Genomic DNA, 140223 nt, shown 5'->3' with positions numbered 1-140223 from the left:
CTTTGGCACCCGTGCTGGGCTGCTCAGCATCCCAGGGAGTAGAGCACGAACGGTTGGCCTCTGCTCCCACAGCCGAAGAGCTAGGGCAAAAAGCTTGAGCTGTGCCTCTTCTGCAGAAAGTCACCTTTGCAACGGTGCCATCCGCATTGCTGTCGCTCCTCCATTTCCCAACTCAAAGTCCATTACAATGGAAACTCTCTGGCACATGTGCTCGGCTGTCCAGCATCCCAGCGAGTAGAGCACGAACGGTTGGCCTCTGCTCCCACAGCCGAAGAGCCAGGGCAAAAAGCTTGAGCTGTGCCTCTTCTGCAGAAAGTCGGCTTTGCAACGGTGCCATCCGCATTGCTGTCGCTCCTCGATTTCCCAACTCAAAGTCCATTACAATGGAACCTCTTTGTCACCCGTGCTGGGCTGCCCAGCATCCCAGGGAGTAGAGCACGAACGGTTGGCCTCTGCTCCCACAGCCGAAGAGACAGGGCATAAAACTTGAGCTGTGCCTCTTCTGCAGAATGTCAGCTTTGCAACGGTGCCATCCGCATTGCTGTCGCTCCTCCATTTCCCAACTCAAAGTCCATTACAATGGAACCTCTTTGGCACCCGTGCTGGGCTGCCCAGCATCCCAGGGAGTAGAGCACGAACGGTTGGCCTCTGCTCCCACAGCCAAAGAGCCAGGGCAAAAAACTGGAGCTGTGCCTCTTCTGCAGAAAGTCAGCTTTGCAACGGTGCCATCCACATTGCTGTCGCTCCTCGATTTCCCAACTCAAAGTCCATTACAATGGAAACTCTTTGGCACCCATGCTGGGCTGCCCAGCATCCCAGGGAGTAGAGCACGAACGGTTGGCCTCTGCTCCCACAGCCAAAGAGCCAGGGCAAAAAACTTGAGCTGTGCCTCTTCTGCAGAAAGTCAGCTTTGCAACGGTGCCATCCTCATTGCTGAGGTTCCTCGATTTCCCAACTCAAAGTCCATTACAATGGAAACTCTTTGGCACACGTGCTGGGCTGCCCAGCATCCCAGGGAGTAGAGCACGAACGGTTGGCCTCTGCTCCCACAGCCGAAAAGCCAGGGCAAAAAGCTTGAGCTGTGCCTCTTCTGCAGAAAGTCAGCTTTGCAACGGTGCCATCCACATTGCTGTCGCTCCTCGATTTCCCAACTCAAAGTCCATTACAATGGAACCTCTTTAGCACCCGTGCTCGGCTGCCCAGCATCGCAGGCAGTAGAGCAAGAACCGTTGGCCTCTGCTCCCACAGCCGAAGAGCCAGGGCAAAAAGCTTGAGCTGTGCCTCTTCTGCAGAAAGTCAGCTTTGCAACGGTGCCATCCGCATTGCTGTCGCTCCTCCATTTCCCAACTCAAAGTCCATTACAATGGAACCTCTTTGGCACCCGTGCTGGGCTGCTCAGCATCCCAGGGAGTAGAGCACGAACGGTTGGCCTCTGCTCCCACAGCCGAAGAGCCAGGGCAAAAAACTGGAGCTGTGCCTCTTCTGCAGAAAGTCAGCTTTGCAACGGTGCCATCCGCATTGCTGTCGCTCCTCCATTTCCCAACTCAAAGTCCATTACAATGGAACCTCTTTGGCACCCGTGCTCGGCTGCCCAGCATCCCAGCGAGTAGAGCACGAACGGTTGGCCTCTGCTCCCACAGCCAAAGAGCCAGGGCAAAAAACTGGAGCTGTGCCTCTTCTGCAGAAAGTAAGCTTTGCAACGGTGCCATCCTCATTGCTGAGGTTCCTCGATTTCCCAACTCAAAGTCCATTACAATGGAACCTCTTTGGCACCCATGCTCGGCTGCCCAGCATCCCAGGCAGTAGAGCAAGAACGGTTGGCCTCTGCTCCCACAGCCGAAGAGCCAGGGCAAAAAACTTGATCTGTGCCTCTTCTGCAGAAAGACAGCTTTGCAACGGTGCCATCCTCATTGCTGAGGTTCCTCGATTTCCCAACTCAAAGTCCATTACAATGGAACCTCTTTGGCACCCGTGCTGGGCTGCCCAGCATCCCAGGGAGTAGAGCACGAACGGTTGGCCTCTGCTCCCACAGCCAAAGAGCCAGGGCAAAAAACTTGAGCTGTGCCTCTTCTGCAGAAAGTCAGCTTTGCAACGGTGCCATCCGCATTGCTGTCGCTCCTCCATTTCCCAACTCAAAGTCCATTACAATGGAACCTCTTTGGCACCCGTGCTCGGCTGCCCAGCATCCCAGGCAGTAGAGCAAGAACGCTTGACCTCTGCTCCCACAGCCAAAGAGCCAGGGCAAAAAACTTGAGCTGTGCCTCTTCTGCAGAAAGTCTGCTTTGCAACGGTGCCATCCGCATTGCTGTCGCTCCTCCATTTCCCAACTCAAAGTCCATTACAATGGAACCTCTTTGGCACACGTGCTGGGCTGCCCAGCATCCCAGCGAGTAGAGCACGAACGGTTGGCCTCTGCTCCCACAGCCAAAGAGCCAGGGCAAAAAACTTGAGCTGTGCCTCTTCTGCAGAAAGTCAGCTTTGCAACGGTGCCATCCGCATTGCTGTCGCTCCTCCATTTCCCAACTCAAAGTCCATTACAATGGAACCTCTTTGGCACCCGTGCTGGGCTGCTCAGCATCCCAGGGAGTAGAGCACGAACGGTTGGCCTCTGCTCCCACAGCCGAAGAGCTAGGGCAAAAAGCTTGAGCTGTGCCTCTTCTGCAGAAAGTCACCTTTGCAACGGTGCCATCCGCATTGCTGTCGCTCCTCCATTTCCCAACTCAAAGTCCATTACAATGGAAACTCTCTGGCACATGTGCTCGGCTGTCCAGCATCCCAGCGAGTAGAGCACGAACGGTTGGCCTCTGCTCCCACAGCCGAAGAGCCAGGGCAAAAAGCTTGAGCTGTGCCTCTTCTGCAGAAAGTCGGCTTTGCAACGGTGCCATCCGCATTGCTGTCGCTCCTCGATTTCCCAACTCAAAGTCCATTACAATGGAACCTCTTTGTCACCCGTGCTGGGCTGCCCAGCATCCCAGGGAGTAGAGCACGAACGGTTGGCCTCTGCTCCCACAGCCGAAGAGACAGGGCATAAAACTTGAGCTGTGCCTCTTCTGCAGAATGTCAGCTTTGCAACGGTGCCATCCGCATTGCTGTCGCTCCTCCATTTCCCAACTCAAAGTCCATTACAATGGAACCTCTTTGGCACCCGTGCTGGGCTGCCCAGCATCCCAGGGAGTAGAGCACGAACGGTTGGCCTCTGCTCCCACAGCCAAAGAGCCAGGGCAAAAAACTGGAGCTGTGCCTCTTCTGCAGAAAGTCAGCTTTGCAACGGTGCCATCCACATTGCTGTCGCTCCTCGATTTCCCAACTCAAAGTCCATTACAATGGAAACTCTTTGGCACCCATGCTGGGCTGCCCAGCATCCCAGGGAGTAGAGCACGAACGGTTGGCCTCTGCTCCCACTGCCAAAGAGCCAGGGCAAAAAACTTGAGCTGTGCCTCTTCTGCAGAAAGTCAGCTTTGCAACGGTGCCATCCTCATTGCTGAGGTTCCTCGATTTCCCAACTCAAAGTCCATTACAATGGAAACTCTTTGGCACACGTGCTGGGCTGCCCAGCATCCCAGGGAGTAGAGCACGAACGGTTGGCCTCTGCTCCCACAGCCGAAAAGCCAGGGCAAAAAGCTTGAGCTGTGCCTCTTCTGCAGAAAGTCAGCTTTGCAACGGTGCCATCCACATTGCTGTCGCTCCTCGATTTCCCAACTCAAAGTCCATTACAATGGAACCTCTTTAGCACCCGTGCTCGGCTGCCCAGCATCGCAGGCAGTAGAGCAAGAACCGTTGGCCTCTGCTCCCACAGCCGAAGAGCCAGGGCAAAAAACTTGAGCTGTGCCTCTTCTGCAGAAAGTCAGCTTTGCAACGGTGCCATCCGCATTGCTGTCGCTCCTCCATTTCCCAACTCAAAGTCCATTACAATGGAACCTCTTTGGCACCCGTGCTGGGCTGCTCAGCATCCCAGGGAGTAGAGCACGAACGGTTGGCCTCTGCTCCCACAGCCGAAGAGCCAGGGCAAAAAACTGGAGCTGTGCCTCTTCTGCAGAAAGTCAGCTTTGCAACGGTGCCATCCGCATTGCTGTCGCTCCTCCATTTCCCAACTCAAAGTCCATTACAATGGAACCTCTTTGGCACCCGTGCTCGGCTGCCCAGCATCCCAGCGAGTAGAGCACGAACGGTTGGCCTCTGCTCCCACAGCCAAAGAGCCAGGGCAAAAAACTGGAGCTGTGCCTCTTCTGCAGAAAGTAAGCTTTGCAACGGTGCCATCCTCATTGCTGAGGTTCCTCGATTTCCCAACTCAAAGTCCATTACAATGGAACCTCTTTGGCACCCGTGCTCGGCTGCCCAGCATCCCAGGCAGTAGAGCAAGAACGGTTGGCCTCTGCTCCCACAGCCGAAGAGCCAGGGCAAAAAACTTGATCTGTGCCTCTTCTGCAGAAAGACAGCTTTGCAACGGTGCCATCCTCATTGCTGAGGTTCCTCGATTTCCCAACTCAAAGTCCATTACAATGGAACCTCTTTGGCACCCGTTCTGGGCTGCCCAGCATCCCAGGGAGTAGAGCACGAACGGTTGGCCTCTGCTCCCACAGCCAAAGAGCCAGGGCAAAAAACTTGAGCTGTGCCTCTTCTGCAGAAAGTCAGCTTTGCAACGGTGCCATCCGCATTGCTGTCGCTCCTCCATTTCCCAACTCAAAGTCCATTACAATGGAACCTCTTTGGCACCCGTGCTGGGCTGCCCAGCATCCCAGGGAGTAGAGCACGAACGGTTGGCCTCTGCTCCCACAGCCAAAGAGCCAGGGCAAAAAACTTGAGCTGTGCCTCTTCTGCAGAAAGTCTGCTTTGCAACGGTGCCATCCGCATTGCTGTCGCTCCTCCATTTCCCAACTCAAAGTCCATTACAATGGAACCTCTTTGGCACACGTGCTGGGCTGCCCAGCATCCCAGCGAGTAGAGCACGAACGGTTGGCCTCTGCTCCCACAGCCGAAGAGCCAGGGCAAAAAGCTTGAGCTCTGCCTCTTCTGCAGAAAGTCACCTTTGCAACGGTGCCATCCGCATTGCTGTCGCTCCTCCATTTCCCAACTCAAAGTCCATTACAATGGAACCTCTTTGGCACCCGTGCTGGGCTGCCCAGCATCCCAGGGAGTAGAGCACGAACGGTTGGCCTCTGCTCCCACAGCCGAAAAGCCAGGGCAAAAAGCTTGAGCTGTGCCTCTTCTGCAGAAAGTCAGCTTTGCAACGGTGCCATCCACATTGCTGTCGCTCCTCGATTTCCCAACTCAAAGTCCATTACAATGGAACCTCTTTAGCACCCGTACTCGGCTGCCCAGCATCGCAGGCAGTAGAGCAAGAACCGTTGGCCTCTGCTCCCACAGCCGAAGAGCCAGGGCAAAAAGCTTGAGCTGTGCCTCTTCTGCAGAAAGTCAGCTTTGCAACGGTGCCATCCGCATTGCTGTCGCTCCTCCATTTCCCAACTCAAAGTCCATTACAATGGAACCTCTTTGGCACCCGTGCTGGGCTGCTCAGCATCCCAGGGAGTAGAGCACGAACGGTTGGCCTCTGCTCCCACAGCCGAAGAGCCAGGGCAAAAAACTGGAGCTGTGCCTCTTCTGCAGAAAGTCAGCTTTGCAACGGTGCCATCCGCATTGCTGTCGCTCCTCCATTTCCCAACTCAAAGTCCATTACAATGGAACCTCTTTGGCACCCGTGCTCGGCTGCCCAGCATCCCAGCGAGTAGAGCACGAACGGTTGGCCTCTGCTCCCACAGCCAAAGAGCCAGGGCAAAAAACTGGAGCTGTGCCTCTTCTGCAGAAAGTAAGCTTTGCAACGGTGCCATCCTCATTGCTGAGGTTCCTCGATTTCCCAACTCAAAGTCCATTACAATGGAACCTCTTTGGCACCCGTGCTCGGCTGCCCAGCATCCCAGGCAGTAGAGCAAGAACGGTTGGCCTCTGCTCCCACAGCCGAAGAGCCAGGGCAAAAAACTTGATCTGTGCCTCTTCTGCAGAAAGACAGCTTTGCAACGGTGCCATCCTCATTGCTGAGGTTCCTCGATTTCCCAACTCAAAGTCCATTACAATGGAACCTCTTTGGCACCCGTTCTGGGCTGCCCAGCATCCCAGGGAGTAGAGCACGAACGGTTGGCCTCTGCTCCCACAGCCAAAGAGCCAGGGCAAAAAACTTGAGCTGTGCCTCTTCTGCAGAAAGTCAGCTTTGCAACGGTGCCATCCGCATTGCTGTCGCTCCTCCATTTCCCAACTCAAAGTCCATTACAATGGAACCTCTTTGGCACCCGTGCTCGGCTGCCCAGCATCCCAGGCAGTAGAGCAAGAACGCTTGACCTCTGCTCCCACAGCCAAAGAGCCAGGGCAAAAAACTTGAGCTGTGCCTCTTCTGCAGAAAGTCTGCTTTGCAACGGTGCCATCCGCATTGCTGTCGCTCCTCCATTTCCCAACTCAAAGTCCATTACAATGGAACCTCTTTGGCACACGTGCTGGGCTGCCCAGCATCCCAGCGAGTAGAGCACGAACGGTTGGCCTCTGCTCCCACAGCCAAAGAGCCAGGGCAAAAAACTTGAGCTGTGCCTCTTCTGCAGAAAGTCAGCTTTGCAACGGTGCCATCCGCATTGCTGTCGCTCCTCCATTTCCCAACTCAAAGTCCATTACAATGGAACCTCTTTAGCACCCGTGCTCGGCTGCTCAGCATCCCAGGGAGTAGAGCACGAACGGTTGGCCTCTGCTCCCACAGCCGAAGAGCTACGGCAAAAAGCTTGAGCTGTGCCTCTTCTGCAGAAAGTCTGCTTTGCAACGGTGCCATCCGCATTGCTGTCGCTCCTCCATTTCCCAACTCAAAGTCCATTACAATGGAACCTCTTTGGCACCCGTGCTGGGCTGCTCAGCATCCCAGGGAGTAGAGCACGAACGGTTGGCCTCTGCTCCCACAGCCGAAGAGCTACGGCAAAAAGCTTGAGCTGTGCCTCTTCTGCAGAAAGTCTGCTTTGCAACGGTGCCATCCGCATTGCTGTCGCTCCTCCATTTCCCAACTCAAAGTCCATTACAATGGAAACTCTCTGGCACATGTGCTCGGCTGTCCAGCATCCCAGCGAGTAGAGCACGAACGGTTGGCCTCTGCTCCCACAGCCGAAGAGCCAGGGCAAAAAGCTTGAGCTGTGCCTCTTCTGCAGAAAGTCGGCTTTGCAACGGTGCCATCCGCATTGCTGTCGCTCCTCCATTTCCCAACTCAAAGTCCATTACAATGGAACCTCTTTGGCACCCGTGCTGGGCTGCCCAGCATCCCAGGGAGTAGAGCACGAACGGTTGGCCTCTGCTCCCACAGCCGAAGAGCCAGGGCATAAAACTTGAGCTGTGCCTCTTCTGCAGAATGTCAGCTTTGCAACGGTGCCATCCGCATTGCTGTCGCTCCTCCATTTCCCAACTCAAAGTCCATTACAATGGAACCTCTTTGGCACCCGTGCTGGGCTGCCCAGCATCCCAGGGAGTAGAGCACGAACGGTTGGCCTCTGCTCCCACAGCCAAAGAGCCAGGGCAAAAAACTGGAGCTGTGCCTCTTCTGCAGAAAGTCAGCTTTGCAACGGTGCCATCCACATTGCTGTCGCTCCTCGATTTCCCAACTCAAAGTCCATTACAATGGAAACTCTTTGGCACCCATGCTGGGCTGCCCAGCATCCCAGGGAGCAGAGCACGAACGGTTGGCCTCTGCTCCCACAGCCAAAGAGCCAGGGCAAAAAACTTGAGCTGTGCCTCTTCTGCAGAAAGTCAGCTTTGCAACTGTGCCATCCTCATTGCTGAGGTTCCTCGATTTCCCAACTCAAAGTCCATTACTATGGAAACTCTTTGGCACACGTGCTGGGCTGCCCAGCATCCCAGGGAGTAGAGCACGAACGGTTGGCCTCTGCTCCCACAGCCGAAAAGCCAGGGCAAAAAGCTTGAGCTGTGCCTCTTCTGCAGAAAGTCAGCTTTGCAACGGTGCCATCCACATTGAAGTCGCTCCTCGATTTCCCAACTCAAAGTCCATTACAATGGAACCTCTTTGGCACCCGTGCTGGGCTGCCCAGCATCGCAGGCAGTAGAGCAAGAACCGTTGGCCTCTGCTGCCACAGCCGAAGAGCCAGGGCAAAAAACTGGAGCTGTGCCTCTTCTGCAGAAAGTCAGCTTTGCAACGGTGCCATCCGCATTGCTTTCGCTCCTCCATTTCCCAACTCATAGTCCATTACAATGGAAACTCTCTTTCACCCGTGCTCGGCTGCCCAGCATCCCAGCGAGTAGAGCACGAACGGCTGGCCTCTGCTCCCACAGCCGAAGAGCCAGGGCAAAAAACTGGAGCTGTGCCTCTTCTGCAGAAAGACAGCTTTGCAACGGTGCCATCCTCATTGCTGAGGTTCCTCCATTTCCCAACTCAAAGTCCATTACAATGGAACCTCTTTGGCACCCGTGCTGGGCTGCCCAGCATCCCAGGGAGTAGAGCACGAACGGTTGGCCTCTGCTCCCACAGCCAAAGAGCCAGGGCAAAAAACTTGAGCTGTGCCTCTTCTGCAGAAAGTCAGCTTTGCAACGGTGCCATCCGCATTGCTGTCGCTCCTCCATTTCCCAACTCAAAGTCCATTACAATGGAAACTCTTTGGCACCCGTGCTGGGCTGCCCAGCATCCCAGGGAGTAGAGCACGAACGGTTGGCCTCTGCTCCCACAGCCGAAGAGCCAGGGCAAAAAGCTTGAGCTGTGCCTCTTCTGCAGAAAGTCAGCTTTGCAACGGTGCCATCCGCATTGCTGTCGCTCCTCCATTTCCCAACTCAAAGTCCATTACAATGGAACCTCTTTGGCACCCGTGCTCGGCTGCCCAGCATCGCAGGCACTAGAGCAAGAACCGTTGGCCTCTGCTGCCACAGCCGAAGAGCCAGGGCAAAAAACTGGAGCTGTGCCTCTTCTGCAGAAAGTCAGCTTTGCAACGGTGCCATCCGCATTGCTGTCGCTCCTCGATTTCCCAACTCAAAGTCCATTACAATGGAACCTCTTTGGCACCCGTGCTGGGCTGCCCAGCATCCCAGGGAGTAGAGCACGAACGGTTGGCCTCTGCTCCCACAGCCAAAGAGCCAGGGCAAAAAACTTGAACTGTGCCTCTTCTGCAGTAAGTCAGCTTTGCAACGGTGCCATCCGCATTGCTGTCGCTCCTCGATTTCCCAACTCAAAGTCCATTACAATGGAAACTCTTTGGCACCCGTGCTGGGCTGCCCAGCATCCCATCGAGTAGAGCACGAACGGTTGGCCTCTGCTCCCACAGCCGAAGAGCCAGGGCAAAAAGCTTGAGCTGTGCCTCTTCTGCAGAAAGTCAGCTTTGCAACGGTGCCATCCGCATTGCTGTCGCTCCTCCATTTCCCAACTCAAAGTCCATTACAATGGAACCTCTTTGGCACCCGTGCTGGGCTGCTCAGCATCCCAGGGAGTAGAGCACGAACGGTTGGCCTCTGCTCCCACAGCCGAAGAGCCAGGGCAAAAAGCTTGAGCTGTGCCTCTTCTGCAGAAAGTCTGCTTTGCAACGGTGCCATCCGCATTGCTGTCGCTCCTCCATTTCCCAACTCAAAGTCCATTACAATGGAAACTCTCTGGCACATGTGCTCGGCTGTCCAGCATCCCAGCGAGTAGAGCACGAACGGTTGGCCTCTGCTCCCACAGCCAAAGAGCCAGGGCAAAAAGCTTGAGCTGTGCCTCTTCTGCAGAAAGTCGGCTTTGCAACGGTGCCATCCGCATTGCTGTCGCTCCTCCATTTCCCAACTCAAAGTCCATTACAATGGAACCTCTTTGGCACCCGTGCTCGGCTGCCCAGCATCCCAGCGAGTAGAGCACGAACGGTTGGCCTCTGCTCCCACAGCCGAAGAGACAGGGCATAAAACTTGAGCTGTGCCTCTTCTGCAGAATGTCAGCTTTGCAACGGTGCCATCCGCATTGCTGTCGCTCCTCCATTTCCCAACTCAAAGTCCATTACAATGGAACCTCTTTGGCACCCGTGCTCGGCTGCCCAGCATCCCAGCGAGTAGAGCACGAACGGTTGGCCTCTGCTCCCACAGCCAAAGAGCCAGGGCAAAAAACTGGAGCTGTGCCTCTTCTGCAGAAAGTCTGCTTTGCAACGGTGCCATCCACATTGCTGTCGCTCCTCGATTTCCCAACTCAAAGTCCATTACAATGGAAACTCTTTGGCACCCGTGCTGGGCTGCCCAGCATCCCAGGGAGCAGAGCACGAACGGTTGGCCTCTGCTCCCACAGCCAAAGAGCCAGGGCAAAAAACTGGAGCTGTGCCTCTTCTGGAGAAAGTCAGCTTTGCAACGGTGCCATCCGCATTGCTGTCGCTCCTCCATTTCCCAACTCAAAGTCCATTACAATGGAACCTCTTTGGCACCCGTGCTCGCCTGCCCAGCATCCCAGGCAGTAGAGCAAGAACGGTTGGCCTCTGCTCCCACAGCCGAAGAGCCAGGGCAAAAAACTTGAGCTGTGCCTCTTCTGCAGAAAGTCTGCTTTGCAACGGTGCCATCCGCATTGCTGTCGCTCCTCCATTTCCCAACTCAAAGTCCATTACAATGGAACCTCTTTGGCACCCGTGCTCGGCTGCCCAGCATCGCAGGCAGTAGAGCACGAACGGTTGGCCTCTGCTCCCACAGCCGAAGAGCCAGGGCAAAAAACTTGATCTGTGCCTCTTCTGCAGAAAGTCAGCTTTGCAACGGTGCCATCCTCATTGCTGAGGTTCCTCGATTTCCCAACTCAAAGTCCATTACAATGGAACCTCTTTGGCACCCGTGCTCGGCTGTCCAGCATCCCAGGGAGTAGAGCACGAACGGTTGGCCTCTGCTCCCACAGCCGAAGAGCCAGGGCAAAAAGCTTGAGCTGTGCCTCTTCTGCAGAAAGTCAGCTTTGCAACGGTGCCATCCGCATTGCTGTCGCTCCTCCATTTCCCAACTCAAAGTCCATTACAATGGAACCTCTTTGGCACCCGTGCTCAGCTGCCCAGCATCCCAGGGAGTAGAGCACGAACGGTTGGCCTCTGCTCCCACAGCCGAAGAGCCAGTGCAAAAAGCTTGAGCTGTGCCTCTTCTGCAGAAAGTCTGCTTTGCAACGGTGCCATCCACATTGCTGTCGCTCCTCCATTTCCCAACTCAAAGTCCATTACAATGGAACCTCTTTGGCACATGTGCTCGGCTGTCCAGCATCCCAGGGAGTAGAGCACGAACGGTTGGCCTCTGCTCCCACAGCCGAAGAGCCAGGGCAAAAAGCTTGAGCTGTGCCTCTTCTGCAGAATGTCGGCTTTGCAACGGTGCCATCCGCATTGCTGTCGCTCCTCCATTTCCCAACTCAAAGTCCATTACAATGGAACCTCTTTGGCACCCGTGCTCGGCTGCCCAGCATCCCAGGGAGTAGAGCACGAACGGTTGGCCTCTGCTCCCACAGCCGAAGAGCCAGGGCATAAAACTTGAGCTGTGCCTCTTCTGCAGAATGTCAGCTTTGCAACGGTGCCATCCGCATTGCTGTCGCTCCTCCATTTCCCAACTCAAAGTCCATTACAATGGAACCTCTTTGGCACCCGTGCTCGGCTGCCCAGCATCCCAGGGAGTAGAGCACGAACGGTTGGCCTCTGCTCCCACAGCCAAAGAGCCAGGGCAAAAAACTGGAGCTGTGCCTCTTCTGCAGAAAGTCAGCTTTGCAACGGTGCCATCCGCATTGCTGTCGCTCCTCGATTTCCCAACTCAAAGTCCATTACAATGGAACCTCTTTGGCACCCTTGCTGGGCTGCCCAGCATCCCAGGGAGCAGAGCACGAACGGTTGGCCTCTGCTCCCACAGCCAAAGAGCCAGGGCAAAAAACTGGAGCTGTGCCTCTTCTGCAGAAAGTCAGCTTTGCAACGGTGCCATCCGCATTGCTGTCGCTCCTCGATTTCCCAACTCAAAGTCCATTCCAATGGAACCTCTTTGGCACCCGTGCTCGCCTGCCCAGCATCCCAGGCAGTAGAGCAAGAACGGTTGGCCTCTGCTCCCACAGCCGAAGAGCCAGGGCAAAAAACTTGAGCTGTGCCTCTTCTGCAGAAAGTCAGCTTTGCAACGGTGCCATCCGCATTGCTGTCGCTCCTCCATTTCCCAACTCAAAGTCCATTACAATGGAACCTCTTTGGCACCCGTGCTCGGCTGCCCAGCATCCCAGGCAGTAGAGCACGAACGGTTGGCCTCTGCTCCCACAGCCAAAGAGCCAGGGCAAAAAACTGGAGCTGTGCCTCTTCTGCAGAAAGTCAGCTTTGCAACGGTGCCATCCGCATTGCTGTCGCTCCTCCATTTCCCAACTCAAAGTCCATTACAATTGAACCTCTTTGGCACCCGTGCTCGCCTGCCCAGCATCCCAGGGAGTAGAGCACGAACGGTTGGCCTCTGCTCCCACAGCCAAAGAGCCAGGGCAAAAAACTTGAGCTGTGCCTCTTCTGCAGAAAGTCAGCTTTGCAACAGTGCCATCCGCATTGCTGTCGCTCCTCGATTTCCCAACTCAAAGTCCATTACAATGGAACCTCTTTGGCACCCGTGCTCGGCTGCCCAGCATCCCAGCGAGTAGAGCACGAACGGCTGGCCTCTGCTCCCACAGCCGAAGAGCCAGGGCAAAAACTTGATCTGTGCCTCTTCTGCAGAAAGACAGCTTTGCAACTGTGCCATCCTCATTGCTGAGGTTCCTCGATTTCCCAACACAAAGTCCATTACAATGGAACCTCTTTGGCACCCGTGCTGGGCTGCCCAGCATCCCAGGGAGTAGAGCACGAACGGTTGGCCTCTGCTCCCACAGCCGAAGAGCCAGGGCAAAAAACTTGAGCTGTGCCTCTTCTGCAGAAAGTCTGCTTTGCAACGGTGCCATCCGCTTTGCTTTCGCTCCTCGATTTCCCAACTCAAAGTCCATTACAATGGAAACTCTTTGGCACCCGTGCTCGCCTGCCCAGCATCCCAGCGAGTAGAGCACGAACGGTTGGCCTCTGCTCCCACAGCCGAAGAGCCAGGGCAAAAAACTTGAGCTGTGCCTCTTCTGCAGAAAGACAGCTTTGCAACGGTGCCATCCTCATTGCTGAGGTTCCTCGATTTCCCAACTCAAAGTCCATTACAATGGAACCTCTTTGGCACCCGTGCTGGGCTGCCCAGCATCCCAGGCAGTAGAGCACGAACGGTTGGCCTCTGCTCCCACAGCCGAAGAGCCAGGGCAAAAAACTTGAGCTGTGCCTCTTCTGCAGAAAGTCAGCTTTGCAACGGTGCCATCCGCATTGCTGTCGCTCCTCGATTTCCCAACTCAAAGTCCATTACAATGGAAACTCTTGGGCACCCGTGCTCGGCTGCCCAGCATCCCAGCGAGTAGAGCAAGAACGGTTGGCCTCTGCTCCCACAGCCGAAGAGCCAGGGCAAAAAGCTTGAGCTGTGCCTCTTCTGCAGAAAGTCAGCTTTGCAACGGTGCCATCCGCATTGCTGTCGCTCCTCGATTTCCCAACTCAAAGTCCATTACAATGGAAACTCTCTGGCACATGTGCTCGGCTGCCCAGCATCCCAGGGAGTAGAGCACGAACGGTTGGCCTCTGCTCCCACAGCCAAAGAGCCAGGGGAAAAAGCTTGAGCTGTGCCTCTTCTGCAGAAAGTCTGCTTTGCAACGGTACCATCCGCATTGCTGTTGCTCCTCCATTTCCCAACTCAAAGTCCATTACAATGGAACCTCTTTGGCACCCGTGCTCGGCTGCCCAGCATCCCAGGGAGTAGAGCACGAACGGTTGGCCTCTGTTCCCACAGCCGAAGAGCTAGGGCAAAAAACTTGAGCTGTGCCTCTTCTGCAGAATGTCAACTTTGCAACGGTGCCATCCGCATTGCTGTCGCTCCTCCATTTCCCAACTCAAAGTCCATTACAATGGAACCTCTTTGGCACCCGTGCTGGGCTGCCCAGCATCCCAGGGCGTAGAGCACGAACGGTTGGCCTCTGCTCCCACAGCCAAAGAGCCAGGGCAAAAAACTGGAGCTGTACCTCTTCTGCAGAAAGTCAGCTTTGCAACGGTGCCATCCGCATTGCTGTCGCTCCTCCATTTCCCAACTCAAAGTCCATTACAATGGAACCTCTTTGGCACCCGTGCTCGGCTGCCCAGCATCCCAGCGAGTAGAGCACGAACGGTTGGCCTCTGCTCCCACAGCCAAAGAGCCAGGGCAAAAAACTGGAGCTGTGCCTCTTCTGCAGAAAGTCAGCTTTGCAACGGTGCCATCCGCATTGCTGAGGTTCCTCGATTTCCCAACTCAAAGTCCATTACAATGGAACATCTTTGGCACCCGTGCTCGGCTGCCCAGCATCACAGGCAGTAGAGCAAGAACCGTTGGCCTCTGCTCCCACAGCCGAAGAGCCAGGGCAAAAAACTGGAGCTGTGCCTCTTCTGCAGAAAGTCAGCTTTGCAACGGTGCCATCCGCATTGCTGTCGCTCCTCGATTTCCCAACTCAAAGTCCATTACAATGGAACCTCTTTGGCACCCGTGCTGGGCTGCCCAGCATCCCAGGCAGTAGAGCACGAACGGTTGGCCTCTGCTCCCACAGCCAAAGAGCCAGGGCAAAAAACTGGAGCTGTGCCTCTTCTGCAGAAAGTCTGCTTTGCAACAGTGCCATCCGCATTGCTGTCGCTCCTCGATTTCCCAACTCAAAGTCCATTACAATGGAACCACTTTGGCACCCGTGCTGGGCTGCCCAGCATCCCAGGCAGTAGAGCACGAACGGTTGGCCTCTGCTCCCACAGCCGAAGAGCCAGGGCAAAAAACTGGAGCTGTGCCTCTTCTGCAGAATGTCAGCTTTGCAACGGTGCCATCCGCATTGCTGTCGCTCCTCCATTTCCCAACTCAAAGTCCATTACAATGGAACCTCTTTGGCACTCGTGCTGGGCTGCCCAGCATCCCAGGCAGTAGAGCATGAACGGTTGCCCTCTGCTCCCACAGCCGAAGAGCCAGGGCAAAAAACTGGAGCTGTGCCTCTTCTGCAGAAAGTCAGCTTTGCAACAGTGCCATCCGCATTGCTATCGCTCCTCGATTTCCCAACTCAAAGTCCATTACAATGGAACCTCTTTGGCACCCGTGCTCGGCCGCCCAGCATCCCAGCGAGTAGAGCACGAACGGTTGGCCTCTGCTCCCACAGCCGAAGAGCCAGGGCAAAAAGCTTGAGCTGTGCCTCTTCTGCAGAAAGTCAGCTTTGCAACGGTGCCATCCGCATTGCTGTCGCTCCTCGATTTCCCAACTCAAAGTCCATTACAATGGAACCTCTTTGGCACCCGTGCTCGGCTGCCCAGCATCCCAGGCAGTAGAGCACGAACGGTTGGCCTCTGCTCCCACAGCCGAAGAGCCAGGGCAAAAAACTTGAGCTGTGCCTCTTCTGCAGAAAGTCAGCTTTGCAACAGTGCCATCCGCATTGCTGTCGCTCCTCCATTTCCCAACTCAAAGTCCATTACAATGGAACCTCTTTGGCACCCGTGCTCGGCTGCCCAGCATCCCAGGGAGTAGAGCACGAACGGCTGGCCTCTGCTCCCACAGCCGAAGAGCCAGGGCAAAAAACTTGATCTGTGCCTCTTCTGCAGAAAGTCAGCTTTGCAACGGTGCCATCCTCATTGCTGAGGTTCCTCGATTTCCCAACTCAAAGTCCATTACAATGGAACCTCTTTGGCACCCGTGCTGGGCTGCCCAGCATCCCAGCGAGTAGAGCACGAACGGTTGGCCTCTGCTCCCACAGCCAAAGAGCCAGGGCAAAAAACTTGAGCTGTGCCTCTTCTGCAGAAAGTCAGCTTTGCAACGGTGCCATCCGCATTGCTGTCGCTCCTCGATTTCCCAACTCAAAGTCCATTACAATGGAAACTCTTGGGCACCCGTGCTCGGCTGCCCAGCATCCCGGCGAGTAGAGCACGAACGGTTGGCCTCTGCTCCCACAGCCGAAGAGCCAGGGCAAAAAGCTTGAGCTGTGCCTCCTCTGCAGAAAGTCAGCTTTGCAACGGTGCCATCCGCATTGCTGTCGCTCCTCGATTTCCCAACTCAAAGTCCATTACAATGGAACCTCTTTGGCACCCGTGCTGGGCTGCCCAGCATCCCAGGGAGTAGAGCAAGAACGGTTGGCCTCTGCTCCCACAGCCGAAGAGCCAGGGCAAAAAACTTGATCTGTGCCTCTTCTGCAGAAAGTCAGCTTTGCAACGGTGCCATCCGCATTGCTGTCGCTCCTCCATTTCCCAACTCAAAGTCCATTACAATGGAAACTCTCTGGCACCCGTCCTCGGCTGCCCAGCATCCCAGGGAGTAGAGCACGAACGGTTGGCCTCTGCTCCCACAGCCGAAGAGCCAGGGCAAAAAGCTTGAGCTGTGCCTCTTCTGCAGAATGTCAGCTTTGCAACGGTGCCATCCGCATTGCTGTCGCTCCTCCATTTCCCAACTCAAAGTCCATTACAATGGAACCTCTTTGGCACACGTGCTGGGCTGCCCAGCATCCCAGCGAGTAGAGCACGAACGGTTGGCCTCTGCTCCCACAGCCGAAGAGCTAGGGCAAAAAACTTGAGCTGTGCCTCTTCTGCAGAATGTCAGCTTTGCAACGGTGCCATCCGCATTGCTGTCGCTCCTCGATTTCCCAACTCAAAGTCCATTACAATGGAACCTCTTTGGCACCCGTGCTCGGCTGCCCAGCATCCCAGGGAGTAGAGCACGAACGGCTGCCCTCTGCTCCCACAGCCGAAGAGCCAGGGCAAAAAACTTGATCTGTGCCTCTTCTGCAGAAAGTCAGCTTTGCAACGGTGCCATCCTCACTGCTGAGGTTCCTCGATTTCCCAACTCAAAGTCCATTACAATGGAACCTCTTTGGCACCCGTGCTGGGCTGCCCAGCATCCCAGGGAGTAGAGCACGAACGGTTGGCCTCTGCTCCCACAGCCGAAGAGCCAGGGCAAAAAACTTGAGCTGTGCCTCTTCTGCAGAAAGTCAGCTTTGCAACGGTGCCATCCGCATTGCTGTCGCTCCTCGATTTCCCAACTCAAAGTCCATTAAAATGGAACCTCTTTGGCACCCGTGCTCGGCTGCCCAGCATCCAAGGGAGTAGAGCAAGAACGGTTGGCCTCTGCTCCCACAGCCGAAGAGCCAGGGCAAAAAGCTTGAGCTGTGCCTCTTCTGCAGAAAGTCTGCTTTGCAACGGTGCCATCCGCATTGCTGTCGCTCCTCCATTTCCCAACTCAAAGTCCATTACAATGGAACCTCTTTGGCACCCGTGCTGGGCTGCCCAGCATCCCAGTGAGTAGAGCACGAACGGTTGGCCTCTGCTCCCACAGCCGAAGAGCCAGGGCAAAAAACTTGAGCTGTGCCTCTTCTGCAGAATGTCAGCTTTGCAACAGTGCCATCCGCATTGCTGTCGCTCCTCCATTTCCCAACTCAAAGTCCATTACAATGGAACCTCTTTGGCACTCGTGCTGGGCTGCCCAGCATCCCAGGGAGTAGAGCATGAACGGTTGGCCTCTGCTCCCACAGCCAAAGAGCCAGGGCAAAAAACTGGAGCTGTGCCTCTTCTGCAGAAAGTCAGCTTTGCAACGGTGCCATCCGCATTGCTATCGCTCCTCGATTTCCCAACTCAAAGTCCATTAAAATGGAACCTCTTTGGCACCCGTGCTCGGCTGCCCAGCATCCCAGGGAGTAGAGCACGAACGGTTGGCCTCTGCTCCCACAGCCGAAGAGCCAGGGCAAAAAACTTGAGCTGTGCCTCTTCTGCAGAAAGTCAGCTTTGCAACAGTGCCATCCGCATTGCTGTCGCTCCTCGATTTCCCAACTCAAAGTCCATTACAATGGAACCTCTTTGGCACCCGTGCTGGGCTGCCCAGCATCCCAGGCAGTAGAGCAAGAACGGTTGGCCTCTGCTCCCACAGCCGAAGAGCCAGGGCAAAAAGCTTGAGCTGTGCCTCTTCTGCAGAAAGTCACCTTTGCAACGGTGCCATCCGCATTGCTGTCGCTCCTCCATTTCCCAACTCAAAGTCCATTACAATGGAACCTCTCTGGCACCCGTGCTCGGCTGCCCAGCATCCCAGGGAGTAGAGCAAGAACGGTTGGCCTCTGCTCCCACAGCCGAAGAGCCAGGGCAAAAAGCTTGAGCTGTGCCTCTTCTGCAGAAAGTCTGCTTTGCAACGGTGCCATCCGCATTGCTGTTGCTCCTCGATTTCCCAACTCAAAGTCCATTACAATGAAACCTCTTTGGCACTCGTGCTCGGCTGCCCAGCATCCCAGGCAGTAGAGCATGAACGGTTGGCTTCTGCTCCCACAGCCAAAGAGCCAGGGCAAAAAACTGGAGCTGTGCCTCTTCTGCAGAAAGTCAGCTTTGCAACGGTGCCATCCGCATTGCTGTCGCTCCTCCATTTCCCAACTCAAAGTCCATTACAATGGAACATCTTTGGCACCCGTGCTCGGCTGCCCAGCATCCCAGGCAGTAGAGCACGAACGGTTGGCCTCTGCTCCCACAGCCGAAGAGCCAGGGTAAAAAGCTTGAGCTGTGCCTCTTCTGCAGAAAGTCAGCTTTGCAACGGTGCCATCCGCATTGCTGTCGCTCCTCGATTTCCCAACTCAAAGTCCATTACAATGGAAACTCTTCGGCACCCGTGCTCGGCTGCCCAGCATCCCAGGGAGCAGATCACGAACGGTTGGCCTCTGCTCCCACAGCCAAAGAGCCAGGGCAAAAAACTGGAGCTGTGCCTCTTCTGCAGAAAGTCTGCTTAGCAACAGTGCCATCCGCATTGCTGTCGCTCCTCCATTTCCCAACTCAAAGTCCATTACAATGGAACCTCTCTGGCACCCGTGCTCGGCTGCCCAGCATCCCAGGCAGTAGAGCACGAACGGCTGGCCTCTGCTCCCACAGCCGAAGAGCCAGGGCAAAAAACTTGAGCTGTGCCTCTTCTGCAGAAAGTCAGCTTTGCAACGGTGCCATCCTCATTGCTGAGGTTCCTCGATTTCCCAACTCAAAGTCCATTACAATGGAACCTCTTTGGCACCCGTGCTGGGCTGCCCAGCATCCCAGGGAGTAGAGCACGAACGGCTGGCCTCTGCTCCCACAGCCAAAGAGCCAGGGCAAAAAACTTGAGCTGTGCCTCTTCTGCAGAAAGTCAGCTTTGCAACGGTGCCATCCGCATTGCTGTCGCTCCTCCATTTCCAAACTCAAAGTCCATTACAATGGAACCTCTTTGGCACCCGTGCTGGGCTGCCCAGCATCCCAGCGAGTAGAGCACGAACGGTTGGCCTCTGCTCCCACAGCCGAAGAGCCAGGGCAAAAAGCTTGAGCTGTGCCTCCTCTGCAGAAAGTCAGCTTTGCAACGGTGCCATCCGCATTGCTGTCGCTCCTCCATTTCCCAACTCAAAGTCCATTACAATGGAACCTCTTTGGCACCCGTGCTCGGCTGCCCAGCATCCCAGGGAGTAGAGCACGAACGGCTGGCCTCTGCTCCCACAGCCGAAGAGCCAGGGCAAAAAACTTGATCTGTGCCTCTTCTGCAGAAAGTCAGCTTTGCAACGGTGCCATCCTCATTGCTGAGGTTCCTCGATTTCCCAACTCAAAGTCCATTACAATGGAACCTCTTTGGCACCCGTGCTGGGCTGCCCAGCATCCCAGGCAGTAGAGCACGAACGCTTGGCCTCTGCTCCCACAGCCGATGAGCCAGGGCAAAAAACTTGAGCTGTGCCTCTTCTGCAGAAAGTCAGCTTTGCAACGGTGCCATCCGCATTGCTGTCGCTCCTCGATTTCCCAACTCAAAGTCCATTACAATGGAAACTCTTTGGCACCCGTGCTCGGCTGCCCAGCATCCCAGCGAGTAGAGCACGAACGGTTGGCCTCTGCTCCCACAGCCGAAGAGCCAGGGCAAAAAACTTGATCTGTGCCTCTTCTGCAGAAAGTCAGCTTTGCAACGGTGCCATCCGCATTGCTGTCGCTCCTCCATTTCCCAACTCAAAGTCCATTACAATGGAACCTCTTTGGCACCCGTGCTGGGCTGCCCAGCATCCCAGGGAGTAGAGCAAGAACGGTTGGCCTCTGCTCCCACAGCCGAAGAGCCAGGGCAAAAAACTTGAGCTGTGCTTCTTCTGCAAAAAGTCAGCTTTGCAACGGTGCCATACGCATTGCTGTCGCTCCTCCATTTCCCAACTCAAAGTCCATTACAATGGAAACTCTCTGGCACATGTGCTCGGCTGCCCAGCATCCCAGGGAGTAGAGCACGAACGGTTGGCCTCTGCTCCCACAGCCGAAGAGCCAGGGCAAAAAGCTTGAGCTGTGCCTCTTCTGCAGAAAGTCTGCTTTGCAACGGTGCCATCCGCATTGCTGTCGCTCCTCCATTTCCCAACTCAAAGTCCATTACAATGGAACCTCTTTGGCACACGTGCTGGGCTGCCCAGCATCCCAGGGAGTAGAGCACGAACGGTTGGCCTCTGCTCCCACAGCCGAAGAGCCTGGGCAAAAAACTTGAGCTGTGCCTCTTCTGCAGAATGTCAGCTTTGCAACGGTGCCATCCGCATTGCTGTCGCTCCTCGATTTCCCAACTCAAAGTCCATTACAATGGAACCTCTTTGGCACCCGTGCTGGGCTGCCCAGCATCCCAGGGAGTAGAGCACGAACGGTTGGCCTCTGCTCCCACAGCCGAAGAGCCAGGGCAAAAAACTTGAGCTGTGCCTCTTCTGCAGAATGTCAGCTTTGCAACGGTGCCATCCGCATTGCTGTCGCTCCTCGATTTCCCAACTCAAAGTCCATTACAATGGAACCTCTTTGGCACCCGTGCTCGGCTGCCCAGCATCCCAGCGAGTAGAGCAAGAACGGTTGGCCTCTGCTCCCACAGCCGAAGAGCCAGGGCAAAAAGCTTGAGCTGTGCCTCTTCTGCAGAAAGTCTGCTTTGCAACGGTGCCATCCGCATTGCTGTCGCTCCTCCATTTCCCAACTCAAAGTCCATTACAATGGAACCTCTTTGGCACCCGTGCTGGGCTGCCCAGCATCCCAGTGAGTAGAGCACGAACGGTTGGCCTCTGCTCCCACAGCCGAAGAGCCAGGGCAAAAAACTTGAGCTGTGCCTCTTCTGCAGAATGTCAGCTTTGCAACAGTGCCATCCGCATTGCTGTCGCTCCTCCATTTCCCAACTCAAAGTCCATTACAATGGAACCTCTTTGGCACTCGTGCTGGGCTGCCCAGCATCCCAGGGAGTAGAGCATGAACGGTTGGCCTCTGCTCCCACAGCCAAAGAGCCAGGGCAAAAAACTGGAGCTGTGCCTCTTCTGCAGAAAGTCAGCTTTGCAACGGTGCCATCCGCATTGCTATCGCTCCTCGATTTCCCAACTCAAAGTCCATTAAAATGGAACCTCTTTGGCACCCGTGCTCGGCTGCCCAGCATCCCAGGGAGTAGAGCACGAACGGTTGGCCTCTGCTCCCACAGCCGAAGAGCCAGGGCAAAAAACTTGAGCTGTGCCTCTTCTGCAGAAAGTCAGCTTTGCAACAGTGCCATCCGCATTGCTGTCGCTCCTCGATTTCCCAACTCAAAGTCCATTACAATGGAACCTCTTTGGCACCCGTGCTGGGCTGCCCAGCATCCCAGGCAGTAGAGCAAGAACGGTTGGCCTCTGCTCCCACAGCCGAAGAGCCAGGGCAAAAAGCTTGAGCTGTGCCTCTTCTGCAGAAAGTCACCTTTGCAACGGTGCCATCCGCATTGCTGTCGCTCCTCCATTTCCCAACTCAAAGTCCATTACAATGGAACCTCTCTGGCACCCGTGCTCGGCTGCCCAGCATCCCAGGGAGTAGAGCAAGAACGGTTGGCCTCTGCTCCCACAGCCGAAGAGCCAGGGCAAAAAGCTTGAGCTGTGCCTCTTCTGCAGAAAGTCTGCTTTGCAACGGTGCCATCCGCATTGCTGTTGCTCCTCGATTTCCCAACTCAAAGTCCATTACAATGAAACCTCTTTGGCACTCGTGCTCGGCTGCCCAGCATCCCAGGCAGTAGAGCATGAACGGTTGGCTTCTGCTCCCACAGCCAAAGAGCCAGGGCAAAAAACTGGAGCTGTGCCTCTTCTGCAGAAAGTCAGCTTTGCAACGGTGCCATCCGCATTGCTGTCGCTCCTCCATTTCCCAACTCAAAGTCCATTACAATGGAACATCTTTGGCACCCGTGCTCGGCTGCCCAGCATCCCAGGCAGTAGAGCACGAACGGTTGGCCTCTGCTCCCACAGCCGAAGAGCCAGGGTAAAAAGCTTGAGCTGTGCCTCTTCTGCAGAAAGTCAGCTTTGCAACGGTGCCATCCGCATTGCTGTCGCTCCTCGATTTCCCAACTCAAAGTCCATTACAATGGAAACTCTTCGGCACCCGTGCTCGGCTGCCCAGCATCCCAGGGAGCAGATCACGAACGGTTGGCCTCTGCTCCCACAGCCAAAGAGCCAGGGCAAAAAACTGGAGCTGTGCCTCTTCTGCAGAAAGTCTGCTTAGCAACAGTGCCATCCGCATTGCTGTCGCTCCTCCATTTCCCAACTCAAAGTCCATTACAATGGAACCTCTCTGGCACCCGTGCTCGGCTGCCCAGCATCCCAGGGAGTAGAGCACGAACGGCTGGCCTCTGCTCCCACAGCCGAAGAGCCAGGGCAAAAAACTTGAGCTGTGCCTCTTCTGCAGAAAGTCAGCTTTGCAACGGTGCCATCCTCATTGCTGAGGTTCCTCGATTTCCCAACTCAAAGTCCATTACAATGGAACCTCTTTGGCACCCGTGCTGGGCTGCCCAGCATCCCAGGGAGTAGAGCACGAACGGCTGGCCTCTGCTCCCACAGCCAAAGAGCCAGGGCAAAAAACTTGAGCTGTGCCTCTTCTGCAGAAAGTCAGCTTTGCAACGGTGCCATCCGCATTGCTGTCGCTCCTCCATTTCCAAACTCAAAGTCCATTACAATGGAACCTCTTTGGCACCCGTGCTGGGCTGCCCAGCATCCCAGCGAGTAGAGCACGAACGGTTGGCCTCTGCTCCCACAGCCGAAGAGCCAGGGCAAAAAGCTTGAGCTGTGCCTCCTCTGCAGAAAGTCAGCTTTGCAACGGTGCCATCCGCATTGCTGTCGCTCCTCCATTTCCCAACTCAAAGTCCATTACAATGGAACCTCTTTGGCACCCGTGCTCGGCTGCCCAGCATCCCAGGGAGTAGAGCACGAACGGCTGGCCTCTGCTCCCACAGCCGAAGAGCCAGGGCAAAAAACTTGATCTGTGCCTCTTCTGCAGAAAGTCAGCTTTGCAACGGTGCCATCCTCATTGCTGAGGTTCCTCGATTTCCCAACTCAAAGTCCATTACAATGGAACCTCTTTGGCACCCGTGCTGGGCTGCCCAGCATCCCAGGCAGTAGAGCACGAACGCTTGGCCTCTGCTCCCACAGCCGATGAGCCAGGGCAAAAAACTTGAGCTGTGCCTCTTCTGCAGAAAGTCAGCTTTGCAACGGTGCCATCCGCATTGCTGTCGCTCCTCGATTTCCCAACTCAAAGTCCATTACAATGGAAACTCTTTGGCACCCGTGCTCGGCTGCCCAGCATCCCAGCGAGTAGAGCACGAACGGTTGGCCTCTGCTCCCACAGCCGAAGAGCCAGGGCAAAAAACTTGATCTGTGCCTCTTCTGCAGAAAGTCAGCTTTGCAACGGTGCCATCCGCATTGCTGTCGCTCCTCCATTTCCCAACTCAAAGTCCATTACAATGGAACCTCTTTGGCACCCGTGCTGGGCTGCCCAGCATCCCAGGGAGTAGAGCAAGAACGGTTGGCCTCTGCTCCCACAGCCGAAGAGCCAGGGCAAAAAACTTGAGCTGTGCTTCTTCTGCAAAAAGTCAGCTTTGCAACGGTGCCATACGCATTGCTGTCGCTCCTCCATTTCCCAACTCAAAGTCCATTACAATGGAAACTCTCTGGCACATGTGCTCGGCTGCCCAGCATCCCAGGGAGTAGAGCACGAACGGTTGGCCTCTGCTCCCACAGCCGAAGAGCCAGGGCAAAAAGCTTGAGCTGTGCCTCTTCTGCAGAAAGTCTGCTTTGCAACGGTGCCATCCGCATTGCTGTCGCTCCTCCATTTCCCAACTCAAAGTCCATTACAATGGAACCTCTTTGGCACACGTGCTGGGCTGCCCAGCATCCCAGGGAGTAGAGCACGAACGGTTGGCCTCTGCTCCCACAGCCGAAGAGCCTGGGCAAAAAACTTGAGCTGTGCCTCTTCTGCAGAATGTCAGCTTTGCAACGGTGCCATCCGCATTGCTGTCGCTCCTCGATTTCCCAACTCAAAGTCCATTACAATGGAACCTCTTTGGCACCCGTGCTGGGCTGCCCAGCATCCCAGGGAGTAGAGCACGAACGGTTGGCCTCTGCTCCCACAGCCGAAGAGCCAGGGCAAAAAACTTGAGCTGTGCCTCTTCTGCAGAATGTCAGCTTTGCAACGGTGCCATCCGCATTGCTGTCGCTCCTCGATTTCCCAACTCAAAGTCCATTACAATGGAACCTCTTTGGCACCCGTGCTCGGCTGCCCAGCATCTCAGGAGTAGAGCACGAACGGCTGGCCTCTGCTCCCACAGCCGAAGAGCCAGGGCAAAAAACTGGAGCTGTGCCTCTTCTGCAGAAAGTCAGCTTTGCAACGGTGCCATCTTCATTGCTGAGGTTCCTCGATTTCCCAACTCAAAGTCCATTACAATGGAACCTCTTTGGCACCCGTGCTCGGCTGCCCAGCATCCCAGGGAGTAGAGCACGAACGGTTGGCCTCTGCTCCCACAGCCGAAGAGCCAGGGCAAAAAGCTTGAGCTGTGCCTCTTCTGCAGAAAGTCAGCTTTGCAACGGTGCCATCCGCATTGCTGTCGCTCCTCGATTTCCCAACTCAAAGTCCATTAAAATGGAACCTCTTTGGCACCCGTGCTCGGCTGCCCAGCATCCAAGGGAGTAGAGCAAGAACGGTTGGCCTCTGCTCCCAGAGCCGAAGAGCCAGGGCAAAAAACTTGAGCTGTGCCTCTTCTGCAGAAAGTCTGCTTTGCAACGGTGCCATCCGCATTGCTGTCGCTCCTCCATTTCCCAACTCAAAGTCCATTACAATGGAACCTCTTTGGCACCCGTGCTCGGCTGCCCAGCATCCCAGTGAGTAGAGCACGAACGGTTGGCCTCTGCTCCCACAGCCGAAGAGCCAGGGCAAAAAACTTGACCTGTGCCTCTTCTGCAGAATGTCAGCTTTGCAACGGTGCCATCCGCATTGCTGTCGCTCCTCGATTTCCCAACTCAAAGTCCATTACAATGGAACCTCTTTGGCACCCGTGCTCGGCTGCCCAGCATCCCAGCGAGTAGAGCACGAACGATTGGCCTCTGCTCCCACAGCCAAAGAGCCAGGGCAAAAAACTGGAGCTGTGCCTCCTCTGCAGAAAGTCAGCTTTGCAACGGTGCCATCCGCATTGCTGTCGCTCCTCGATTTCCCAACTCAAAGTCCATTACAATGGAACCTCTTTGGCACCCGTGCTCGGCTGCCCAGCATCGCAGGCAGTAGAGCAAGAACGGTAGGCCTCTGCTCCCACAGCCAAAGAGCCAGGGCAAAAAGCTTGAGCTGTGCCTCTTCTGCAGAAAGTCTGCTTTGCAACGGTGCCATCCGCATTGCTGTCGCTCCTCGATTTCCCAACTCAAAGTCCATTACAATGGAACCTCTTTGGCACCCGTGCTCGGCTGCCCAGCATCGCAGGCAGTAGAGCAAGAACGGTTGGCCTCTGCTCCCACAGCCGAAGAGCCAGGGCAAAAAACTGGAGCTGTGCCTCTTCTGCAGAAAGTCAGCTTTGCAACGGTGCCATCCTCATTGCTGAGGTTCCTCGATTTCCCAACTCAAAGTCCATTACAATGGAACCACTTTGGCACCCGTGCTCGGCTGCCCAGCATCCCAGGGAGTAGAGCACGAACGGTTGGCCTCTGCTCCCACAGCCAAAGAGCCAGGGCAAAAAACTTGATCTGTGCCTCTTCTGCAGAAAGTCAGCTTTTCAACAGTGTCATCCGCATTGCTGTCGCTCCTCGATTTCCCAACTCAAAGTCCATTACAATGGAACCTCTTTGGCACCCGTGCTCGGCTGCCCAGCATCCCAGGCAGTAGAGCACGAACGGCTGGCCTCTGCTCCCACAGCCGAAGAGCCAGGGCAAAAAGCTTGATCTGTGCCTCTTCTGCAGAAAGACAGCTTTGCAACGGTGCCATCCGCATTGCTGAGGTTCCTCGATTTCCCAACTCAAAGTCCATTACAATGGAACCTCTTTGGCACCCGTGCTCGCCTGCCCAGCATCCCAGGGAGTAGAGCACGAACGGTTGGCCTCTGCTCCCACAGCCAAAGAGCCAGGGCAAAAAACTTGAGCTGTGCCTCTTCTGCAGAAAGTCAGCTTTGCAACGGTGCCATCCGCATTGCTGTCGCTCCTCCATTTCCCAACTCAAAGTCCATTACAATGGAACCTCTTTGGCACCCGTGCTGGGCTGCCCAGCATCCCAGGCAGTAGAGCAAGAACGGTTGGCCTCTGCTCCCACAGCCGAAGAGCCAGGGCAAAAAACTTGAGCTGTGCTTCTTCTGCAGAAAGTCAGCTTTGCAACGGTGCCATACGCATTGCTGTCGCTCCTCCATTTCCCAACTCAAAGTCCATTACAATGGAAACTCTCTGGCACATGTGCTCGGCTGCCCAGCATCCCAGGGAGTAGAGCACGAACGGTTGGCCTCTGCTCCCACAGCCGAAGAGCCAGGGCAAAAAGCTTGAGCTGTGCCTCTTCTGCAGAAAGTCTGCTTTGCAACGGTGCCATCCGCATTGCTGTCGCTCCTCCATTTCCCAACTCAAAGTCCATTACAATGGAACCTCTTTGGCACACGTGCTGGGCTGCCCAGCATCCCAGGGAGTAGAGCACGAACGGTTGGCCTCTGCTCCCACAGCCGAAGAGCCAGGGCAAAAAACTTGAGCTGTGCCTCTTCTGCAGAATGTCAGCTTTGCAACGGTGCCATCCGCATTGCTGTCGCTCCTCCATTTCCCAACTCAAAGTCCATTACAATGGAACCTCTTTGGCACCCGTGCTGGGCTGCCCAGCATCCCAGGGAGTAGAGCACGAACGGTTGGCCTCTGCTCCCACAGCCGAAGAGCCAGGGCAAAAAACTTGAGCTGTGCCTCTTCTGCAGAATGTCAGCTTTGCAACGGTGCCATCCGCATTGCTGTCGCTCCTCGATTTCCCAACTCAAAGTCCATTACAATGGAACCTCTTTGGCACCCGTGCTCGGCTGCCCAGCATCTCAGGAGTAGAGCACGAACGGCTGGCCTCTGCTCCCACAGCCGAAGAGCCAGGGCAAAAAACTGGAGCTGTGCCTCTTCTGCAGAAAGTCAGCTTTGCAACGGTGCCATCTTCATTGCTGAGGTTCCTCGATTTCCCAACTCAAAGTCCATTACAATGGAACCTCTTTGGCACCCGTGCTCGGCTGCCCAGCATCCCAGGGAGTAGAGCACGAACGGTTGGCCTCTGCTCCCACAGCCGAAGAGCCAGGGCAAAAAGCTTGAGCTGTGCCTCTTCTGCAGAAAGTCAGCTTTGCAACGGTGCCATCCGCATTGCTGTCGCTCCTCGATTTCCCAACTCAAAGTCCATTAAAATGGAACCTCTTTGGCACCCGTGCTCGGCTGCCCAGCATCCAAGGGAGTAGAGCACGAACGATTGGCCTCTGCTCCCACAGCCAAAGAGCCAGGGCAAAAAACTGGAGCTGTGCCTCCTCTGCAGAAAGTCAGCTTTGCAACGGTGCCATCCGCATTGCTGTCGCTCCTCGATTTCCCAACTCAAAGTCCATTACAATGGAAACTCTTTGGCACCCGTGCTCGGCTGCCCAGCATCGCAGGCAGTAGAGCAAGAACGGTAGGCCTCTGCTCCCACAGCCAAAGAGCCAGGGCAAAAAGCTGGAGCTGTGCCTCTTCTGCAGAAAGTCTGCTTTGCAACGGTGCCATCCGCATTGCTGTCGCTCCTCGATTTCCCAACTCAAAGTCCATTACAATGGAACCTCTTTGGCACCCGTGCTCGGCTGCCCAGCATCGCAGGCAGTAGAGCAAGAACGGTTGGCCTCTGCTCCCACAGCCGAAGAGCCAGGGCAAAAAACTGGAGCTGTGCCTCTTCTGCAGAAAGTCAGCTTTGCAACGGTGCCATCCTCATTGCTGAGGTTCCTCGATTTCCCAACTCAAAGTCCATTACAATGGAACCTCTTTGGCACCCGTGCTGGGCTGCCCAGCATCCCAGGGAGTAGAGCACGAACGGTTGGCCTCTGCTCCCACAGCCAAAGAGCCAGGGCAAAAAACTTGAGCTGTGCCTCTTCTGCAGAAAGTCAGCTTTGCAACGGTGCCATCCGCATTGCTGTCGCTCCTCCATTTCCCAACTCAAAGTCCATTACAATGGAACCTCTTTGGCACCCGTGCTGGGCTGCTCAGCATCCCAGGGAGTAGAGCACGAACGGTTGGCCTCTGCTCCCACAGCCGAAGAGCCAGGGCAAAAAACTTGAGCTGTGCTTCTTCTGCAGAAAGTCAGCTTTGCAACGGTGCCATACGCATTGCTGTCGCTCCTCCATTTCCCAACTCAAAGTCCATTACAATGGAAACTCTCTGGCACATGTGCTCGGCTGCCCAGCATCCCAGGGAGTAGAGCACGAACGGTTGGCCTCTGCTCCCACAGCCGAAGAGCCAGGGCAAAAAGCTTGAGCTGTGCCTCTTCTGCAGAAAGTCTGCTTTGCAACGGTGCCATCCGCATTGCTGTCGCTCCTCCATTTCCCAACTCAAAGTCCATTACAATGGAACCTCTTTGGCACACGTGCTGGGCTGCCCAGCATCCCAGGGAGTAGAGCACGAACGGTTGGCCTCTGCTCCCACAGCCGAAGAGCCAGGGCAAAAAACTTGAGCTGTGCCTCTTCTGCAGAATGTCAGCTTTGCAACGGTGCCATCCGCATTGCTGTCGCTCCTCCATTTCCCAACTCAAAGTCCATTACAATGGAACCTCTTTGGCACCCGTGCTCGGCTGCCCAGCATCCCAGGGAGTAGAGCACGAACGGTTGGCCTCTGCTCCCACAGCCGAAGAGCCAGGGCAAAAAACTTGAGCTGTGCCTCTTCTGCAGAATGTCAACTTTGCAACGGTGCCATCCGCATTGCTGTCGGTCCTCGATTTCCCAACTCAAAGTCCATTACAATGGAACCTCTTTGGCACCCGTGCTGGGCTGCCCAGCATCGCAGGAGTAGAGCACGAACGGCTGGCCTCTGCTCCCACAGCCAAAGAGCCAGGGCAAAAAACTGGAGCTGTGCCTCTTCTGCAGAAAGTCAGCTTTGCAACGGTGCCATCCGCATTGCTGAGGTTCCTCGATTTCCCAACTCAAAGTCCATTACAATGGAACCACTTTGGCACCCGTGCTCGGCTGCCCAGCATCCCAGGGAGTAGAGCACGAACGGTTGGCCTCTGCTCCCACAGCCAAAGAGCCAGGGCAAAAAACTTGATCTGTGCCTCTTCTGCAGAAAGTCAGCTTTTCAACAGTGTCATCCGCATTGCTGTCGCTCCTCGATTTCCCAACTCAAAGTCCATTACAATGGAACCTCTTTGGCACCCGTGCTCGGCTGCCCAGCATCCCAGGCAGTAGAGCACGAACGGCTGGCCTCTGCTCCCACAGCCGAAGAGCCAGGGCAAAAAACTGGAGCTGTGCCTCTTCTGCAGAAAGACAGCTTTGCAACGGTGCCATCCTCATTGCTGAGGTTCCTCGATTTCCCAACTCAAAGTCCATTACAATGGAACCTCTTTGGCACCCGTGCTGGGCTGCCCAGCATCCCAGGGAGTAGAGCACGAACGGTTGGCCTCTGCTCCCACAGCCGAAGAGCCAGGGCAAAAACCTTGATCTGTGCCTCTTCTGCAGAAAGTCAGCTTTTCAACAGTGTCATCCGCATTGCTGTCGCTCCTCGATTTCCCAACTCAAAGTCCATTACAATGGAACCTCTTTGGCACCCGTGCTGGGCTGCCCAGCATCCCAGGGAGTAGAGCACGAACGGTTGGCCTCTGCTCCCACAGCCCAAGAGCCAGGGCAAAAAACTGGAGCTGTGCCTCTTCTGCAGAAAGTCAGCTTTGCAACGGTGCCATCCGCATTGCTGTCGCTCCTCGATTTCCCAACTCAAAGTCCATTACAATGGAACCTCTTTGGCGCCCGTGCTGGGCTGCCCAGCATCGCAGGCAGTAGAGCAAGAACTGCTGGCGTCTGCTCCCACAGCCTAAGAGCCAGGGCAAAAAACTGGAGCTGTGCCTCTTCTGCAGAAAGTCAGCTTTGCAACGGTGCCATCCGCATTGCTGTCGCTCCTCCATTTCCTAACTCAAAGTCCATTACAATGGAACCTCTTTGGCACCCGTGCTCGGCTGTCCAGCATCCCAGGGATTAGAGCACGAACGATTGGCCTCTGCTCCCACAGCCGAAGAGCCAGGGCAAAAAACTGGAGCTGTGCCTCTTCTGCAGAAAGTCAGCTTTGCAACGGTGCCATCCGCATTGCTGTCGCTCCTCGATTTCCCAACTCAAAGTCCATTACAATGGAACCTCTTTGGCACACGTGCTCGGCTGCCCAGCATCCCAGCGAGTAGAGCACGAACGGTTGGCCTCTGCTCCCACAGCCGAAGAGCCAGGGCAAAAAACTTGAGCTGTGCCTCTTCTGCAGAAAGTCAGCTTTGCAACGGTGCCATCCTCATTGCTGAGGTTCCTCGATTTCCCAACTCAAAGTCCATTACAATGGAACCTCTTTGGCACACGTGCTCGGCTGCCCAGCATCCCAGGCAGTAGAGCAAGAACGGTTGGCCTCTGCTCCCACAGCCGAAGAGCCAGGGCAAAAAGCTTGAGCTGTGCCTCTTCTGCAGAAAGTCTGCTTTGCAACGGTGCCATCCGCATTGCTGTCGCTCCTCGATTTCCCAACTCAAAGTCCATTACAATGGAACCTCTTTGGCACCCGTGCTCGGCTGCCCAGCATCCCAGGGAGTAGAGCACGAACGGTTGGCCTCTACTCCCACAGCCGAAGACCCAGGGCAAAAAGCTTGAGCTGTGCCTCTTCTGCAGAAAGTCAGCTTTGCAACGGTGCCATCCGCATTGCTGTCGCTCCTCCATTTCCCAACTCAAAGTCCATTACAATGGAAACTCTTTGGCACCCGTGCTCGGCTGCCCAGCATCGCAGGCAGTAGAGCAAGAACGGTTGGCCTCTGCTCCCACAGCCGAAGAGCCAGGGCAAAAAACTGGAGGTGTGCCTCTTCTGCAGAAAGTCAGCTTTGCAACGGTGCCATCCGCATTGCTTTCGCTCCTCCATTTCCCAACTCATAGTCCATTACAATGGAAACTCTCTGCACATGTGCTCGGCTGCCCAGCATCCCAGGGAGTAGAGCACGAAGGGTTGGCCTCTGCACCCACAGCCGAAGAGCCAGGGCAAAAAACTTGATCTGTGCCTCTTCTGCAGAAAGACAGCTTTGCAACGGTGCCATCCTCATTGCTGAGGTTCCTCGATTTCCCAACTCAAAGTCCATTACAATGGAACCTCTTTGGCACCCGTGCTCGGCTGCCCAGCATCCCAGGGAGTAGAGCACGAACGGTTGGCCTCTGCTCCCACAGCCAAAGAGCCAGGGCAAAAAACTTGATCTGTGCCTCTTCTGCAGAAAGTCAGCTTTTCAACAGTGTCATCCGCATTGCTGTCGCTCCTCGATTTCCCAACTCAAAGTCCATTACAATGGAACCTCTTTGGCACCCGTGCTCGCCTGCCCAGCATCCCAGGGAGTAGAGCACGAACGGCTGGCCTCTGCTCCCACAGCCGAAGAGCCAGGGCAAAAAGCTTGATCTGTGCCTCTTCTGCAGAAAGACAGCTTTGCAACGGTGCCATCCTCATTGCTGAGGTTCCTCGATTTCCCAACTCAAAGTCCATTACAATGGAACCTCTTTGGCACCCGTGCTCGGCTGCCCAGCATCCCAGGGAGTAGAGCACGAACGGTTGGCCTCTGCTCCCACAGCCAAAGAGCCAGGGCAAAAAACTTGATCTGTGCCTCTTCTGCAGAAAGTCAGCTTTTCAACAGTGTCATCCGCATTGCTGTCGCTCCTCGATTTCCCAACTCAAAGTCCATTACAATGGAACCTCTTTGGCACCCGTGCTCGGCTGCCCAGCATCCCAGGCAGTAGAGCACGAACGGCTGGCCTCTGCTCCCACAGCCGAAGAGCCAGGGCAAAAAGCTTGATCTGTGCCTCTTCTGCAGAAAGACAGCTTTGCAACGGTGCCATCCGCATTGCTGTCGCTCCTCCATTTCCCAACTCAAAGTCCATTACAATGGAAAATCTTTGGCACCCGTACTCGGCTGCCCAGCATCCCAGGGAGCAGATCACGAACGGTTGGCCTCTGCTCCCACAGCCAAAGAGCCAGGGCAAAAAACTTGATCTGTGCCTCTTCTGCAGAAAGTCAGCTTTGCAACGGTGCCATCCGCATTGCTGTCGCTCCTCCATTTCCCAACTCAAAGTCCATTACAATGGAACCTCTTTGGCACCCGTGCTCGGCTGCCCAGCATCCCAGGCAGTAGAGCACGAACGGTTGGCCTCTGCTCCCACAGCCAAAGAGCCAGGGCAAAAACTTTGAGCTGTGCCTCCTCTGCAGAAAGTCAGCTTTGCAACGGTGCCATCCGCATTGCTGTCGCTCCTCGATTTCCCAACTCAAAGTCCATTACAATGGAACCTCTTTGGCACCGGTGCTCGGCTGCCCAGCATCGCAGACAGTAGAGCAAGAACGGTTGGCCTCTGCTCCCACAGCCGAAGAGCCAGGGCAAAAAACTGGAGCTGTGCCTCTTCTGCAGAAAGTCAGCTTTGCAACGGTGCCATCCGCATTGCTTTCGCTCCTCCATTTCCCAACTCATAGTCCATTACAATGGAAACTCTCTGCACATGTGCTCGGCTGCCCAGCATCCCAGGCAGTAGAGCACGAACGGCTGGCCTCTGCTCCCACAGCCGAAGAGCCAGGGCAAAAAACTTGAGCTGGGCCTCTTCTGCAGAAAGACAGCTTTGCAACGGTGCCATCCTCATTGCTGAGGTTCCTCGATTTCCCAACTCAAAGTCCATTACAATGGAACCTCTTTGGCACCCGTGCTGGGCTGCCCAGCACCCCAGGGAGTAGAGCACGAACAGTTGGCCTCTGCTCCCACAGCCGAAAAGCCAGGGCAAAAAGCTTGAGCTGTGCCTCTTCTGCAGAAAGTCAGCTTTGCAACGGTGCCATCCACATTGCTGTCGCTCCTCCATTTCCCAACTCAAAGTCCATTACAATGGAACCTCTTTGGCACCCGTGCTCGGCTGCCCAGCATCGCAGGCAGTAGAGCAAGAACCGTTGGCCTCTGCTCCCACAGCCGAAGAGCCAGGGCAAAAAACTGGAGCTGTGCCTCTTCTGCAGAAAGTCAGCTTTGCAACGGTGCCATCCGCATTGCTTTCGCTCCTCCATTTCCCAACTCATAGTCCATTACAATGGAAACTCTTTGGCACCCGTGCTGGGATGCCCAGCATCCCAGGGAGTAGAGCACGAACGGTTGGCCTCTTCTCCCACAGCCGAAGAGCCAGGGCAAAAAACTTGATCTGTGCCTCTTCTGCAGAAAGTCAGCTTTGCAACGGTGCCATCCGCATTGCTGTCGCTCCTCGATTTCCCAACTCAAAGTCCATTACAATGGAAACTCTTTGGCACCCGTGCTCGGCTGCCCAGCATCCCAGCGAGTAGAGCACGAACGGTTGGCCTCTGCTCCCACAGCCGAAGAGCCAGGGCAAAAAACTTGAGCTGTGCCTCTTCTGCAGAAAGTCACCTTTGCAACGGTGCCATCCGCATTGCTGTCGCTCCTCCATTTCCCAACTCAAAGTCCATTACAATGGAACCTCTTTGGCACCCGTGCTGGGCTGCCCAGTATCCCAGGGAGTAGAGCACGAACGGCTGGCCTCTGCTCCCACAGCCGAAGAGCCAGGGCAAAAAACTGGAGCTGTGCCTCTTCTGCAGAAAGTCAGCTTTGCAACGGTGCCATCCGCATTGCTGTCGCTCCTCCATTTCCCAACTCAAAGTCCATTACAATGGAACCTCTTTGGCACCCGTGCTGGGCTGCCCAGAATCCAGGTATGATTTCTGCTCTGCCTCCTGCTCCGGAGAAGCAGAGACTGTGTGTTCACACTTTCAGATGCTTGATTCTACCGTTCTCCGAAGAAAAACTGTGGTGCACTGACTTTCTTAAGAGAGTGGAGCAGAGCTCCCTGGTGGCTTTTCAGGCAGAGTAGAAGGCTTCTGTTGTGGATTCTGTGCTTTATGAGCTTTCCCTGGACGTTTGCATTCTGTGAGCACTGCTTCAGGGTCTGGCGAGGGAACCTAAAAAAGCATTTTAGGAAGATGGACTTAACATTAAAAGGTAGTTCACATTGCTATTCTGATGAGAATGGAGCACTGCTCACGTTGTGCAGGTGATTCCCAGCACCCTCTTTCTGCCCTCGCACCTCCTCGGTAGCAGCAGTGGTTGGAGGGGTCAGCTGAATTCCAAAGCAGATTTCTGCTCTGCCTCCTGCTCCAGAGAAGCAGAGGCTGTGTGTTCACACTTTCAGATGCTTGATTTTACCGTTTTCGGCAGAAAAACTCAGGTGCACTGACATTCTCAGGAGAGTGCTGCAGAGCTCCCTGGTGGCTTTTCAGGCAGAGTAGAAGGCTTCTGTTGTGGATTCTTTGCTTTATGCGCTTTCCCTGGACGTTTGAAGTCTGTGAGCACTGCTTCAGGTTCTGGCGAGGGAACGTTAATAAGCATTTTAGGAAGATGGACTTAACATTAAAAGGTAGTTCACATTGCTATTCTGATGAGAATGGAGCACTGCTCACGCTGTGCAGGTGATTCCCAGCACCCTCTTTCTGCCCTCTCAACTCCACGGCGGCAGCAGTGGTTGGAACTGTCATCTGAATTCCAGAGAAGATTTCTGCTCTGCCTCCTGCTCCAGAGAAGCAGAGGCTGTGTGTTCACACTTTCAGATGCTTGATTTTACCGTTTTCGGCAGAAAAACTCAGGTGCACTGACATTCTCAGGAGAGTGCTGCAGAGCTCCCTGGTGGCTTTTCAGGCAGAGTAGAAGGCTTCTGTTGTGGATTCTGTGCTTTATGCGCTTTCCCTGGACGTTTGCAGTCTGTGAGCACTGCTTCAGGGTCTGGCGAGGGAACGTAAATAAGCATTTTAGGAAGATGGATTTAACATTAAAAGGTAGTTCACATTGCCATGCTGATGACACTGGAGCACTGCTCACGTTGTGCAGGTGATTCCCAGCACCCTCTTTCTGCCCTCGCACCTCCTCGGTAGCAGCAGTGGTTGGAGGGGTCAGCTGAATTCCAAAGCAGATTTCTGCTCTGCCTCCTGCTCCAGAGAAGCAGAGGCTGTGTGTTCACACTTTCAGATGCTTGATTTTACCGTTTTCGGCAGAAAAACTCAGGTGCACTGACATTCTCAGGAGAGTGCTGCAGAGCTCCCTGGTGGCTTTTCAGGCAGAGTAGAAGGCTTCTGTTGTGGATTCTGTGCTTTATGCGCTTTACAGTATCACAGTATCACAGTATGTTAGAGATTGGAAGGGACCTCAAAAGATCATCTAGTCCAATCCCTCTGCCAGAGCAGGAACACCTAGATAAGGTGCTTTCCCTGGACGTTTGCAGTCTGTGAGCACTGCTTCAGGGTCTGGCGAGGGAACGTAAATAAGCAGTTTAGGAAGATGGACTTAACATTAAAATGTAGTCACATTGCTATTCTGATGACAATGGAGCACTGCTCACGCTGTTCAGGTGATTTCCAGCATCCTCTTACTGCCCTCGCACCTCCACGGTGGCAGCAGAGGTTGGAGCTGTCATCTGAATTCCAAAGCAGATTTCTGCTCTGCCTCCTGCTCCAGAGAAGCAGAGGCTGTGTGTTCACACTTTCAGGTGCTTGATTCTAGGGTTCTCGGAAGAAAAACTCAGGTGCACTGACATTCTCAGGAGAGTGCTGCAGAGCTCCCTGGTGGCTTTTCAGGCAGAGTAGAAGGCTTCTGTTGTGGATTCTGTGCTTTATGCGCTTTCCCTGGACGTTTGCTTTCTGTGAGCACTGCTTCAGGTTCTGGCGAGGGAACGTAAAGAAGCAGTTTAGGAAGATGGACTTAACATTAAAAGGTAGTTCACATTGCTATTTTGATGACAATGGAGCACTGCTCACGCTGTGCAGGTGATTCCCAGCACCCTCTTTCTGCCCTCGCACCTCCACGGTGGCAGCAGTTTTTGGAGCTGTCAGCTGAATTCCAGAGCAGATTTCTGCTCTGCCTCCTGCTCCAGAGAAGCAGAAGCTGTGTGTTCACACTTTCACATGCTTGATTGTACCGTTCTCGGCAGAAAATCTCAGTTGTACTGACCTTCTCAGGAGAGTGCTGCAGAGATCCCTGGTGGCTTTTCAGGCATAGTAGAAGGCTTCTGTTGTGGATTCTGTGCTTTATGCGCTTTCCCTGGACGTTTGCAGTCTGTGAGCACTGCTTCAGGGTCTGGCGAGGGAACGTAAATAAGCATTTTAGGAAGATGGACTTAACATTAAAAGGTAGTTCACATTGCCATGCTGATGACACTGGAGCACTGCTCACGTTGTGCAGGTGATTCCCAGCACCCTCTTTCTGCCCTCGCACCTCCACGGTAGAAGCAGTGGTTGGAGGGGTCAGCTGAATTCCAAAGCAGATTTCTGCTCTGCCTCCTGCTCCAGAGAAGCAGAGGCTGTGTGTTCACACTTTCAGATGCTTGATTTTACCGTTTTCGGCAGAAAAACTCAGGTGCACTGACATTCTCAGGAGAGTGCTGCAGAGCTCCCTGGTGGCTTTTCAGGCAGAGTAGAAGGCTTCTGTTGTGGATTCTGTGCTTTATGCGCTTTCCCTGGACGTTTGAAGTCTGTGAGCACTGCTTCAGGTTCTGGCGAGGGAACGTAAATAAGCATTTTAGGAAGATGGACTTAACATTAAAAGGTAGTTCACATTGCTATTCTGATGAGAATGGAGCACTGCTCACGCTGTGCAGGTGATTCCCAGCACCCTCTTTCTGCCCTCTCAACTCCACGGCGGCAGCAGTGGTTGGAACTGTCATCTGAATTCCAGAGAAGATTTCTGCTCTGCCTCCTGCTCCAGAGAAGCAGAGGCTGTGTGTTCACACTTTCACATGCTTGATTCTACCGTTCTCGGCAGAAAAACTCAGGTGCACTGACATTCTCAGGAGAGTGCTGCAGAGCTCCCTGGTGGCTTCTCAGGCAGAGTAGAAAGCTTCTGTTGTGGATACTGTGCTTTATGCGCTTTCCCTGGACGTTTGAAGTCTGTGAGCACTGCTTCAGGGTCTGGCGAGGGAACGTAAATAAGCAGTTTAGGAAGATGGACTTAACATTAAAAGGTAGTTCACATTGCCATGCTGATGACACTGGAGCACTGCTCACGTTGTGCAGGTGATTCCCAGCACCCTCTTTCTGTCCCCGCACCTCCACGGTAGCAGCTGTGTGTGGAGGGGTCAGCTGAATTCCAAAGCAGATTTCTGCTCTGCCTCCTGCTCCAGAGAAGCAGTGGCTGTGTGTTCACACTTTCAGATGCTTGATTCTACCGTTTTCGGCAGAAAAACTCAGGTGCACTGACATTCTCAGGAGAGTGCTGCAGAGCTCCCTGGTGGCTTTTCAGGCAGAGTAGAAGGCTTCTGTTGTGGATTCTGTGCTTTATGCGCTTTACAGTATCACAGTATCACAGTATGTTAGAGATTGGAAGGGACCTCAAAAGATCATCTAGTCCAATCCCTCTGCCAGAGCAGGAACACCTAGATAAGGTGCTTTCCCTGGACGTTTGCAGTCTGTGAGAACTGCTTCAGGGTCTGGCGAGGGAACGTAAAGAAGCAGTTTAGGAAGATGGACTTAACATTAAAAGGTAGTCACATTGCTATTCTGATGAGAATGGAGCACTGCTCACGCTGTGCAGGTGATTCCCAGCACCCTCTTTCTGCCCTCGCACCTCCACGGTGGCAGCAGAGGTTGGAGCTGTCATCTGAATTCCAAAGCAGATTTCTGCTCTGCCTCCTGCTCCAGAGAAGCAGAAGCTGTGTGTTCACACTTTCACATGCTTGATTCTACCGTTTTCGGCAGAAAAACTCAGGTGCACTGACATTCTCAGGAGAGTGCTGCAGAGCTCCCTGGTGGCTTTTCAGGCATAGTAGAAGGCTTCTGTTGTGGATTCTGTGCTTTATGCGCTTTCTCTGGACGTTTGCAGTCTGTGAGCACTGCTTCAGGGTCTGGCGAGGGAACGTAAATAAGCATTTTAGGAAGATGGACTTAACATTAAAAGGTAGTTCACATTGCCATGCTGATGACACTGGAGCACTGCTCACGTTGTGCAGGTGATTCCCAGCACCCTCTTTCTGCCCTCGCACCTCCACGGTAGCAGCAGTGGTTGGAGCTGTCAGATGAATTCCAAAGCAGATTTCTGCTCTGCCTCCTGCTCCAGAGAAGCAGAGGCTGTGTGTTCACATTTTCAGATGCTTGATTTTACCGTTTTCGGCAGAAAAACTCAGGTGCACTGACATTCTCAGGAGAGTGCTGCAGAGCTCCCTGGTGGCTTTTCAGGCAGAGTAGAAGGCTTCTGTTGTGGATTCTGTGCTTTATGCGCTTTACAGTATCACAGTATCACAGTATGTTAGAGATTGGAAGGGACCTCAAAAGATCATCTAGTCCAATCCCTCTGCCAGAGCAGGAACACCTAGATAAGGTGCTTTCCCTGGACGTTTGCAGTCTGTGAGAACTGCTTCAGGGTCTGGCGAGGGAACGTAAATAAGCAGTTTAGGAAGATGGACTTAACATTAAAAGGTAGTCACATTGCTATTCTGATGAGAATGGAGCACTGCTCACGCTGTGCAGGTGATTCCCAGCACCCTCTTTCTGCCCTCGCACCTCCACGGTGGCAGCAGTGGTTGGAGCTGTCATCTGAATTCCAAAGCAGATTTCTGCTCTGCCTCCTGCTCCAGAGAAGCAGAGGCTGTGTGTTCACACTTTCAGGTGATTGATTCTAGGGTTCTCGGCAGGAAAACTGTGGTGAACTGACATTCTCAGGAGAGTGCTGCAGAGCTCCCTGGTGGCTTTTCAGGCAGAGTAGAAGACTTCTGTTGTGGATACTGTGCTTTATGCGCTTTCCCTGGACGTTTGCAGTCTGTGAGCACTGCTTCAGGGTCTGGCGAGGGAACGTAAATAAGCAGTATAGGAAGAGGGACTTAACATTAAAAGGTAGTTCACATTGCTATTCTGATGACAATGCATCACTGCTCACGCTGTGCAGGTGATTCCCAGCACCCTCTTTCTGCCCTCGGACCTCCACGGTGGCAGCAGTGTGTGGAGGGGTCAGCTGAATTCCAAAGCAGATTTCTGCTCTGCCTCCTGCTCCAGAGAAGCAGAGGCTGTGTGTTCACACTTTCAGATGCTTGATTTTACAGTTTTCGGCAGAAAAACTCAGGTGCACTGATATTCTCAGGAGAGTGCTGCAGAGCTCCCTGGTGGCTTCTCAGGCAGAGTAGAAGGCTTCTGTTGTGGATTCTGTGCTTTATGCGCTTTCCCTGGACGTTTGCAGTCTGTGAGCACTGCTTCAGGTTCTGGCGAGGGAACGTAAAGAAGCATTTTAGGAAGAGGGACTTAACATTAAAAAGTAGTTCACATTGCTATTCTGATGAGAATGGAGCACTGCTCACGCTGTGCAGGTGATTCCCAGCTCCCTCTTTCTACCCTCGGACCTCCACGGTAGCAGCAGTGTGTGGAGGGGTAATCTGAATTCCAGAGAAGATTTCTGCTCTGCCTCCTGCTCCAGAGAAGCAGAAGCTGTGTGTTCACACTTTCACATGCTTGATTCTACCGTTTTCGGCAGAAAAACTGAGGTGCACTGACATTCTCAGGAGAGTGCTGCAGAGCTCCCTGGTGGCTTTTCAGGCATAGTAGAAGGCTTCTGTTGTGGATTCTGTGCTTTATGCGCTTTCTCTGGACGTTTGCAGTCTGTGAGCACTGCTTCAGGGTCTGGCGAGGGAACGTAAATAAGCATTTTAGGAAGATGGACTTAACATTAAAAGGTAGTTCACATTGCCATGCTGATGACACTGGAGCACTGCTCACGTTGTGCAGGTGATTCCCAGCACCCTCTTTCTGCCCTCGCACCTCCACGGTAGCAGCAGTGGTTGGAGGAGTCAGCTGAATTCCAAAGCAGATTTCTGCTCTGCCTCCTGCTCCAGAGAAGCAGAGGCTGTGTGTTCACACTTTCAGATGCATGATTTTACCGTTTTCGGCAGAAAAACTCAGGTGCACTGTCATTCTCAGGAGAGTGCTGCAGAGCTCCCTCTTGGCTTTTCAGGCAGAGTAGAAGGCTTCTGTTGTGGATTCTGTGCTTTATGCGCTTTACAGTATCACAGTATCACAGTATGTTAGAGATTGGAAGGGACCTCAAAAGATCATCTAGTCCAATCCCTCTGCCAGAGCAGGAACACCTAGATAAGGTGCTTTCCCTGGACGTTTGCAGTCTGTGAGAACTGCTTCAGGGTCTGGCGAGGGAACGTAAAGAAGCAGTTTAGGAAGATGGACTTAACATTAAAAGGTAGTCACATTGCTATTCTGATGACAATGGAGCACTGCTCACGCTGTGCAGGTGATTTCCAGCATCCTCTTACTGCAATCGCACCTCCACGGTGGCAGCAGAGGTTGGAGCTGTCATCTGAAATCCAAAGAAGATTTCTGCTCTGCCTCCTGCTCCAGAGAAGCAGAGGCTGTGTGTTCACACTTTCACATGCTTGATTCTACCGTTCCCCGCAGAAAAACTCAGGTGCACTGACATTCTCAGGAGAGTGCTGCAGAGCTCCCTGGTGGCTTTTCAGGCAGAGTAGAAAGCTTCTGTTGTGGATACTGTGCTTTATGCGCTTTCCCTGGACGTTTGCAGTCTGTGAGCACTGCTTCAGGGTCTGGCGAGGGAACGTAAATAAGCAGTTTAGGAAGATGGATTTAACATTTAAAGGTAGTTCACATTGCCATGCTGATGTCACTGGAGCACTGCTCACGTTGTGCAGGTGATTCCCAGCACCCTCTTTCTGCCCTCGCACCTCCACGGTAGAAGCAGTGGTTGGAGGGGTCAGCTGAATTCCAAAGCAGATTTCTGCTCTGCCTCCTGCTCCAGAGAAGCAGAGGCTGTGTGTTCACACTTTCACATGCTTGATTTTACCGTTTTCGGCAGAAAAACTCAGGTGCACTGACATTCTCAGGAGAGTGCTGCAGAGCTCCCTGGTGGCTTTTCAGGCAGAGTAGAAGGCTTCTGTTGTGGATTCTGTGCTTTATGCGCTTACCCTGGACGTTTGCAGTCTGTGAGCACTGCTTCAGGGTCTGGCGAGGGAACGTAAATAAGCAGTTTAGGAAGATAGACTTAACATTAAAAGTGAGTTCACATTGCTATTCTGATGATAATGGAGCACTGCTCACGCTGTGCAGGTGATTCCCAGCACCCTCTTTCTGCCCTCGCACCTCCACGGTGGCAGCAGTGGTTGGAGCTGTCAGATGAATTCCAAAGCAGATTTCTGCTCCGCCTCCTGCTCCAGAGAAGCAGAGGCTGTGTATTCACACTTTCAGGTGATTGATTTTACCGTTTTCGGCAGAAAAACTCAGGTGCACTGACATTCTGAAGAGAGTGCAGCAGAGCTTCCTGGTGGCTTTTCAGGCAGAGTAGAAGGCTTCTGTTGTGGATTCTGTGCTTTATGCGCTTTACAGTATCACAGTATCACAGCATTTTAGAGATTGGAAGGGACCTCAAAAGATCATCTAGTCCAATCCCCCTGCCAGAGCAGGAACACCTAGATAAGGTGCTTTCCCTGGACCTTTGCAGTCTGTGAGCACTGCTTCAGGGTCTGGCGAGGGAACGTAAATAAGCAGTTTAGGAAGATGGACTTAACATTAAAAGGTAGTCACATTGCTATTCTGATGACAATGGAGCACTGCTCACGCTGTGCAGGTGATTTCCAGCATCCTCTTACTGCCCTCGCACCTCCACGGTGGCAGCAGAGGTTGGAGCTGTCATCTGAAATCCAAAGAAGATTTCTGCTCTGCCTCCTGCTCCAGAGAAGCAGAGGCTGTGTGTTCACACTTTCACATGCTTGTTTCTACCGTTCTCGGCAGAAAAACTCAGGTGCACTGACATTCTCAGGAGAGTGCTGCAGAGATCCCTGGTGGCTTTTCAGGCAGAGTAGAAGGCTTCTGTTGTGGATTCTGTGCTTTATGAGCTTTCCCTGGACCTTTGCAGTCTGTGAGCACTGCTTCAGGGTCTGGCGAGGGAACGTAAATAAGCAGTTTAGGAAGATGGACTTAACATTAAAAGGTAGTTCACATTGCTATTCTGATGAGAATGGAGCACTGCTCACGCTGTGCAGGTGATTCCCAGCACCCTCTTTCTACCCTCGGACCTCCACGGTGGCAGCAGTGTGTGGAGGGGTCAGCTGAATTCCAAAGCAGATTTCTGCTCTGCCTCCTGCTCCAGAGAAGCAGAGGCTGTGTGTTCACACTTTCAGATGCTTGATTTTACCGTTTTCGGCAGAAAAACTCAGGTGCACTGACATTCTCAGGAGAGTGCTGCAGAGCTCCCTGGTGGCTTTTCAGGCAGAGTAGAAGGCTTCTGTTGTGGATTCTGTGCTTTATGCGCTTTCCCTGGACGTTTGCAGTCTGTGAGCACTGCTTCAGGTTCTGGCGAGGGAACGTAAAGAAGCATTTTAGGAAGATGGACTTATCATTAAAAGGTAGTTCACATTGCTATTCTGATGAGAATGGAGCACTGCTCACGCTGTGCAGGTGATTCCCAGCACCCTCTTACTGCCCTCGCACCTCCACGGTGGCAGCAGTGGTTGGAGCTGTCAGCTGAATTCCAAAGCAGATTTCTGCTCTGCCTCCTGCTCCAGAGAAGCAGAGGCTGTGTGTTCACACTTTCAGATGCTTGATTCTAGGGTTCTCGGCAGGAAAACTGTGGAGCACTGTCTTGTGCACTCTTTGGCACACGTGCTGGGCTGCCCAACATCCCAGAGAGTAGAGCACGAACGGTTGGCCTCTGCTCCCACAGCCGAAGAGCCAGGGCAAAAAACTTGAGCTGTGCCTCTTCTGCAGAAAGTCAGCTTTGCAACGGTGCCATCCGCATTGCTGTCGCTCCTCCATTTCCCAACTCAAAGTCCATTACAATGGAACCTCTTTGGCACCCGTGCTGGGCTGCCCAGCATCCCAGGCAGTAGAGCACGAACGGTTGGCCTCTGCTCCCACAGCCGATGAGCCAGTGCAAAAAGCTTGAGCTGTGCCTCTTCTGCAGAATGTCAGATTTGCAACGGTGCCATCCGCATTGCTGTTGCTCCTCGATTTCCCAACTCAAAGTCCATTACAATGGAACCTCTTTGGCACCCGTGCTCGGCTGCCCAGCATCCCAGGGAGTAGAGCATGAACGGTTGGCCTCTGCTCCCACAGCCGAAGAGCCAGGGCAAAAAACTGGAGCTGTGCCTCTTCTGCAGAAAGTCAGCTTTGCAACAGTGCCATCCGCATTGCTGTCGCTCCTCCATTTCCCAACTCAAAGTCCATTACAATGGAAACTCTCTGGCACCTGTGCTGGGCTGCCCAGCATCCCAGGGAGTAGAGCACGAACGGCTGGCCTCTGCTCCCACAGCCGAACAGCCAGGGCAAAAAACTGGAGCTGTGCCTCTTCTGCAGAAAGTCAGCTTTGCAACGGTGCTATCCGCATTGCTGAGGTTCCTCCATTTCCCAACTCAAAATCCATTACAATGGAACCTCTTTGGCACCCGTGCTCGGCTGCCCAGCATACCAGGGAGTAGAGCAAGAACAGTTGGCCTCTGCTCCCACAGCCGAAGAGCCAGGGCAAAAAACTGGAGCTGTGCCTCTTCTGCAGAAAGTCAGCTTTGCAACGGTGCCATCCGCATTGCTGTCGCTCCTCATTTCAAAACTCAAAGTCCATTACAATGGAACCTCTTTGGCACACGTGCTCGGCTGCCCAGCATCCCAGGGAGTAGAGCACGAACGGTTGGCCTCTGATCCCACAGCCAAAGAGCCAGGGCAAAAAACTGGAGCTGTGCCTCTTCTGCAGAAAGTCTGCTTTGCAACGGTGCCATCCGCATTGCTGTCGCTCCTCCATTTCCCAACTCAAAATCCATTACAATGGAACCTCTCTGGCACCTGTGCTGGGCTGCCCAGCATCCCAGGCAGTAGAGCACGAACGGTTGGCCTCTGCTCCCACAGATGAAGATCCAGGGCAAAAAGCTTGAGCTGTGCCTCTTCTGCAGAAAGTCAGCTTTGCAACGGTGCCATCCGCATTGCTGTCGCTCCTCCATTTCCCAACTCAAAATCCATTACAATGGAACCTCTCTGGCACCTGTGCTGGGCTGCCCAGCATCCCAGGCAGTAGAGCACGAACGGTTGGCCTCTGCTCCCACAGCCGAAGAGCCAGGGCAAAAAACTGGAGCTGTGCCTCTTCTGCAGAAAGACAGCTTTGCAACAGTGCCATCCGCATTGCTGTCGCTCCTCGATTTCCCAACTCAAAGTCCATTAAAATGGAACCTCTTTGGCACCCGTGCTGGGCTGCCCAGCATCCCAGGGAGTAGAGCACGAACGGTTGGCCTCTACTCCCACAGTCGAAGAGCCAGGGCAAAAAGCTTGAGCTGTGCCTCTTCTGCAGAAAGTCTGCTTTGCAACGGTGCCATCCGCATTGCTGAGGTTCCTCCATTTCCCAACTCAAAGTCCATTACAATGGAACCTCTTTGGCACCCGTGCTCAGCTGCCCAGCATCCCAGGCAGTAGAGCACGAACGGTTGGCCTCTGCTCCCACAGCCGAAGAGCCAGGGCAAAAAACTTGAACTGTGCCTCTTCTGCAGAAAGTCAGCTTCTCAACGGTGCCATCCGCATTGCTGTCACTCCTCGATTTCCCAACTCAAAGTCCATTGCAATGGAACCTCTTTGGCACCCGTGCTGGGCTGCCCAGCATCCCAGGGAGTAGAGCACGAACGGTTGGCCTCTACTCCCACAGCCAAAGAGCCAGTGCAAAAAGCTTGAGCTGTGCCTCTTCTGCAGAAAGTCAGCTTTGCAACGGTGCCATCTGCATTGCTGTCGCTCTTCCATTTCCCAACTCAAAGTCCATTACAATGGAACCTCTTTGGCACCCGTGCTCGCCTGCCCAGCATCCCAGGGAGTAGAGCACGAACAGCTGGCCTCTGCTCCCACAGCCGAAGAGCCAGGGCAAAAAACTGGAGCTGTGCCTCTTCTGCAGAAAGTCAGCTTTGCAACGGTGCTATCCGCATTGCTGTCGCTCCTCGATTTCCCAACTCAAAGTCCATTACAATGGAAAATCTTTGGCACCTGTGCTCAGCTGCCCAGCATCCCAGGGAGTAGAGCACGAACGGCTGGCCTCTGCTCCCACAGCCGAAGAGCCAGGTCAAAAAACTTGAGCTGTGCCTCTTCTGCAGAAAGTCAGCTTTGCAACGGTGCTATCCGCATTGCTGAGGTTCCTCCATTTCCCAACTCAAAATCCATTACAATGGAACCTCTTTGGCACCCGTGCTCGGCTGCCCAGCATACCAGGGAGTAGAGCAAGAACAGTTGGCCTCTGCTCCCACAGCCGAAGAGCCAGGGCAAAAAACTGGAGCTGTGCCTCTTCTGCAGAAAGTCAGCTTTGCAACGGTGCCATCCGCATTGCTGTCGCTCCTCATTTCAAAACTCAAAGTCCATTACAATGGAACCTCTTTGGCACACGTGCTCGGCTGCCCAGCATCCCAGGGAGTAGAGCACGAACGGTTGGCCTCTGATCCCACAGCCAAAGAGCCAGGGCAAAAAACTGGAGCTGTGCCTCTTCTGCAGAAAGTCTGCTTTGCAACGGTGCCATCCGCATTGCTGTCGCTCCTCCATTTCCCAACTCAAAATCCATTACAATGGAACCTCTCTGGCACCTGTGCTGGGCTGCCCAGCATCCCAGGCAGTAGAGCACGAACGGTTGGCCTCTGCTCCCACAGATGAAGATCCAGGGCAAAAAGCTTGAGCTGTGCCTCTTCTGCAGAAAGTCAGCTTTGCAACGGTGCCATCCGCATTGCTGTCGCTCCTCCATTTCCCAACTCAAAATCCATTACAATGGAACCTCTCTGGCACCTGTGCTGGGCTGCCCAGCATCCCAGGCAGTAGAGCACGAACGGTTGGCCTCTGCTCCCACAGCCGAAGAGCCAGGGCAAAAAACTGGAGCTGTGCCTCTTCTGCAGAAAGACAGCTTTGCAACAGTGCCATCCGCATTGCTGTCGCTCCTCGATTTCCCAACTCAAAGTCCATTAAAATGGAACCTCTTTGGCACCCGTGCTGGGCTGCCCAGCATCCCAGGGAGTAGAGCACGAACGGTTGGCCTCTACTCCCACAGTCGAAGAGCCAGGGCAAAAAGCTTGAGCTGTGCCTCTTCTGCAGAAAGTCTGCTTTGCAACGGTGCCATCCGCATTGCTGAGGTTCCTCCATTTCCCAACTCAAAGTCCATTACAATGGAACCTCTTTGGCACCCGTGCTCAGCTGCCCAGCATCCCAGGCAGTAGAGCACGAACGGTTGGCCTCTGCTCCCACAGCCGAAGAGCCAGGGCAAAAAACTTGAACTGTGCCTCTTCTGCAGAAAGTCAGCTTCTCAACGGTGCCATCCGCATTGCTGTCACTCCTCGATTTCCCAACTCAAAGTCCATTGCAATGGAACCTCTTTGGCACCCGTGCTGGGCTGCCCAGCATCCCAGGGAGTAGAGCACGAACGGTTGGCCTCTACTCCCACAGCCAAAGAGCCAGTGCAAAAAGCTTGAGCTGTGCCTCTTCTGCAGAAAGTCAGCTTTGCAACGGTGCCATCTGCATTGCTGTCGCTCTTCCATTTCCCAACTCAAAGTCCATTACAATGGAACCTCTTTGGCACCCGTGCTCGCCTGCCCAGCATCCCAGGGAGTAGAGCACGAACAGCTGGCCTCTGCTCCCACAGCCGAAGAGCCAGTGCAAAAAACTGGAGCTGTGCCTCTTCTGCAGAAAGTCAGCTTTGCAACGGTGCTATCCGCATTGCTGTCGCTCCTCGATTTCCCAACTCAAAGTCCATTACAATGGAAAATCTTTGGCACCTGTGCTCAGCTGCCCAGCATCCCAGGGAGTAGAGCACGAACGGCTGGCCTCTGCTCCCACAGCCGAAGAGCCAGGTCAAAAAACTTGAGCTGTGCCTCTTCTGCAGAAAGTCAGCTTCGCAACATTGCCATCCGCATTGCTGAGGTTCCTCGATTTCCCAACTCAAAGTCCATTACAATGGAACCTCTTTGGCACCCGTGCTGGGCTGCCCAGCATCCCAGGGAGTAGAGCACGAACGGTTGGCCTCTGCTGCCACAGCCGAAGAGCCAGGGCAAAAAACTTGAGCTGTGCCTCTTCTGCAGAAAGTCAGCTTTGCAACGGTGCCATCCGCATTGCTGTCGCTCCTCCATTTCCCAATTCAAAGGCCATTACAATGGAACCTCTTTGGCACCCGTGCTGGGCTGCCCAGCATCCCAGGCAGTAGAGCACGAACGGTTGGCCTCTGCTCCCACAGCCGAAGAGCCAGGGCAAAAAACTTGAGCTGTGCCTCTTCTGCAGAATGTCAGATTTGCAACAGTGCCATCCGCATTGCTGTCGCTCCTCCATTTCCCAACTCAAAGTCCATTACAATGGAACCCCTTTGGCACCCGTGCTGCGCTGCCCAGCATCCCAGGGAGTAGAGCACGAACGGTTGGCCTCTGCTCCCAACAGCCGAAGAGCCAGGGCAAAAAACTGGAGCTGTGTCTCTTCTGCAGAAAGTCAGCTTTGCAACGGTGCCATCCGCATTGCTGTCGCTCCTCCATTTCCCAACTCAAAGTCCATTACAATGGAACCTCTTTGGCACCCGTGCTGGGCTGCCCAGCATCCCAGGGAGTAGAGCACGAACGGTTGGCCTCTGCTCCCACAGCCGAAGAGCCAGGGCAAAAAGCTTGAGCTGTGCCGCTTCTGCAGAAAGTCAGCTTTGCAACGGTGCCATCCGCATTGCTGTCGCTCCTCGATTTCCCAACTCAAAGTCCATTACAATGGAACCTCTTTGGCACCCGTGCTGGGCTGCCCAGCATCCCAGGGAGTAGAGCATGAACGGTTGGCCTCTGCTCCCACAGCCGAAGAGCCAGGGCAAAAAACTGGAGCTGTGCCTCTTCTGCAGAAAGTCAGCTTTGCAACGGTGCCATCCGCATTGCTGTCGCTCCTGGATTTCAAAACCCAAAGTCCATTACAATGGAACCTCTTTGGCACCCTTGCTCGGCTGCCCAGCATCCCAGCGAGTAGAGCACGAACAGTTGGCCTCTGCTCCCACAGCCGGTGAGCCAGGGCAAAAAACTGGAGCTGTGCCTCTTCTGCAGAAAGTCAGCTTCGCAACGGTGCCATCCGCATTGCTGAGGTTCCTCGATTTCCCAACTCAAAGTCCATTACAATGGAAACTCTTTGGCACCCGTGCTCGGCTGCCCAGCATCCCAGGGAGTAGAGCACGAACGGTTGGCCTCTACTCCCACAGCCGAAGAGCCAGGGCAAAAAAGTGGAGCTGTGCCTCTTCTGCAGAAAGTCAGCTTTGCAACGGTGCCATCCGCATTGCTGAAGTTCCTCGATTTCCCAACTCAAAGTCCATTACAATGGAACTCTCTGGCACCTGTGCTCGGCTGCCCAGCATCCCAGGCAGTAGAGCACGAACGGTTGGCCTCTGCTCCCACAGCCGAAGAGCCAGGGCAAAAAACTGGAGCTGTGCCTCTTCTGCAGAAAGTCAGCTTTGCAACGGTGCCATCCGCATTGCTGTCGCTCCTCGATTTCCCAACTCAAAGTCCATTACAATGGAACCTCTTTGGCACCCGTGCTGGGCTGCCCAGCATCCCAGGGAGTAGAGCACGAACGGTTGGCCTCTGCTCCCACAGCCGAAGAGCCAGGGCAAAAAGCTTGAGCTGTGCCTCTTCTGCAGAAAGTCTGCTTTGCAACGGTGCCATCCGCATTGCTGTCACTCCTCCATTTCCCAACTCAAAGTCCATTACAATGGAACCTCTTTGGCACCTGTGCTGCGCTGCCCAGCATCCCAGGGAGTAGAGCACGAACGGTTGGCCTCTGCTCCCACAGCCGAAGAGCCAGGGCAAAAAACTGGAGCTGTGCCTCTTCTGCAGAAAGTCAGCTTTGCAACGGTGCCATCCGCATTGCTGTTGCTCCTCCATTTTCCAACTCAAAGGCCATTACAATGGAACCTCTTTGGCACCCGTGCTCGGCTGCCCAGCATTCCAGGGAGTAGAGCACGAACGGTTGTCCTCTGCTCCCACAGCCGAAGAGCCAGTGCAAAAAGCTTGAGCTGTGCCTCTTCTGCAGAAAGTCAGCTTTGCAACGGTGCCATCCGCATTGCTGTCGCTCCTCCATTTCCCAACTCAAAGTCCATTACAATGGAACCTCTTTGGCACCTGTGCTGGGCTGCCCAGCATCCCAGGGAGTAGAGCACGAACGGCTGGCCTCTACTCCCACAGCCGAAGAGCCAGGGCAAAAAACTTGAGCTGTGCCTCTTCTGCAGAAAGTCAGCTTCGCAACGGTGCCATCCGCATTGCTGAGGTTCCTTGATTTCCCAACACAAAGTCAATTACAATGGAACCTCTTTGGCACCCGTGCTGGGCTGCCCAGCATCCCAGGGAGTAGAGCACGAACGGTTGGCCTCTGCTCGAACAGCCGAAGAGCCAGGGCAAAAAGCTTGAGCTGTGCCTCTTCTGCAGAATGTCAGCTTTGCAACGGTGCCATCCGCATTGCTGTCGCTCCTCGATTTCCCAACTCAAAGTCCATTACAATGGAACCTCTTTGGCACCCGTGCTGGGCTGCCCAGCATCCCAGGGAGTAGAGCACGAACGGTTGGCCTCTGCTCCCAACAGCCGAAGAGCCAGGGCAAAAAACTGGATCTGTGCCTCTTCTGCAGAAAGTCAGCTTTGCAATGGTGCCATCCGCATTGCTGTTGCTCCTCCATTTCCCAACTCAAAGTCCATTACAATGGAACCTCTTTGGCACCCGTGCTGGGCTGCCCAGCATCCCAGGGAGTAGAGCACGAACGGTTGTCCTCTGCTCCCACAGCCAAAGAGCCAGGGCAAAAAGCTTGAGCTGTGCCTCTTCTGCAGAATGTCAGCTTTGCAACGGTGCCATCCGCATTGCTGTCACTCCTCCATTTCCCAACTCAAAGTCCATTACAATGGAACCTCTTTGGCACCTGTGCTGCGCTGCCCAGCATCCCAGGGAGTAGAGCACGAACGGTTGGCCTCTGCTCCCACAGCCGAAGAGCCAGGGCAAAAAACTGGAGCTGTGCCTCTTCTGCAGAAAGTCAGCTTTGCAACGGTGCCATCCGCATTGCTGTTGCTCCTCCATTTTCCAACTCAAAGGCCATTACAATGGAACCTCTTTGGCACCCGTGCTCGGCTGCCCAGCATTCCAGGGAGTAGAGCACGAACGGTTGTCCTCTGCTCCCACAGCCGAAGAGCCAGTGCAAAAAGCTTGAGCTGTGCCTCTTCTGCAGAAAGTCAGCTTTGCAACGGTGCCATCCGCATTGCTGTCGCTCCTCCATTTCCCAACTCAAAGTCCATTACAATGGAACCTCTTTGGCACCTGTGCTGGGCTGCCCAGCATCCCAGGGAGTAGAGCACGAACGGCTGGCCTCTACTCCCACAGCCGAAGAGCCAGGGCAAAAAACTTGAGCTGTGCCTCTTCTGCAGAAAGTCAGCTTCGCAACGGTGCCATCCGCATTGCTGAGGTTCCTTGATTTCCCAACACAAAGTCAATTACAATGGAACCTCTTTGGCACCCGTGCTGGGCTGCCCAGCATCCCAGGGAGTAGAGCACGAACGGTTGGCCTCTGCTCGAACAGCCGAAGAGCCAGGGCAAAAAGCTTGAGCTGTGCCTCTTCTGCAGAATGTCAGCTTTGCAACGGTGCCATCCGCATTGCTGTCGCTCCTCGATTTCCCAACTCAAAGTCCATTACAATGGAACCTCTTTGGCACCCGTGCTGGGCTGCCCAGCATCCCAGGGAGTAGAGCACGAACGGTTGGCCTCTGCTCCCAACAGCCGAAGAGCCAGGGCAAAAAACTGGATCTGTGCCTCTTCTGCAGAAAGTCAGCTTTGCAATGGTGCCATCCGCATTGCTGTTGCTCCTCCATTTCCCAACTCAAAGTCCATTACAATGGAACCTCTTTGGCACCCGTGCTGGGCTGCCCAGCATCCCAGGGAGTAGAGCACGAACGGTTGTCCTCTGCTCCCACAGCCAAAGAGCCAGGGCAAAAAGCTTGAGCTGTGCCTCTTCTGCAGAATGTCAGCTTTGCAACGGTGCCATCCGCATTGCTGTCGCTCCTCCATTTCCCAACTCAAAGTCCATTACAATGGAACCTCTTTGGCACGCGTGCTGGGCTGCCCAGTATCCCAGGGAGTAGAGCACGAACGGTTGGCCTCTGCTCCCACAGCCGAAGAGGCAGGGCAAAAAACTTGAGCTGTGCCTCTTCTGCAGAAAGTCAGCTTCGCAACGGTGCCATCCGCATTGCTGTCGCTCCTCCATTTCCCAACTCAAAGTCCATTACAATGGAACCTCTCTGGCACCTGTGCTGGGCTGCCCAGCATCCCAGGCAGTAGAGCACGAACGGTTGGCCTCTGCTCCCACAGCCGAAGAGCCAGGGCAAAAAACTGGAGCTGTGCCTCTTCTGCAGAAAGTCAGCTTTGCAACAGTGCCATCCGCATTGCTGTCGCTCCTCGATTTCCCAACTCAAAGTCCATTAAAATGGAACCTCTTTGGCAACCGTGCTGGGCTGCCCAGCATCCCAGGGAGTAGAGCACGAACGGTTGGCCTCTACTCCCACAGTCGAAGAGCCAGGGCAAAAAGCTTGAGCTGTGCCTCTTCTGCAGAAAGTCAGCTTTGCAACGGTGCCATCCGCATTGCTGTCGCTCCTCGATTTCCCAACTCAAAGTCCATTACAATGGAACCTCTCTGGCACCTGTGCACGGCTGCCCAGCATCCCAGGCAGTAGAGCACGAACGGTTGGCCTCTGCTCCCACAGCCGAAGAGCCAGGGCAAAAAACTTGAACTGTGCCTCTTCTGCAGAAAGTCAGCTTTTCAACGGTGCCATCCGCATTGCTGTCACTCCTCGATTTCCCAACTCAAAGTCCATTGCAATGGAACCTCTTTGGCACCCGTGCTGGGCTGCCCAGCATCCCAGGGAGTAGAGCACGAACGGTTGGCCTCTACTCCCACAGCCGATGAGCCAGTGCAAAAAGCTTGAGCTGTGCCTCTTCTGCAGAAAGTCAGCTTTGCAACGGTGCCATCTGCATTGCTGTCGCTCTTCCATTTCCCAACTCAAAGTCCATTACAATGGAACCTCTTTGGCACCCGTGCTCGCCTGCCCAGCATCCCAGGGAGTAGAGCACGAACGGCTGGCCTCTGCTCCCACAGCCGAAGAGCCAGGGCAAAAAACTGGAGCTGTGCCTCTTCTGCAGAAAGTCAGCTTTGCAACGGTGCCATCCGCATTGCTGTCGCTCCTCCATTTCCCAACTCAAAGTCCATTACAATGGAAAATCTTTGGCACCTGTGCTCAGCTGCCCAGCATCCCAGGGAGTAGAGCACGAACGGCTGGCCTCTGCTCCCACAGCCGAAGAGCCAGGTCAAAAAACTTGAGCTGTGCCTCTTCTGCAGAAAGTCAGCTTCGCAACATTGCCATCCGCATTGCTGAGGTTCCTCGATTTCCCAACTCAAAGTCCATTACAATGGAACCTCTTTGGCACCCGTGCTCGGCTGCCCAGCATCCCAGGGAGTAGAGCACGAACGGTTGGCCTCTGCTGCCACAGCCGAAGAGCCAGGGCAAAAAACTTGAGCTGTGCCTCTTCTGCAGAAAGTCAGCTTTGCAACGGTGCCATCCGCATTGCTGTCGCTCCTCAATTTCCCAACTCAAAGGCCATTACAATGGAACCCCTTTGGCACCCGTGCTGCGCTGCCCAGCATCCCAGGGAGTAGAGCACGAACGGTTGGCCTCTGCTCCCAACAGCCGAAGAGCCAGTGCAAAAAACTGGAGCTGTGTCTCTTCTGCAGAAAGTCAGCTTTGCAACGGTGCCATCCGCATTGCTGTCGCTCCTCGATTTCCCAACTCAAAGTCCATTACAATGGAACCTCTTTGGCACCCGTGCTGGGCTGCCCAGCATCCCAGGGAGTAGAGCACGAACGGTTGGCCTCTGCTCCCACAGCCGAAGAGCCAGGGCAAAAAGCTTGAGCTGTGCCTCTTCTGCAGAAAGTCAGCTTTGCAACGGTGCCATCCGCATTGCTGTCGCTCCTCCATTTCCCAACTCAAAGTCCATTACAATGGAACCTCTTTGGCACCCGTGCTGGGCTGCCCAGCATCCCATGGAGTAGAGCATGAACGGTTGGCCTCTGCTCCCACAGCCGAAGAGCCAGGGCAAAAAACTGGAGCTGTGCCTCTTCTGCAGAAAGTCAGCTTTGCAACGGTGCCATCCGCATTGCTGTCGCTCCTGGATTTCAAAACCCAAAGTCCATTACAATGGAACCTCTTTGGCACCCTTGCTCGGCTGCCCAGCATCCCAGCGAGTAGAGCACGAACAGTTGGCCTCTGCTCCCACAGCCGGTGAGCCAGGGCAAAAAACTGGAGCTGTGCCTCTTCTGCAGAAAGTCAGCTTCGCAACGGTGCCATCCGCATTGCTGAGGTTCCTCGATTTCCCAACTCAAAGTCCATTACAATGGAAACTCTTTGGCACCCGTGCTCGGCTGCCCAGCATCCCAGGGAGTAGAGCACGAACGGTTGGCCTCTACTCCCACAGCCGAAGAGCCAGGGCAAAAAACTGGAGCTGTGCCTCTTCTGCAGAAAGTCAGCTTTGCAACGGTGCCATCCGCATTGCTGAAGTTCCTCGATTTCCCAACTCAAAGTCCATTACAATGGAACCTCTTTGGCACCCGTGCTCGGCTGCCCAGCATCCCAGGGAGTAGAGCACGAACGGTTGGCCTCTGCTCCCACAGCCGAAGAGCCAGGGCACAAAACTGGAGCTGTGCCTCTTCTGCAGAAAGTCAGCTTTGCAACGGTGCCATCCGCATTGCTGTCGCTCCTCGATTTCCCAACTCAAAGTCCATTACAATGAAACTCTCTGGCACCTGTGCTCGGCTGCCCAGCATCCCAGGGAGTAGAGCACGAACGGTTGGCCTCTGCTCCCACAGCCAAAGAGCCAGGGCAAAAAACTGGAGCTGTGCCTCTTCTGCAGAAAGTCAGCTTTGCAACGGTGCCATCCGCATTGCTGTCGCTCCTCGATTTCCCAACTCAAAGTCCATTACAATGGAACCTCTTTGGCACCCGTGCTGGGCTGCCCAGCATCCCAGGGAGTAGAGCACGAACGGTTGGCCTCTGCTCCCACAGCCGAAGAGCCAGGGCAAAAAGCTTGAGCTGTGCCTCTTCTGCAGAAAGTCTGCTTTGCAACGGTGCCATCCGCATTGCTGTCACTCCTCCATTTCCCAACTCAAAGTCCATTACAATGGAACCTCTTTGGCACCCGTGCTGGGCTGCCCAGCATCCCAGGGAGTAGAGCACGAACGGTTGGCCTCTGCTCCCACAGCCAAAGAGCCAGGGCAAAAAACTGGAGCTGTGCCTCTTCTGCAGAAAGTCAGCTTTGCAACGGTGCCATCCGCATTGCTGTTGCTCCTCCATTTTCCAACTCAAAGGCCATTACAATGGAACCTCTTTGGCACCCGTGCTGGGCTGCCCAGCATTCCAGGGAGTAGAGCACGAACGGTTGTCCTCTGCTCCCACAGCCGAACAGCCAGGGCAAAAAGCTTGAGCTGTGCCTCTTCTGCAGAAAGTCAGCTTTGCAACGGTGCCATCCGCATTGCTGTCGCTCCTCGATTTCCCAACTCAAAGTCCATTACAATGGAACCTCTTTGGCACCCGTGCTGGGCTGCCCAGCATCCCAGGGAGTAGAGCACGAACGGCTGGCCTCTACTCCCACAGCCGAAGAGCCAGGGCAAAAAACTTGAGCTGTGCCTCTTCTGCAGAAAGTCAGCTTCGCAACGGTGCCATCCGCATTGCTAGAGGTTCCTCGATTTCCCAACACAAAGTCAATTACAATGGAACCTCTTTGGCACCCGTGCTGGGCTGTCCAGCATCCCAGGGAGTAGAGCACGAACGGTTGGCCTCTGCTCGAACAGCCGAAGAGCCAGGGCAAAAAGCTTGAGCTGTGCCTCTTCTGCAGAAAGTCAGCTTTGCAACGGTGCCATCCGCATTGCTGTCGCTCCTCGATTTCCCAACTCAAAGTCCATTACAATGGAACCTCTTTGGCACCCGTGCTGGGCTGCCCAGCATCCCAGGGAGTAGAGCACGAACGGTTGGCCTCTGCTCCCAACAGCCGAAGAGCCAGGGCAAAAAACTGGATCTGTGCCTCTTCTGCAGAAAGTCAGCTTTGCAATGGTGCCATCCGCATTGCTGTTGCTCCTCCATTTCCCAACTCAAAGTCCATTACAATGGAACCTCTTTGGCACCCGTGCTGCGCTGCCCAGCATCCCAGGGAGTAGAGCACGAACAGTTGGCCTCTGCTCCCACAGCCGAAGAGCCAGGGCAAAAAACTTGAGCTGTGCCTCTTCTGCAGAATGTCAGATTTGCAACGGTGCCATCCGCATTGCTGTCGCTCCTCCATTTCCCAACTCAAAGTCCATTACAATGGAACCTCTTTGGCACCCGTGCTGGGCTGCCCAGCATCCCAGGGAGTAGAGCACGAACGGTTGTCCTCTGCTCCCACAGCCAAAGAGCCAGGGCAAAAAGCTTGAGCTGTGCCTCTTCTGCAGAATGTCAGCTTTGCAACGGTGCCATCCGCATTGCTGTCGCTCCTCCATTTCCCAACTCAAAGTCCATTACAATGGAACCTCTTTGGCACGCGTGCTCTGCTGCCCAGTATCCCAGGGAGTAGAGCACGAACGGTTGGCCTCTGCTCCCACAGCCGAAGAGCCAGGGCAAAAAACTGGAGCTGTGCCTCTTCTGCAGAAAGACAGCTTCGCAACGGTGCCATCCGCATTGCTGAGGTTCCTCCATTTCCCAACTCAAAGTCCATTACAATGGAACCTCTTTGGCACCCGTGCTGGGCTGCCCAGCATTCCAGGGAGTAGAGCACGAACGGTTGTCCTCTGCTCCCACAGCCGAAGAGCCAGTGCAAAAAGCTTGAGCTGTGCCTCTTCTGCAGAAAGTCAGCTTTGCAACGGTGCCATCCGCATTGCTGTCGCTCCTCGATTTCCCAACTCAAAGTCCATTACAATGGAACCTCTTTGGCACCTGTGCTGGGCTGCCCAGCATCCCAGGGAGTAGAGCACGAACGGCTGGCCTCTACTCCCACAGCCGAAGAGCCAGGGCAAAAAACTGGAGCTGTGCCTCTTCTGCAGAAAGTCAGATTCGCAACGGTGCCATCAGCATTGCTGAGGTTCCTCCATTTCCCAACACAAAGTCCATTACAATGGAACCTCTTTGGCACCCGTGCTGGGCTGTCCAGCATCCCAGGGAGTAGAGCACGAACGGTTGGCCTCTGCTCGAACAGCCGAAGAGCCAGGGCAAAAAGCTTGAGCTGTGCCTCTTCTGCAGAAAGTCAGCTTTGCAACGGTGCCATCCGCATTGCTGTCGCTCCTCGATTTCCCAACTCAAAGTCCATTACAATGGAACCTCTTTGGCACCCGTGCTGGGCTGCCCAGCATCCCAGGGAGTAGAGCACGAACGGTTGGCCTCTGCTCCCAACAGCCAAAGAGCCAGGGCAAAAAACTGGATCTGTGCCTCTTCTGCAGAAAGTCAGCTTTGCAATGGTGCCATCCGCATTGCTGTTGCTCCTCCATTTCCCAACTCAAAGTCCATTACAATGGAACCTCTTTGGCACCCGTGCTGCGCTGCCCAGCATCCCAGGGAGTAGAGCACGAACGGTTGGCCTCTGCTCCCACAGCCGAAGAGCCAGGGCAAAAAACTTGAGCTGTGCCTCTTCTGCAGAATGTCAGATTTGCAACGGTGCCATCCGCATTGCTGTCGCTCCTCCATTTCCCAACTCAAAGTCCATTACAATGGAACCTCTTTGGCACCCGTGCTGGGCTGCCCAGCATCCCAGGGAGTAGAGCACGAACGGTTGTCCTCTGCTCCCACAGCCAAAGAGCCAGGGCAAAAAGCTTGAGCTGTGCCTCTTCTGCAGAATGTCAGCTTTGCAACGGTGCCATCCGCATTGCTGTCGCTCCTCCATTTCCCAACTCAAAGTCCATTACAATGGAACCTCTTTGGCACGCGTGCTCTGCTGCCCAGTATCCCAGGGAGTAGAGCACGAACGGTTGGCCTCTGCTCCCACAGCCGAAGAGCCAGGGCAAAAAACTGGAGCTGTGCCTCTTCTGCAGAAAGACAGCTTCGCAACGGTGCCATCCGCATTGCTGAGGTTCCTCCATTTCCCAACTCAAAGTCCATTACAATGGAACCTCTTTGGCACCCGTGCTGGGCTGCCCAGCATTCCAGGGAGTAGAGCACGAACGGTTGTCCTCTGCTCCCACAGCCGAAGAGCCAGTGCAAAAAGCTTGAGCTGTGCCTCTTCTGCAGAAAGTCAGCTTTGCAACGGTGCCATCCGCATTGCTGTCGCTCCTCGATTTCCCAACTCAAAGTCCATTACAATGGAACCTCTTTGGCACCTGTGCTGGGCTGCCCAGCATCCCAGGGAGTAGAGCACGAACGGCTGGCCTCTACTCCCACAGCCGAAGAGCCAGGGCAAAAAACTGGAGCTGTGCCTCTTCTGCAGAAAGTCAGATTCGCAACGGTGCCATCAGCATTGCTGAGGTTCCTCCATTTCCCAACACAAAGTCAATTACAATGGAACCTCTTTGGCACCCGTGCTGGGCTGTCCAGCATCCCAGGGAGTAGAGCACGAACGGTTGGCCTCTGCTCGAACAGCCGAAGAGCCAGGGCAAAAAGCTTGAGCTGTGCCTCTTCTGCAGAAAGTCAGCTTTGCAACGGTGCCATCCGCATTGCTGTCGCTCCTCGATTTCCCAACTCAAAGTCCATTACAATGGAACCTCTTTGGCACCCGTGCTGGGCTGCCCAGCATCCCAGGGAGTAGAGCACGAACGGTTGGCCTCTGCTCCCAACAGCCGAAGAGCCAGGGCAAAAAACTGGATCTGTGCCTCTTCTGCAGAAAGTCAGCTTTGCAATGGTGCCATCCGCATTGCTGTTGCTCCTCCATTTCCCAACTCAAAGTCCATTACAATGGAACCTCTTTGGCACCCGTGCTGCGCTGCCCAGCATCCCAGGCAGTAGAGCACGAACGGTTGGCCTCTGCTCCCACAGCCGAAGAGCCAGGGCAAAAAACTTGAGCTGTGCCTCTTCTGCAGAATGTCAGCTTTGCAACGGTGCCATCCGCATTGCTGTCGCTCCTCCATTTCCCAACTCAAAGTCCATTACAATGGAACCTCTTTGGCACCCGTGCTGGGCTGCCCAGCATCCCAGGGAGTAGAGCACGAACGGTTGGCCTCTGCTCCCACAGCCAAAGAGCCAGGGCAAAAAGCTTGAGCTGTGCCTCTTCTGCAGAATGTCAGCTTTGCAACGGTGCCATCCGCATTGCTGTCGCTCCTCCATTTCCCAACTCAAAGTCCATTACAATGGAACCTCTTTGGCACGCGTGCTCTGCTGCCCAGTATCCCAGGGAGTAGAGCACGAACGGTTGGCCTCTGCTCCCACAGCCGAAGAGCGAGGGCAAAAAACTGGAGCTGTGCCTCTTCTGCAGAAAGACAGCTTCGCAACGGTGCCATCCGCATTGCTGAGGTTCCTCCATTTCCCAACTCAAAGTCCATTACAATGGAACCTCTTTGGCACCCGTGCTCGGCTGCCCAGCATCCCAGGGAGTAGAGCACGAACGGTTGGCCTCTACTCCCACAGTCGAAGAGCCAGGGCAAAAAGCTTGAGCTGTGCCTCTTCTGCAGAAAGTCAGCTTTGCAACGGTGCTATCCGCATTGCTGAGGTTCCTCCATTTCCCAACTCAAAATCCATTACAATGGAACCTCTTTGGCACCCGTGCTCGGCTGCCCAGCATACCAGGGAGTAGAGCAAGAACAGTTGGCCTCCGCTCCCACAGCCGAAGAGCCAGGGCAAAAAACTGGAGCTGTGCCTCTTCTGCAGAAAGTCAGCTTTGCAACGGTGCCATCCGCATTGCTGTCGCTCCTCCATTTCAAAACTCAAAGTCCATTACAATGGAACCTCTTTGGCACACGTGCTCGGCTGCCCAGCATCCCAGGGAGTAGAGCACGAACGGTTGGCCTCTGATCCCACAGCCAAAGAGCCAGGGCAAAAAACTGGAGCTGTGCCTCTTCTGCAGAAAGTCAGCTTTGCAACGGTGCCATCCGCATTGCTGTCGCTCCTCCATTTCCCAACTCAAAATCCATTACAATGGAACCTCTCTGGCACCTGTGCTGGGCTGCCCAGCATCCCAGGCAGTAGAGCACGAACGCTTGGCCTCTGCTCCCACAGATGAAGATCCAGGGCAAAAAGCTTGAGCTGTGCCTCTTCTGCAGAAAGTCAGCTTTGCAACGGTGCCATCCGCATTGCTGTCGCTCCTCGATTTCCCAACTCAAAGTCCATTACAATGAAACTCTCTGGCACCTGTGCTGGGCTGCCCAGCATCCCAGGCAGTAGAGCACGAACGGTTGGCCTCTGCTCCCACAGCCGAAGAGCCAGGGCAAAAAACTGGAGCTGTGCCTCTTCTGCAGAAAGTCAGCTTTGCAACAGTGCCATCCGCATTGCTGTCGCTCCTCGATTTCCCAACTCAAAGTCCATTAAAATGGAACCTCTTTGGCACCCGTGCTGGGCTGCCCAGCATCCCAGGGAGTAGAGCACGAACGGTTGGCCTCTACTCCCACAGTCGAAGAGCCAGGGCAAAAAGCTTGAGCTGTGCCTCTTCTGCAGAAAGTCAGCTTTGCAACGGTGCCATCCGCATTGCTGTCGCTCCTCGATTTCCCAACTCAAAGTCCATTACAATGGAACCTCTCTGGCACCTGTGCTCGGCTGCCCAGCATCCCAGGCAGTAGAGCACGAACGGTTGGCCTCTGCTCCCACAGCCGAAGAGCCAGGGCAAAAAGCTTGATCTGTGCCTCTTCTGCAGAAAGTCTGCTTTGCAACGGTGCCATCCGCATTGCTGAGGTTCCTCCATTTCCCAACTCAAAGTCCATTACAATGGAACCTCTTTGGCACCCGTGCTCAGCTGCCCAGCATCCCAGGCAGTAGAGCACGAACGGTTGGCCTCTGCTCCCACAGCCGAAGAGCCAGGGCAAAAAACTTGAACTGTGCCTCTTCTGCAGAAAGTCAGCTTTTCAACGGTGCCATCCGCATTGCTGTCACTCCTCGATTTCCCAACTCAAAGTCCATTACAATGGAACCTCTTTGGCACCCGTGCTGGGCTGCCCAGCATCCCAGGGAGTAGAGCACGAACGGTTGGCCTCTACTCCCACAGCCGATGAGCCAGTGCAAAAAGCTTGAGCTGTGCCTCTTCTGCAGAAAGTCAGCTTTGCAACGGTGCCATCTGCATTGCTGTCGCTCTTCCATTTCCCAACTCAAAGTCCATTACAATGGAACCTCTTTGGCACCCGTGCTCGCCTGCCCAGCATCCCAGCGAGTAGAGCACGAACGGCTGGCCTCTGCTCCCACAGCCGAAGAGCCAGGGCAAAAAACTGGAGCTGTGCCTCTTCTGCAGAAAGTCAGCTTTGCAACGGTGCCATCCGCATTGCTGTCGCTCCTCCATTTCCCAACTCAAAGTCCATTACAATGGAAAATCTTTGGCACCTGTGCTCAGCTGCCCAGCATCCCAGGGAGTAGAGCACGAACGGCTGGCCTCTGCTCCCACAGCCGAAGAGCCAGGTCAAAAAACTTGAGCTGTGCCTCTTCTGCAGAAAGTCAGCTTCGCAACATTGCCATCCGCATTGCTGAGGTTCCTCGATTTCCCAACTCAAAGTCCATTACAATGGAACCTCTTTGGCACCCGTGCTCGGCTGCCCAGCATCCCAGGGAGTAGAGCACGAACGGTTGGCCTCTGCTGCCACAGCCGAAGAGCCAGGGCAAAAAACTTGAGCTGTGCCTCTTCTGCAGAAAGTCAGCTTTGCAACGGTGCCATCCGCATTGCTGTCGCTCCTCCATTTCCCAACTCAAAGGCCATTACAATGGAACCTCTTTGGCACCCGTGCTGGGCTGCCCAGCATCCCAGGCAGTAGAGCACGAACGGTTGGCCTCTGCTCCCACAGCCGAAGAGCCAGGGCAAAAAACTTGAGCTGTGCCTCTTCTGCAGAATGTCAGATTTGCAACAGTGCCATCCGCATTGCTGTCGCTCCTCCATTTCCCAACTCAAAGTCCACTACAATGGAACATCTTTGGCACCCGTGCTGCGCTGCCCAGCATCCCAGGGAGTAGAGCACGAACGGTTGGCCTCTGCTCCCAACAGCCGAAGAGCCAGTGCAAAAAACTGGAGCTGTGTCTCTTCTGCAGAAAGTCAGCTTTGCAACGGTGCCATCCGCATTGCTGTCGCTCCTCCATTTCCCAACTCAAAGTCCATTACAATGGAACCTCTTTGGCACCCGTGCTGGGCTGCCCAGCATCCCAGGGAGTAGAGCACGAACGGTTGGCCTCTGCTCCCACAGCCGAAGAGCCAGGGCAAAAAGCTTGAGCTGTGCCGCTTCTGCAGAAAGTCAGCTTTGCAACGGTGCCATCCGCATTGCTGTCGCTCCTCGATTTCCCAACTCAAAGTCCATTACAATGGAACCTCTTTGGCACCCGTGCTGGGCTGCCCAGCATCCCAGGGAGTAGAGCATGAACGGTTGGCCTCTGCTCCCACAGCCGAAGAGCCAGGGCAAAAAACTGGAGCTGTGCCTCTTCTGCAGAAAGTCAGCTTTGCAACGGTGCCATCCGCATTGCTGTCGCTCCTGGATTTCAAAACCCAAAGTCCATTACAATGGAACCTCTTTGGCACCCTTGCTCGGCTGCCCAGCATCCCAGGGAGTAAACCACGAACGGTTGGCCTCTGCTCCCACAGCCGGTGAGCCAGGGCAAAAAACTGGAGCTGTGCCTCTTCTGCAGAAAGTCAGCTTCGCAACGGTGCCATCCGCATTGCTGAGGTTCCTCGATTTCCCAACTCAAAGTCCATTACAATGGAACCTCTTTGGCACCCGTGCTCGGCTGCCCAGCATCCCAGGGAGTAGAGCACGAACGGTTGGCCTCTGCTCGAACAGCCGAAGAGCCAGGGCAAAAAACTGGAGCTGTGCCTCTTCTGCAGAAAGTCAGCTTTGCAACGGTGCCATCCGCATTGCTGAAGATCCTCGATTTCCCAACTCAAAGTCCATTACAATGGAACCTCTTTGGCACCCGTGCTCGGCTGCCCAGCATCCCAGGGAGTAGAGCACGAACGCTTGGCCTCTGCTCCCACAGCCGAAGAGCCAGGGCACAAAACTGGAGCTGTGCCTCTTCTGCAGAAAGTCAGCTTTGCAACGGTGCCATCCGCATTGCTGTCGCTCCTCGATTTCCCAACTCAAAGTCCATTACAATGAAACTCTCTGGCACCTGTGCTCGGCTGCCCAGCATCCCAGGCAGTAGAGCACGAACGGTTGGCCTCTGCCCCCACAGCCAAAGAGCCAGGGCAAAAAACTGGAGCTGTGCCTCTTCTGCAGAAAGTCAGCTTTGCAACGGTGCCATCCGCATTGCTGTCGCTCCTCGATTTCCCAACTCAAAGTCCATTACAATGGAACCTCTTTGGCACCCGTGCTGGGCTGCCCAGCATCCCAGGGAGTAGAGCACGAACGGTTGGCCTCTGCTCCCACAGCCGAAGAGCCAGGGCAAAAAGCTTGAGCTGTGCCTCTTCTGCAGAAAGTCTGCTTTGCAACGGTGCCATCCGCATTGCTGTCACTCCTCCATTTCCCAACTCAAAGTCCATTACAATGGAACCTCTTTGGCACCCGTGCTGGGCTGCCCAGCATCCCAGGGAGTAGAGCACGAACGGTTGGCCTCTGCTCCCACAGCCGAAGAGCCAGGGCAAAAAACTGGAGCTGTGCCTCTTCTGCAGAAAGTCAGCTTTGCAACGGTGCCATCCGCATTGCTGTTGCTCCTCCATTTTCCAACTCAAAGGCCATTACAATGGAACCTCTTTGGCACCCGTGCTGGGCTGCCCAGCATTCCAGGGAGTAGAGCACGAACGGTTGTCCTCTGCTCCCACAGCCGAACAGCCAGGGCAAAAAACTTGAGCTGTGCCTCTTCTGCAGAAAGTCAGCTTTGCAACGGTGCCATCCGCATTGCTGTCGCTCCTCGATTTCCCAACTCAAAGTCCATTACAATGGAACCTCTTTGGCACCTGTGCTGGGCTGCCCAGCATCCCAGGGAGTAGAGCACGAACGGCTGGCCTCTACTCCCACAGCCGAAGAGCCAGGGCAAAAAACTTGAGCTGTGCCTCTTCTGCAGAAAGTCAGCTTCGCAACGGTGCCATCCGCATTGCTGAGGTTCCTCGATTTCCCAACACAAAGTCAATTACAATGGAACCTCTTTGGCACCCGTGCTGGGCTGTCCAGCATCCCAGGGAGTAGAGCACGAACGGTTGGCCTCTGCTCGAACAGCCGAAGAGCCAGGGCAAAAAGCTTGAGCTGTGCCTCTTCTGCAGAAAGTCAGCTTTGCAACGGTGCCATCCGCATTGCTGTCGCTCCTCGATTTCCCAACTCAAAGTCCATTACAATGGAACCTCTTTGGCACCCGTGCTGGGCTGCCCAGCATCCCAGGGAGTAGAGCACGAACGGTTGGCCTCTGCTCCCAACAGCCAAAGAGCCAGGGCAAAAAACTGGAGCTGTGCCTCTTCTGCAGAAAGTCAGCTTTGCAACGGTGCCATCCGCATTGCTGTTGCTCCTCCATTTTCCAACTCAAAGGCCATTACAATGGAACCTCTTTGGCACCCGTGCTGGGCTGCCCAGCATTCCAGGGAGTAGAGCACGAACGGTTGTCCTCTGCTCCCACAGCCGAACAGCCAGGGCAAAAAACTTGAGCTGTGCCTCTTCTGCAGAAAGTCAGCTTTGCAACGGTGCCATCCGCATTGCTGTCGCTCCTCGATTTCCCAACTCAAAGTCCATTACAATGGAACCTCTTTGGCACCTGTGCTGGGCTGCCCAGCATCCCAGGGAGTAGAGCACGAACGGCTGGCCTCTACTCCCACAGCCGAAGAGCCAGGGCAAAAAACTTGAGCTGTGCCTCTTCTGCAGAAAGTCAGCTTCGCAACGGTGCCATCCGCATTGCTGAGGTTCCTCGATTTCCCAACACAAAGTCAATTACAATGGAACCTCTTTGGCACCCGTGCTGGGCTGTCCAGCATCCCAGGGAGTAGAGCACGAACGGTTGGCCTCTGCTCGAACAGCCGAAGAGCCAGGGCAAAAAGCTTGAGCTGTGCCTCTTCTGCAGAAAGTCAGCTTTGCAACGGTGCCATCCGCATTGCTGTCGCTCCTCGATTTCCCAACTCAAAGTCCATTACAATGGAACCTCTTTGGCACCCGTGCTGGGCTGCCCAGCATCCCAGGGAGTAGAGCACGAACGGTTGGCCTCTGCTCCCAACAGCCAAAGAGCCAGGGCAAAAAACTGGATCTGTGCCTCTTCTGCAGAAAGTCAGCTTTGCAATGGTGCCATCCGCATTGCTGTTGCTCCTCCATTTCCCAACTCAAAGTCCATTACAATGGAACCTCTTTGGCACCCGTGCTGCGCTGCCCAGCATCCCAGGGAGTAGAGCACGAACGGTTGGCCTCTGCTCCCACAGCCGAAGAGCCAGGGCAAAAAACTTGAGCTGTGCCTCTTCTGCAGAATGTCAGATTTGCAACGGTGCCATCCGCATTGCTGTCGCTCCTCCATTTCCCAACTCAAAGTCCATTACAATGGAACCTCTTTGGCACCCGTGCTGGGCTGCCCAGCATCCCAGGGAGTAGAGCACGAACGGTTGTCCTCTGCTTCCACAGCCAAAGAGCCAGGGCAAAAAGCTTGAGCTGTGCCTCTTCTGCAGAATGTCAGCTTTGCAACGGTGCCATCCGCATTGCTGTCGCTCTTCCATTTCCCAACTCAAAGTCCATTACAATGGAACCTCTTTGGCACGCGTGCTCTTCTGCCCAGTATCCCAGGGAGTAGAGCACGAACGGTTGGCCTCTGCTCCCACAGCCGAAGAGCCAGGGCAAAAAACTGGAGCTGTGCCTCTTCTGCAGAAAGACAGCTTCGCAACGGTGCCATCCGCATTGCTGAGGTTCCTCCATTTCCCAACTCAAAGTCCATTACAATGGAACCTCTTTGGCACCCGTGCTGGGCTGCCCAGCATTCCAGGGAGTAGAGCACGAACGGTTGTCCTCTGCTCCCACAGCCGAAGAGCCAGTGCAAAAAGCTTGAGCTGTGCCTCTTCTGCAGAAAGTCAGCTTTGCAACGGTGCCATCCGCATTGCTGTCGCTCCTCGATTTCCCAACTCAAAGTCCATTACAATGGAACCTCTTTGGCACCTGTGCTGGGCTGCCCAGCATCCCAGGGAGTAGAGCACGAACGGCTGGCCTCTACTCCCACAGCCGAAGAGCCAGGGCAAAAAACTTGAGCTGTGCCTCTTCTGCAGAAAGTCAGCTTCGCAACGGTGCCATCCGCATTGCTGAGGTTCCTCCATTTCCCAACACAAAGTCAATTACAATGGAACCTCTTTGGCACCCGTGCTGGGCTGTCCAGCATCCCAGGGAGTAGAGCACGAACGGTTGGCCTCTGCTCGAACAGCCGAAGAGCCAGGGCAAAAAACTTGAGCTGTGCCTCTTCTGCAGAAAGTCAGCTTTGCAACGGTGCCATCCGCATTGCTGTCGCTCCTCGATTTCCCCACTCAAAGTCCATTACAATGGAACCTCTTTGGCACCCGTGCTGGGCTGCCCAGCATCCCAGGGAGTAGAGCACGAACGGTTGGCCTCTGCTCCCAACAGCCGAAGAGCCAGGGCAAAAAACTGGATCTGTGCCTCTTCTGCAGAAAGTCAGCTTTGCAATGGTGCCATCCGCATTGCTGTTGCTCCTCCATTTCAGAACTCAAAGTCCATTACAATGGAACCTCTTTGGCACCCGTGCTGCGCTGCCCAGCATCCCAGGGAGTAGAGCACGAACGCTTGGCCTCTGCTCCCACAGCCGAAGAGCCAGGGCAAAAAACTTGAGCTGTGCCTCTTCTGCAGAAAGTCAGCTTTGCAACGGTGCCATCCGCATTGCTGTCGCTCCTCGATTTCCCAACTCAAAGTCCATTACAATGGAACCTCTTTGGCACCCGTGCTGGGCTGCATCAGCATCCCAGGGAGTAGAGCACGAACGGTTGTCCTCTGCTCCCACAGCCAAAGAGCCAGGGCAAAAAGCTTGAGCTGTGCCTCTTCTGCAGAATGTCAGCTTTGCAACGGTGCTATCCGCATTGCTGTCGCTCCTCCATTTCCCAACTCAAAGTCCATTACAATGGAACCTCTTTGGCACGCGTGCTCTGCTGCCCAGTATCCCAGGGAGTAGAGCACGAACGGTTGGCCTCTGCTCCCACAGCCGAAGAGCCAGGGCAAAAAACTGGAGCTGTGCCTCTTCTGCAGAAAGACAGCTTCGCAACGGTGCCATCCGCATTGCTGAGGTTCCTCCATTTCCCAACTCAAAGTCCATTACAATGGAACCTCTTTGGCACCCGTGCTGGGCTGCCCAGCATTCCAGGGAGTAGAGCACGAACGGTTGTCCTCTGCTCCCACAGCCGAAGAGCCAGTGCAAAAAGCTTGAGCTGTGCCTCTTCTGCAGAAAGTCAGCTTTGCAACGGTGCCATCCGCATTGCTGTCGCTCCTCGATTTCCCAACTCAAAGTCCATTACAATGGAACCTCTTTGGCACCTGTGCTGGGCTGCCCAGCATCCCAGGGAGTAGAGCACGAACGGCTGGCCTCTACTCCCACAGCCGAAGAGCCAGGGCAAAAAACTTGAGCTGTGCCTCTTCTGCAGAAAGTCAGCTTCGCAACGGTGCCATCCGCATTGCTGAGGTTCCTCCATTTCCCAACACAAAGTCAATTACAATGGAACCTCTTTGGCACCCGTGCTGGGCTGTCCAGCATCCCAGGGAGTAGAGCACGAACGGTTGGCCTCTGCTCGAACAGCCGAAGAGCCAGGGCAAAAAGCTTGAGCTGTGCCTCTTCTGCAGAAAGTCAGCTTTGCAACGGTGCCATCCGCATTGCTGTCGCTCCTCGATTTCCCAACTCAAAGTCCATTACAATGGAACCTCTTTGGCACCCGTGCTGGGCTGCCCAGCATCCCAGGGAGTAGAGCACGAACGGTTGGCCTCTGCTCCCACAGCCGAAGAGCCAGGGCAAAAAGCTTGATCTGTGCCTCTTCTGCAGAAAGTCTGCTTTGCAACGGTGCCATCCGCATTGCTGTCGCTCCTCCATTTCCCAACTCAAAGTCCATTACAATGGAACCTCTTTGGCACCCGTGCTCGGCTGCCCAGCATCCCAGGGAGTACAGCATGAACGGTTGGCCTCTGCTCCCACAGCCAAAGAGCCAGGGCAAAAAACTGGAGCTGTGCCTCTTCTGCAGAAAGTCAGCTTTGCAACGGTGCCATCCGCATTGCTGTCGCTCCTCCATTTCCCAACTCAAAGTCCATTACAATGGAAAATCTTTGGCACCTGTGCTCAGCTGCCCAGCATCCAAGGGAGTAGAGCACGAATGGCTGGCCTCTGCTCCCACAGCCGAAGAGCCAGGGCAAAAAACTTGAGCTGTGCCTCTTCTGCAGAAAGTCAGCTTCGCAACGGTGCCATCCGCATTGCTGAGGTTCCTCGATTTCCCAACTCAAAGTCCATTACAATGGAACCTCTTTGGCACCCGTGCTGGGCTGCCCAGCATCCCAGGCAGTAGAGCACGAACGGTTGGCCTCTGCTCCCACAGCCGAAGAGCCAGGGCAAAAAACTTGAGCTCTGCCTCTTCTGCAGAATGTCAGATTTGCAACAGTGCCATCCGCATTGCTGTTGCTCCTCCATTTCCCAACTCAAAGTCCATTACAATGGAACCTCTTTGGCACCCGTGCTGCGCTGCCCAGCATCCCAGGGAGTAGAGCACGAACGGTTGGCCTCTGCTCCCACAGCCGAAGAGCCAGGGCAAAAAACTTGAGCTGTGCCTCTTCTGCAGAATGTCAGATTTGCAACGGTGCCATCCGCATTGCTGTCGCTCCTCCATTTCCCAACTCAAAGTCCATTACAATGGAACCTCTTTGGCACCCGTGCTGGGCTGCCCAGCATCCCAGGCAGTAGAGCACGAATGGTTGTCCTCTGCTTCCACAGCCAAAGAGCCAGGGCAAAAAGCTTGAGCTGTGCCTCTTCTGCAGAATGTCAGCTTTGCAACGGTGCCATCCGCATTGCTGTCGCTCTTCCATTTCCCAACTCAAAGTCCATTACAATGGAACCTCTTTGGCACGCGTGCTCTGCTGCCCAGTATCCCAGGGAGTAGAGCACGAACGGTTGGCCTCTGCTCCCACAGCCGAAGAGCCAGGGCAAAAAACTGGAGCTGTGCCTCTTCTGCAGAAAGACAGCTTCGCAACGGTGCCATCCGCTTTGCTGAGGTTCCTCCATTTCCCAACTCAAAGTCCATTACAATGGAACCTCTTTGGCACCCGTGCTGGGCTGCCCAGCATTCCAGGGAGTAGAGCACGAACGGTTGTCCTCTGCTCCCACAGCCGAAGAGCCAGTGCAAAAAGCTTGAGCTGTGCCTCTTCTGCAGAAAGTCAGCTTTGCAACGGTGCCATCCGCATTGCTGTCGCTCCTCGATTTCCCAACTCAAAGTCCATTACAATGGAACCTCTTTGGCACCTGTGCTGGGCTGCCCAGCATCCCAGGGAGTAGAGCACGAACGGCTGGCCTCTACTCCCACAGCCGAAGAGCCAGGGCAAAAAACTGGAGCTGTGCCTCTTCTGCAGAAAGTCAGCTTCGCAACGGTGCCATCCGCATTGCTGAGGTTCCTCCATTTCCCAACACAAAGTCAATTACAATGGAACCTCTTTGGCACCCGTGCTGGGCTGTCCAGCATCCCAGGGAGTAGAGCACGAACGGTTGGCCTCTGCTCGAACAGCCGAAGAGCCAGGGCAAAAAGCTTGAGCTGTGCCTCTTCTGCAGAAAGTCAGCTTTGCAACGGTGCCATCCGCATTGCTGTCGCTCCTCGATTTCCCAACTCAAAGTCCATTACAATGGAACCTCTTTGGCACCCGTGCTGGGCTGCCCAGCATCCCAGGGAGTAGAGCACGAACGGTTGGCCTCTGCTCCCAACAGCCGAAGAGCCAGGGCAAAAAACTGGATCTGTGCCTCTTCTGCAGAAAGTCAGCTTTGCAATGGTGCCATCCGCATTGCTGTTGCTCCTCCATTTCAGAACTCAAAGTCCATTACAATGGAACCTCTTTGGCACCCGTGCTGCGCTGCCCAGCATCCCAGGGAGTAGAGCACGAACGGTTGGCCTCTGCTCCCACAGCCAAAGAGCCAGGGCAAAAAACTGGAGCTGTGCCTCTTCTGCAGAAAGTCAGCTTTGCAACGGTGCCATCCGCATTGCTGTCGCTCCTCGATTTCCCAACTCAAAGTCCATTACAATGGAACCTCTTTGGCACCCGTGCTGGGCTGCATCAGCATCCCAGGGAGTAGAGCACGAACGGTTGTCCTCTGCTCCCACAGCCAAAGAGCCAGGGCAAAAAGCTTGAGCTGTGCCTCTTCTGCAGAATGTCAGCTTTGCAACGGTGCTATCCGCATTGCTGTCGCTCCTCCATTTCCCAACTCAAAGTCCATTACAATGGAACCTCTTTGGCACGCGTGCTCTGCTGCCCAGTATCCCAGGGAGTAGAGCACGAACGGTTGGCCTCTGCTCCCACAGCCGAAGAGCCAGGGCAAAAAACTGGAGCTGTGCCTCTTCTGCAGAAAGACAGCTTCGCAACGGTGCCATCCGCATTGCTGAGGTTCCTCCATTTCCCAACTCAAAGTCCATTACAATGGAACCTCTTTGGCACCCGTGCTCGGCTGCCCAGCATCCCAGGGAGTAGAGCACGAACGGTTGGCCTCTACTCCCACAGTCGAAGAGCCAGGGCAAAAAGCTTGAGCTGTGCCTCTTCTGCAGAAAGTCAGCTTTGCAACGGTGCCATCCGCATTGCTGTCGCTCCTCGATTTCCCAACTCAAAGTCCATTACAATGGAAACTCTCTGGCACCTGTGCTCGGCTGCCCAGCATCCAAGGGAGTAGAGCACGAACGGTTGGCCTCTGCTCCCACAGCCAAAGAGCCAGGGCAAAAAGCTTGATCTGTGCCTCTTCTGCAGAAAGTCTGCTTTGCAACGGTGCCATCCGCATTGCTGTCGCTCCTCCATTTCCCAACTCAAAGTCCATTACAATGGAACCTCTTTGGCACCCGTGCTCGGCTGCCCAGCATCCCAGGGAGTACAGCATGAACGGTTGGCCTCTGCTCCCACAGCCAAAGAGCCAGGGCAAAAAACTGGAGCTGTGCCTCTTCTGCAGAAAGTCAGCTTTGCAACGGTGCCATCCGCATTGCTGTCGCTCCTCCATTTCCCAACTCAAAGTCCATTACAATGGAAAATCTTTGGCACCTGTGCTCAGCTGCCCAGCATCCCAGGGAGTAGAGCACGAATGGCTGGCCTCTGCTCCCACAGCCGAAGAGCCAGGGCAAAAAACTTGAGCTGTGCCTCTTCTGCAGAAAGTCAGCTTCGCAACGGTGCCATCCGCATTGCTGAGGTTCCTCGATTTCCCAACTCTAAGTCCATTACAATGGAACCTCTTTGGCACCCGTGCTGGGCTGCCCAGCATCCCAGGCAGTAGAGCACGAACGGTTGGCCTCTGCTCCCACAGCCGAAGAGCCAGGGCAAAAAACTTGAGCTCTGCCTCTTCTGCAGAATGTCAGATTTGCAACAGTGCCATCCGCATTGCTGTCGCTCCTCGATTTCCCAACTCAAAGTCCATTACAATGGAACCTCTTTGGCACCCGTGCTCGCCTGCCCAGCATCCCAGGGAGTAGAGCACGAACGGTTGGCCTCTGCTCCCAACAGCCGAAGAGCCAGTGCAAAAAACTGGAGCTGTGTCTCTTCTGCAGAAAGTCAGCTTTGCAACGGTGCCATCCGCATTGCTGTCGCTCCTCCATTTCCCAACTCAAAGTCCATTACAATGGAACCTCTTTGGCACCCGTGCTGGGCTGCCCAGCATCCCAGGGAGTAGAGCACGAACGGTTGGCCTCTGCTCCCACAGCCGAAGAGCCAGGGCAAAATGCTTGAGCTGTGCCGCTTCTGCAGAAAGTCAGCTTTGCAACGGTGCCATCCGCATTGCTGTCGCTCCTCGATTTCCCAACTCAAAGACCATTACAATGGAACCTCTTTGGCACCCGTGCTGGGCTGCCCAGCATCCCAGGGAGTAGAGCAGGAACGGTTGGCCTCTGCTCCCACAGCCGAAGAGCCAGGGCAAAAAACTTGAGCTGTGCCTCTTCTGCAGAAAGTCAGCTTTGCAACGGTGCCATCCGCATTGCTGTCGCTCCTGGATTTCAAAACTCAAAGTCCATTACAATGGAACCTCTTTGGCACCCGTGCTCGGCTGCCCAGCATCCCAGCGAGTAGAGCACGAACAGTTGGCCTCTGCTCCCACAGCCGAAGAGCCAGGGCAAAAAACTGGAGCTGTGCCTCTTCTGCAGAAAGTCAGCTTTGCAACGGTGCCATCCGCATTGCTGAGGTTCCTCGATTTCCCAACTCAAAGTCCATTACAATGGAAACTCTTTGGCACCCGTGCTCGGCTGCCCAGGATCCCAGGGAGTAGAGCACGAACGGTTGGCCTCTACTCCCACAGCCGAAGAGCCAGGGCAAAAAACTTGAGCTGTGCCTCTTCTGCAGAAAGTCAGCTTTGCAACGGTGCCATCCGCATTGCTGAAGTTCCTCGATTTCCCAACTCAAAGTCCATTACAATGGAACCTCTTTGGCACCTGTGCTCGGCTGCCCAGCATCCCAGGCAGTAGAGCACGAACGGTTGGCCTCTGCTCCCACAGCCGAAGAGCCAGGGCAAAAAACTGGAGCTGTGCCTCTTCTGCAGAAAGTCAGCTTTGCAACGGTGCCATCCGCATTGCTGTCGCTCCTCCATTTCCCAACTCAAAGTCCATTACAATGGAACCTCTTTGGCACCCGTGCTGGGCTGCCCAGCATCCCAGGCAGTAGAGCACGAACGGTTGGCCTCTGCTCCCACAGCCAAAGAGCCAGGGCAAAAAACTTGAGCTGTGCCTCTTCTGCAGAAAGTCAGCTTTGCAACAGTGCCATCCGCATTGCTGTCGCTCCTCGATTTCCCAACTCAAAGTCCATTACAATGGAACCTCTTTGGCACCCGTGCTGGGCTGCCCAGCATCCCAGGGAGTAGAGCACGAACGGTTGGCCTCTGCTCCCACAGCCGAAGAGCCAGGGCAAAAAGCTTGAGCTGTGCCTCTTCTGCAGAAAGTCACCTTTGCAACGGTGCCATCCGCATTGCTGTCGCTCCTCGATTTCCCAACTCAAAGTCCATTACAATGGAACCTCTTTGGCACCCGTGCTGGGCTGCCCAGCATCCCAGGGAGTAGAGCACGAACGGTTGGCCTCTGCTCCCACAGCCAAAGAGCCAGGGCAAAAAACTGGAGCTGTGCCTCTTCTGCAGAAAGTCAGCTTTGCAACGGTGCCATCCACATTGCTGTTGCTCCTCCATTTTCCAACTCAAAGGCCATTACAATGGAACCTCTTTGGCACCCGTGCTGGGCTGCCCAGCATCCCAGGGAGTAGAGCACGAACGGTTGGCCTCTACTCCCACAGCCGATGAGCCAGTGCAAATAGCTTGAGCTGTGCCTCTTCTGCAGAAAGTCAGCTTTGCAACGGTGCCATCCGCATTGCTGTCGCTCCTCCATTTCCCAACTCAAAGTCCATTACAATGGAACCTCTTTGGCACCCGTGCTGGGCTGCCCAGCATCCCAGGGAGTAGAGCACGAACGGCTGCCTTCTGCTCCCACAGCCGAAGAGCCAGGGCAAAAAACTTGAGCTGTGCCTCTTCTGCAGAAGTCAGCTTCGCAACGGTGCCATCCGCATTGCTGAGGTTCCTCGATTTCCCAACACAAAGTCAATTACAATGGAACCTCTTTGGCACCCGTGCTGGGCTGCCCAGCATCCCAGGGAGTAGAGCACGAACGGTTGGCCTCTGCTCCCACAGCCGAAGAGCCAGGGCAAAAAGCTTGAGCTGTGCCTCTTCTGCAGAAAGTCAGCTTTGCAACGGTGCCATCCGCATTGCTGTCGCTCCTCGATTTCCCAACTCAAAGTCCATTACAATGGAACCTCTTTGGCACCCGTCCTCGGCTGCCCAGCATCCCAGGGAGTAGAGCACGAACGGTTGGCCTCTGCTCCCAACAGCCGAAGAGCCAGGGCAAAAAACTTGAGCTGTGCCTCTTCTGCAGAATGTCAGCTTTGCAACGGTGCCATCCGCATTGCTGTCGCTCCTCCATTTCCCAACTCAAAGTCCATTACAATGGAACCTCTTTGGCACCCGTTCTGGGCTGCCCAGCATCCCAGGCAGTAGAGCACGAACGGTTGGCCTCTGCTCCCACAGCCGAAGAGCCAGGGCAAAAAACTGGAGCTGTGTCTCTTCTGCAGAAAGTCAGCTTCGCAACGGTGCCATCCGCATTGCTGAGGTTCCTCGATTTCCCAACTCAAAGTCCATTACAATGGAACCTCTTTGGCACCCGTGCTGGGCTGCCCAGCATCCCAGGGAGTAGAGCACGAACGGTTGGCCTCTGCTCCCACAGCCAAAGAGCCAGGGCAAAAAACTTGAGCTGTGCCTCTTCTGCAGAAAGTCAGCTTTGCAACGGTGCCATCCGCATTGCTGTCGCTCTTCGATTTCCCAACTCAAAGTCCATTACAATGGAACCTCTTTGGCACCCGTGCTGGGCTGCCCAGCATCCCAGGGAGTAGAGCACGAACGGTTGGCCTCTGCTCCCACAGCCGAAGAGCCAGGGCAAAAAACTGGAGCTGTGCCTCTTCTGCAGAAAGTCAGCTTTGCAACGGTGCCATCCGCATTGCTGTCGCTCCTCGATTTCCCAACTCAAAGTCCATTACAATGGAACCTCTTTGGCACCCGTGCTGGGCTGCTCAGCATCCCAGGGAGTAGAGCACGAACGGTTGGCCTCTGCTCCCACAGCCAAAGAGCCAGGGCAAAAAACTGGAGCTGTGCCTCTTCTGCAGAAAGTCAGCTTTGCAACGGTTCCATCCGCATTGCTGTTGCTCCTCCATTTCCCAACTCAAAGTCCATTACAATGGAACCTCTTTGGCACCCGTGCTCGCCTGCCCAGCATCCCAGGGAGTAGAGCACGAACGGCTGGCCCCTACTCCCACAGCCGAAGAGCCAGGGCAAAAAGCTTGAGCTGTGCCTCTTCTGCAGAAAGTCAGCTTTGCAACGGTGCCATCCGCATTGCTGTCGCTCCTCGATTTCCCAACTCAAAATCCATTAAATGGAACCTCTTTGGCACCCGTGCTGGGCTGCCCAGCATCCCAGGCAGTAGAGCACGAACGGTTAGCCTCTGCTCCCACAGCCGAAGAGCCAGGGCAAAAAACTGGAGCTGTGCCTCTTCTGCAGAAAGTCAGCTTTGCAACGGTGCCATCCGCATTGCTGTCGCTCCTCCATTTCCCAACTCAAAGTCCATTACAATGGAACCTCTTTGGCACCCATGCTTGCCTGTCCAGCATCCCAGGGAGTAGAGCATGAACGGTTGGCCTCTGCTCCCAACAGCCGAAGAGCCAGGGCAAAAAACTGGAGCTGTGCCTCTTCTGCAGAAAGTCAGCTTAGCAACGGTGCCATCCGCATTGCTGAGGTTCCTCGATTTCCCAACTCAAAGTCCATTACAATGAAACCTCTTTGGCACCCGTGCTGGGCTGCCCAGCATCCCAGGGAGTAGAGCACGAACGGTTGGCCTCTGCTCCCACAGCCAAAGAGCCAGGGCAAAAAACTGGAGCTGTGCCTCTTCTGCAGAAAGTCAGCTTTGCAACGGTGCCATCCGCATTGCTGTCGCTCCTCCATTTCCCAACTCAAAGTCCATTACAATGGAACCTCTTTGGCACCCGTGCTGGGCTGCCCAGCATCCCAGGGAGTAGAGCACGAACGGTTGTCCTCTGCTCCCACAGCCAAAGAGCCAGGGCAAAAAGCTTGAGCTGTGCCTCTTCTGCAGAAAGTCAGCTTTGCAACGGTGCCATCCGCATTGCTGTCGCTCCTCCATTTCCCAACTCAAAGTCCATTACAATGGAACCTCTTTGGCACGCGTGCTGGGCTGCCCAGCATCCCAGGCAGTAGAGCACGAACGGTTGGCCTCTGCTCCCACAGCCGAAGAGCCAGGGCAAAAAACTGGAGATGTGCCTCTTCTGCAGAAAGACAGCTTCGCAACGGTGCCATCCGCATTGCTGAGGTTCCTCGATTTCCCAACTCAAAGTCCATTACAATGGAACCTCTTTGGCACCCGTGCTGGGCTGCCCAGCATCCCAGGGAGTAGAGCACGAACGGTTGGCCTCTGCTCCCACAGCCAAAGAGCCAGGGCAAAAAACTGGAGCTGTGCCTCTTCTGCAGAAATTCAGCTTTGCAACGGTGCCATCCGCACTGTTGTCGCTCCTCCATTTCCCAACTCAAAGTCCATTACAATGGAACCTCTTTGGCACCCGTGCTGGGCTGCCCAGCATCCAAGGGAGTAGAGCACGAACGGTTGGCCTCTGCTGCCACAGCCGAAGAGCCAGGGCAAAAAACTGGAGCTGTGTCTCTTCTGCAGAAAGTCAGCTTTGCAACGGTGCCATTCGCATTGCTGTCGCTCCTCCATTTCCCAACTCAAAGTCCATTACAATGGAACCTCTTTGGCACCCGTGCTCGGCTGCCCAGCATCCCAGGGAGTAGAGCACGAACGGTTGGCCTCTGCTCCCACAGCCAAAGAGCCAGGGCAAAAAACTTGAGCTGTGCCTCTTCTGCAGAAAGTCAGCTTTGCAACGGTGCCATCCGCATTGCTGTCGCTCTTCGATTTCCCAACTCAAAGTCCATTACAATGGAACCTCTTTGGCACCCGTGCTGGGCTGCCCAGCATCCCAGGGAGTAGAGCACGAACGGTTGGCCTCTGCTCCCACAGCCGAAGAGCCAGGGCAAAAAACTGGAGCTGTGCCTCTTCTGCAGAAAGTCAGCTTTGCAACGGTGCCATCCGCATTGCTGTCGCTCCTCCATTTCCCAACTCAAAGTCCATTACAATGGAACCTCTTTGGCACCCGTGCTGGGCTGCTCAGCATCCCAGGGAGTAGAGCACGAACGGTTGGCCTCTGCTCCCACAGCCGAAGAGCCAGGCAAAAAACTGGAGCTGTGCCTCTTCTGCAGAAAGTCAGCTTTGCAACGGTTCCATCCGCATTGCTGTTGCTCCTCCATTTCCCAACTCAAAGTCCATTACAATGGAACCTCTTTGGCACCCGTGCTCGGCTGCCCAGCGTCCCAGGCAGTAGAGCACGAACGGTTGGCCTCTACTCCCACAGCCGAAGAGCCAGGGCAAAAAGCTTGAGCTGTGCCTCTTCTGCAGAAAGTCTGCTTTGCAACGGTGCAATCCACATTGCTGTCGCTCCTCGATTTCCCAACTCAAAATCCATTAAATGGAACCTCTTTGGCACCCGTGCTGGGCTGCCCAGCATCCCAGGCAGTAGAGCACGAACGGTTAGCCTCTGCTCCCACAGCCGAAGAGCCAGGGCAAAAAACTGGAGCTGTGCCTCTTCTGCAGAAAGTCAGCTTTGCAACGGTGCCATCCGCATTGCTGTCGCTCCTCCATTTCCCAACTCAAAGTCCATTACAATGGAACCTCTTTGGCACCCATGCTTGCCTGTCCAGCATCCCAGGGAGTAGAGCATGAACGGTTGGCCTCTGCTCCCAACAGCCGAAGAGCCAGGGCAAAAAACTGGAGCTGTGCCTCTTCTGCAGAAAGTCAGCTTAGCAACGGTGCCATCCGCATTGCTGAGGTTCCTCGATTTCCCAACTCAAAGTCCATTACAATGAAACCTCTTTGGCACCCGTGCTGGGCTGCCCAGCATCCCAGGGAGTAGAGCACGAACGGTTGGCCTCTGCTCCCACAGCCGAAGAGCCAGGGCAAAAAACTGGAGCTGTGCCTCTTCTGCGGAAAGTCAGCTTTGCAACGGTGCCATCCGCATTGCTGTCGCTCCTCCATTTCCCAACTCAAAGTCCATTACAATGGAACCTCTTTGGCACCCGTGCTCGGCTGCCCAGCATCCCAGGCAGTAGAGCATAAACGGTTGGCCTCTGCTCCCAACAGCCGAAGAGCCAGGGCAAAAAACTGGAGATGTGCCTCTTCTGCAGAAAGTCAGCTTTGCAACGGTGCCATCCGCATTGCTGTCGCTCCTCCATTTCCCAACTCAAAGTCCATTACAATGGAACCTCTTTGGCACCCATGCTTGCCTGTCCAGCATCCCAGGCAGTAGAGCATGAACGGTTGGCCTCTGCTCCCAACAGCCGGTGAGCCAGGGCAAAAAACTGGAGCTGTGCCTCTTCTGCAGAAAGTCAGCTTAGCAACGGTGCCATCCGCATTGCTGAGGTTCCTCGATTTCCCAACTCAAAGTCCATTACAATGAAACCTCTTTGGCACCCGTGCTGGGCTGCCCAGCATCCCAGGGAGTAGAGCACGAACGGTTGGCCTCTGCTCCCACAGCCAAAGAGCCAGGGCAAAAAACTGGAGCTGTGCCTCTTCTGCGGAAAGTCAGCTTTGCAACGGTGCCATCCGCATTGCTGTCGCTCCTCGATTTCCCAACTCAAAGTCCATTACAATGGAACCTCTTTGGCACCCGTGCTCGGCTGCCCAGCATCCCAGGGAGTAGAGCACGAACGGTTGGCCTCTTCTCCCAACAGCCGATAAGCCAGGGCAAAAAACTGGAGATGTGCCTCTTCTGCAGAAAGTCAGCTTTGCAACGGTGCCATCCGCATTGCTGTCGCTCCTCCATTTCCCAACTCAAAGTCCATTACAATGGAACCTCTTTGGCACCCGTGCTGGGCTGCCCAACATCCCAGGCAGTAGAGCACGAACGGTTGGCCTCTGCTCCCACAGCCAAAGAGCCAGGGCAAAAAACTGGAGCTGTGCCTCTTCTGCAGAAAGTCAGCTTTGCAACGGTGCCATCCGCATTGCTGTCGCTCCTCCATTTCCCGACTCAAAGTCCATTACAATGGAACCTCTTTGGCACCCGTGCTGGGCTGCCCAGCATCCCAGGGAGAAGAGCATAAACGGTTGGCCTCTGCTCCCAACAGCCGAAGAGCCAGGGCAAAAAACTGGAGCTGTGCCTCTTCTGGAGAAAGTCAGCTTCGCAACGGTGCCATCCGCATTGCTGAGGTTCCTCGATTTCCCAACTCAAAGTCCATTACAATGGAACCTCTTTGGCACCCGTGCTCGGCTGCCCAGCATCCCAGGCAGTAGAGCACGAACGGTTGGCCTCTGCTCCCACAGCCGAAGAGCCAGGGCAAAAAACTGGAGCTGTGCCTCTTCTGCAGAAAGTCTGCTTTGCAACGGTGCCATCCGCATTGCTGTTGCTCCTCGATTTCTCAACTCAAAATCCATTAAATGGAACCTCTTTGGCACCCGTGCTGGGCTGCCCAGCATCCCAGGCAGTAGAGCACGAACGGTTAGCCTCTGCTCCCACAGCCGAAGAGCCAGGGCAAAAAACTTGAGCTGTGCCTCTTCTGCAGAAAGTCAGCTTTGCAACGGTGCCATCCGCATTGCTGTCGCTCCTCCATTTCCCAACTCAAAGTCCATTACAATGGAACCTCTTTGGCACCCGTGCTCGGCTGCCCAGCATCCCAGGGAGTAGAGCATGAACGGTTGGCCTCTGCTCCCAACAACCGAAGAGCCAGGGCAAAAAACTTGAGCTGTGCCTCTTCTGCAGAAAGTCAGCTTTGCAACGGTGCCATCCGCATTGCTGTTGTTCCTCAATTTCCCAACTCAAAGTCCATTACAATGGAAACTCTCTGGCACCTGTGCTCAGCTGCCCAGCATCCCAGGGAGTAGAGCACGAACGGTTGGCCTCTGCTCCCACAGCCGAAGAGCCAGGGCAAAAAGCTTGAGCTGTGCCTCTTCTGCAGAAAGTCAGCTTTGCAACGGTGCCATCCGCATTGCTGTCGCTCCTCGATTTCCCAACTCAAAGTCCATTACAATGGAACCTCTTTGGCACCCGTGCTGGGCTGCCCAGCATCCCAGGGAGTAGAGCACGAACGGTTGGCCTCTGCTCCCAACAGCCGAAGAGCCAGGGCAAAAAACTGGATCTGTGCCTCTTCTGCAGAAAGTCAGCTTTGCAACGGTGCCATCCGCATTGCTGTCGCTCCTCCATTTCCCAACTCAAAGTCCATTACAATGGAACCTCTTTGGCACCCGTGCTCGGCTGCCCAGCATCCCAGGGAGTAGAGCACGAACGGTTGGCCTCTACTCCCACAGCCGAAGAGCCAGGGCAAAAAACTGGAGCTGTGCCTCTTCTGCAGAATGTCAGCTTTGCAACGGTGCCATCCGCATTGCTGTCGCTCCTCGATTTCCCAACTCAAAGTCCATTACAATGGAACCTCTTTGGCACCCGTGCTGGGCTGCCCAGCATCCCAGGGCGTAGAGCACGAACGGTTGGCCTCTGCTCCCACAGCCAAAGAGCCAGGGCAAAAAGCTTGAGCTGTGCCTCTTCTGCAGAAAGTCAGCTTTGCAACGGTGCCATCCGCATTGCTGTCGCTCCTCCATTTCCCAACTCAAAGTCCATTACAATGGAACCTCTTTGGCACCCGTGCTGGGCTGCCCAGCATCCAAGGGAGTAGAGCACGAACGGTTGGCCTCTGCAGCCACAGCCGAAGAGCCAGGGCAAAAAACTGGAGCTGTGTCTCTTCTGCAGAAAGTCAGCTTTGCAACGGTGCCATTCGCATTGCTGTCGCTCCTCCATTTCCCAACTCAAAGTCCATTACAATGGAACCTCTTTGGCACCCGTGCTCGGCTGCCCAGCATTCCAGGGAGTAGAGCATGAACGGTTGGCCTCTGTTGCCACAGCCGAAGAGCCAGGGCAAAAAACTTGAGCTGTGCCTCTTCTGCAGAAAGTCAGCTTTGCAACGGTGCCATCCGCATTGCTGTCGCTCCTCCATTTCCCAACTCAAAGTCCATTACAATGGAAACTCTCTGGCACCTGTGCTGGGCTGCCCAGCATCCCAGGGAGTAGAGCACGAACGGTTGGCCTCTGCTCCCACAGCCAAAGAGCCAGGGCAAAAAACTTGAGCTCTGCCTCTTCTGCAGAAAGTCAGCTTTGCAACGGTGCCATCCGCATTGCTGTCGCTCTTCGATTTCCCAACTCAAAGTCCATTACAATGGAACCTCTTTGGCACCCGTGCTGGGCTGCCCAGCATCCCAGGGAGTAGAGCACGAACGGTTGGCCTCTGCTCCCACAGCCGAAGAGCCAGGGCAAAAAACTGGAGCTGTGCCTCTTCTGCAGAAAGTCAGCTTTGCAACGGTGCCATCCGCATTGCTGTCGCTCCTCCATTTCCCAACTCAAAGTCCATTACAATGGAACCTCTTTGGCACCCGTGCTGGGCTGCTCAGCATCCCAGGGAGTAGAGCACGAACGGTTGGCCTCTGCTCCCACAGCCGAAGAGCCAGGCAAAAAACTGGAGCTGTGCCTCTTCTGCAGAAAGTCAGCTTTGCAACGGTTCCATCCGCATTGCTGTTGCTCCTCCATTTCCCAACTCAAAGTCCATTACAATGGAACCTCTTTGGCACCCGTGCTCGGCTGCCCAGCATCCCAGGCAGTAGAGCACGAACGGTTGGCCTCTACTCCCACAGCCGAAGAGCCAGGGCAAAAAGCTTGAGCTGTGCCTCTTCTGCAGAAAGTCTGCTTTGCAACGGTGCAATCCACATTGCTGTCGCTCCTCGATTTCCCAACTCAAAATCCATTAAATGGAACCTCTTTGGCACCCGTGCTGGGCTGCCCAGCATCCCAGGCAGTAGAGCACGAACGGTTAGCCTCTGCTCCCACAGCCGAAGAGCCAGGGCAAAAAACTGGAGCTGTGCCTCTTCTGCAGAAAGTCAGCTTTGCAACGGTGCCATCCGCATTGCTGTCGCTCCTCCATTTCCCAACTCAAAGTCCATTACAATGGAACCTCTTTGGCACCCATGCTTGCCTGTCCAGCATCCCAGGGAGTAGAGCATGAACGGTTGGCCTCTGCTCCCAACAGCCGAAGAGCCAGGGCAAAAAACTGGAGCTGTGCCTCTTCTGCAGAAAGTCAGCTTAGCAACGGTGCCATCCGCATTGCTGAGGTTCCTCGATTTCCCAACTCAAAGTCCATTACAATGAAACCTCTTTGGCACCCGTGCTGGGCTGCCCAGCATCCCAGGGAGTAGAGCACGAACGGTTGGCCTCTGCTCCCACAGCCAAAGAGCCAGGGCAAAAAACTGGAGCTGTGCCTCTTCTGCAGAAAGTCAGCTTTGCAACGGTGCCATCCGCATTGCTGTCGCTCCTCCATTTCCCAACTCAAAGTCCATTACAATGGAACCTCTTTGGCACCCGTGCTCGGCTGCCCAGCATCCCAGGCAGTAGAGCACGAACGGTTGGCCTCTGCTCCCAACAGCCGAAGAGCCAGGGCAAAAAACTGGAGATGTGCCTCTTCTGCAGAAAGTCAGCTTTGCAACGGTGCCATCCGCATTGCTGTCGCTCCTCCATTTCCCAACTCAAAGTCCATTACAATGGAACCTCTTTGGCACCCATGCTTGCCTGTCCAGCATCCCAGGGAGTAGAGCATGAACGGTTGGCCTCTGCTCCCAACAGCCGGTGAGCCAGGGCAAAAAACTGGAGCTGTGCCTCTTCTGCAGAAAGTCAGCTTAGCAACGGTGCCATCCGCATTGCTGAGGTTCCTCGATTTCCCAACTCAAAGTCCATTACAATGAAACCTCTTTGGCACCCGTGCTGGGCTGCCCAGCATCCCAGGGAGTAGAGTACGAACGGTTGGCCTCTGCTCCCACAGCCAAAGAGCCAGGGCAAAAAACTGGAGCTGTGCCTCTTCTGCGGAAAGTCAGCTTTGCAACGGTGCCATCCGCATTGCTGTCGCTCCTCGATTTCCCAACTCAAAGTCCATTACAATGGAACCTCTTTGGCACCCGTGCTCGGCTGCCCAGCATCCCAGGGAGTAGAGCACGAACGGTTGGCCTCTTCTCCCAACAGCCGATAAGCCAGGGCAAAAAACTGGAGATGTGCCTCTTCTGCAGAAAGTCAGCTTTGCAACGGTGCCATCCGCATTGCTGTCGCTCCTCCATTTCCCAACTCAAAGTCCATTACAATGGAACCTCTTTGGCACCCGTGCTGGGCTGCCCAACATCCCAGGCAGTAGAGCACGAACGGTTGGCCTCTGCTCCCACAGCCAAAGAGCCAGGGCAAAAAACTGGAGCTGTGCCTCTTCTGCAGAAAGTCAGCTTTGCAACGGTGCCATCCGCATTGCTGTCGCTCCTCCATTTCCCAACTCAAAGTCCATTACAATGGAACCTCTTTGGCACCCGTGCTGGGCTGCCCAGCATCCCAGGGAGTAGAGCATAAACGGTTGGCCTCTGCTCCCAACAGCCGAAGAGCCAGGGCAAAAAACTGGAGCTGTGCCTCTTCTGGAGAAAGTCAGCTTCGCAACGGTGCCATCCGCATTGCTGAGGTTCCTCGATTTCCCAACTCAAAGTCCATTACAATGGAACCTCTTTGGCACCCGTGCTCGGCTGCCCAGCATCCCAGGCAGTAGAGCACGAACGGTTGGCCTCTGCTCCCACAGCCGAAGAGCCAGGGCAAAAAACTTGAGCTGTGCCTCTTCTGCAGAAAGTCTGCTTTGCAACGGTGCCATCCGCATTGCTGTTGCTCCTCGATTTCTCAACTCAAAATCCATTAAATGGAACCTCTTTGGCACCCGTGCTGGGCTGCCCAGCATCCCAGGCAGTAGAGCACGAACGGTTAGCCTCTGCTCCCACAGCCGAAGAGCCAGGGCAAAAAACTTGAGCTGTGCCTCTTCTGCAGAAAGTCAGCTTTGCAACGGTGCCATCCGCATTGCTGTCGCTCCTCCATTTCCCAACTCAAAGTCCATTACAATGGAACCTCTTTGGCACCCGTGCTCGCCTGCCCAGCATCCCAGGGAGTAGAGCATGAACGGTTGGCCTCTGCTCCCAACAGCCGAAGAGCCAGGGCAAAAAACTTGAGCTGTGCCTCTTCTGCAGAAAGTCAGCTTTGCAACGGTGCCATCCGCATTGCTGTTGTTCCTCAATTTCCCAACTCAAAGTCCATTACAATGGAAACTCTCTGGCACCTGTGCTCAGCTGCCCAGCATCCCAGGGAGTAGAGCACGAACGGTTGGCCTCTGCTCCCACAGCCGAAGAGCCAGGGCAAAAAGCTTGAGCTCTGCCTCTTCTGCAGAAAGTCAGCTTTGCAACGGTGCCATCCGCATTGCTGTCGCTCCTCGATTTCCCAACTCAAAGTCCATTACAATGGAACCTCTTTGGCACCCGTGCTGGGCTGCCCAGCATCCCAGGGAGTAGAGCACGAACGGTTGGCCTCTGCTCCCAACAGCCGAAGAGCCAGGGCAAAAAACTGGATCTGTGCCTCTTCTGCAGAAAGTCAGCTTTGCAACGGTGCCATCCGCATTGCTGTCGCTCCTCCATTTCCCAACTCAAAGTCCATTACAATGGAACCTCTTTGGCACCCGTGCTCGGCTGCCCAGCATCCCAGGGAGTAGAGCACGAACGGTTGGCCTCTACTCCCACAGCCGAAGAGCCAGGGCAAAAAACTGGAGCTGTGCCTCTTCTGCAGAATGTCAGCTTTGCAACGGTGCCATCCGCATTGCTGTCGCTCCTCGATTTCCCAACTCAAAGTCCATTACAATGGAACCTCTTTGGCACCCGTGCTGGGCTGCCCAGCATCCCAGGGCGTAGAGCACGAACGGTTGGCCTCTGCTCCCACAGCCAAAGAGCCAGGGCAAAAAACTTGAGCTGTGCCTCTTCTGCAGAAAGTCAGCTTTGCAACGGTGCCATCCGCATTGCTGTCGCTCCTCCATTTCCCAACTCAAAGTCCATTACAATGGAACCTCTTTGGCACCCGTGCTCGGCTGCCCAGTATCCCAGGGAGTAGAGCACGAACGGTTGGCCTCTGCTCCCACAGCCGAAGAGCCAGGGCAAAAAACTTGAGCTGTGCCTCTTCTGCAGAAAGACAGCTTCGCAACGGTGCCATCCGCATTGCTGAGGTTCCTCGATTTCCCAACTCAAAGTCCATTACAATGGAACCTCTTTGGCACCCGTGCTGGGCTGCCCAGCATCCCAGGGAGTAGAGCACGAACGGTTGGCCTCTGCTCCCACAGCCGAAGAGCCAGGGCAAAAAACTGGAGCTGTGCCTCTTCTGCAGAAAGTCAGCTTTGCAACGGTGCCATCCGCATTGCTGTCGCTCCTCCATTTCCCAACTCAAAGTCCATTACAATGGAACCTCTTTGGCACCTGTGCTGGGCTGCCCAGCATCCCAGGGAGTAGAGCACGAACGGTTGGCCTCTGCTCCCACAGCCGATGAGCCAGTGCAAAAAGCTTGAGCTGTGCCTCTTCTGCAGAAAGTCAGCTTTGCAACGGTGCCATCCGCATTGCTGTCGCTCCTCCATTTCCCAACTCAAAGTCCATTACAATGGAAACTCTCTGGCACCCGTGCTCGGCTGCCCAGTATCCCAGCGAGTAGAGCACGAACGGTTGGCCTCTGCTCCCACAGCCGAAGAGCCAGGGCAAAAAACTGGAGCTGTGCCTCTTCTGCAGAAAGACAGCTTCGCAACGGTGCCATCCGCATTGCTGAGTTTTCTCGATTTCCCAACTCAAAGTCCATTACAATGGAACCTCTTTGGCACCCGTGCTGGGCTGCCCAGCATCCCAGGGAGTAGAGCACGAACGGTTGGCCTCTACTCCCACAGCCGAAGAGCCAGGGCAAAAAGCTTGAGCTGTGCCTCTTCTGCAGAAAGTCAGCTTTGCAACGGTGCCATCCGCATTGCTGTCGCTCCTCCATTTCCCAACTCAAAGTCCATTACAATGGAACCTCTTTGGCACGCGTGCTGGGCTGCCCAGCATCCCAGGCAGTAGAGCACGAACGGTTGGCCTCTACTCCCACAGCCAAAGAGCCAGGGCAAAAAACTGGAGCTGTGCCTCTTCTGCAGAAAGTCAGCTTTGCAACGGTGCCATCCGCATTGCTGTGGCTCCTCCATTTCCCAACTCAAAGGCCATTACAATGGAACCTCTTTGGCACCCGTGCTGTGCTGCCCAGCATCCCAGGGAGTAGAGCACGAACGGTTGGCCTCTACTCCCACAGCCGATGAGCCAGGGCAAAAAGCTTGAGCTGTGCCTCTTCTGCAGAAAGTCAGCTTTGCAACGGTGCCATTCGCATTGCTGTCGCTCCTCCATTTCCCAACTCAAAGTCCATTACAATGGAACCTCTTTGGCACCCGTGCTGGGCTGCCCAGCATCCCAGGGAGTAGAGCATGAACGGTTGGCCTCTGCTCCCACAGCCGAAGAGCCAGGGCAAAAAACTTGAGCTGTGCCTCTTCTGCAGAAAGTCAGCTTTGCAACGGTGCCATCCGCATTGCTGTCGCTCCTCCATTTCCCAACTCAAAGTCCATTACAATGGAAACTCTCTGGCACCTGTGCTCAGCTGCCCAGCATCCCAGGCAGTAGAGCACGAACGGTTGGCCTCTGCTCCCACAGCCGAAGAGCCAGGGCAAAAAACTGGAGCTGTGCCTCTTCTGCAGAAAGTCAGCTTCGCAACGGTGCCATCCGCATTGCTGAGGTTCCTCGATTTCCCAACTCAAAGTCCATTACAATGGAACCTCTTTGGCACCCGTGCTGGGCTGCCCAGCATCCCAGGCAGTAGAGCACGAACGGTTGGCCTCTGCTCCCACAGCCGAAGAGCCAGGGCAAAAAGCTTGAGCTCTGCCTCTTCTGCAGAAAGTCAGCTTTGCAACGGTGCCATCCGCATTGCTGTCGCTCCTCCATTTCCCAACTCAAAGTCCATTACAATGGAACCTCTTTGGCACCCGTGCTGGACTGCCCAGCATCCCAGGGAGTAGAGCACGAACGGTTGGCCTCTGCTCCCACAGCCGAAGAGCCAGGGCAAAAAACTTGAGCTGTGCCTCTTCTGCAGAAAGTCAGCTTTGCAACGGTGCCATCCGCATTGCTGTCGCTCCTCGATTTCCCAACTCAAAGTCCATTACAATGGAAACTCTCTGGCACCTGTGCTCAGCTGCCCAGCATCCCAGGCAGTAGAGCACGAACGGTTGGCCTCTGCTCCCACAGCCGAAGAGCCAGGGCAAAAAACTGGAGCTGTGCCTCTTCTGCAGAAAGTCAGCTTCGCAACGGTGCCATCCGCATTGCTGAGGTTCCTCGATTTCCCAACTCAAAGTCCATTACAATGGAACCTCTTTGGCACCCGTGCTGGGCTGCCCAGCATCCCAGGGAGTACAGCACGAACGGTTGGCCTCTGCTCCCACAGCCAAAGAGCCAGGGCAAAAAACTGGAGCTGTGCCTCTTCTGCAGAATGTCAGCTTTGCAACGGTGCCATCCGCATTGCTGTCGCTCTTCGATTTCCCAACTCAAAGTCCATTACAATGCAACCTCTTTGGCACCCGTGCTGGGCTGCCCAGCATCCCAGGGAGTAGAGCACGAACGGTTGGCCTCTGCTCCCACAGCCGAAGAGCCAGGGCAAAAAACTGGAGCTGTGCCTCTTCTGCAGAAAGTCAGCTTTGCAACGGTGCCATCCGCATTGCTGTCGCTCCTCGATTTCCCAACTCAAAGTCCATTAAAATGGAAACTCTCTGGCACCCGTGCTCGGCTGCCCAGCATCCCAGGGAGTAGAGCACGAACGGTTGGCCTCTGCTCCCACAGCCGAAGAGCCAGGGCAAAAAACTTGAGCTGTGCCTCTTCTGCAGAAAGTCAGCTTCGCAACGGTGCCATCCGCATTGCTGTCGCTCCTCCATTTCCCAAGTCAAAGTCCATTACAATGGAACCTCTTTGGCACCCGTGCTGGGCTGCCCAGCATCCCAGGGAGTAGAGCACGAACGGTTGTCCTCTGCTCCCACAGCCAAAGAGCCAGGGCAAAAAGCTTGAGCTGTGCCTCTTCTGCAGAAAGTCAGCTTTGCAACGGTGCCATCCGCATTGCTGTCGCTCCTCCATTTCCCAACTCAAAGTCCATTACAATGGAACCTCTTTGGCACCCGTGCTCGGATGCCCAGCATCCCAGGGAGTAGAGCACGAACGGTTGGCCTCTGCTCCCACAGCCGAAGAGCCAGGGCAAAAAACTGGAGATGTGCCTCTTCTGCAGAAAGTCAGCTTTGCAAAGGTGCCATCCGCATTGCTGTCGCTCCTCGATTTCCCAACTCAAAGTCCATTACAATGGAACCTCTTTGGCACCCGTGCTCGGCTGCCCAGCATCCCAGCGAGTAGAGCACGAACGGTTGGCCTCTGCTCCCACAGCCGAAGAGCCAGGGCAAAAAACTGGAGCTGTGCCTCTTCTGCAGAAAGTCAGCTTTGCAACGGTTCCATCCGCATTGCTGTTGCTCCTCCATTTCCCAACTCAAAGTCCATTACAATGGAACCTCTTTGGCACCCGTGCTCGGCTGCCCAGCATCCCAGGGAGTAGAGCATGAACGGTTGGCCTCTACTCCCACAGCCGAAGAGCCAGGGCAAAAAGCTTGAGCTGTGCCTCTTCTGCAGAAAGTCAGCTTTGCAACGGTGCCATCCGCATTGCTGTCGCTCCTCCATTTCCCAACTCAAAGTCCATTTCAATGGAACCTCTTTGGCACCCGTGCTGGGCTGCCCAGCATCCCAGGCAGTAGAGCACGAACGGTTGGCCTCTGCTGCAACAGCCGAAGAGCCAGGGCAAAAAACTGGAGCTGTGCCTCTTCTGCAGAAAGTCAGCTTTGCAACGGTGCCATCCGCATTGCTGTCGCTCCTCGATTTCCCAACTCAAATTCCATTAAAATGGAACCTCTTTGGCACCTGTGCTGGGCTGCCCAGCATCCAAGGGAGTAGAGCACGAACGGTTGGCCTCTGCTCCCACAGCCGAAGAGCCAGGGCAAAAAGCTTGAGCTGTGCCTCTTCTGCAGAAAGTCTGCTTTGCAACGGTGCCATCCGCATTGCTGTCGCTCCTCGATTTCCCAACTCAAAATCCATTAAATGGAACCTCTTTGGCACCCGTGCTGGGCTGCCCAGCATCCCAGGCAGTAGAGCACGAACGGTTAGCCTCTGCTCCCACAGCCGAAGAGCCAGGGCAAAAAACTTGAGCTGTGCCTCTTCTGCAGAAAGTCAGCTTTGCAACGGTGCCATCCGCATTGCTGTCGCTCCTCCATTTCCCAACTCAAAGTCCATTACAATGGAACCTCTTTGGCACCCGTGCTCGCCTGTCCAGCATACCAGGGAGTAGAGCATGAATGGTTGGCCTCTGCTCCCAACAGCCGAAGAGCCAGGGCAAAAAACTTGAGCTGTGCCTCTTCTGCAGAAAGTCAGCTTTGCAACGGTGCCATCCGCATTGCTGTTGTTCCTCAATTTCCCAACTCAAAGTCCATTACAATGGAAACTCTCTGGCACCTGTGCTCAGCTGCCCAGCATCCCAGGCAGTAGAGCACGAACGGTTGGCCTCTGCTCCCACAGCCGAAGAGCCAGGGCAAAAAACTGGAGCTGTGCCTCTTCTGCAGAAAGTCAGCTTTGCAACGGTGCCATCCGCATTGCTGTCGCTCCTCCATTTCCCAACTCAAAGTCCATTTCAATGGAACCTCTTTGGCACCCGTGCTGGGCTGCCCAGCATCCCAGGCAGTAGAGCACGAACGGTTGGCCTCTGCTGCAACAGCCGAAGAGCCAGGGCAAAAAACTGGAGCTGTGCCTCTTCTGCAGAAAGTCAGCTTTGCAACGGTGCCATCCGCATTGCTGTCGCTCCTCGATTTCCCAACTCAAAGTCCATTAAAATGGAACCTCTTTGGCACCTGTGCTGGGCTGCCCAGCATCCAAGGGAGTAGAGCACGAACGGTTGGCCTCTGCTCCCACAGCCGAAGAGCCAGGGCAAAAAGCTTGAGCTGTGCCTCTTCTGCAGAAAGTCTGCTTTGCAACGGTGCCATCCGCATTGCTGTCGCTCCTCGATTTCCCAACTCAAAATCCATTAAATGGAACCTCTTTGGCACCCGTGCTGGGCTGCCCAGCATCCCAGGCAGTAGAGCACGAACGGTTAGCCTCTGCTCCCACAGCCGAAGAGCCAGGGCAAAAAACTTGAGCTGTGCCTCTTCTGCAGAAAGTCAGCTTTGCAACGGTGCCATCCGCATTGCTGTCGCTCCTCCATTTCCCAACTCAAAGTCCATTACAATGGAACCTCTTTGGCACCCGTGCTCGCCTGTCCAGCATACCAGGGAGTAGAGCATGAATGGTTGGCCTCTGCTCCCAACAGCCGAAGAGCCAGGGCAAAAAACTTGAGCTGTGCCTCTTCTGCAGAAAGTCAGCTTTGCAACGGTGCCATCCGCATTGCTGTTGTTCCTCAATTTCCCAACTCAAAGTCCATTACAATGGAAACTCTCTGGCACCTGTGCTCAGCTGCCCAGCATCCCAGGCAGTAGAGCACGAACGGTTGGCCTCTGCTCCCACAGCCGAAGAGCCAGGGCAAAAAACTGGAGCTGTGCCTCTTCTGCAGAAAGTCAGCTTTGCAACGGTGCCATCCGCATTGCTGTCGCTCCTCGATTTCCCAACTCAAAGTCCATTACAATGGAACCTCTTTGGCAGCCGTGCTGGGCTGCCCAGCATCCCATGGAGTAGAGCACCAACGGTTGGCCTCTGCTCCCACAGCCGAAGAGCCAGGGCAAAAAACTTGAGCTGTGCCTCTTCTGCAGAAAGTCAGCTTTGCAACGGTGCCATCCGCATTGCTGCCGCTCCTCCATTTCCCAACTCAAAGTCCATTACAATGGAACCTCTTTGGCAGCCGTGTTGAGCTGCCCAGCATCCCAGGGAGTAGAGCACGAACGGTTGGCCTCTGCTCCCAGAGCCGAAGAGCCAGGGCAAAAAACTTGAGCTGTGCCTCTTCTGCAGAAAGTCAGCTTTGCAACGGTGCCATCCGCATTGCTGTCGCTCCTCGATTTCCCAACTCAAAGTCCATTAAAATGGAAACTCTCTGGCACCCGTGCTCGGCTGCCCAGCATCCCAGGGAGTAGAGCACGAACGGTTGGCCTCTGCTCCCACAGCCGAAGAGCCAGGGCAAAAAACTTGAGCTGTGCCTCTTCTGCAGAAAGTCAGCTTCGCAACGGTGCCATCCGCATTGCTGTCGCTCCTCCATTTCCCAAGTCAAAGTCCATTACAATGGAACCTCTTTGGCACCCGTGCTGGGCTGCCCAGCATCCCAGGGAGTAGAGCACGAACGGTTGTCCTCTGCTCCCACAGCCAAAGAGCCAGGGCAAAAAGCTTGAGCTGTGCCTCTTCTGCAGAAAGTCAGCTTTGCAACGGTGCCATCCGCATTGCTGTCGCTCCTCCATTTCCCAACTCAAAGTCCATTACAATGGAACCTCTTTGGCACCCGTGCTCGGATGCCCAGCATCCCAGGGAGTAGAGCACGAACGGTTGGCCTCTGCTCCCACAGCCGAAGAGCCAGGGCAAAAAACTGGAGATGTGCCTCTTCTGCAGAAAGTCAGCTTTGCAAAGGTGCCATCCGCATTGCTGTCGCTCCTCGATTTCCCAACTCAAAGTCCATTACAATGGAACCTCTTTGGCACCCGTGCTCGGCTGCCCAGCATCCCAGCGAGTAGAGCACGAACGGTTGGCCTCTGCTCCCACAGCCGAAGAGCCAGGGCAAAAAACTGGAGCTGTGCCTCTTCTGCAGAAAGTCAGCTTTGCAACGGTTCCATCCGCATTGCTGTTGCTCCTCCATTTCCCAACTCAAAGTCCATTACAATGGAACCTCTTTGGCACCCGTGCTCGGCTGCCCAGCATCCCAGGGAGTAGAGCATGAACGGTTGGCCTCTACTCCCACAGCCGAAGAGCCAGGGCAAAAAGCTTGAGCTGTGCCTCTTCTGCAGAAAGTCAGCTTTGCAACGGTGCCATCCGCATTGCTGTCGCTCCTCCATTTCCCAACTCAAAGTCCATTTCAATGGAACCTCTTTGGCACCCGTGCTGGGCTGCCCAGCATCCCAGGCAGTAGAGCACGAACGGTTGGCCTCTGCTGCAACAGCCGAAGAGCCAGGGCAAAAAACTGGAGCTGTGCCTCTTCTGCAGAAAGTCAGCTTTGCAACGGTGCCATCCGCATTGCTGTCGCTCCTCGATTTCCCAACTCAAATTCCATTAAAATGGAACCTCTTTGGCACCTGTGCTGGGCTGCCCAGCATCCAAGGGAGTAGAGCACGAACGGTTGGCCTCTGCTCCCACAGCCGAAGAGCCAGGGCAAAAAGCTTGAGCTGTGCCTCTTCTGCAGAAAGTCTGCTTTGCAACGGTGCCATCCGCATTGCTGTCGCTCCTCGATTTCCCAACTCAAAATCCATTAAATGGAACCTCTTTGGCACCCGTGCTGGGCTGCCCAGCATCCCAGGCAGTAGAGCACGAACGGTTAGCCTCTGCTCCCACAGCCGAAGAGCCAGGGCAAAAAACTTGAGCTGTGCCTCTTCTGCAGAAAGTCAGCTTTGCAACGGTGCCATCCGCATTGCTGTCGCTCCTCCATTTCCCAACTCAAAGTCCATTACAATGGAACCTCTTTGGCACCCGTGCTCGCCTGTCCAGCATACCAGGGAGTAGAGCATGAATGGTTGGCCTCTGCTCCCAACAGCCGAAGAGCCAGGGCAAAAAACTTGAGCTGTGCCTCTTCTGCAGAAAGTCAGCTTTGCAACGGTGCCATCCGCATTGCTGTTGTTCCTCAATTTCCCAACTCAAAGTCCATTACAATGGAAACTCTCTGGCACCTGTGCTCAGCTGCCCAGCATCCCAGGCAGTAGAGCACGAACGGTTGGCCTCTGCTCCCACAGCCGAAGAGCCAGGGCAAAAAACTGGAGCTGTGCCTCTTCTGCAGAAAGTCAGCTTTGCAACGGTGCCATCCGCATTGCTGTCACTCCTCGATTTCCCAACTCAAAGTCCATTACAATGGAACCTCTTTGGCACCCGTGCTGGGCTGCCCAGCATCCCAGGGAGTAGAGCACGAACGGTTGGCCTCTGCTCCCAACAGCCGAAGAGCCAGGGCAAAAAACTGGAGCTGTGCCTCTTCTGCAGAAAGTCAGCTTTGCAACGGTGCCATCCGCATTGCTGTCGCTCCTCCATTTCCCAACTCAAAGTCCATTACAATGGAACCTCTTTGGCACCCGTGCTGGGCTGCCCAGCATCCCAGGGAGTAGAGCACGAACGGTTGGCCTCTGCTCCCACAGCCGAAGAGCCAGGGCAAAAAACTTGAGCTGTGCCTCTTCTGCAGAATGTCAGATTTGCAACGGTGCCATCTGCATTGCTGTCGCTCCTCCATTTCCCAACTCAAAGTCCATTACAATGGAACCTCTTTGGCACCCGTGCTGGGCTGCCCAGCATCCCAGGGAGTAGAGCACGAACGGTTGTCCTCTGCTCCCACAGCCAAAGAGACAGGGCAAAAAGCTTGAGCTGTGCCTCTTCTGCAGAAAGTCAGCTTTGCAACGGTGCCATCCGCATTGCTGTCGCTCCTCCATTTCCCAACTCAAAGTCCATTACAATGGAACCTCTTTGGCACCCGTGCTCGGCTGCCCAGTATCCCAGGGAGTAGAGCACGAACGGTTGGCCTCTACTCCCACAGCCGAAGAGCCAGGGCAAAAAACTGGAGCTGTGCCTCTTCTGCAGAAAGACAGCTTCGCAACGGTGCCATCCGCATTGCTGAGGTTCCTCGATTTCCCAACTCAAAGTCCATTACAATGGAACCTCTTTGGCACCCGTGCTCGGCTGCCCAGCATCCCAGGCAGTAGAGCACGAACGGTTGGCCTCTGCTCCCACAGCCGAAGAGCCAGGGCAAAAAACTTGAGCTGTGCCTCTTCTGCAGAAAGTCAGCTTTGCAACGGTGCCATCCGCATTGCTGTCGCTCCTCCATTTCCCAACTCAAAGTCCATTACAATGGAACCTCTTTGGCACCTGTGCTGGGCTGCCCAGCATCCCAGGGAGTAGAGCACGAACGGTTGGCCTCTACTCCCACAGCCGATGAGCCAGTGCAAAAAGCTTGAGCTGTGCCTCTTCTGCAGAAAGTCAGCTTTGCAACGGTGCCATCCGCATTGCTGTCACTCCTCGATTTCCCAACTCAAAGTCCATTACAATGGAACCTCTTTGGGACCCGTGCTCGGCTGCCCAGCATCCCAGGGAGTAGAGCATGAACGGTTGGCCTCTGCTAACACAGCCGAAGAGCCAGGGCAAAAAACTGGAGCTGTGCCTCTTCTGCAGAAAGTCAGCTTTGCAACGGTGCCATCCGCATTGCTGTCGCTCCTCGATTTCCCAACTCAAAGTCCATTAAAATGGAAACTCTCTGGCACCTGTGCTCAGCTGCCCAGCATCCCAGGCAGTAGAGCACGAACGGCTGGCCTCTGCTCCCACAGCCGAAGAGCCAGGGCAAAAAGCTTGATCTGTGCCTCTTCTGCAGAAAGTCAGCTTCGCAACGCTGCCATCCGCATTGCTGTCGCTCCTCGATTTCCCAACTCAAAGTCCATTACAATGGAACCTCTTTGGCACCCGTGCTGGGCTGCCCAGCATCCCAGGGAGTAGAGCACGAACGGTTGGCCTCTGCTCCCACAGCCGAAGAGCCAGGGCAAAAAACATGATCTGTGCCTCTTCTGCAGAAACACAGCTTCGCAACGGTGCCATCCGCATTGCTGAGGTTTCTCGATTTCCCAACTCAAAGTCCATTACAATGGAACCTCTTTGGCACCCGTGCTGGGCTGCCCAGCATCCCAGGCAGTAGAGCATGAACGGTTGGCCTCTGCTACCACAGCCAAAGAGCCAGGGCAAAAAACTTGAGCTGTGCCTCTTCTGCAGAAAGTCAGCTTTGCAACGGTGCCATCCGCATTGCTGTCGCTCCTCCATTTCCCAACTCAAAGTCCATTACAATGGAACCTCTTTGGCACCCGTGCTGGGCTGCCCAGCATCGCAGGCAGTAGAGCACGAACGGTTGGCCTCTGCTCCCACAGCCGAACAGCCAAGGCAAAAAACTGGAGCTGTGCCTCTTCTGCAGAAAGTCAGCTTTGCAACGGTGCCATCCGCATTGCTGTCGCTCCTTGATTTCAAAACTCAAAGTCCATTACAATGGAACCTCTTTGGCACCTGTGCTGGGCTGCCCAGCATCCCAGCGAGTAGAGCACGAACGGTTGGCCTCTGCTGCCACAGCCGAAGAGCCAGGGCAAAAAACTGGAGCTGTACATCTTCTGCAGAAAGTCAGCTTTGCAACGGTGCCATCCGCATTGCTGTCGCTCCTCGATTTCCCAACTCAAAGTCCATTACAATGGAACCTCTTTGGCACCCGTGCTCGCCTGCCCAGCATCCCAGGGAGTAGAGCATGAACGGTTGGCCTCTGCTCCCAACAGCCGAAGAGCCAGGGCAAAAAACTGGAGCTGTGCCTCTTCTGCAGAAAGTCAGCTTCGCAACGGTGCCATCCGCATTGCTGTCGCTCCTCCATTTCCCAACTCAAAGTCCATTACAATGGAACCTCTTTGGCACCCGTGCTCGGCTGCCCAGTATCCCAGGGAGTAGAGCACGAACGGTTGGCCTCTGCTCCCACAGCCGAAGAGCCAGGGCAAAAAACTGGAGCTGTGCCTCTTCTGCAGAAAGACAGCTTCGCAACGGTGCCATCCGCATTGCTGAGGTTCCTCGATTTCCCAACTCAAAGTCCATTACAATGGAACCTCTTTGGCACCCGTGCTGGGCTGCCCAGCATCCCAGGGAGTAGAGCACGAACGGTTGGCCTCTGCTCCCACAGCCGAAGAGCCAGGGCAAAAAACTGGAGCTGTGCCTCTTCTGCAGAAAGTCAGCTTTGCAACGGTGCCATCCGCATTGCTGTCGCTCCTCGATTTCCCAACTCAAAGTCCATTACAATGGAACCTCTTTGGCACCTGTGCTGGGCTGCCCAGCATCCCAGGGAGTAGAGCACGAACGGTTGGCCTCTACTCCCACAGCCGATGAGCCAGTGCAAAAAGCTTGAGCTGTGCCTCTTCTGCAGAAAGTCAGCTTTGCAACGGTGCCATCCGCATTGCTGTCACTCCTCGATTTCCCAACTCAAAGTCCATTACAATGGAACCTCTTTGGCACCCGTGCTCGGCTGCCCAGCATCCCAGGGAGTAGAGCATGAACGGTTGGCCTCTGCTCCCACAGCCAAAGAGCCAGGGCAAAAAACTGGAGCTGTGCCTCTTCTGCAGAAAGTCAGCTTTGCAACGGTGCCATCCGCATTGCTGTCGCTCCTCCATTTCCCAACTCAAAGTCCATTAAAATGGAAACTCTCTGGCACCTGTGCTCAGCTGCCCAGCATCCCAGGGAGTAGAGCACGAACGGTTGGCCTCTGCTCCCACAGCCGAAGAGCCAGGGCAAAAAGCTTGAGCTGTGCCTCTTCTGCAGAAAGTCAGCTTCGCAACGGTGCCATCCGCATTGCTGTCGCTCCTCGATTTCCCAACTCAAAGTCCATTACAATGGAACCTCTTTGGCACCCGTGCTGGGCTGCCCAGCATCCCAGGGAGTAGAGCACGAACGGTTGGCCTCTGCTCCCACAGCCGAAGAGCCAGGGCAAAAAGCTTGAGCTCTGCCTCTTCTGCAGAAAGTCAGCTTTGCAACGGTGCCATCCGCATTGCTGTCGCTCCTCCATTTCCCAACTCAAAGTCCATTACAATGGAACCTCTTTGGCACCCGTGCTCGGCTGCCCAGTATCCCAGGGAGTAGAGCACGAACGGTTGGCCTCTGCTCCCACAGCCGAAGAGCCAGGGCAAAAAACTGGAGCTGTGCCTCTTCTGCAGAAAGACAGCTTCGCAACGGTGCCATCCGCATTGCTGAGGTTTCTCGATTTCCCAACTCAAAGTCCATTACAATGGAACCTCTTTGGCACCCGTGCTGGGCTGCCCAGCATCCCAGGGAGTAGAGCACGAACGGTTGGCCTCTGCTCCCACAGCCGAAGAGCCAGGGCAAAAAACTGGAGCTGTGCCTCTTCTGCAGAAAGTCAGCTTTGCAACGGTGCCATCCGCATTGCTGTCGCTCCTCGATTTCAAAACTCAAAGTCCATTACAATGGAACCTCTTTGGCACCCGTGCTGGGCTGCCCAGCATCCCAGGGAGTAGAGCACGAACGGTTGGCCTCTGCTCACACTGCCGAAGAGCCAGGGCAAAAAGCTTGAGCTGTGCCTCTTCTGCAGAAAGTCAGCTTTGCAACGGTGCCATCCGCATTGCTGTCGCTCCTCCATTTCCCAACTCAAAGTCCATTACAATGGAACCTCTTTGGCACCCGTGTTGGGCTGCCCAGCATCCCAGGGAGTAGAGCAGGAACGGTTGGCCTCTGCTCCAAACAGCCGAAGAGCCAGGGCAAAAAACTGGAGCTGTGCCTCTTCTGCAGAAAGTCAGCTTCGCAACGGTGCCATCCGCATTGCTGTTGCTCCTCGATTTCCCAACTCAAAGTCCATTACAATGGAACCTCTTTGGCACCCGTGCTGGGCTGCCCAGCATCCCAGGGAGCAGAGCACGAACGGTTGGCCTCTGCTCCCACAGCCAAAGAGCCAGTGCAAAAAACTTGAGCTGTGCCTCTTCTGCAGAAAGTCAGCTTTGCAACGGTGCCATCCGCATTGCTGTCGCTCCTCCATTTCCCAACTCAAAGTCCATTACAATGGAACCTCTTTGGCACCCGTGCTGTGCTGCCCAGCATCCCAGGGAGTAGAGCACGAACGGTTGGCCTCTGCTCCCACAGCCGAAGAGCCAGGGCAAAAAACTGGAGCTGTGCCTCTTCTGCAGAAAGTCAGCTTTGCAACGGTTCCATCCGCATTGCTGTCGCTCCTCGATTTCAAAACTCAAAGTCCATTACAATGGAACCTCTTTGGCACCCGTGCTGGGCTGCCCAGCATCCCAGGGAGTAGAGCACGAACGGTTGGCCTCTGCTCCCACAGCCGAAGAGCCAGGGCAAAAAACTGGAGCTGTGCCTCTTCTGCAGAAAGTCAGCTTTGCAACGGTGCCATCCGCATTGCTGTCGCTCCTCCATTTCCCAACTCAAAGTCCATTACAATGGAACCTCTTTGACACCCGTGCTGGGCTGCCCAGCATCCCAGGGAGTAGAGCATGAACGGTTGGCCTCTGCTCCCAACAGCCGAAGAGCCAGGGCAAAAAACTGGAGCTGTGCCTCTTCTGCAGAAAGTCTGCTTTGCAACGGTGCCATCCGCATTGCTGTCGCTCCTCCATTTCCCAACTAAAAGTCCATTACAATGGAACCTCTTTGGCACCCGTGCTGGGCTGCCCAGCATCCCAGGGAGTAGAGCACGAACGGTTGGCCTCTGCTCCCACAGCCAAAGAGCCAGGGCAAAAAGCTTGAGCTGTGCCTCTTCTGCAGAAAGTCTGCTTTGCAACGGTGCCATCCGCATTGCTGTCGCTCCTTGATTTCAAAACTCAAAGTCCATTAAATGGAACCTCTTTGGCACCCGTGCTGGGCTGCCCAGCATCCCAGGCAGTAGAGCACGAACGGTTAGCCTCTGCTCCCACAGCCGAAGAGCCAGGGCAAAAAACTGGAGCTGTGCCTCTTCTGCAGAAAGTCAGCTTTGCAACGGTGCCATCCGCATTGCTGTCGCTCCTCCATTTCCCAACTCAAAGTCCATTACAATGGAACCTCTTTGGCACCCGTGCTCGCCTGCCCAGGATCCCAGGGAGCAGAGCATGAACGGATGGCCTCTGCTCCCAACAGCCGAAGAGCCAGGGCAAAAAACTTGAGCTGTGCCTCTTCTGCAGAAAGTCGGCTTTGCAACGGTGCCATCCGCATTGCTGTTGTTCCTCAATTTCCCAACCCAAAGTCCATTACAATGGAACCTCTTTGGCACCCGTGCTGGGCTGCCCAGCATCCCAGGCAGTAGAGCACGAATGGTTGGCCTCTGCTCCCAACAGCCGAAGAGCCAGGGCAAAAAACTGGAGCTGTGCCTCTTCTGCAGAAAGTCAGCTTTGCAACGGTGCCATTCACATTGCTGTCGCTCCTCGATTTCCCAACTCAAAGGCCATTACAATGGAACCTCTTTGGCACCCGTGCTGGGCTGCCCAGCATCCCAGGCAGTAGAGCATGAACGGTTGGCCTCTGCTCCCACAGCCGAAGAGCCAGGGCAAAAAACTGGAGCTGTGCCTCTTCTGCAGAAAGTCAGCTTTGCAACGGTGCCATCCGCATTGCTGTCGCTCCTCCATTTCCCAACTCAAAGTCCATTACAATGGAAACTCTCTGGCACCTGTGCTGGGCTGCCCAGCATCCCAGCGAGTAGAGCAAGAACGGTTGGCCTCTGCTCCCACAGCCGAAGAGCCAGGGCAAAAATCTTGAGCTCTGCCTCTTCTGCAGAAAGTCTGCTTTGCAACGGTGCCATCCGCATTGCTGTCGCTCCTCCATTTCCCAACTCAAAGTCCATTACAATGGAACATCTTTGGCACCCGTGCTCGGCTGCCCAGTATCCCAGGGAGTAGAGCACGAACGGTTGGCCTCTGCTCCCACAGCCAAAGAGCCAGGGCAAAAAACTTGAGCTGTGCCTCTTCTGCAGAAAGTCAGCTTTGCAACGGTGCCATCCGCATTGCTGTCGCTCCTCGATTTCCCAACTCAAAGTCCATTACAATGGAACCTCTTTGGCACCCGTGCTGGGCTGCCCAGCATCCCAGGGAGTAGAGCACGAACGGTTGGCCTCTGCTCCCACAGCCGAAGAGCCAGGGCAAAAAACTGGAGCTGTGCCTCTTCTGCAGAAAGTCAGCTTTGCAACGGTGCCATCCGCATTGCTGTCGCTCCTCGATTTCAAAACTCAAAGTCCATTACAATGGAACCACTTTGGCACCCGTGCTCGGCTGCCCAGCATCCCAGGGAGTAGAGCACGAACGGTTGGCCTCTGCTGCCACAGCCGAAGAGCCAGGGCAAAAAACTGGAGCTGTGCATCTTCTGCAGAAAGTCAGCTTTGCAACGGTGCCATCCGCATTGCTGTCGCTCCTCCATTTCCCAACTCAAAGTCCATTACAATGGAACCTCTTTGGCACCCGTGCTGGGCTGCCCAGCATCCCAGGGAGTAGAGCACGAACGGTTGGCCTCTGCTGCCACAGCCGAAGAGCCAGGGCAAAAAACTGGAGCTGTGCCTCTTCTGCAGAAAGTCAGCTTTGCAACGGTGCCATCCGCATTGCTGTCGCTCCTCCATTTCCCAACTCAAAGTCCATTACAATGGAACCTCTTTGGCACCCGTGCTGGGCTGCCCAGCATCCCAGGGAGTAGAGCACGAACGGTTGGCCTCTGCTGCCACAGCCGAAGAGCCAGGGCAAAAAACTGGAGCTGTGCCTCTTCTGCAGAAAGTCAGCTTTGCAACGGTGCCATCCGCATTGCTGTCGCTCCTCCATTTCCCAACTCAAAGTCCATTACAATGGAACCTCTTTGGCACCCGTGCTCGCCTGCCCAGCATCCCAGGGAGCAGAGCATGAATGGTTGGCCTCTGCTCCCAACAGCCGAAGAGCCAGGGCAAAATACTGGAGCTGTGCCTCTTCTGCAGAAAGTCAGCTTTGCAACGGTGCCATCCGCATTGCTGTTGTTCCTCAATTTCCCAACTCAAAGTCCATTACAATGGAACCTCTTTGGCACCCGTGCTGGGCTGCCCAGCATCCCAGGGAGTAGAGCACAAACGGTTGGCCTCTGCTCCCACAGCCGAAGAGACAGGGCAAAAAACTTGAGCTGTGCCTCTTCTGCAGAAAGTCTGCTTTGCAACGGTGCCATCCGCATTGCTGTCGCTCCTCCATTTCCCAACTCAAAGTCCATTACAATGGAACCTCTTTGGCACCCGTGCTGGGCTGCCCAGCATCCCAGGGAGTAGAGCACGAACGGTTGGCCTCTGCTCCCACAGCCAAAGAGCCAGGGCAAAAAACTGGAGCTGTGCCTCTTCTGCAGAAAGTCAGCTTTGCAACGGTGCCATCCGCATTGCTGTCGCTCCTCGATTTCAAAACTCAAAGTCCATTACAATGGAACCTCTTTGGCACCCGTGCTCGGCTGCCCAGCATCGCAGGCAGTAGAGCAAGAACGGTTGGCCTCTGCTCCCACAGCCGAAGAGCCAGGGCAAAAAACTGGAGCTGTGCCTCTTCTGCAGAAAGTCAGCTTTGCAACGGTGCCATCCGCATTGCTGTCGCTCCTCCATTTCCCAACTCAAAGTCCATTACAATGGAACCTCTTTGGCACCCGTGCTGGGCTGCCCAGCATCCCAGGGAGTAGAGCACGAACGGTTGGCCTCTGCTCCCACAGTCGAAGAGCCAGGGCAAAAAACTTGAGCTGTGCCTCTTCTGCAGAAAGTCAGCTTTGCAACGGTGCCATCCGCATTGCTGTCGCTCCTCCATTTCCCAACTCAAAGTCCATTAAAATGGAAACTCTCTGGCACCTGTGCTGGGCTTCCCATCATCCCAGCGAGTAGAGCACGAACGGTTGGCCTCTGCTCCCACAGCCGAAGAGCCAGGGCAAAAAGCTTGAGCTGTGCCTCTTCTGCAAAAAGTCAGCTTTGCAACGGTGCCATCTGCATTGCTGTCGCTCCTCGATTTCCCAACTCAAAGTCCATTACAATGGAAACACTCTGGCACCCGTGCTGGGCTGCCCAGCATCCCAGGCAGTAGAGCACGAAGGGTTGGCCTCTGCTCCCACAGCCGAAGAGGCAGGGCAAAAAACTGGAGCTGTGCCTCTTCTGCAGAAAGTCAGCTTTGCAACGGTGCCATCCGCATTGCTGTCGCTCCTCCATTTCCCAACTCAAAGTCCATTACAATGGAACCTCTTTGACACCCGTGCTGGGCTGCCCAGCATCCCAGGGAGTAGAGCACTTACGATAGGCCTCTGCTGCCACAGCCGGTGAGCCAGGGCAAAAAACTGGAGCTGTGCCTCTTCTGCAGAAAGTCAGATTTGCAACGGTGTCATCCGCATTGCTGTCGCTCCTCCATTTCCCAACTCAAAGTCCATTAAAATGGAACCTCTTTGGCACCCGTGCTGGGCTGCCCAGTATCCCAGGCAGTAGAGCATGAACGGTTGGCCTCTGCTCCCAACAGCCGAAGAGCCAGGGCAAAAAACTTGAGCTGTGCCTCTTCTGCAGAAAGTCAGCTTCGCAACGGTGCCATCCGCATTGCTGTCGCTCCTCCATTTCCCAACTCAAAGTCCCTTACAATGGAAACTCTCTGGCACCTGTGCTCAGCTGCCCAGCATCCCAGGGAGTAGAGCACGAACGGCTGGCCTCTGCTCCCACAGCCGAAGAGCCAGGGCAAAAAGCTTGATCTGTGCCTCTTCTGCAGAAAGTCAGCTTCGCAACGGTGCCATCCGCATTGCTGTCGCTCCTCGATTTCAAAACTCAAAGTCCATTACAATGGAACCTCTTTGGCACCCGTGCTCGGCTGCCCAGCATCGCAGGCAGTAGAGCAAGAACGGTTGGCCTCTGCTCCCACAGCCGAAGAGCCAGGGCAAAAAACTGGAGCTGTGCCTCTTCTGCAGAAAGTCAGCTTTGCAACGGTGCCATCCGCATTGCTGTCGCTCCTCCATTTCCCAACTCAAAGTCCATTACAATGGAACCTCTTTGGCACCCGTGCTCGGCTGCCCAGCATCCCAGGGAGTAGAGCACGAACGGTTGGCCTCTGCTCCCACAGCCGAAGAGCCAGGGCAAACACTTGAGCTGTGCCTCTTCTGCAGAAAGTCAGCTTTGCAACGGTGCCATCCGCATTGCTGTCGCTCCTCCATTTCCCAACTCAAAGTCCATTACAATGGAAACTCTCTGGCACCTGTGCTGGGCTTCCCAGCATCCCAGCGAGTAGAGCACGAACGGTTGGCCTCTGCTCCCACAGCCGAAGAGCCAGGGCAAAAAGCTTGAGCTGTGCCTCTTCTGCAGAAATTCAGCTTTGCAACGGTGCCATCTGCATTGCTGTCGCTCCTCGATTTCCCAACTCAAAGTCCATTACAATGGAAACACTCTGGCACCCGTGCTGGGCTGCCCAGCATCCCAGGCAGTAGAGCACGAAGGGTTCGCCTCTGCTCCCACAGCCGAAGAGGCAGGGCAAAAAACTGGACCTGTGCCTCTTCTGCAGAAAGTCAGCTTTGCAACGGTGCCATCCGCATTGCTGTCGCTCCTCCATTTCCCATCTCAAAGTCCATTACAATGGAACCTCTTTGGCACCCGTGCTCGGCTGCCCAGCATCCCAGGCAGTAGAGCACGAACGATAGGCCTCTGCTGCCACAGCCGGTGAGCCAGGGCAAAAAACTGGAGCTGTGCCTCTTCTGCAGAAAGTCAGCTTTGCAACGGTGCCATCCGCATTGCTGTCGCTCCTCCATTTCCCAACTCAAAGTCCATTAAAATGGAACCTCTTTGGCACCCGTGCTGGGCTGCCCAGTATCCCAGGCAATAGAGCATGAACGGTTGGCCTCTGCTCCCAACAGCCGAAGAGCCAGGGCAAAAAACTGGAGCTGTGCCTCTTCTGCAGAAAGTCAGCTTCGCAACGGTGCCATCCGCATTGCTGTCGCTCCTCGATTTCCCAACTCAAAGTCCATTACAATGGAACCTCTTTGGCACCCGTGCTCGGCTGCCCAGCATCACAGGGAGTAGAGCACGAACGGTTGGCCTCTGCTCCCACAGCCGAAAAGCCAGGGCAAAAAACTGGAGCTGTGCCTCTTCTGCAGAAAGTCAGCTTTGCAACGGTGCCATCCGCATTGCTGTCGCTCCTCGATTTCAAAACTCAAAGTCCATTACAATGGAACCTCTTTGGCACCCGTGCTCGGCTGCCCAGCATCCCAGGGAGTAGAGCACGAACGGTTGGCCTCTGTTGCCACAGCCGAAGAGCCAGGGCAAAAAACTGGAGCTGTGCATCTTCTGCAGAAAGTCAGCTTTGCAACGGTGCCATCCGCATTGCTGTCGCTCCTCCATTTCCCAACTCAAAGTCCATTACAATGGAACCTCTTTGGCACCCGTGCTCGGCTGCCCAGCATCCCAGGGAGTAGAGCACGAACGGTTGGCCTCTGCTCCCAACAGCCGAAGAGCCAGGGCAAAAAACTGGAGCTGTGCCTCTTCTGCAGAAAGTCAGCTTCGCAACGGTGCCATCCGCATTGCTGTCGCTCCTCCATTTCCCAACTAAAAGTCCATTACAATGGAACCTCTTTGGCACCCGTGCTCGGCTGCCCAGCATCCCAGGGAGTAGAGCACGAACGGTTGGCCTCTGCTCCCACAGCCGAAGAGCCAGGGCAAAAAGCTTGAGCTGTGCCTCTTCTGCAGAAAGTCTGCTTTGCAACGGTGCCATCCGCATTGCTGTCGCTCCTCCATTTCCCAACTCAAAATCCATTAAATGGAACCTCTTTGGCACCCGTGCTCGGCTGCCCAGCATCCCAGGCAGTAGAGCACGAACGGTTAGCCTCTGCTCCCACAGCCGAAGAGCCAGGGCAAAAAACTTGAGCTGTGCCTCTTCTGCAGAAAGTCAGCTTTGCAACGGTGCCATCCGCATTGCTGTCGCTCCTCCATTTCCCATCTCAAAGTCCATTACAATGGAACCTCTTTGGCACCCGTGCTCGGCTGCCCAGCATCCCAGGCAGTAGAGCACGAACGATAGGCCTCTGCTGCCACAGCCGGTGAGCCAGGGCAAAAAACTGGAGCTGTGCCTCTTCTGCAGAAAGTCAGCTTTGCAACGGTGCCATCCGCATTGCTGTCGCTCCTCCATTTCCCAACTCAAAGTCCATTAAAATGGAACCTCTTTGGCACCCGTGCTGGGCTGCCCAGTATCCCAGGCAATAGAGCATGAACGGTTGGCCTCTGCTCCCAACAGCCGAAGAGCCAGGGCAAAAAACTGGAGCTGTGCCTCTTCTGCAGAAAGTCAGCTTCGCAACGGTGCCATCCGCATTGCTGTCGCTCCTCGATTTCCCAACTCAAAGTCCATTACAATGGAACCTCTTTGGCACCCGTGCTCGGCTGCCCAGCATCCCAGGGAGTAGAGCACGAACGGTTGGCCTCTGCTCCCACAGCCGAAGAGCCAGGGCAAAAAACTGGAGCTGTGCCTCTTCTGCAGAAAGTCAGCTTTGCAACGGTGCCATCCGCATTGCTGTCGCTCCTCGATTTCAAAACTCAAAGTCCATTACAATGGAACCTCTTTGGCACCCGTGCTCGGCTGCCCAGCATCCCAGGGAGTAGAGCACGAACGGTTGGCCTCTGTTGCCACAGCCGAAGAGCCAGGGCAAAAAACTGGAGCTGTGCATCTTCTGCAGAAAGTCAGCTTTGCAACGGTGCCATCCGCATTGCTGTCGCTCCTCCATTTCCCAACTCAAAGTCCATTACAATGGAACCTCTTTGACACCCGTGCTGGGCTGCCCAGCATCCCAGGGAGTAGAGCATGAACGGTTGGCCTCTGCTCCCAACAGCCGAAGAGCCAGGGCAAAAAACTGGAGCTGTGCCTCTTCTGCAGAAAGTCAGCTTCGCAACGGTGCCATCCGCATTGCTGTCGCTCCTCCATTTCCCAACTAAAAGTCCATTACAATGGAACCTCTTTGGCACCCGTGCTCGGCTGCCCAGCATCCCAGGGAGTAGAGCACGAACGGTTGGCCTCTGCTCCCACAGCCGAAGAGCCAGGGCAAAAAGCTTGAGCTGTGCCTCTTCTGCAGAAAGTCTGCTTTGCAACGGTGCCATCCGCATTGCTGTCGCTCCTCCATTTCCCAACTCAAAATCCATTAAATGGAACCTCTTTGGCACCCGTGCTCGGCTGCCCAGCATCCCAGGCAGTAGAGCACGAACGGTTAGCCTCTGCTCCCACAGCCGAAGAGCCAGGGCAAAAAACTTGAGCTGTGCCTCTTCTGCAGAAAGTCAGCTTTGCAACGGTGCCATCCGCATTGCTGTCGCTCCTCCATTTCCCAACTCAAAGTCCATTACAATGGAACCTCTTTGGCACCCGTGCTCGCCTGCCCAGCATCCCAGGGAGCAGAGCATGAATGGTTGGCCTCTGCTCCCAACAGCCGAAGAGCCAGGGCAAAAAACTTGAGCTGTGCCTCTTCTGCAGAAAGACAGCTTTGCAACGGTGCCATCCACATTGCTGTTGTTCCTCAATTTCCTAAATCAAAGTCCATTACAATGGAACCTCTTTGGCACCCGTGCTGGGCTGCCCAGCATCCCAGGCAGTAGAGCACGAATGGTTGGCCTCTGCTCCCAACAGCCGAAGAGCCAGGGCAAAAAACTGGAGCTGTGCCTCTTCTGCAGAAAGTCAGCTTTGCAACGGTGCCATCCACATTGCTGTCGCTCCTCGATTTCCCAACTCAAAGTCCATTACAATGGAACCTCTTTGGCACCCGTGCTGGGCTGCCCAGCATCCCAGGCAGTAGAGCATGAACGGTTGGCCTCTGCTCCCACAGCCGAAGAGCCAGGGCAAAAAACTTGAGCTGTGCCTCTTCTGCAGAAAGTCTGCTTTGCAACGGTGCCATCCGCATTGCTGTCGCTCCTCCATTTCCCAACTCAAAGTCCATTACAATGGAACCTCTTTGGCACCCGTGCTGTGCTGCCCAGCATCCCAGGGAGTAGAGCACGAACGGTTGGCCTCTGCTCCCACAGCCGAAGAGCCAGGGCAAAAAACTTGAGCTGTGCCTCTTCTGCAGAAAGTCAGCTTTGCAACGGTGCCATCCGCATTGCTGTCGCTCCTCCATTTCCCAACTCAAAGTCCATTACAATGGAAACTCTCTGGCACCTGTGCTGGGCTGCCCAGCATCCCAGGGAGTAGAGCACGAACGGTTGGCCTCTGCTCCCACAGCCGAAGAGCCAGGGCAAAAAGCTTGAGCTCTGCCTCTTCTGCAGAAAGTCTGCTTTGCAACGGTGCCATCCGCATTGCTGTCGCTCCTCCATTTCCCAACTCAAAGTCCATTACAATGGAACCTCTTTGGCACCCGTGCTCGGCTGCCCAGTATCCCAGGGACTAGAGCACGAACGGTTGGCCTCTGCTCCCACAGCCGAAGAGCCAGGGCAAAAAACTGGAGCTGTGACTCTTCTGCAGAAAGACAGCTTCGCAACGGTGCCATCCGCATTGCTGAGGTTCCTCGATTTCCCAACTCAAAGTCCATTACAATGAAACCTCTTTGGCACCCGTGCTCGGCTGCCCAGCATCCCAGGGAGTAGAGCACGAACGGTTGGCCTCTGCTCCCACAGCCGAAGAGCCAGGGCAAAAAACTGGAGCTGTGCATCTTCTGCAGAAAGTCAGCTTTGCAACGGTGCCATCCGCATTGCTGTCGCTCCTCCATTTCCCAACTCAAAGTCCATTACAATGGAACCTCTTTGACACCCGTGCTGGGCTGCCCAGCATCCCAGGGAGTAGAGCATGAACGGTTGGCCTCTGCTCCCAACAGCCGAAGAGCCAGGGCAAAAAACTGGAGCTGTGCCTCTTCTGCAGAAAGTCAGCTTCGCAACGGTGCCATCCGCATTGCTGTCGCTCCTCCATTTCCCAACTAAAAGTCCATTACAATGGAACCTCTTTGGCACCCGTGCTCGGCTGCCCAGCATCCCAGGGAGTAGAGCACGAACGGTTGGCCTCTGCTCCCACAGCCGAAGAGCCAGGGCAAAAAGCTTGAGCTGTGCCTCTTCTGCAGAAAGTCTGCTTTGCAACGGTGCCATCCGCATTGCTGTCGCTCCTCCATTTCCCAACTCAAAATCCATTAAATGGAACCTCTTTGGCACCCGTGCTCGGCTGCCCAGCATCCCAGGCAGTAGAGCACGAACGGTTAGCCTCTGCTCCCACAGCCGAAGAGCCAGGGCAAAAAACTTGAGCTGTGCCTCTTCTGCAGAAAGTCAGCTTTGCAACGGTGCCATCCGCATTGCTGTCGCTCCTCCATTTCCCAACTCAAAGTCCATTACAATGGAACCTCTTTGGCACCCGTGCTCGCCTGCCCAGCATCCCAGGGAGCAGAGCATGAATGGTTGGCCTCTGCTCCCAACAGCCGAAGAGCCAGGGCAAAAAACTTGAGCTGTGCCTCTTCTGCAGAAAGACAGCTTTGCAACGGTGCCATCCGCATTGCTGTTGTTCCTCAATTTCCTAAATCAAAGTCCATTACAATGGAACCTCTTTGGCACCCGTGCTGGGCTGCCCAGCATCCCAGGCAGTAGAGCACGAATGGTTGGCCTCTGCTCCCAACAGCCGAAGAGCCAGGGCAAAAAACTGGAGCTCTGCCTCTTCTGCAGAAAGTCAGCTTTGCAACGGTGCCATCCACATTGCTGTCGCTCCTCGATTTCCCAACTCAAAGTCCATTACAATGGAACCTCTTTGGCACCCGTGCTGGGCTGCCCAGCATCCCAGGCAGTAGAGCATGAACGGTTGGCCTCTGCTCCCACAGCCGAAGAGCCAGGGCAAAAAACTTGAGCTGTGCCTCTTCTGCAGAAAGTCTGCTTTGCAACGGTGCCATCCGCATTGCTGTCGCTCCTCCATTTCCCAACTCAAAGTCCATTACAATGGAACCTCTCTGGCACCCGTGCTGGGCTGCCCAGCATCCCAGGGAGTAGAGCACGAACGGTTGGCCTCTGCTCCCACAGCCGAAGAGCCAGGGCAAAAAACTTGAGCTGTGCCTCTTCTGCAGAAAGTCAGCTTTGCAACGGTGCCATCCGCATTGCTGTCGCTCCTCCATTTCCCAACTCAAAGTCCATTACAATGGAAACTCTCTGGCACCTGTGCTGGGCTGCCCAGCATCCCAGCGAGTAGAGCACGAACGGTTGGCCTCTGCTCCCACAGCCGAAGAGCCAGGGCAAAAAGCTTGAGCTCTGCCTCTTCTGCAGAAAGTCTGCTTTGCAACGGTGCCATCCGCATTGCTGTCGCTCCTCCATTTCCCAACTCAAAGTCCATTACAATGGAACCTCTTTGGCACCCGTGCTCGGCTGCCCAGTATCCCAGGGACTAGAGCACGAACGGTTGGCCTCTGCTCCCACAGCCGAAGAGCCAGGGCAAAAAACTGGAGCTGTGCCTCTTCTGCAGAAAGACAGCTTCGCAACGGTGCCATCCGCATTGCTGAGGTTCCTCGATTTCCCAACTCAAAGTCCATTACAATGAAACCTCTTTGGCACCCGTGCTGGGCTGCCCAGCATCCCAGGGAGTAGAGCACGAACGGTTGGCCTCTGCTCCCACAGCCGAAGAGCCAGGGCAAAAAACTGGAGCTGTGCCTCTTCTGCAGAAAGTCAGCTTTGCAACGGTGCCATCCGCATTGCTGTCGCTCCTCCATTTCCCAACTCAAAGTCCATTACAATGGAACCTCTTTGGCACCTGTGCTGGGCTGCCCAGCATCCCAGGGAGTAGAGCACGAACGGTTGGCCTCTGCTCCCACAGCCGATGAGCCAGTGCAAAAAGCTTGACCTGTGCCTCTTCTGCAGAAAGTCAGCTTTGCAACGGTGTCATTCGCATTGCTGTCACTCCTCGATTTCCCAACTCAAAATCCATTAAATGGAACCTCTTTGGCACCCGTGCTGGGCTGCCCAGCATCCCAGGCAGTAGAGCACGAACGGTTAGCCTCTGCTCCCACAGCCGAAGAGCCAGGGCAAAAAACTTGAGCTGTGCCTCTTCTGCAGAAAGTCAGCTTTGCAACGGTGCCATCCGCATTGCTGTCGCTCCTCGATTTCAAAACTCAAAGTCCATTACAATGGAACCTCTCTGGCACCCGTGCTGGGCTGCTCAGCATCCCAGGGAGTAGAGCACGAACGGTTGGCCTCTGCTCCCACAGCCGAAGAGCCAGGGCAAAAAGCTTGAGCTGTGCCTCTTCTGCAGAAAGTCAGCTTTGCAACACTGCCATCCGCATTGCTGTCGCTCCTCGATTTCCCAACTCAAAGTCCATTACAATGGAACCTCTTTGGCACCCGTGCTCGGCTGCCCAGTATCCCAGGCAGTAGAGCACGAACGGTTGGCCTCTGCTCCCACAGCCGAAGAGCCAGGGCAAAAAACTGGAGCTGTGCCTCTTCTGCAGAAAGTCAGCTTTGCAACGGTGCCATCCCCATTGCTGTCGCTCCTCCATTTCCCAACTCAAAGTGCATTACAATGGAACGTCTTTGGCACCCGTGCTCGGCTGCCCAGCATCCCAGGGAGTAGAGCACGAAGGGTTGGCCTCTGCTCCCACAGCCGAAGAGCCAGGGCAAAAAACTGGAGCTGTGCCTCTTCTGCAGAAAGTCAGCTTTGCAACGGTGCCATCCGCATTGCTGTTGCTCCTCGATTTCCCAACTCAAAGTCCATTACAATGGAACCTCTTTGGCACCCGTGCTGGGCTGCCCAGCATCCCAGGGAGTAGAGCACAAATGGTTGGCCTCTGCTCCCACAGCCGAAAAGCCAGTGCAAAAAGCTTGAGCTGTGCCTCTTCTGCAGAAAGTCAGCTTTGCAACGGTGCCATCCGCATTGCTGTCGCTCCTCCATTTCCCAACTCAAAGTCCATTACAATGGAACCTCTTTGGCACCCGTGCTGGGCTGCCCAGCATCCCAGGGAGTAGAGCACGAACGGTTGGCCTCTGCTCCCACAGCCGAAGAGCCAGGGCAAAAAACTGGAGCTGTGTCTCTTCTGCAGAAAGTCAGCTTTGCAACGGTGCCATCCGCATTGCTGTCGCTCCTCCATTTCCCAACTCAAAGTCCATTACAATGGAACCTCTCTGGCACCCGTGCTCGGCTGCCCAGCATCCCAGGGAGTAGAGCACGAACGGTTGGCCTCTGCTCCCACAGCCGAAGAGCCAGGGCAAAAAGCTTGAGCTGTGCCTCTTCTGCAGAAAGTCAGCTTTGCAACGGTGCCATCCGCATTGCTGTCGCTCCTCCATTTCCCAACTCAAAGTCCATTACAATGGAACCTCTTTGGCACCCGTGCTGTGCTGCCCAGCATCCCAGGGAGTAGAGCAAGAACGGTTGGACTCTGCTCCCAACAGCCGAAGAGGCAGGGCAAAAAGCTAGAGCTGTGCCTCTTCTGCAGAAAGTCAGCTTTGCAACGGTGCCATCCGCATTGCTGTCGCTCCTCGATTTCCCAACTCAAAGTCCATTACAATGGAACCTCTTTGGCACCCGTGCACGGCTGCCCAGCATCCCAGGGAGTAGAGCACGAACGGTTGGCCTCTGCTCCCACAGCCGAAGAGCCAGGGCAAAAAACTGGAGCTGTGCCTCTTCTGCAGAAAGTCAGCTTTGCAACGGTGCCATCCGCATTGCTGTCGCTCCTCGATTTCCCAACTCAAAGTCCATTACAATGGAACCTCTTTGGCACCCGTGCTGTGCTGCCCAGCATCCCAGGGAGTAGAGCAATAACGGTTGGCCTCTGCTCCCTACAGCCGAAGAGGCAGGGCAAAAAGCTAGAGCTGTGCCTCTTCTGCAGAAAGTCAGCTTTGCAACGGTGCCATCCGCATTGCTGTCGCTCCTCCATTTCCCAACTCAAAGTCCATTACAATGGAACCTCTTTGGCACCCGTGCTGTGCTGCCCAGCATCCCAGGGAGTAGAGCACAAACGGTTGGCCTCTGCTCCCACAGCCGAAGAGCCAGGGCAAAAAACTTGAGCTGTGCCTCTTCTGCAGAAAGTCAGCTTTGCAACGGTGCCATCCGCATTGCTGTCGCTCCTCCATTTCCCAACTCGAAGTCCATTACAATGGAACCTCTTTGGCACCCGTGCAGGGCTGCCCAGCATCCCAGGTAGTAGAGCATGAACAGTTGGCCTCTGCTCCCTCAGCCGAAGAGCCAGGGCAAAAAACTTGAGCTGTGCCTCTTCTGCAGAAAGTCAGCTTTGCAACGGTGCCATTCGCATTGCTGACGCTCTTCGATTTCAAAACTCATAGTCCATTACAATGGAACCTCTTTGGCACCCGTGCTCGGCTGCTCAGTATTCCAGGCAGTAGAGCAAGAACGGTTGGCCTCTGCTCCCACAGCCGAAGAGCCAGGGCAAAAAGCTTGAGCTGTGCCTCTTCTGCAGAAAGTCAGCTTTGCAACACTGCCATCCGCATTGCTGTCGCTCCTCGATTTCCCAACTCAAAGTCCATTACAATGGAACCTCTTTGGCACCCGTGCTCGGCTGCCCAGTATCCCAGGCAGTAGAGCACGAACGGTTGGCCTCTGCTCCCACAGCCGAAGAGCCAGGGCAAAAAACTGGAGCTGTGCCTCTTCTGCAGAAAGTCAGCTTTGCAACGGTGCCATCCGCATTGCTGACGCTCCTCGATTTCAAAACTCAAAGTCCATTACAATGGAACCTCTTTGGCACCCGTGCTGGGCTGCCCAGCATCCCAGGGAGTAGAGCACGAACGATTGGCCTCTGCTCCCACAGCCGAAGAGCCAGGGCAAAAAACTGGAGCTGTGCCTCTTCTGCAGAAAGTCAGCTTTGCAACGGTGCCATCCGCATTGCTGTTGCTCCTCGATTTCCCAACTCAAAGTCCATTACAATGGAACCTCTTTGGCACCCGTGCTGGGCTGCCCAGCATCCCAGGCAGTAGAGCACAAATGGTTGGCCTCTGCTCCCACAGCCCAAAAGCCAGTGCAAAAACCTTGAGCTGTGCCTCTTCTGCAGAAAGTCAGCTTTGCAACGGTGCCATCCGCATTGCTGTCGCTCCTCGATTTCCCAACTCAAAGTCCATTACAATGGAACCTCTTTGGCACCCGTGCTGGGCTGCCCAGCATCCCAGGGAGTAGAGCACGAACGGTTGGCCTCTGCTCCCACAGCCGAAGAGCCAGGGCAAAAAACTGGAGCTGTGCCTCTTCTGCAGAAAGTCAGCTTTGCAACGGTGCCATCCGCATTGCTGTCGCTCCTCCATTTCCCAACTCAAAGTCCATTACAATGGAACCTCTTTGGCACCCGTGCTGGGCTGCCCAGCATCCCAGGGAGTAGAGCACGAACGGTTGGCCTCTGCTCCCACAGCCGAAGAGCCAGGGCAAAAAACTTGAGCTGTGCCTCTTCTGCAGAAAGTCAGCTTTGCAACGGTGCCATCCGCATTGCTGTCGCTCCTCCATTTCCCAACTCAAAGTCCATTACAATGGAACCTCTTTGGCACCCGTGCAGGGCTGCCCAGCATCCCAGGGAGTAGAGCATGAACAGTTGGCCTCTGCTCCCTCAGCCGAAGAGCCAGGGCAAAAAACTTGAGCTGTGCCTCTTCTGCAGAAAGTCAGCTTTGCAACGGTGCCATTCGCATTGCTGACGCTCTTCGATTTCAAAACTCATAGTCCATTACAATGGAACCTCTTTGGCACCCGTGCTGGGCTGCCCAGCATCCCAGCGAGTAGAGCACGAACGGTTGGCCTCTGCTCCCACAGCCGAAGAGCCAGGGCAAAAAAACTTGAGCTGTGCCTCTTCTGCAGAAAGTCAGCTTCGCAACGGTGCCATCCGCATTGCTGTCGCTCCTCCATTTCCCAACTCAAAGTCCATTACAATGGAACCTCTTTGGCACCCGTGCTCGGCTGCTCAGTATCCCAGGCAGTAGAGCAAGAACGGTTGGCCTCTGCTCCCACAGCCGAAGAGCCAGGGCAAAAAGCTTGAGCTGTGCCTCTTCTGCAGAAAGTCAGCTTTGCAACGGTGCCATCCGCATTGCTGTCGCTCCTCGATTTCCCAACTCAAAGTCCATTACAATGGAACCTCTTTGGCACCCGTGCTCGGCTGCCCAGTATCCCAGGCAGTAGAGCACGAACGGTTGGCCTCTGCTCCCACAGCCAAAGAGCCAGGGCAAAAAACTGGAGCTGTGCCTCTTCTGCAGAAAGTCAGCTTTGCAACGGTGCCATCCGCATTGCTGACGCTCCTCGATTTCAAAACTCAAAGTCCATTACAATGGAACCTCTTTGGCACCTGTGCTCGCCTGCCCAGCATCCCAGGGAGTAGAGCACGAACGATTGGCCTCTGCTCCCACAGCCGAAGAGCCAGGGCAAAAAACTGGAGCTGTGCCTCTTCTGCAGAAAGTCAGCTTTGCAACGGTGCCATCCGCATTGCTGTTGCTCCTCGATTTCCCAACTCAAAGTCCATTACAATGGAACCTCTTTGGCACCCGTGCTGGGCTGCCCAGCATCCCAGGCAGTAGAGCACGAACGGTTGGCCTCTGCTCCCACAGCCGAAGAGCCAGGGCAAAAAACTTGAGCTGTGCCTCTTCTGCAGAAAGTCAGCTTTGCAACGGTGCCATCCGCATTGCTGTTGCTCCTCGATTTCCCAACTCAAAGTCCATTACAATGGAACCTCTTTGGCACCCGTGCTGGGCTGCCCAGCATCCCAGGCAGTAGAGCACGAACGGTTGGCCTCTGCTCCCACAGCCGAAGAGCCAGGGCAAAAAACTTGAGCTGTGCCTCTTCTGCAGAAAGTCAGCTTTGCAACGGTGCCATCCACATTGCTGTTGCTCCTCGATTTCCGAACTCAAAGTCCATTACAATGGAACCTCTTTGGCAACCGTGCTGGGCTGCCCAGCATCCCAGGCAGTAGAGCACAAATGGTTGGCCTCTGCTCCCACAGCAGAAAAGCCAGTGCAAAAACCTTGAGCTGTGCCTCTTCTGCAGAAAGTCAGCTTTGCAACGGTGCCATCCGCATTGCTGTCGCTCCTCCATTTCCCAACTCAAAGTCCATTACAATGGAACCTCTTTGGCACCCGTGCTCGCCTGCCCAGCATCCCAGGGAGTAGAGCACGAACGGTTGGCCTCTGCTCCCACAGCCGAAGAGCCAGGGCAAAAAACTGGAGCTGTGTCTCTTCTGCAGAAAGTCAGCTTTGCAACGGTGCCATCCGCATTGCTGTCGCTCCTCCATTTCCCAACTCAAAGTCCATTACAATGGAACCTCTTTGGCACCCGTGCTGGGCTGCCCAGCATCCCAGGGAGTAGAGCACGAACGGTTGGCCTCTGCTCCCACAGCCGAAGAGCCAGGGCAAAAAACTTGAGCTGTGCCTCTTCTGCAGAAAGTCTGCTTTGCAACGGTGCCATCCGCATTGCTGTCGCTCCTCCATTTCCCAACTCAAAGTCCATTACAATGGAACCTCTTTGGCACCCGTGCTCGGCTGCCCAGTATCCCAGGGAGTAGAGCACGAACGGTTGGCCTCTGCTCCCACAGCCGAACAGCCAGGGCAAAAAACTGGAGCTGTGCCTCTTCTGCAGAAAGTCAGCTTTGCAACGGTGCCATCCGCATTGCTGTCGCTCCTCGATTTCCCAACTCAAAGTCCATTACAATGGAACCTCTTTGGCACCCGTGCTGGGCTGCCCAGCATCCCAGGGAGTAGAGCACGAACGGTTGGCCTCTGCTTCCAACAGCCGAAGAGCCAGGGCAAAAAACTGGAGCTGTGCCTCTTCTGCAGAAAGTCAGCTTCGCAACGGTGCCATCCGCATTGCTGTCGCTCCTCCATTTCCCAACTCAAAGTCCATTACAATGGAACTTCTCTGGCACCCGTGCTGGGCTGCTCAGCATCCCAGGGAGTAGAGCACGAAGGGTTGGCCTCTGCTCCCACAGCCGAAGAGCCAGGGCAAAAAGCTTGAGCTGTGCCTCTTCTGCAGAAAGTCAGCTTTGCAACACTGCCATCCGCATTGCTGTCGCTCCTCGATTTCCCAACTCAAAGTCCCTTACAATGGAACCTCTTTGGCACCTGTGCTCGGCTGCCCAGTATCCCAGGCAGTAGAGCACGAACGGTTGGCCTCTGCTCCCACAGCCGAAGAGCCAGGGCAAAAAACTGGAGCTGTGCCTCTTCTGCAGAAAGTCAGCTTTGCAACGGTGCCATCCGCATTGCTGTCGCTCCTCCATTTCCCAACTCAAAGTCCATTACAATGGAACCTCTTTGGCACCCGTGCTCGGCTGCTCAGTATCCCAGGGAGTAGAGCACGAACGGTTGGCCTCTGCTCCCACAGCCGAAGAGCCAGGGCAAAAAACTTGAGCTGTGCCTCTTCTGCAGAAAGTCAGCTTTGCAACGGTGCCATCCGCATTGCTGTCGCTCCTCCATTTCCCAACTCAAAGTCCATTACAATGGAACCTCTTTGGCACCCGTGCTGGGCTGCCCAGCATCCCAGCGAGTAGAGCACGAACGGTTGGCCTCTGCTCCCACAGCCGAAGAGCCAGGGCAAAAAACTGGAGCTGTGCCTCTTCTGCAGAAAGTCAGCTTTGCAACGGTGCCATCCGCATTGCTGTCGCTCCTCGATTTCAAAACTCAAAGTCCATTACAATGGAACCTCTTTGGCACCCGTGCTCGCCTGCCCAGCATCCCAGGTAGTAGAGCATGAACAGTTGGCCTCTGCTCCCTCAGCCGAAGAGCCAGGGCAAAAAACTTGAGCTGTGCCTCTTCTGCAGAAAGTCAGCTTTGCAACGGTGCCATCCGCGTTCCTGTCGCTCCTCCATTTCAAAACTCAAAGTCCATTACAATGGAACCTCTCTGGCACCCGTGCTGGGCTGCCCAGCATCCCAGGGAGTAGAGCACGAACGGTTGGCCTCTGCTCCCACAGCCGAAGAGCCAGGGCAAAAAGCTTGAGCTGTGCCTCTTCTGCAGAAAGTCAGCTTTGCAACGGTGCCATCCGCATTGCTGTCGCTCCTCCATTTCCCAACTCAAAGTCCATTACAATGGAACCTCTTTGGCACCTTTGCTCAGATGCCCAGCATCCCAGGGAGTAGAGCAAGAACGGTTGGCCTCTGCTCCCACAGCCGAAGAGCCAGGGCAAAAATCTTGAGCTGTGCCTCTTCTGCAGAAAGTCAGCTTTGCAACGGTGCCATCCGCATTGCTGTCGCTCCTCGATTTCCCAACTCAAAGTCCATTACAATGGAACCTCTTTGGCACCCGTGCTCGGCTGCCCAGCATCCCAGCGAGTAGAGCACGAACGGTTGGCCTCTGCTCCCAACAGCCGAAGAGCCAGGGCAAAAAACTGGAGCTGTGCCTCTTCTGCAGAAAGTCAGCTTTGCAACGGTGCCATCCGCATTGCTGTGGCTCCTTGATTTCCAAACTCAAAGTGCATTACAATGGAACCTCTTTGGCACCCATGCTGGGCTGCCCAGCATCCCAGGGAGTAGAGCACGAACGTTTGGCCTCTGCTGCCACAGCCGAAGAGCCAGGGCAAAAAACTGGAGCTGTGCCTCTTCTGCAGAAAGTCAGCTTCGAACGGTGCCATCCGCATTGCTGTCGCTCCTTGATTTCCCAACTCAAAGTCCATTAGAATGGAACCTCTTTGGCACCCGTGCTCGGCTGCCCAGCATCCCAGGGAGTAGAGCACGAACGGTTGGCCTCTGCTCCCACAGCCGAAGAGCCAGGGCAAAAAACTGGAGCAATGCGTCTTCTGCAGAAAGTCAGCTTTGCAACGGTGCCATCCGCATTGCTGTCGCTCCTTGATTACCCAACTCAAAGTCCCTTACAATGGAACCTCTTTGGCACCCGTGCTGGGCTGCCCAGCATCCCAGGGAGTAGAGCACGAACGGTTGGCCTCTGCTCCCACAGCCGAAGAGCCAGGGCAAAAAACTGGAGCTGTGCCTCTTCTGCAGAAAGTCAGCTTTGCAACGGTGCCATCCGCATTGCTGTCGCTCCTCCATTTCCCAACTCAAAGTGCATTACAATGGAACCTCTTTGGCACCCGTGCTCGGCTGCCCAGCATCCCAGTCAGTAGAGCACGAACGGTTGGCCTCTGCTCCCACAGCCGAAGAGCCAGGGCAAAAAACTTGAGCTGTGCCTCTTCTGCAGAAAGTCAGCTTTGCAACGGAGCCATCAGCTTTACTGTCGCTCTTCGATTTCCCAACTCAAAGTCCATTAGAATGGAACCTCTTTGGCACACGTGCTCGGATGCCCAGCATCCCAGGGAGTAGAGCACGAACGGTTGGCCTCTGCTCCCAACAGCCGAAGAGCCAGGGCAAAAAACTTGAGCTGTGCATCTTCTGCAGAAAGTCAGCTTTGCAACGGTGCCATCCGCATTGCTGTCGCTCCTCGATTTCAAAACTCAAAGTCCATTACAATGGAACCTCTTTGGCACCCGTGCTCGGCTGCCCAGCATCCCAGCGAGTAGAGCACGAACGGTTGGCCTCTGCTGCCACCGCCGGTGAGCCAGGGCAAAAAACTGGAGCTGTGCCTCTTCTGCAGAAAGTCAGCTTTGCAACGGTGCCATCCGCATTGCTGTCGCTCCTCCATTTCCCAACTCAAAGTCCATTACAATGGAACCTCTTTGGCACCCGTGCTGGGCTGCCCAGCATCCCAGGGAGTAGAGCACGAACGGTTGGCCTCTACTCCCACAGCCGAAGAGCCAGGGCAAAAAGCTTGAGCTGTGCCTCTTCTGCAGAAAGTCAGCTTTGCAACGGTGCCATCCGCATTGCTGTCGCTCCTCCATTTCCCAACTCAAAGTCCATTACAATGGAACCTCTTTGGCACCTGTGCTGGGCTGCCCAGTATCCCAGGGAGTAGAACACGAACGGTTGGCCTCTGCTCCCACAGCCGAAGAGCCAGGGCAAAAAATTGGAGCACTGCCTCTTCTGCAGAAAGTCAGCTTTGCAACGGTGCCATCCGCATTGCTGTCGCTCCTCCATTTCCCAACTCAAAGTCCATTACAATGGAACCTCTTTGGCACCCGTGCTCGGCTGCCCAGCATCCCAGGGAGTAGAGCATGAACGGTTGGCCTCTGCTCCCACAGCCGAAGAGGCAGGGCAAAAAACTGGAGCTGTGCCTCTTCTGCAGAAAGTCAGCTTTGCAACGGTGCCATCCGCATTGCTGTCGCTCCTCCATTTCCCAACTCAAAGTCCATTACAATGGAACCTCTTTGGCACCCGTGCTCGGCTGCCCAGCATCCCAGCGAGTAGAGCACGAACGGTTGGCCTCTGCTCCCACAGCCGAAGAGCCAGGGCAAAAAACTGGAGCTGTGCCTCTTCTGCAGAAAGTCAGCTTTGCAACGGTGCCATCCGCATTGCTGTCGCTCCTCCATTTCCCAACTCAAAGTCCATTACAATGGAACCTCTTTGGCACCCGTGCTGGGCTGCCCAGCATCCCAGGGAGTAGAGCACGAACGGTTGGCCTCTGCTCCCACAGCCGTTGAGCCAGGGCAAAAAACTGGAGCTGTGCCTCTTCTGCAGAAAGTCAGCTTTGCAACGGTGCCATCCGCATGGCTGTCGCTCCTCGATTTCCCAACTCAAAGTCCCTTACAATGGAACCTCTTTGGCACCCGTGCTGGGCTGCCCAGCATCCCAGGGAGTAGAGCACGAACGGTTGGCCTCTGCTCCCACAGCCGAAGAGCTAGGGCAAAAAACTTGAGCTGTGCCTCTTCTGCAGAAAGTCAGCTTCGCAACGGTGCTATCCGCATTGCAGTCGCTCCTCGATTTCCCAACTCAAAGTCCGTTAAAATGGAACCTCTTTGGCACCCGTGCTGGGCTGCCCAGCATCCCAGGGAGTAGAGCACGAACGGTTGGCCTCTGCTCCCACAGCCGAAGAGCCAGGGCAAAAAACTGGAGCTGTGCCTCTTCTGCAGAAAGTCAGCTTTGAACTGTGCCATCCGCATTGCTGTCGCTCCTCCATTTCCCAACTCAAAGTCCATTACAATAGAACCTCTGTGGCACCCGTGCTGGGCTGCCCAGCATCCCAGGGAGTAGAGCACGAACGGTTGGCCTCTGCTCCCACAGCCGAAGAGTCAGTGCAGAAAACTTGAGCTGTGCCTCTTCTGCAGAAAGTCAGCTTTGCAACGGTGCCATCCGCATTGCTGTCGCTCCTCCATTTCCCAACTCAAAGTGCATTACAATGGAACCTCTTTGGCACCCGTGCTCGGCTGCCCAGCATCCCAGGCAGTAGAGCACGAAGGGTTGGCCTCTGCTGCCACAGCCGAAGAGCCAGGGCAAAAAACTGGAGCTGTGCCTCTTCTGCAGAAAGTCAGCTTTGCAACGGTGCCATCCGCATTGCTGTGGCTCCTCGATTTCCCAACTCAAAGTCCCTTACAATGGAACCTCTTTGGCACCCGTGCTGGGCTGCCCAGCATCCCAGGGAGTAGAGCACGAACGGTTGGCCTCTGCTCCCACAGCCGAAGAGCCAGGGCAAAAAGCTTGAGCTGTGCCTCTTCTGCAGAAAGTCAGCTTTGCAACGGTGCCATCCGCATTGCTGTCGCTCCTCCATTTCCCAACTCAAAGTCCATTACAATGGAACCTCTTTGGCACCTGTGCTGGGCTGCCCAGTATCCCAGGGAGTAGAGCACGAACGGTTGGCCTCTGCTCCCACAGCCGAAGAGCCAGGGCAAAAAATTGGAGCACTGCCTCTTCTGCAGAAAGTCAGCTTTGCAACGGTGCCATCCGCATTGCTGTCGCTCCTCCATTTCCCAACTCAAAGTCCATTACAATGGAACCTCTTTGGCACCCGTGCTCGGCTGCCCAGCATCCCAGGGAGTAGAGCATGAACGGTTGGCCTCTGCTCCCACAGCCGAAGAGCCAGGGCAAAAAACTGGAGCTGTGCCTCTTCTGCAGAAAGTCAGCTTTGCAACGGTGCCATCCGCATTGCTGTCGCTCCTCCATTTCCCAACTCAAAGTCCATTACAATGGAACCTCTTTGGCACCCGTGCTGGGCTGCCCAGCATCCCAGGGAGTAGAGCACGAACGGTTGGCCTCTGCTCCCACAGCCGTTGAGCCAGGGCAAAAAACTGGAGCTGTGTCTCTTCTGCAGAAAGTCAGCTTTGCAACGGTGCCATCCGCATGGCTGTCGCTCCTCGATTTCCCAACTCAAAGTCCCTTACAATGGAACCTCTTTGGCACCCGTGCTGGGCTGCCCAGCATCCCAGGGAGTAGAGCACGAACGGTTGGCCTCTGCTCCCACAGCCGAAGAGCTAGGGCAAAAAACTTGAGCTGTGCCTCTTCTGCAGAAAGTCAGCTTTGCAACGGTGCTATCCGCATTGCAGTCGCTCCTCGATTTCCCAACTCAAAGTCCGTTAAAATGGAACCTCTTTGGCACCCGTGCTCGGCTGCCCAGCATCCCAGGGAGTAGAGCACGAACGGTTGGCCTCTGCTCACACTGCCGAAGAGCCAGGGCAAAAAACTGGAGCTGTGCCTCTTCTGCAGAAAGTCAGCTTTGCAACGGTGCCATCCGCATTGCTGTGGCTCCTCGATTTCCCAACTCAAAGTCCCTTACAATGGAACCTCTTTGGCACCCGTGCTGGGCTGCCCAGCATCCCAGGGAGTAGAGCACGAACGGTTGGCCTCTGCTCCCACAGCCGAAGAGCCAGGGCAAAAAATTGGAGCTGTGCCTCTTCTGCAGAAAGTCAGCTTTGCAACGGTGCTATCCGCTTTACTGTCGCTCTTCGATTTCCCAACTCAGAGTCCATTGCAATGGAACCTCTTTGGCACCCGTGCTGGGCTGCCCAGCATCCCAGGCAGTAGAGCACGAACGGTTGGCCTCTGCTCCCACAGCCGAAGAGCCAGGGCAAAAAACTTGAACTGTGCCTCTTCTGCAGAAAGTCAGCTTTGCAACGGTGCCTTCAGCATTGCTGTCGCTCCTCGATTTCCCAACTCAAAGTCCATTACAATGGAACCTCTTTGGCACCCGTGCTCGCCTGCCCAGCATCCCAGGGAGTAGAGCATGAATGGTTGGCCTCTGCTCCCACAGCCAAAGAGCCAGGGCAAAAAGCTTGAGCTGTGCCTCTTCTGCAGAAAGTCAGCTTTGCAACGGTGCCATCCGCATTGCTGTTGTTCCTCAATTTCCCAACTCAAAGTCCATTACAATGGAACCTCTTTGGCACCTGTGCTGGGCTGCCCAGTATCCCAGGGAGTAGAGCACGAACGGTTGGCCTCTGCTCCCACAGCCGAACAGCCAGGGCAAAAAGCTTGAGCTGTGCCTCTTCTGCAGAAAGTCAGCTTTGCAACGGTGCCATCCGCATTGCTGTCGCTCCTCCATTTCCCAACTCAAAGTCCATTACAATGGAACCTCTTTGGCACCCGTGCTCGGCTGCCCAGCATCACAGGGAGTAGAGCATGAACGGTTGGCCTCTGCTCCCACAGCCGAAGAGCCAGGGCAAAAAACTGGAGCTGTGCCTCTTCTGCAGAAAGTCAGCTTTGCAACGGTGCCATCCGCATTGCTGTCGCTCCTCCATTTCCCAACTCAAAGTCCATTACAATGGAACCTCTTTGGCACCCGTGCTCGGCTGCCCAGCATCCCAGGGAGTAGAGCACGAACGGTTGGCCTCTGCTCCCACAGCCGAAGAGCCAGGGCAAAAAACTGGAGCTGTGCCTCTTCTGCAGAAAGTCAGCTTTGCAACGGTGCCATCCGCATTGCTGTCGCTCCTCCATTTCTCAACTCAAAGTCCATTACAATGGAACCTCTTTGGCACCCGTGCTGGGCTGCCCAGCATCCCAGGGAGTAGAGCACGAACGGTTGGCCTCTGCTCCCACAGCCGTTGAGCCAGGGCAAAAAACTGGAGCTGTGTCTCTTCTGCAGAAAGTCAGCTTTGCAACGGTGCCATCCGCATGGCTGTCGCTCCTCCATTTCCCAACTCAAAGTCCCTTACAATGGAACCTCTTTGGCACCCGTGCTGGGCTGCCCAGCATCCCAGGGAGTAGAGCACGAACGGTTGGCCTCTGCTCCCACAGCCGAAGAGCCAGGGCAAAAAACTTGAGCTGTGCCTCTTCTGCAGAAAGTCAGCTTCGCAACGGTGCTATCCGCATTGCAGTCGCTCCTCGATTTCCCAACTCAAAGTCCGTTAAAATGGAACCTCTTTGGCACCCGTGCTGGGCTGCCCAGCATCCCAGGGAGTAGAGCACGAACGGTTGGCCTCTGCTCACACTGCCGAAGAGCCAGGGCAAAAAACTGGAGCTGTGCCTCTTCTGCAGAAAGTCAGCTTTGAACTGTGCCATCCGCATTGGTGTCGCTCCTCCATTTCCCAACTCAAAGTCCATTACAATAGAACCTCTGTGGCACCCGTGCTGGGCTGCCCAGCATCCCAGGGAGTAGAGCACGAACGGTTGGCCTCTGCTCCCACAGCCGAAGAGTCAGTGCAGAAAACTTGAGCTGTGCCTCTTCTGCAGAAAGTCAGCTTTGCAACGGTGCCATCCGCATTGCTGTCGCTCCTCCATTTCCCAACTCAAAGTGCATTACAATGGAACCTCTTTGGCACCCGTGCTCGGCTGCCCAGCATCCCAGGCAGTAGAGCACGAAGGGTTGGCCTCTGCTCCCACAGCCGAAGAGCCAGGGCAAAAAACTGGAGCTGTGCCTCTTCTGCAGAAAGTCAGCTTTGCAACGGTGTCATCAGCTTTACTGTCGCTCTTCGATTTCCCAACTCAAAGTCCATTACAATGGAACCTCTTTGGCACCCGTGCTCGGATGCCCAGCATCCCAGGGAGTAGAGCACGAACGGTTGGCCTCTGCTCCCACAGCCGAAGAGCCAGGGCAAAAAACTTGAGCTGTGCCTCTTCTGCAGAAAGTCAGCTTCGAACGGTGCTATCCGCATTGCTGTCGCTCCTCCATTTCCCAACTCAAAGTCCATTACAATGGAACCTCTTTGGCACCCGTGCTCGGATGCAAAGCATCCCAGGGAGCAGAGCACGAACGGTTGGCCTCTGCTCCCACAGCCGAAGAGCCAGGGCAAAAGACTTGAACTGTGCCTCTTCTGCAGAAAGTCAGGTTTGCAACGGTGCCTTCAGCATTGCTGTCGCTCCTCGATTTCCCAACTCAAAGTCCCTTACAATGGAACCTCTGTGGCACCCGTGCTGGGCTGCCCAGCATCCCAGGGAGTAGAGCACGAATGGTTGGCCTCTGCTCCCACAGCCGAAGAGCCAGGGCAAAAAGCTTGAGCTGTGCCTCTTCTGCAGAAAGTCAGCTTTGCAACGGTGCCATCCGCATTGCTGTCGCTCCTCCATTTCAAAACTCAAAGTCCATTACAATGGAACCTCTTTGGCACCCGTGCTCAGATGCCCAGCATCCCAGGGAGTAGAGCACGAACGGTTGGCCTCTGCTCCCACAGCCGAAGAGCCAGGGCAAAAAACTTGAGCTGTGCCTCTTCTGCAGAAAGTCAGCTTTGCAACGGTGCCATCTGCATTGCTGTCGCTCCTCCATTTCCCAACTCAAAGTCCCTTACAATGGAACCTCTTTGGCACCCGTGCTCGGCTGCCCAGCATCCCAGCGAGTAGAGCACGAACGGTTGGAATCTGCTCCCAACAGCCGAAGAGCCAGGGCAAAAAACTGGAGCTGTGCCTCTTCTGCAGAAAGACAGATTTGCAACGGTGCCATCCGCATTGCTGTCGCTCCTCCATTTCCCAACTCAAAGTCCATTACAATGGAACCTCTTTGGCACCCGTGCTCGGCTGCCCAGCATCCCAGGGAGTAGAGCACGAACGGTTGGCCTCTGCTCTAACAGCCGAAGAGCCAGGGCAAAAAGCTTGAGCTGTGCCTCTTCTGCAGAAAGTCAGCTTTGCAACGGTGCCATCCGCATTGCTGTTGTTCCTCCATTTCCCAACTCAAAGTCCATTACAATGGAACCTCTTTGGCACCCGTGCTGGGCTGCCCAGCATCCCAGGGAGTAGAGCACGAACGGTTGGCCTCTGCTCCCACAGCCGAAGAGCCAGGGCAAAAAGCTTGAGCTGTGCCTCTTCTGCAGAAAGTCAGCTTTGCAACGGTGCCATCCGCATTGCTGTCGCTCCTCGATTTCCCAACTCAAAGTCCATTACAATGGAACCTCTTTGGCACCCGTGCTGGGCTGCCCAGCATCCCAGGGAGTAGAGCACGAACGGTTGGCCTCTGCTCCCACAGCCGAAGAGCCAGGGCAAAAAACTGGATCTGTGCCTCTTCTGCAGAAAGTCAGCTTTGCAACGGTGCCATCCGCATTGCTGTCGCTCCTCGATTTCCCAACTCAAAGTCCATTACAATGGAACCTCTTTGGCACCCGTGCTGGGCTGCCCAGCATCCCAGGGAGTAGAGCACGAACGGTTGGCCTCTGCTCCCACAGCCGAAGAGCCAGGGCAAAAAACTGGAGCTGTGCCTCTTCTGCAGAAAGTCAGCTTTGCAACGGTGCCATCCGCATTGCTGTCGCTCCTCCATTTCCCAACTCAAAGTCCATTACAATGGAAACTCTTTGGCACCCGTGCTGGGCTGCCCAGCATCCCAGGGAGTAGAGCACGAACGGTTGGCCTCTACTCCCACAGCCGAAGAGCCAGGGCAAAAAGCTTGAGCTGTGCCTCTTCTGCAGAAAGTCAGCTTTGCAACGGTGCCATCCGCATTGCTGTCGCTCCTCCATTTCCCAACTCAAAGTCCATTACAATGGAACCTCTTTGGCACCTGTGCTGGGCTGCCCAGTATCGCAGGGAGTAGAGCACGAACGGTTGGCCTCTGCTCCCACAGCCGAAGAGCCAGGGCAAAAAATTGGAGCTGTGCCTCTTCTGCAGAAAGTCAGCTTCGAACGGTGCTATCCGCATTGCTGTCGCTCCTCGATTTCCCAACTCAAAGTCCATTACAATGGAACCTCTTTAGCACCCGTGCTGGGCTGCCCAGCATCCCAGGGAGTAGAGCATGAACGGTTGGGCTCTACTCCCAACAGCCGAAGAGCCAGGGCAAAAAACTGGAGCTGTGCCTCTTCTGCAGAAAGTCAGCTTTGCAACGGTGCCATCCGCATTGCTGTTGTTCCTCAATTTCCCAACTCAAAGTCCATTACAATGGAACCTCTTTGGCACCCGTGCTGGGCTGCCCACCATCCCAGGGAGTAGAGCATGAACGGTTGGCCTCTGCTCCCACAGCCGAAGAGCCAGGGCAAAAAACTGGAGCTGTGCCTCTTCTGCAGAAAGTCACCTTTGCAACGGTGCCATCCGCATTGCTGTCGCTCCTCCATTTCCCAACTCAAAGTGCATTACAATGGAACCTCTTTGGCACCCGTGCTGGGCTGCCCAGCATCCCAGGGAGTAGAGCACGAACGGTTGGCCTCTGCTCCCACAGCCGAAGAGCCAGGGCAAAAAACTTGAACTGTGCCTCTTCTGCAGAAAGTCAGCTTTGCAACGGTGCCTTCAGCATTGCTGTCGCTCCTCGATTTCCCAACTCAAAGTCCCTTACAATGGAACCTCTTTGGCACCCGTGCTCGGCTGCCCAGCATCCCAGCGAGTAGAGCACGAACGGTTGGCCTCTGCTCCCACAGCCGAAGAGCCAGGGCAAAAAATTGGAGCTGTGCCTCTTCTGCTGAAAGTCAGCTTTGCAACGGTGTCATCAGCTTTACTGTCGCTCTTCGATTTCCCAACTCAAAGTCCATTACAATGGAACCTCTTTGGCACCCGTGCTCGGATGCCCAGCATCCCAGGGAGTAGAGCACGAACGGTTGGCCTCTGCTCCCACAGCCGAAGAGCCAGGGCAAAAAACTGGAGCTGTGCCTCTTCTGCAGAAAGTCAGCTTCGAACGGTGCTATCCGCATTGCTGTCGCTCCTCGATTTCCCAACTCAAAGTCCATTAGAATGGAACCTCTTTGGCACCCGTGCTCGGCTGCCCAGCATCCCAGGGAGCAGAGCACGAACGGTTGGCCTCTGCTCCCACAGCCGTTGAGCCAGGGCAAAAAACTGGAGCTATGCGTCTTCTGCAGAAAGTCAGCTTTGCAACGGTGCCATCCGCATTGCTGTCGCTCCTCGATTTCCCAACTCAAAGTCCATTACAATGGAACCTCTTTGGCACCCGTGCTGGGCTGCCCAGCATCCCAGGGAGTAGAGCACGAACGGTTGGCCTCTGCTCCCACAGCCGAAGAGCCAGGGCAAAAAACTGGAGCTGTGCCTCTTCTGCAGAAAGTCAGCTTTGCAACGGTGCCATCCGCATTGCTGTCGCTCCTCGATTTCCCAACTCAAAGTCCATTACAATGGAACCTCTTTGGCACACGTGCTGGGCTGCCCAGCATCCCAGCGAGTAGAGCACGAACGGTTGGCCTCTGCTCCAAACAGCCGAAGAGCCAGGGCAAAAAACTGGAGCTGTGCCTCTTCTGCAGAAAGTCAGCTTTGCAACGGTGCCATCCGCATTGCTGTCGCTCCTCCATTTCCCAACTCAAAGTCCATTAGAATGGAACCTCTTTGGCACCCGTGCTCGGCTGTCCAGCATCCCAGGGAGTAGAGCACGAACGGTTGGCCTCTGCTCCCACAGCCGAAGAGCCAGGGCAAAAAATGGAGCTGTGTCTCTTCTGCAGAAAGTCAGCTTTGCAACGGTGCCATCCGCATTGCTGTCGCTCCTCGATTTCCCAACTCAAAGTCCATTACAATGGAACCTCTTTGGCACCCGTGCTCGGCTGCCCAGCATCCCAGGGAGTAGAGCACGAACAGTTGGCCTCTGCTCCCACAGCCGAAGAGCCAGGGCAAAAAACTGGAGCTGTGCCTCTTCTGCTGAAAGTCAGCTTTGCAACGGTGTCATCAGCTTTACTATCGCTCTTCGATTTCCCAACTCAAAGTCCATTACAATGGAACCTCTTTGGCACCCGTGCTCAGATGCCCAGCATCCCAGGCAGTAGAGCACGAACGGTTGGCCTCTGCTCCCACAGCCGAAGAGCCAGGGCAAAAAACTTGAGCTGTGCCTCTTCTGCAGAAAGTCAGCTTCGAACGGTGCTATCCGCATTGCTGTCGCTCCTCGATTTCCCAACTCAAAGTCCATTACAATGGAACCTCTTTGGCACCCGTCCTGGGCTGCCCAGCATCCCAGGGAGTAGAGCACGAACGGTTGGCCTCTGCTCCCACAGCCGAAGAGCCAGGGCAAAAAACTTGAGCTGTGCCTCTTCTGCAGAAAGTCAGCTTTGCAACGGTGCCTTCAGCATTGCTGTCGCTCCTCGATTTCCCAACTCAAAGTCCATTACAATGGAACCTCTTTGGCACCCGTGCTGGGCTGCCCAGCATCCCAGGGAGTAGAGCACGAACTGTTGGCCTCTGCTCCCACAGCCGAAGAGCCAGGGCAAAAAACTGGAGCTGTGCCTCTTCTGCAGAAAGTCAGCTTTGCAACGGTGCCTTCAGCATTGCTGTCGCTCCTCGATTTCCCAACTCAAAGTCCATTAGAATGGAACCTCTTTGGCACCCGTGCTCGGCTGCCCAGCATCCCAGGCAGTAGAGCACGAACGGTTGGCCTCTGCTGCCACAGCAGAAGAGCCAGGTCAAAAACCTTGAGCTGTGCATCTTCTGCAGAAAGTCAGCTTTGCAACGGTGCCATCCGCTTTGCTGTCGCTCCTCCATTTCCCAACTCAAAGTCCATTACAATGGAACCTCTTTGGCACCCGTGCTGGGCTGCCCAGCATCCCAGGGAGCAGAGCACGAACGTTTGGCCTCTGCTCCCTACAGCCGAAGAGCCAGGGCAAAAAACTGGAGCTGTGCCTCTTCTGCAGAAAGTCAGCTTTGCAACGGTGCCTTCAGCATTGCTGTCGCTTCTCCATTTCCCAACTCAAAGTGCATTACAATGGAACCTCTTTGGCACCCATGCTCAGATGCCCAGCATCCCAGGGAGTAGAGCAAGAACGGTTGGCCTCTGCTCCCACAGCCGAAGAGCCAGGGCAGAAAACTTGAACTGTGCCTCTTCTGCAGAAAGTCAGCTTCGAACGGTGCCTATCCGCATTGCTGTCGCTCCTCGATTTCCCAACTCAAAGTCCATTACAATGGAACCTCTTTGGCACCCGTGCTGGGCTGCCCAGCATCCCAGGGAGTAGAGCACGAACGGTTGGCCTCTGCTCCCACAGCCGAAGAGCCAGGGCAAAAAACTGGAGCTGTGCCTCTTCTGCAGAAAGTCAGCTTTGCAACGGTGCCATCCGCATTGCTGTCGCTCCTCCATTTCCCAACTCAAAGTCCATTACAATGGAACCTCTTTGGGACACGTGCTGGGCTGCCCAGCATCCCAGGGAGTAGAGCACGAACGGTTGGCCTCTGCTCCCACAGCCGAAGAGCCAGGGCAAAAAACTGGAGCTGTGCCTCTTCTGCAGAAAGTCAGCTTTGCAACGGTGCCATCCGCATTGCTGTCGCTCCTCCATTTCCCAACTCAAAGTCCATTACAATGGAACCTCTTTGGCACCCGTGCTCGGCTGTCCAGCATCCCAGGGAGTAGAGCACGAACGGTTGGCCTCTGCTCCCACAGCCGAAGAGCCAGGGCAAAAAACTGGAGCTGTGTCTCTTCTGCAGAAAGTCAGCTTTGCAACGGTGCCATCCGCATTGCTGTCGCTCCTCCATTTCCCAACTCAAAGTCCATTACAATGGAACCTCTTTGGCACCCATGCTCGGCTGCCCAGCATCCCAGGGAGTAGAGCACGAACAGTTGGCCTCTGCTCCCACAGCCGAAGAGCCAGGGCAAAAAACTGGAGCTGTGCCTCTTCTGCAGAAAGTCAGCTTTGCAACGGTGCCATCCGCATTGCTGTCGCTCCTCCATTTCCCAACTCAAAGTCCATTACAATGGAACCTCTTTGGCACCCGTGCTGGGCTGCCCAGCATCCCAGGGAGTAGAGCACGAACGGTTGGCCTCTGCTCCCACAGCCGAAGAGCCAGGGCAAAAAACTGGAGCTGTGCCTCTTCTGCAGAAAGTCAGCTTTGCAACGGTGCCATCCGCATTGCTGTCGCTCCTCGATTTCCCAACTCAAAGTCCATTACAATGGAACCTCTTTGGCACCCGTGCTGGGCTGCCCAGCATCCCAGGCAGTAGAGCACGAACAGTTGGCCTCTGCTCCCACAGCCGAAGAGCCAGGGCAAAAAACTTGAGCTGTGCCTCTTCTGCAGAATGTCAGCTTTGCAACGGTGCCATCCGCATTGCTGTCGCTCCTCGATTTCCCAACTCAAAGTCCATTACAATGGAACCTCTTTGGCACCCGTGCTCGGCTGCCCAGCATCCCAGGGAGTAGAGCACGAACGGTTGGCCTCTGCTCCCACAGCCGTTGAGCCAGGGCAAAAAACTGGAGCTATGCGTCTTCTGCAGAAAGTCAGCTTTGCAACGGTGCCATCCGCATTGCTGTCGCTCCTCGATTTACCAACTCAAAGTCCCTTACAATGGAACCTCTTTGGCACCCGTGCTCGGCTGCCCAGCATCCCAGGGAGTAGAGCACGAACGGTTGGCCTCTGCTCCCACAGCCGAAGAGCTAGGGCAAAAAACTTGAGCTGTGCCTCTTCTGCAGAAAGTCAGCTTTGCAACGGTGCTATCCGCATTGCTGTCGCTCCTCGATTTCCCAACTCAAAGTCCGTTAAAATGGAACCTCTTTGGCACCCGTGCTGGGCTGCCCAGCATCCCAGGGAGTAGAGCACGAACGGTTGGCCTCTGCTCACACTGCCGAAGAGCCAGGGCAAAAAACTGGAGCTGTGCCTCTTCTGCAGAAAGTCAGATTTGAACGGTGCCATCCGCATTGGTGTCGCTCCTCCATTTCCCAACTCAAAGTCCATTACAATGGAACCTCTGTGGCACCCGTGCTGGGATGCCCAGCATCCCAGGCAGTAGAGCACGAACGGTTGGCCTCTGCTCCCACAGCCGAAGAGTCAGTGCAGAAAACTTGAGCTGTGCCTCTTCTGCAGAAAGTCAGCTTTGCAACGGTGCCATCCGCATTGCTGTCGCTCCTCCATTTCCCAACTCAAAGTGCATTACAATGGAACCTCTTTGGCACCCGTGCTGGGCTGCCCAGCATCCCAGGCAGTAGAGCACGAATGGTTGGCCTCTGCTCCCACAGCCGAAGAGCCCGGGCAAAAAACTGGAGCTGTGCCTCTTCTGCAGAAAGTCAGCTTTGCAACGGTGCCATCCGCATTGCTGTGGCTCCTCGATTTCCCAACTCAAAGTCCATTACAATGGAACCTCTTTGGCACCCGTGCTCGGATGCCCAGCATCCCAGGGAGTAGAGCACGAACGGTTGGCCTCTGCTCCCACAGCCGAAGAGCCAGGGCAAAAAATTGGAGCTGTGCCTCTTCTGCAGAAAGTCAGCTTTGCAACGGTGCTATCCGCTTTACTGTCGCTCTTCGATTTCACAACTCAAAGTCCATTACAATGGAATCTCTTTGGCACCCGTGCTGGGCTGCCCAGCATCCCAGGGAGTAGAGCACGAACGGTTGGCCTCTGCTCCCACAGCCGAAGAGCCAGGGCAAAAAACTTGAGCTGTGCCTCTTCTGCAGAATGTCAGAATTGCAACGGTGCTATGCGCATTGCTGTCGCTCCTCGATTTCCCAACTCAAAGTCCATTAGAATGGAACCTCTTTGGCACCCGTGCTCGGCTGCCCAGCATCCCAGCGAGCAGAGCACGAACGGTTGGCCTCTGCTCCCACAGCCGAAGAGCCAGGGCAATAAACTTGAACTGTGCCTCTTCTGCAGAAAGTCAGCTTTGCAACGGTGCCATCCGCATTGCTGTCGCTCCTCCATTTCCCAACTCAAAGTCCCTTACAATGGAACCTCTTTGGCACCCGTGCTGGGCTGCCCAGCATCCCAGGGAGTAGAGCACGAACAGTTGGCCTCTGCTCCCACAGCCGAAGAGCCAGGGCAAAAAACTGGAGCTGTGCCTCTTCTGCAGAAAGTCAGCTTTGCAACGGTGCCATCCGCATTGCTGTCGCTCCTCGATTTCCCAACTCAAAGTCCATTACAATGGAACCTCTTTGGCACCCGTGCTCGGATGCCCAGCATCCCAGGGAGTAGAGCACGAACGGTTGGCCTCTGTAGCCACAGCCGAAGAGCCAGGGCAAAAACCTTGAGCTGTGCATCTTCTGCAGAAAGTCAGCTTTGCAACAGTGCCATCCGCTTTGCTGTCGCTCCTCCATTTCCCAACTCAAAGTCCATTACAATGGAACCTCTTTGGCACCCGTGCTGGGCTGCCCAGCATCCCAGGGAGCAGAGCACGAACCTTTGGCCTCTGCTCACTACAGCCGAAGAGCCAGGGCAAAAAACTTGAGCTGTGCCTCTTCTGCAGAAAGTCAGCTTCGCAACGGTGCCTTCAGCATTGCTGTCGCTCCTCCATTTCCCAACTCAAAGTGCATTACAATGGAACCTCTTTAGCACCCGTGCTCGGCTGCCCAGCATGCCAGGCAGTAGAGCACGAACGGTTGGCCTCTGCTCCCACAGCCGAAGAGCCAGGGCAGAAAACTTGAACTGTGCCTCTTCTGCAGAAAGTCAGCTTCGAACGGTGCTATCCGCATTGCTGTCGCTCCTCGATTTCCCAACTCAAAGTCCATTACAATGGAACCTCTTTGGCACCCGTCCTGGGCTGCCCAGCATCCCAGGGAGTAGAGCACGAACGGTTGGCCTCTGCTCCCACAGCCGAAGAGCCAGGGCAAAAAACTTGAGCTGTGCCTCTTCTGCAGAAAGTCAGCTTTGCAACGGTGCCTTCAGCATTGCTGTCGCTCCTCGATTTCCCAACTCAAAGTCCATTACAATGGAACCTCTTTGGCACCCGTGCTGGGCTGCCCAGCATCCCAGGGAGTAGAGCACGAACTGTTGGCCTCTGCTCCCACAGCCGAAGAGCCAGGGCAAAAAACTGGAGCTGTGCCTCTTCTGCAGAAAGTCAGCTTTGCAACGGTGCCTTCAGCATTGCTGTCGCTCCTCGATTTCCCAACTCAAAGTCCATTAGAATGGAACCTCTTTGGCACCCGTGCTCGGCTGCCCAGCATCCCAGGCAGTAGAGCACGAACGGTTGGCCTCTGCTGCCACAGCAGAAGAGCCAGGTCAAAAACCTTGAGCTGTGCATCTTCTGCAGAAAGTCAGCTTTGCAACGGTGCCATCCGCTTTGCTGTCGCTCCTCCATTTCCCAACTCAAAGTCCATTACAATGGAACCTCTTTGGCACCCGTGCTGGGCTGCCCAGCATCCCAGGGAGCAGAGCACGAACGTTTGGCCTCTGCTCCCTACAGCCGAAGAGCCAGGGCAAAAAACTGGAGCTGTGCCTCTTCTGCAGAAAGTCAGCTTTGCAACGGTGCCTTCAGCATTGCTGTCGCTTCTCCATTTCCCAACTCAAAGTGCATTACAATGGAACCTCTTTGGCACCCATGCTCAGATGCCCAGCATCCCAGGGAGTAGAGCAAGAACGGTTGGCCTCTGCTCCCACAGCCGAAGAGCCAGGGCAGAAAACTTGAACTGTGCCTCTTCTGCAGAAAGTCAGCTTCGAACGGTGCCTATCCGCATTGCTGTCGCTCCTCGATTTCCCAACTCAAAGTCCATTACAATGGAACCTCTTTGGCACCCGTGCTGGGCTGCCCAGCATCCCAGGGAGTAGAGCACGAACGGTTGGCCTCTGCTCCCACAGCCGAAGAGCCAGGGCAAAAAACTGGAGCTGTGCCTCTTCTGCAGAAAGTCAGCTTTGCAACGGTGCCATCCGCATTGCTGTCGCTCCTCCATTTCCCAACTCAAAGTCCATTACAATGGAACCTCTTTGGGACACGTGCTGGGCTGCCCAGCATCCCAGGGAGTAGAGCACGAACGGTTGGCCTCTGCTCCCACAGCCGAAGAGCCAGGGCAAAAAACTGGAGCTGTGCCTCTTCTGCAGAAAGTCAGCTTTGCAACGGTGCCATCCGCATTGCTGTCGCTCCTCCATTTCCCAACTCAAAGTCCATTACAATGGAACCTCTTTGGCACCCGTGCTCGGCTGTCCAGCATCCCAGGGAGTAGAGCACGAACGGTTGGCCTCTGCTCCCACAGCCGAAGAGCCAGGGCAAAAAACTGGAGCTGTGTCTCTTCTGCAGAAAGTCAGCTTTGCAACGGTGCCATCCGCATTGCTGTCGCTCCTCCATTTCCCAACTCAAAGTCCATTACAATGGAACCTCTTTGGCACCCATGCTCGGCTGCCCAGCATCCCAGGGAGTAGAGCACGAACAGTTGGCCTCTGCTCCCACAGCCGAAGAGCCAGGGCAAAAAACTGGAGCTGTGCCTCTTCTGCAGAAAGTCAGCTTTGCAACGGTGCCATCCGCATTGCTGTCGCTCCTCCATTTCCCAACTCAAAGTCCATTACAATGGAACCTCTTTGGCACCCGTGCTGGGCTGCCCAGCATCCCAGGGAGTAGAGCACGAACGGTTGGCCTCTGCTCCCACAGCCGAAGAGCCAGGGCAAAAAACTGGAGCTGTGTCTCTTCTGCAGAAAGTCAGCTTTGCAACGGTGCCATCCGCATTGCTGTCGCTCCTCGATTTCCCAACTCAAAGTCCATTACAATGGAACCTCTTTGGCACCCGTGCTGGGCTGCCCAGCATCCCAGGCAGTAGAGCACGAACAGTTGGCCTCTGCTCCCACAGCCGAAGAGCCAGGGCAAAAAACTTGAGCTGTGCCTCTTCTGCAGAATGTCAGATTTGCAACAGTGCCATCCGCATTGCTGTCGCTCCTCGATTTCCCAACTCAAAGTCCATTACAATGGAACCTCTTTGGCACCCGTGCTCGGCTGCCCAGCATCCCAGGGAGTAGAGCACGAACGGTTGGCCTCTGCTCCCACAGCCGTTGAGCCAGGGCAAAAAACTGGAGCTATGCGTCTTCTGCAGAAAGTCAGCTTTGCAACGGTGCCATCCGCATTGCTGTCGCTCCTCGATTTACCAACTCAAAGTCCCTTACAATGGAACCTCTTTGGCACCCGTGCTCGGCTGCCCAGCATCCCAGGGAGTAGAGCACGAACGGTTGGCCTCTGCTCCCACAGCCGAAGAGCTAGGGCAAAAAACTTGAGCTGTGCCTCTTCTGCAGAAAGTCAGCTTTGCAACGGTGCTATCCGCATTGCTGTCGCTCCTCGATTTCCCAACTCAAAGTCCGTTAAAATGGAACCTCTTTGGCACCCGTGCTGGGCTGCCCAGCATCCCAGGGAGTAGAGCACGAACGGTTGGCCTCTGCTCACACTGCCGAAGAGCCAGGGCAAAAAACTGGAGCTGTGCCTCTTCTGCAGAAAGTCAGATTTGAACGGTGCCATCCGCATTGGTGTCGCTCCTCCATTTCCCAACTCAAAGTCCATTACAATGGAACCTCTGTGGCACCCGTGCTGGGATGCCCAGCATCCCAGGCAGTAGAGCACGAACGGTTGGCCTCTGCTCCCACAGCCGAAGAGTCAGTGCAGAAAACTTGAGCTGTGCCTCTTCTGCAGAAAGTCAGCTTTGCAACGGTGCCATCCGCATTGCTGTCGCTCCTCCATTTCCCAACTCAAAGTGCATTACAATGGAACCTCTTTGGCACCCGTGCTGGGCTGCCCAGCATCCCAGGCAGTAGAGCACGAATGGTTGGCCTCTGCTCCCACAGCCGAAGAGCCCGGGCAAAAAACTGGAGCTGTGCCTCTTCTGCAGAAAGTCAGCTTTGCAACGGTGCCATCCGCATTGCTGTGGCTCCTCGATTTCCCAACTCAAAGTCCATTACAATGGAACCTCTTTGGCACCCGTGCTCGGATGCCCAGCATCCCAGGGAGTAGAGCACGAACGGTTGGCCTCTGCTCCCACAGCCGAAGAGCCAGGGCAAAAAATTGGAGCTGTGCCTCTTCTGCAGAAAGTCAGCTTTGCAACGGTGCTATCCGCTTTACTGTCGCTCTTCGATTTCACAACTCAAAGTCCATTACAATGGAATCTCTTTGGCACCCGTGCTGGGCTGCCCAGCATCCCAGGGAGTAGAGCACGAACGGTTGGCCTCTGCTCCCACAGCCGAAGAGCCAGGGCAAAAAACTTGAGCTGTGCCTCTTCTGCAGAATGTCAGAATTGCAACGGTGCTATGCGCATTGCTGTCGCTCCTCGATTTCCCAACTCAAAGTCCATTAGAATGGAACCTCTTTGGCACCCGTGCTCGGCTGCCCAGCATCCCAGCGAGCAGAGCACGAACGGTTGGCCTCTGCTCCCACAGCCGAAGAGCCAGGGCAATAAACTTGAACTGTGCCTCTTCTGCAGAAAGTCAGCTTTGCAACGGTGCCATCCGCATTGCTGTCGCTCCTCCATTTCCCAACTCAAAGTCCCTTACAATGGAACCTCTTTGGCACCCGTGCTGGGCTGCCCAGCATCCCAGGGAGTAGAGCACGAACAGTTGGCCTCTGCTCCCACAGCCGAAGAGCCAGGGCAAAAAACTGGAGCTGTGCCTCTTCTGCAGAAAGTCAGCTTTGCAACGGTGCCATCCGCATTGCTGTCGCTCCTCGATTTCCCAACTCAAAGTCCATTACAATGGAACCTCTTTGGCACCCGTGCTCGGATGCCCAGCATCCCAGGGAGTAGAGCACGAACGGTTGGCCTCTGTAGCCACAGCCGAAGAGCCAGGGCAAAAACCTTGAGCTGTGCATCTTCTGCAGAAAGTCAGCTTTGCAACAGTGCCATCCGCTTTGCTGTCGCTCCTCCATTTCCCAACTCAAAGTCCATTACAATGGAACCTCTTTGGCACCCGTGCTGGGCTGCCCAGCATCCCAGGGAGCAGAGCACGAACCTTTGGCCTCTGCTCACTACAGCCGAAGAGCCAGGGCAAAAAACTTGAGCTGTGCCTCTTCTGCAGAAAGTCAGCTTCGCAACGGTGCCTTCAGCATTGCTGTCGCTCCTCCATTTCCCAACTCAAAGTGCATTACAATGGAACCTCTTTAGCACCCGTGCTCGGCTGCCCAGCATGCCAGGCAGTAGAGCACGAACGGTTGGCCTCTGCTCCCACAGCCGAAGAGCCAGGGCAGAAAACTTGAACTGTGCCTCTTCTGCAGAAAGTCAGCTTCGAACGGTGCTATCCGCATTGCTGTCGCTCCTCGATTTCCCAACTCAAAGTCCATTACAATGGAACCTCTTTGGCACCCGTGCTCGGCTGCCCAGCATCCCAGGGAGTAGAGCACGAACGGTTGGCCTCTGCTCCCACAGCCGTTGAGCCAGGGCAAAAAACTGGAGCTATGCGTCTTCTGCAGAAAGTCAGCTTTGCAACGGTGCCATCCGCATTGCTGTCGCTCCTCGATTTCCCAACTCAAAGTCCATTACAATGGAACCTCTTTGGCACCCGTCCTGGGCTGCCCAGCATCCCAGGGAGTAGAGCACGAACGGTTGGCCTCTGCTCCCACAGCCGAAGAGCCAGGGCAAAAAACTGGAGCTGTGCCTCTTCTGCAGAAAGTCAGCTTTGCAACGGTGCCATCCGCATTGCTGTCGCTCCTCGATTTCAAAACTCAAAGTCCATTACAATGGAACCTCTTTGGCACCCGTGCTGGGCTGCCCAGCATCCCAGGGAGTAGCGCACGAACGGTTGGCCTCTGCTCCCACAGCCGAAGAGCCAGGGCAAAAAACTGGAGCTGTGCCTCTTCTGCAGAAAGTCAGCTTTGCAACGGTGCCATCCGCATTGCTGTCGCTCCTCGATTTCCCAACTCAAAGTCCCTTACAATGGAACCTCTTTGGCACCCGTGCTCGGCTGCCCAGCATCCCAGGGAGTAGAGCACGAACGGTTGGCCTCTGCTCCCAACAGCCGAAGAGCCAGGGCAAAAAACTGGAGATGTGCCTCTTCTGCAGAAAGTCAGCTTTGCAACGGTGCCATCAGCTTTACTGTCGCTCTTCGATTTCCCAACTCAAAGTCCATTACAATGGAACCTCTTTGGCACCCGTGCTCGGATGCCCAGCATCCCAGGGAGTAGAGCACGAACGGTTGGCCTCTGCTCCCACAGCCGAAGAGCCCGGGCAAAAAACTGGAGCTGTGCCTCTTCTGCAGAAAGTCAGCTTCGAAAGGTGCCATCCGCATTGCTGTCGCTCCTCCATTTCCCAACTCAAAGTCCATTAGAATGGAACCTCTTTGGCACCCGTGCTCGGCTGCCCAGCATCCCAGGGAGTAGAGCACGAACGGTTGGCCTCTGCTCCCACAGCCGAAGAGCCAGGGCAAAAAACTTGAACTGTGCCTCTTCTGCAGAAAGTCAGCTTTGCAACGGTGCCTTCAGCATTGCTGTCGCTCCTCGATTTCCCAACTCAAAGTCCCTTACAATGGAACCTCTTTGGCACCCGTGCTGGGCTGCCCAGCATCCCAGGGAGTAGAGCACGAACGGTTGGCCTCTGCTCCCACAGCCGAAGAGCCAGGGCAAAAAACTGGAGCTGTGCCTCTTCAGCTGAAAATCAGCTTTGCAAAGCTGCCACCAGCTTTACTGTCGCTCTTCGATTTCCCAACTCAAAGTCCATTACAATGGAACCTCTTTGGCACCCGTGCTCGGATGCCCAGCATCCCAGGGAGTAGAGCACGAACGGTTGGCCTCTGCTCCCACAGCCAAAGAGCCAGGGCAAAAAATTGGAGCTGTGCCTCTTCTGCAGAAAGTCAGCTTTGCAACGGTGCTATCCGCTTTACTGTCGCTCTTCGATTTCCCAACTCAAAGTCCATTACAATGGAATCTCTTTGGCACCCGTGCTGGGCTGCCCAGCATCCCAGGGAGTAGAGCACGAACGGTTGGCCTCTGCTCCCACAGCCGAAGAGCCAGGGCAAAAAACTTGAGCTGTGCCTCTTCTGCAGAATGTCAGAATTGCAACGGTGCCATCCGCATTGCTGTCGCTCCTCGATTTCCCAACTCAAAGTCCATTACAATGGAACCTCTTTGGCACCCGTGCTCGGCTGCCCAGCATCCCAGGGAGTAGAGCATAAACGGTTGGCCTCTGCTCCCACAGCCGAAGAGCCAGGGCAAAAAACTTGAACTGTGCCTCTTCTGCAGAAAGTCAGCTTTGCAACGGTGCCATCCGCATTGCTGTCACTCCTCCATTTCCCAACTCAAAGTCCCTTACAATGGAACCTCTTTGGCACCCGTGCTGGGCTGCCCAGCATCCCAGGGAGTAGAGCACGAACGGTTGGCCTCTGCTCCCACAGCCGAAGAGCCAGGGCAAAAAACTGGAGCTGTGCCTCTTCTGCAGAAAGTCAGCTTTGCAACGGTGCCATCCGCATTGCTGTCGCTCCTCGATTTCCCAACTCAAAGTCCATTACAATGGAACCTCTTTGGCACCCGTGCTGGGCTGCCCAGCATCCCAGGGAGTAGAGCACGAACGGTTGGCCTCTGTAGCCACAGCAGAAGAGCCAGGGCAAAAACCTTGAGCTGTGCATCTTCTGCAGAAAGTCAGCTTTGCAACAGTGCCATCCGCTTTGCTGTCGCTCCTCCATTTCCCAACTCAAAGTCCATTACAATGGAACCTCTTTGGCACCCGTGCTGGGCTGCCCAGCATCCCAGGGAGCAGAGCACGAACGTTTGGCCTCTGCTCCCTACAGCCGAAGAGCCAGGGCAAAAAACTGGAGCTGTGCCTCTTCTGCAGAAAGTCAGCTTCGCAACGGTGCCTTCAGCATTGCTGTCGCTCCTCCATTTCCCAACTCAAAGTGCATTACAATGGAACCTCTTTAGCACCCGTGCTCGGCTGCCCAGCATGCCAGCGAGTAGAGCACGAACGGTTGGCCTCTGCTCCCACAGCCGAAGAGCCAGGGCAGAAAACTTGAACTGTGCCTCTTCTTCAGATAGTCAGCTTCGAACGGTGCTATCCGCATTGCTGTCGCTCCTCGATTTCCCAACTCAAAGTGCATTACAATGGAAGCTCTTTGGCACCCGTGCTCGGCTGCCCAGCATCCCAGGCAGTAGAGCACGAACGGTTGGCCTCTGCTCCCACAGCCGTTGAGCCAGGGCAAAAAACTGGAGCTATGCGTCTTCTGCAGAAAGTCAGCTTTGCAACGGTGCCATCCGCATTGCTGTCGCTCCTCGATTTCCCAACTCAAAGTCCATTACAATGGAACCTCTTTGGCACCCGTCCTGGGCTGCCCAGCATCCCAGCGAGTAGAGCACGAACGGTTGGCCTCTGCTCCCACAGCCGAAGAGCCAGGGCAAAAAACTGGAGCTGTGCCTCTTCTGCAGAAAGTCAGCTTTGCAACGGTGCCATCCGCATTGCTGTCGCTCTTCGATTTCCCAACTCAAAGTCCATTACAATGGAACCTCTTTGGCACCCGTGCTGGGCTGCCCAGCATCCCAGGGAGTAGAGCACGAACGGTTGGCCTCTGCTCCCACAGCCGAAGAGCCAGGGCAAAAAACTGGAGCTGTGCCTCTTCTGCAGAAAGTCAGCTTTGCAACGGTGCCATCCGCATTGCTGTCGCTCCTCGATTTCCCAACTCAAAGTCCCTTACAATGGAACCTCTTTGGCACCCGTGATCGGCTGCCCAGCATCCCAGGGAGTAGAGCACGAACGGTTGGCCTCTGCTCACACTGCCGAAGAGCCAGGGCAAAAAACTGGAGCTGTGCCTCTTCTGCTGAAAGTCAGCTTTGCAAAGGTGCCATCAGCTTTACTGTCGCTCTTCGATTTCCCAACTCAAAGTCCATTACAATGGAACCTCTTTGGCACCCGTGCTCGGCTGCCCAGCATCCCAGGCAGTAGAGCACGAACGGTTGGCCTCTGCTCCCACAGCCGAAGAGCCCGGGCAAAAAACTGGAGCTGTGCCTCTTCTGCAGAAAGTCAGCTTCGAACGGTGCCATCCGCATTGCTGTCGCTCCTCGATTTCCCAACTCAAAGTCCATTAGAATGGAACCTCTTTGGCACCCGTGCTGGGCTGCCCAGCATCCCAGGGAGTAGAGCACGAACGGTTGGCCTCTGCTCCCACAGCCGAAGAGCCAGGGCAAAAAACTTGAACTGTGCCTCTTCTGCAGAAAGTCAGCTTTGCAACGGTGCCTTCAGCATTGCTGTCGCTCCTCGATTTCCCAACTCAAAGTCCCTTACAATGGAACCTCTTTGGCACCCGTGCTGGGCTGCCCAGCATCCCAGGGAGTAGAGCACGAACGGTTGGCCTCTGCTCCCACAGCCGTTGAGCCAGGGCAAAAAATTGGAGCTGTGCCTCTTCTGCTGAAAGTCAGCTTTGCAACGGTGCCATCAGCTTTACTGTCGCTCTTCGATTTCCCAACTCAAAGTCCATTACAATGGAACCTCTTTGGCACCCGTGCTCGGAAGCCCAGCATCCCAGGGAGTAGAGCACGAACGGTTGGCCTCTGCTCCCACAGCCGAAGAGCCAGGGCAAAAAACTGGAGCTATGCCTCTTCTGCTGAAAGTCAGCTTTGCAACGGTGCCATCCGCATTGCTGTCGCTCCTCGATTTCCCAACTCAAAGTCCATTACAATGGAACCTCTTTGGCGCCCGTGCTCGGCTGCCCAGCATCCCAGGGAGTAGAGCACGAACGGTTGGCCTCTGCTCCCACAGCCGAAGAGCCAGGGCAAAAACCTTGAGCTGTGCCTCTTCTGCAG

This window comes from Psittacula echo, assembly GCF_963264785.1.
Source record: "Psittacula echo genome assembly, chromosome: 23".
Classification (NCBI taxonomy): Eukaryota; Metazoa; Chordata; class Aves; order Psittaciformes; family Psittacidae; genus Psittacula; species Psittacula echo.
Note: the sequence above shows the minus strand (reverse complement) of the source record.